Source organism: Rosa rugosa, chromosome 4 (assembly GCF_958449725.1).
Source record: "Rosa rugosa chromosome 4, drRosRugo1.1, whole genome shotgun sequence".
Taxonomy (NCBI): domain Eukaryota; kingdom Viridiplantae; phylum Streptophyta; class Magnoliopsida; order Rosales; family Rosaceae; genus Rosa; species Rosa rugosa.
Window position 1 is genome coordinate 51,519,062 of NC_084823.1, and position 113,940 is coordinate 51,633,001.

The window sequence follows — 113,940 nt, forward strand, 5'->3', positions numbered from 1 at the left end:
GGGAGGTAGCACATTCACATTCCCCTTGAAAAAATCAAGGTCAAGAAATGGTTTACTATTGTGATATGCCCCCTCAAATAAAGGCACTTGTGGAGTCTCAAGTGGAGAAGCACTTGGGGGTTGGTCAAAGTCTCCAGTAAGAAACCATAGAAGAAAAATAGGAAGAGCTGTAAATGGTCTAAATCTGGAGAATAAAAAACAAGGAAGGGCAGATGGCGACCTACCTCTACGTAGAAGTCAGAAACATGATGAGGAGCACAAAAAGTGAGATAGAGGCCCCCATGTATTGTTCATTCATTTGCTTTGGTCAAAAGAGGTGTTTGTCTTCCTGGCTGTTTCCTCATTATTTATCCTTTTTTGCCCAAGTAACAAATTGCTATAGGCTAGTGTAAAGGATTTGGTTATCTTCATGTACCAAAAAAAAAACACAATCTCTTTTTTTTTTCTAGCCGAAGTGACAGTTTCATATTCACAAGTAGAAATACTAGAAATGAGAATTGAACACGTAAAGTACTTATCCTATCATCCACAATGACTGCCAGTTTGATTACTCTTGATTGATATAGACCCGTTAAATCAGCATTGATGTGAGGTATAGTGCTATGAGTATAACCATTGTGTCTAATGACGCATGTTTCTTTGTTGTAAGTGAGAGGTGTTGAACTAGTGTCAAGAAGGACAACTTCTTAATGTTGACATTCGGATTAATTGTAGTAAAAATTCAAGAAATAAAAAACACGACTTGGAATATAGTTCTTATGTGATAATATAATTTGATGTTTGTAACCCCAACACTGTAGTAACTTTTATTAGATATCATAAAGTGGAATCCCAAATGGTGAACAAGGTCAAAGAAAGCTTGGGCGAGTAATAGGCGACCATAATCCAAAGGTGACCAACACTGCAGATTTGTTGAAAGAAAACGGCCGACTTCTATACTTTAATAATTTATAGCCGAAAGAAGAAAACCTCTTGTAATTAGGTAATCCATACACATCCTACAATAACGTTATAAATCAAATAAAGGTCCCTATAATCTAATATAATACATCCACAGTAATACAACAACATCGACCCACTTAGGATCCTAATTTCTAACCAACCCCCTCCAGAGCTCTGTATGCCGTTGTAATTGAAAAAGAGAGCCCAGTATGTCGAAAATCTTTGGCTTCAGAAAAGCAGTATTTTTTGTGTATTAGGTGACTATGCAAGGGACTTGGTCATGGGGTTGGTGTCCACACATGTAGTGTTCAAGTTCATCGAGAAAGATCAAGAGAACTCACTGTATGCTTTTCTCTAACTTCTCAAATTTCTCGGCAATTGCATGATGCTTCCTGTCATTGTACAGCTGAATTAGTGACCGAATTGCATTGCATATCATCTCTTTCTTTGGGTTCTCAAGGGACTTCTTATTTTCAAGTTCCGGTTGACTACTCGACTCTCCTAGTGATGAGCACAGTGCCTTGAACCAGTCTTCAAAGAATGAGGCTTTCTGTATGCAGCAAATGGAAAAATGAGCCAGAATGACAAACATTTCAGCAAAATATTGACTCATTCCTCAATATGGATCAAAATTAATCAGCTGTCAAATTTCATACAGAAAGCAGTGCTATCAGTATGTATGCACAACTTACTTTTACAAGAAAAACTTTCACTGGTTCATGATCAGAGCTTGAAGCGAGGATGAGAACATGCAACATGGTTGAGGTTAACTGAATCAAGCAGAAGATACAATGATTAAACACACCATATACCACACATGCCCAACCAAAATGCATAGTTTCAATCAATATTAGCCCACACAACTACTCAGGTGCAAGTGATTTGGATTATTGACCTGCTTTTCAAGGGCAACCCTATATTTGAAATTTGATGGTGATGCAATCTGGTCTGAACCTTGATTCTCTAATATATGCTCCAGACCCTGGATGACGTCTGAGAAAGATTCCCCATAATCTGCAACAAACAAATGGGCATCTGTTTCAATTTCCAGATTTTAGGAAGGAATGACTTACAGTACCTCAGACAAAACCAAAAGAAAATAAATAGAAAAATTCTTGGCAAGAATGCATCCAGAAGATGACAGTCAACCCATGCAGCAGATAATAGACAAAATTTATACTTCGGTTGAGACTGGTAAAGTGGTAATTGATAAGGCATTTGACTAGTTACAAGGGCAACCATACATAGAAACAAGAGTAAATGCTTTCACTCACCATGCACCGATGCTGGAACAGCCAGAGCAGCAGCTGCTTGGATTCTGATCTTAAAGTTGGAAGAATCACGTAACAGTAGTAGAAGAATACTAAACACAGATGGAGCCCTGTCAGACAAACATGCATCAGTTATTATTTTTAGTTGCAAGCTTACTGTCGAACATACAGAGATTATATACTCTTTGGGATTTCACTACTATCAAATAGCTATTCCACTATTACAAAAGCACCCACTCTTCTTCCTCTTTCTTTTGCGTGTGTGTGGGGGGGGGGGGGGGGGGGGGGGGGGGGGGGTGTGTGTCTTCCAGAGATTATTTTCACCCAAACACATCCCTAAACAGAACTAAATCAGCAACAAATGCATTACAACCATGCCAGAAACAAGATTCGAATCGCTTTACCAATCCATGTCTTGCAGTCTTAATGTCTCGTTCAGAAATAGGTTGCTCAAAGCATGACAAACATTCCATTGGACCTGTTAAATACACTTTGAATTTTCAGTAGAAAACACAATATATTAACAATCACGATACACATTCTTGTCCATTCCCCATCTAATTATAATTTCTTTACAATCAAACATCGAATTCTGATTATCGATACCTTGACATTACCAGTCGTAACACAAGAAATAAATGCCTGAACAACCCTATCAAGCCAACGCGAATCTCTCAAAGAAGCTGGATAGTATGATATTGATACATCTCTTTGACAACCTTTCCCATAATCCCCTGGCGCCTCAAATTCAATTGTACATTTGATAGATCTTGAAAGATTCCCTAGAGCTCTTACAGCATTTGATTTAATCTGATGGTAGGGGAAAAAAAAAAAAAGAGCCTCAGAGCTGTGAGAAATACATATGATTGTCGATCACCATAAATTTGCAGGCAGTCAACGGAATCAAGCACAAGAATTGTGTGTGTGCAGTATCAAGACAAGTATATCAAGACATTCTTATAATTTAGTGAGAGGTGGTCCTCCCAGTTAACAATATTCATTTTTATCTTTGTTGAATTCCTTTTTCTAGCTTCTCATCTAGGAAGGAGGGAGGGAGGGAGGAGGGAGCGAGAGATAATAAATTACTTGCCCAAGCAATTATAAAAGAATTTAAATAGCTTTGCTAATTAATATATTTACCTTGTCTCCATACTTAGTCAGACGCAAAGCGCACTCGGTTAATAAGGTAAATAATTGAGAAATTTTAAGAGAGCCTATTTAAAAAGAACACAAAAAAAAAGTATTAGTTTAAAATACTGATGCAGAGATATTAGAAAAATAGATCTAACTACATCACTCCTATAAATCTAAGCTGACCTTCAGTCTTTTCCAAGCTAAAATCATCAATACAATGATGGATAGAATCGCATATGTTTGCCAAAGCCCAAGAAGCAGTTATTCGGACCTGAAGAATGGCAAGAAAGATTTCAGCTGCTTTAAGAAATAAAATGGAGAGTATGCTTTATTGAAAGAAAAAAATAGAGAAATAAGAAAAGTACCGAGACCAAAGGATCACGAGTGTTACTCTCCACAGCATGAACAAACTTATCAAGGATCTCTGCACTATAATTTGAGTTCTTAGTAAAGTTTTGTCCTAACTTGCACATTAAAGGTGATAACATATAATACAAATTTGAGAGATCATTCAAAGCCGTTCAAAAACATAACAAAATCACCTTTGAGAAACTTGAGGAAAACATGAAATGACACCAATGGCCCGACAAGCAGCTGCCCTAACTGAAGGTACATCACCGTGTACGGCAGCACGAACCTATGAAGATTTTGTAGTTATAATTCATAAGCTGACAAGAAAACTCTGTTCCATTCACCAGAATACAGCAGTTGAAGTGCAGCTGCTCAACAATAAGTAACGAAAACTTACTAAAGATGAAAGAATGAAGTCCCGTTTTTCCTTCGAGAGTGTGCAGAACACAGAAGAAGTTATACCCGCAAAACAGGTAACTGAGGCAGCTCTCACCTTCCAAGATAGAAGGGAAAAAAAAAAAGGATCAAGAGGTGCAGATTAAAACACAAAACATATCTTCTACATATTTACCCAACTTGAGCAAGATTTGGGATAGTCTTGATCCTGCTCAAAATGGATAATTCTATTTGGAAGCTTCAACTATTGATACATTGAGAGTCTCCCAATAAAGACAGTCCAATGATACTCTTTTTACCATTGTAGCAATTGATAGATATCTTTTTACCATCTCAGATTAGAGTTCCGTATAAAAAGGTTTTTTTTATCCTTTCAAATAACTTCAAATCTATCGGCATGTTCTGACAACCGTTTGACAAGATTTTATAATCTGCTGGAACACCAGGTGTGTTTCTTATACCCGTAAGCACCAAAAGGACTGTCAGAATAAATGCAAATCTAAAATTGTTCGCTATTGAAAGTCAGTTTTTATATCAACTAACCATTGCAGAAGTATGTTGTAGAATTAAAGGCATATGCTTCTCAATTGCCTCACACCACTGCTCAATTCCAGACTGACATGATGTGGGTTCATCTCTAGTATTTTCCAAGCTCTCTAGTTCATATGAAGGAGCTGATGAAACTTTCTTCATCCTTATGCAGTCAGAAGTAAATGGGGCATCAAGTAGTTTATCGTCTAAAGGGTCTTCCGTTCCTTTAAATCCAGATATTGCACGAAGAGATTCATCCAAAACCTGATATAATTGGCATCAAGAATCATTATATCTGTGTGTGTGAAAATAGGAAAAAGAATCATCATGTTTATATAAAAAAGGTGCCACTTTGTAAGATTTTACTTCACTTTCTAATGTAAATGAACAGATTCACCAAAAGTATACATTTAATAAATGAGGGAAGCAAAAAAACTAAGTAACGGAAAAGGGCTCTTACTCTAATAGCAGCTGTAATGAGTTTTTCCCCAATGAATCCAACAGAATTTCCAGTATGCCCTTTCCATTGTCCTGCAGGAACTTCAGGAGTAGCTGCCCTCAAAAGGTGATAAACAATGGTGGAAATTTGTTCCCAACAGGAAAGCATTATACTGGGGTAATTGTGTGACACAGCCCTAAGCGCCTGTAAGTGACAACATAAGTAATGTAATGCGACATCTTTCTTAGTTATAACCATGACATGCATCGACAATGCCTCATGCCTTTCTACAAAATAATCAGACTTCTAGTACATAGAAGAGATGACACTATCGGGGAAAGCATAAGCATTTCTTGATGATGGCACGCTGACGCCAAAATGCTTGCCCAGAAGAGAATCAGATCTTCCAATCAGAAACCAAGAGACAAATTTTAGATTTTCAAGCTGTCTTACACTAGTTACAGTATTACCTGAAGAGCCTCGAAGCATATTGGCGGGTTGCTAACTTGTTCTGAAAATTGAAACAACGTAAAAAGAACACCCGACTTCTTTTTGGCCTCGACAAAACCTGGAGAAAAGGCACAGGACACATTTAAGGGGAAAATTGATGAATTTTCCTAAATCCAGATCCGTTAACCATATGGGAGAAAAGAGGCTCAATGAATTATCATATGTTACATGCTGACCAGCAGGATCTTTTTTTTTTTTTTTTGGTTTTTAAGAACTAGCAAACATGAGTACAAGTAGAGTTATCTGTTCATGCTGCAAATCTTTTGCTCACCATTAAATATCTCTCTCTGAAGCATTTCTTTGATTTGCGGTGAGGATGGTGAGGTATTCAGAGCTGTAGTCAAGCAACTAAAAGAAGAAACCTGTTGAATGAGGTAAAAAAATAATATAAGATATCACAGTGAGGAAGGGCACACATCACAGATATGGTTTACATGTGAAAAAAAAAAAAAAATATATATATATATATATATATATTAAGCAAAAGGAATACTAACCAGCAGGCCAGTCTGATCACTTTTAAACTGAAACCCATTTTGTATCCTCTCTTGTAGAGATGTGAAAACTGTTGGCAACAATTCTCCGGGCATTCTTGAATATCTGTAGAATGATGATTGACAGGAACAATAAGTGCACATAACACTATCCTTACAGAAGATAACAATAATTAAATAAAAAGATCAGCAATGCAGCATCACGCATTTATTGACTGTCTACAAGTATCTAATAAAATGAATGACATTATTGAGAGGAAGCTTCCATCCTCGTCATAATGTCGAAAAGTGTCAATTGATAGAGGAAGGGAAATGCCATCATGGCTTCCACATAGGATCCTAATGCAGAGGACAAACTGTGTCACCAAAAGCCAAAAGGGGTGGGCAAGGGGAAGATCACACCCAAAAGGTAATATCAATGCACTTAAAAGCTGTAATTCATATCATTTCTGCCAACTTCTTTTTTGAACAATAAAAGTAATATTAAATTGAATTATGACAAGATCACACTGAATTTATTTCAACAAAAAATTTGGGAATCAGAATACAGCTTAAGAGCAGCATGAGAAGATTAAACAAACAAACATGTGACATTGAAAAAAGAAAGAAAAAACATTGACAATGAAAATGCTTTGGTTGGAGAATACATACGGTGTAGATGATATCAAAAGCATGAGAATCTTGAACAAGGATGCCAGCAATCTACTATGAGTTTCTCGTTGAATTAAGTATAAAATACCTACATCAGATACATCAGTGTTATAATATCAAGACAAAACAGAAGATATACTGAAGCATGTACATGCAGTATAACTACACCGAAAATGAAATGTTGCATTATAGTGCCTTTTACATACCTGTATGAAGCTGCATTAGTATATGTCCAAGGGAACTTGAAAGTGCTGTAAAAGATCCCCTTTTAGAAGACTCTTTAAACTCTGCTACCTGCAGAAAAACAGAAGAAGGCCCATCCAACATTGCTTCCAGAGTTGAGGCAGATGCAACCCGTGCCTAGGCACCATAAGAAGCATGTGTCAGCTAGAAGCACCACTGAAGAAAAATCATTATATGACAATCAGAAGATGTTCGAAAATTGTGAAAATGATAAAAACATTTTCTATGCACTGTAACAAGTGAAAAGATATTATTCTTTTTTTATGTAAATCAAGGGTATAGCTGTCAAATAATTCACCAAAGGGTAGTGAGGTAAGTAAGAGATAATATGAAAGGAAGAGTTAACAATACCTTCAAATAGGGATCAAACAGCAAACAAGTCATTAGTGTTGCTTCAAACTTCCTGTATATCAGAAGGTAACATGAAACAAGTGAGAATGAAAGAGAAATAAATAAATGAAACTAATCAACAATGGATTGGAGGACGTAGGATGCTTCACCTAGGTTGTAGTACATCACTGGTTGGCAAAAGCAGTGTCCATTGGCTACTAAATGATTTCGAATCAGCTTGACAGAGATCCTTCCAAAAAGTAAAAATAATAATAAATGTCAATCACGCTAACATTAAAAGTGTGCATTATCAAAGTCAAGCATACCATCTTATCCACATATTGCAGAATAACTCTTGTCATTGTTTAAATGTGTCCCCATGTTTTCAAATTTCACAAAAGCATTAGATAATCCAGCTAACAAAATCAACTCAAAGAGAAGGTACTTCTTAAGGAAGATCAAATAACATCTCCCTTTCATCTCTCTGTATTTTAAGTTTTAAAATCTTTCTTTGCTTTCAAATTATGGTAGATGTAAAGAATAGGCACCAAAAAGGATACTTAACATCTACCCTACTATGTGGCCGACTGTTGATGATGAGAAGAAAAAACGGGTAAGAACCAAAATGCCATCCAAAACTTACCTGTATACAAACAATGGCAGCTACTCTGACCTTCGACTTCTGAATGCTTTCAGTGTCTTTAAGTGATCCATCACTGTCACTATAATCTGAATCTGATGAGGCAAAGTCAAGTGTGGAAGATTCCTGATCTGATAAACCTTGAGAACCTTGAGCTCCAATCTGCTTTGAACTGCCCCTTTTGCGTAGGTGTGGAGGTCTATATGGACTACGATCTGTCTTTTTAGGATCTTCCGAACCAGACTTAAGGCTGGCTACACTAAGTTCACTCTCCTTTTGACCAGTTGCCGGCCTGGTAAGCTGGCTTCTACTACTAATACCATAGGACAAGAACATTCGCAAAGCAGCTACAAAACCTGACACCTGAAAATCAAATCCATAAAGTATGAAGGATAATAATTGCATATCCAAATCCAATCTTAAATCTGATACACAAGACATTAGTAACTTACATGGTCAGAGAGGGAACACTTACGATCTGAGAGAGTCAAGTGCAGACAATGCAGGAGAGATAAATAAAACCTGCAGAGCACAAGCGTCATGGCAACAATATGTACGGATGAAAAGTTATGTACAACAAGTTGAAACAAGCCGTACTCTAAATTCATGCTTTCATATGTATCTTTGTTTACGTGTTTGTTTAGAGAGAGCCAACAGAAAGGTCAAAGGTAAGTCACCTCGACATTACAGCGTCTTCTACAAGCAGGCTTTTAGCTGCCAATACATCCATTACTTTCCTAAAAACCTGGTTCAGATAAAAACAGCCTCAGAATGAAATGTACATTCATATGCTTGTAACCACGAGCCTATAAAAGGATTGCTACCTCAATAGATGATTTCCAGATATCCACGGGAAACAACGAGCCGGCCCTAGAGATTGTTTCTCCAAGCATATTGAATGCAAGGGTCTGAGCTTCCCATAAGCTGCAATGTTGCGGCGATGGCTTTCTCTTTCCAACTTCAGAAGCAGAGCTCTGGTTGCGAATTGAATGCAATGAGCTACTTAACTCTGAATGACAGCTCTCAATTACGCGCAGAAGGAACTTAACCAGCTGAATCTCATCCGCCGGAGAACACTTCCTCTGGTAGGTGCTCATAACACGCCTAAAACAGGAAGAAATTCATATACAATTTGCAACAACAATACACATTTGCTCGAAATTGAATCGAAAACCAGAGGAACTGACCTCAGAGTCTGTAAGCATTCCATGCTGGGCGTAAATGACGAAGAGGCAATGAAGAATTGAAGCATGTTGCCGAAACCGTCAAGCATGAGAGTCCACGAAGCTGAATTGACTTCCAGAGGAAGACGATGGCTGACGTCATGGATCTGGAATCGAAATTTACTGAGGTTAATATGAACAAGCAAAGCATAGGTGAAGATGAAGAAGAAGGTCTCAGTCATAGTCGATATACCAGGTGAATTGTGTGAGCGAAGGTAGGGGTCAAATCGCCGGCGCCGTGAGACTTGGTGGTGATCAATTCCGTTAGGAACAACAAATCTGACGTCACCTCCTGCGGAGGGAGGTCGGGGGCGGCGGAGAGGAGAGTGTGGGAGTGGGAGAAGATGAAATTGTGGAGGAGTTCCGGGATTGGAGTGCGAGGAGGAGTCGTGAGGGTTTCGTCTCTGACGGTCAGAAACGCCGTCCGCCACCACCTGACCGGCGATTGTGATACAGACGCCGTCATAACGACCTTGCTCGTCTTCTCAGTCCCTCCCATTCAATTCAGTTCTTAAAATCGGAGACTGTCCAAACTGTTTCCGTTTCCAACCCGAAAAGGAAAGAGAAATAAATTTCATCGTATAGGCCGGGTCAATTGGATTATGGGCCCAAATTGCAGTCCTATTTGCCTATGGTATATACTGCACAAACCTGGACACATTAGGATTAGACACGGCAAAAACGAAACAGATAAATGTGTTAATGTTGATTTCCCCGGTTGTGATTAGGATTAGGATGATCTTCTAGGGAACGCAACTTATCATGACCCCATTGTGCTGGCTAACGAAGTCTTTTTTCATCCAAGAAGGGTGTATATTGACTCTTTTTCTAGCATCATGCTTAAGTAACTCTAACCGTTTCTTTTATGTATTAATTTATGTATTATAGGGAAGTAAAAGTCAAAATTTTAGCTTTTTTTTTTTCTCCAACTCCAACAAATTCTCTATTTTACAACAATCTCTAAAATCTCAATATTCTTTCTTAAAATTTTATAGTTTGCTGTAAATATAAGGAATTTGGTTTTCTCTTTCGTCACTTTCCCTAAAATAGGGATAGTTATAGAAAATCTGTTGGAGCAAAAGAGGTTTATTTTTCCCTAAAGTATAGAAAAATCAAAATATAGGGAATCTGTTGGAGTTGCTAACATCCCAGAAGATGAACACCTCGATAGTTAAGGCGATTTAAGTGGTTTCCTCAGGTTGCCAATTGTTGGAGATCCTATTCAGAGAATTGATTTTCATATGTTTCTATAGATGGAGGGCAGTTTTGCTGATGAGCTATACTCTGAAACTCAATGTCATATGTGTGCCATATCATGATAATTAACTAGTTCTAGATGTTATAGTCATTGATGATTTAACATTATACAATGATGGTCATCGATCAATGTGGTTTCCCCGGAACCTATTCACCACATCGTCTACCAACCCTTCCCTTTTTATATATCCAACCCCGCCGTTACTCGGTTTGCTCTCTTTTTTTCTTTCTTTCTTCTTCTGGTATATAGTTTTTCGAATTCTTGACCAGTGAGAGTCTGAATAAAGAAATGAAGATTAAACTAGGGTAATTTATTTGGTTGCTGGAAATTAATACTTGTTGTGATCTAACGAGCATGTGATTGTTTTCCTTATAACGTATATTCTAACGACCGTCCAAGAGTTTCGGAAAATTTTTGGCGTGTCATTTTCTTAAAGAAAAATGTGAGTTATAAAAAACAAGTTAGAAACTGCTTTTGACAAGACACTGAACATGGTTCTAAAAGCTCATTTGAGATTATTTGCATGATAAGCAAAGAGTCAAAATATATAATCACATTATTTTTTTTTTTTTTTTAAATTTCCTTAAACTAAAATAAAATAAAATTATATAGTGGACTTCTCCCAACGTTGTTTGTACTTTGTAGCTCTTCTTGGCTCTTCTATCAGACCTTTTTCTGGGGAGATATGATCGTTACATAGAAGGGAAACTTTGGTTCCCTCTATGCTTTTTGGTTGGATTTTTCATTTTTAACCTTATTATATGTGTGTGCGTCCATTGTTTGTGTGCTCCTGTAGTGAATGGATGTAAGAAACTAAGTAACTAATGTGCTTCTTACTGATTAAGATGTAAAACATGTAAATGTATATGTCCCAGTTGCTTTTTGACATATAAATAGTATTCTGTGTTGCAAGAACTTTTTATCTTCTTTGCCATGAGGTTGGCAGATTAGCAGAAAGGGACGAACACTTAGGGAATCAGAATAAAGATTAAGGGCAGCATGAGAAGATTAAACAAACAAACAAACAAACATGTGACATTGAAAAAAGAAAGAAAAAAACATTGACAATAAAAATACTTCGGTTGGAGAATAAATTTGGTGTAGATGATATCAAAAGCATGAGAATCTTGAACAAGGATGCCAGCAATCTACTATGAGTTTGTCGTTGAACCAAGTATAAAATACCTACATCAGATACATCAGTGTTATAATATCAAGAGAAAACAGAAGATATACTAAAGCATGTACATGTGGTATAACTACACCGAAAATGACATTTTACATTATAGTGCCTTTTACATACCTGTATGAAGCTGCATTAGTATCTGTCCAAGGGAACTTGAAAGTGCTGTAAAAGATCCCCTTTTAGAAGACTCTTTGAACTCTGCTACCAGCAGAAAAACAGAAGAAGGCCCATCCAACATTGCTTCCAGAGTTGAGGCAGATGCAACCCGTGCTTAGGCACCATAAGAAGCATGTGTCAGCTAGAAGCACCACTGAAGAAAAATCATTAGATGACAATCAGAAGATGTTTGAAAGTTGTGAAAACGATAAAAACATTTTCCATGCAGTGTAACAAGCGAAAATATATTATTCTTTTTTTATGTAAATCCAGGGTATAGCTGTCAAATAATTCACCAAAGCGTAGTGAGGTAACTAAAAGATAATATGAAAAGAAGAGTAAACAATACCTTCAAATAGGGATCAAACAGCAAACAAGTCATTAGTGTTGCTTCAAACTTCCTGTATATCAGAAGGTAACATGAAACAAAATGAGAATGAAACAGAGAGAAATAAATGAAATTAATCAACAATGGATTGGAGGACGTAGGATGCTTTACCTAGGTTGTAATACATCATTGGTTGGCAAAAGCAGTGTCCATTGGCTACTAAATGATTTCGAATCAGCTTGACAGATATCCTTCCAAAAAGTTATTTTTGTCAATCCGCAAGCGTGCATTATCAAAGTCAAGCATACCATCTTATCCACATATATTGCAGAATAAATCATGTCATTGTTTAAATGTGTCCCCATGTTATTAAAATTTCACAAAAGCATTAGGTATTCCAGCTAACAAAATCAACAGAAAGAGAAGGTACTTCTCAAGGAAGATCAAATAACATCTTCCTTTCATCTCTCTGTATTTTAAGTTTCAAAATATTTCTTTGCATTCAAATTATGGTAGATGTAAAGAACAGGCACCAAAAAGGATACCTAACATCTACCCTATTTTGTTGCCGACTATTGATGATGAGAAGAAAAAACCGGGAAGAACCGAAACGCCATGCCAAACTTACCTGTATACAAACAGTGGTAGCTACTCTGACCTTCGATTTCTGAATGCTCTCAGTGTCTTTAAGTGATCCATCACTGTCACTATAAATCAGAGAGGCGAGGTCAAGTGTGGAAGTTTCCTCATCTGATAAACCTTGAGAACCTCAAGCTCCAATCTGCTTTGAACCGTCCCTTTAGCGTAGGTGTGGAGGTTTATATGGACTACGATCTGTCTTTTTAGGATCTTCCAAACCAGACTTAAGGCTTGCTACACTCAGTTCACTCTCCTTTTGACCAGTTACCGGCCTGGTAAGCTGGCTTCTACTACTAACAAGAACATTTGCAAAGCAGCTACAAAACCTGACACCCGAAAATCAAATCCAGAAAGTATGAAGGATAATAATTGCATATATATCCAAATCCAATCTCAAATCTGATACACAAGACAATAATATCTTACATGGTCAGGGAGGGAACACTTAAGATCTGAGAGAGTCAAGTGCAGACTATGCAGGAGAGATAAATAAAACCTGTAAAGCACAAGCGTCATGGTAATAATATGTAAGGATGAAAAGTTATGGAAAACGAGTTGAAACAAGCAGTACTCCAGATTCATGCTTTCATTTGTATCTTTGTTTACATGTTTGTTTAGAGAGAGCCAACAGCAAGGCCAAAGATAAGTTAGCTCGATATTACAATGTCTTCTACAAGCAGGCTTTTAGCTGCCAATACATCCATCACTTTCCTAAAAACCTGGTTCAAATAAAAACAGCCTCAGAATGAAATGTACGTTCGTATGCTTATAAACACGAGCCTAGAATAGGATTGCTACATCAATAGATGATTTCCAGATATCAACAGGAAACGACGAGCTGGCCCTAGAGATTGTTTCTCCAAGCATATTGAATGCAAGGGTCTGAACTTCCCATACTCTGCCATATCACGGCATTGGCTTTCTCTTTCCCACTTCAGAAGCAGAGCTCTGGTTGCGAATCGAATGCAATGAGCTACTTAACTCCGAATGACAGCTCTCAATTACACACAGAAGGAACCTCACCAGCTGAATCTCATCGGCCAGAGAACACTTCCTCTGGTAGGTGCTCATAGCACGCCTGAAACAGAACAAATTCATCTACAATTTGCAACAAACAATGCACATTTGCTCGAAATCGAATCAAAAACCAGAGGAGCTGACCTCAGAGTCTGTAAGCATTCCATGCTGGGCGTAAATGATGAAGAGGCAATGAAAAATTGAAGCATGTTGCCGAAACCATCAAGCATCATTTTTAACCTTACTATTAGATCTTCAATGCCTAATCATTCTTTAATGTGTGCGCGTCCAATTTCTGTGTGCTCTTGTAGTGAATGGATATCAGAAGCGAAGTCACTAATGTACTTCTTACTGATCAAGATGTAAAACATGTACATGTATATGTACTAGTTGCTTTTTAACATATATATAGTATTCTGGGTTGCAAGGACTTTTTATCTTCTTTGCCATGAGCTTAGCAGATTAGAAGAAAGGGACGAATACTTACTAGAGATAGGAAAAAAAGAAAGAGAAAGAACCCCTCAATAGATTAGCAAAGGAAGAACAGTGATTAGAAATATTTCTCAAAAGCATCTCAAGTTAAGAGCAGATATGCAATGCAAACTTGTAACCAGAACAGAAAAATTACTGTTTGACATATAGATTCATGAACAAGTAGCCGAAAAGCTAGCTTAGAGTCACCATGATTCAGTATGTAAGGCTGAAGCACATCCACTATTCATTCACAGTTATAGGCATGAAGTCCTACTGTCATCTATTCATAAGACAGCTCATATCTCCTACCTAGTTGACAATCTGAACAAAAACTACTAGAGCTAGAACCTAAAAGCCGAACATGATTTTGTGAGGTGAGTTGATGAAGCATCTTTGCAGAAGGGTGACCGAGACGCTAATGCCACAAAAATTGGGAAGCAGAAGCAACAAAAGCAGTTGGTAAGTGGATGAAGAGTTGAAGACGGTGTAGAGACCAGCATCAGAGAGGCCTTGATACACTAGCTTCCCCGATCAAAGATCCTGAACAAAACAAGCATAAGGAGTGAAAATGATTAAACAATGGTTATCAGTAACGTTTTGATAAACAGGAAAGAAGATTATGCGAAGCCAATAAAAGGCAAAGAATGAGGTACATGGGAACAGCACCTCTGAATGTCTAGATTAAATGACTAGGCCAACAAAAAAACAAACACGACCCAAGCAGAACAACATGTCTGAATTTCTCAATTGAGTGAAGGGCAACAAAAAGGCACAGACGATACATGTCAAATCCAAGCATCTCAAATATACGATTACATAGAGATTGTGTCAAACTGTGAGACTCGAAGAAAACAAAAACATGATGAGAACAAAACTGAAGAAACAAAAAGAATATGGAAACCATACCTGGTATTTAGTGCTGGCACCTATCCATGAGTAAGTCATGGATGGCAGCAAACTCATGGATGGCAGCAAACTCTGCGTTGGTAAGAAAATCTCGGCAGCTGGCATGTGGAGTGCAGAAGCCACCGTCACTCAGCCTCTTCAGCAACTGGACATCTTCGATATTTCCAACAGTCTGGTAAACCACTGGAGTCCCGTCCTCCGCAACGAAAACAGTCCCAGCGTTGAGACGGCTTAGCAGCTCGCCCAGCAAATTCATGTCGCACTGAACAGCGAAGAAACTGGTCCACAGCCTCACCGCAGGAAGGGGGGCAAGTGTGAGTGGTGTCACGCCTCCTTGGAGAATGCCGATGTCCAGCGAAGCCTTCAGGTGAAGGATATGCTTGTCCAGATCCGTCGCTTGCTGTGCAATTAGCTCAAGAACCAAGGGAGATCTATTCAGAACCAAGGGAGACAGTGAGCTCACTCTATGATCAAATAGACTCTACGAGGACTCAAATAGACTCTCCGAGGACTCAAATACACGGATTCGATACTTACGCGAGTGGTGGTGGCGCAGTTGGAGAGACCGAGAGGCGACGGCGGCGAGCTTCAGTGCTCCGACGGAGATGCTCAACGGTTTGGACGATGTGGCCCAAGCCCTGGCTCAGACATAAAATCTGAGCGTCCACCTCAGCATCATCCTCCATCAGGGACGAGCGTGAGCGTGGGGGAGTGCGGGGGGAATCGAGAGACATGGAGGCGGCGTCCATAGGTTGAGAGAGAGAGAGAGGACTCGGTGAGGTAGAGGGGAAGAAGAACAGAGAAAATTTGCTTTTGAATTGTGAGACGGTGAGAGACAAATTGTGGGTTTATATATATAGGGAGGGAGAGAGAGAGACAGGGAGAGGTAGTGGTTGTCGGGCGACACGCCTTTGCAACGCGTGAGGGCCCCACATCTCCCATCCGTACTCTCATCTCCGAAAACCACACTGCAAACTTGTTTGCGGTGGTTATGGAGGACTACGGCCTCTTTAAGAAGAATTTCAGTTGTTTTTGAACATACTTAACTTTTAAAAAAAAAAAGAAAAAAAAGAAGTCCCATATGTTAAAGTCAGAATCGGTTTTGGGCTGCTTACCATTGCAACTTTTCATCTGGGTTTTGAGGCCCACTTTTCTTTGACAAACCAAAATAAGCAAGTGCTATGTTAAAATTTATTTGAGTAATTTCAGGTTATTTTTACAAATTAGACATTTAGATGATTTTTCGTATTCTTTTTAATAAGGAAAGATTTTATATTAAAAAAAAAAAAACTGAAAATATGCAGTCATTACTCATTACCAGAAAAAAACTGCTTTTGTTGATTTGCTATTATCTCCTTTTTATATATATGGGTCATGAGTATTTTTATTTTCTTTTTTTGTCCTCAAAATGTTAATTTTTTTCCTTTTTCTTTTCATAATTTTCATTTTAGTTATATCAAATGATTGTCATTTTGATGAAAATAATTCTAAAAAAAAAAAAGATTGTCATTTTGGTATCTTGGTATATCACGTTTGTATCCTAAATGAGGTATACGAACTGATCAAATTAGACATAGAAAATTAAATTAAAGAAGGCCGGACGGTTAGGACATAATTTTTGCAATCCATCCATCAACTTCTTTCCTTTTTAATCTTCTTTTTTGTTTATTATTTTTTTATATAATGGAGGCAAAATCCCAAAAAACAACATAAACAAAACTAAAAAGCCAACATGCCTTTTACAAAATTTAGGATGCCTAACAATCTCAAAATAATTTCCCTAGCAATAAACTTCTTCATTATAACATATGGTTCATTACTTTTCAAAAAAAGAAGAAGATATTGTTCATTAATAATTGAACCTCGAAATTTATCGAGACTTCAAACATCGAGCAAATCAATCACCTCTACCATTCTTTTACTTCTAAATGGGGTGTTGGAATTAAATTGGACGTCCAAAGTTCAATGGAATCCGTTTTAGGCATAATTTGTCATGACACACATTATTTGTTGAAATTGGAAGCTTAAAATTTATAAAGACTCGAAAGTGAGCCACGGAAACCACATTTATACATGACCGATTCTAACAAATAACTAAAAAGGAAATAGTTGATGCAAAAGGGCGACCAAACCTTTCGGAGGAGAATCAGAAAATGAAAAGCGCCATTAGAACTCAGAGAGAGAGAGAGAGAGAGAGAGAGAGTGTGTGTGTGTGTCTAGTGGCAAGAGTGAACTGGAAAAAAGATGGCTATTGAAGAATGAGAGGCAGAAAATGATAATTCAGTAGGAAAAGATGCAAAACTAAAGAATTTTCCTACACCTATCAGATTAAAGGAGTTAAAGATAAAAGGAATATAATACCTATTCCTAATAGATTAAGGAGTCGTCACATTTACCTATTCCTAATAGATTAAGGGGCAATGCTCTATAAAAGGCAAGCCACTAGCTCTATCGGTTAATATCCAACTAACCAAAGTTTCTCTCCTCTCTCGACCACTTTAGATCTCGAAACCCTATTCCCTCTTAGGTGTCAGCCGTTCTCAAACAGTAGTCAATGGAGTACCTCCCGCAAGACCTAATATATGAAATTGTGTTACGACTCCCTGTGAAGGGTCTGATCCGATTTTCTTTTGTTTCGAAGCTATGGAAGGCTGTGATCTACAGCAAAGACTTCATTAAAGAGCATCAGCAACGCCGCTCTATCAACAACTCCAAGAAAGATTTCACCCTCATACGCCATGGTGTTCAGTCCGGAGATTTTCATCACTTCTATGCAGCCTCCTTTTCTGCTGATACATTAGAGGAAGAACAACAAATCGAGCATCCAATATATTCCCTTGAAGAAGAGTATGGACTTGGGCTTCATACTCGTATCATTACTGTCTGCCATGGATTGGTTTTACTAGGTGTTCTGTGTAGGAAGGCTACTAGTAATTATGTGCACCTCTATGTATGGAACCCGGTGATCGCAAAGCACAGACACATATCCCAGCCCATATGGCCAGAAGGAGAAGACCCGCATTTTACGTATGGAATAGGTTATCATTGTGACGAAGATGACTTAAAGGTGTTAGTTTTGAGGCAAACTGGTAGACGGCCGATTTGGAAAATCCAGTTTATAGTTTGCAGCGTAGCAACAGGCCAATGGAAAAGGATAACAAAACTTCCACCTAGTAATCTTCAAGTTAATATATTTTGTTATTATAATATGGTGTCGTTGAGCGATTCTCGTGTGGCTTGGCTGATGGCAGATGTTGATTATATGGATCTGTACCATGTTGTGACTTTTGACCTTGTGAAGGAGGAGTATAATACTTATCGGGTTCCGATTTCTATTCGTGGTCCAGGGGCTATAACGCTGATGGAACTGGGAGGCTTCCTGTGCTTTAGGCATCGTCAAAATATTTGGTTCATGAAGGATTCTTCTTGGTCGACCGAGCCTATTCCTCTGAATAATTCCAGGCCTCTATTCTTTGATGGTGAGAGGTTTCTGTTGAGCAGGTTTTCTGGTGATCATAAGGAGCTCTTTTGGTACAACATAAAGACACAAGATCATCAACATGTGACGCGAACTGGTGACTATGCTGGAAGCTTTGATGGGGCTACTACTCAGACAGCTTTCATTTGTGGAGGAAACCTCCGTTTTCTCCTCGATGGTCAACCTGATCTGTATGCCTATTTCTGTCGTCCCTAAACCCTAGCTAGTTTCAACTTTCAAGTCTCCATCGATCTCTTTGAATTATTGGGCAAAGCCCTAGCTAACTAAGGGCTTATGTTTTATGCGAATTGTATTTTATCACAAAAATCGGACACGAACTATGACCAAATGCAAATTTGAAAACCAAGTCCAAAAAATAGACTTGATACTTTCAATACAAAGGTGTGGGTTTGTTTAATTACATATATGGTACGTATTTTTGCAAATGTTCTGTACGTTTAGTGGTACAATGCGTTTATATATATCATTGTCTCCTACATCCTAAATACAGGTCATGAAAATTAGGAATCAATTATTTACATTCTTGTTGTACGTTGTAGTACTATTCTACATATTTTGTGCCCATCTTTTGTTTTGGTTGATCTTTTGCAGGTTGATAGAGGCACCGTGTTGATAAAGGCACTGGCAAGTACTTGGGTTTGTTAGTTCAAATGAGAAAGGATTTAAGGGTTTAACATAATCATTTTGAGGGTTTTGTAGCTAATATCTGGGATTCTGGATCTATCAAGAATTGTATTTGCTATTAAACATTATATCAACAATTAGGAGACGTCTAAACAAGTAATTCAGAGCTTCACTTGCTATATATTTGCTAGTATTGGCATCAAAATGAGTCAATGACCTACTCGCCCGAATGAATCGTTTGAACAAAACTTACCTCTTCACTTTCTAAAATCCCAATATGTCATTATCCTATTTAATTGGCTATGATTTATAGTGCACAAACCTAGATATCTCCCCACTACATTAGGATTCAAGGTGCATATCAAACTAAAATTAAAACCTCCTCGAATATTTAGGTCTAGCTAGCTACATATACACAAAATCTATGGATTATAGCACACAATTTTTTACCTTTATTTTTAAAAAAAAATTTTGACCAAATTTTCATGTTATTGTTTTTTTTTTTTCACCAAAATTTCCACCATCACATAATGATTTTTATACACTGCTCGAATTGATGGAACTCAAAAATCACGACCCGGTTTTTTACTAAATTTTTCAAAATAAAAAAAAAATGTTCTTAAAAAAGTCATTAGATTATGAAAATCGTGCTCTATAAACAGTGAGCTAATGGTGGCCGGTACATGAGAATTTCAAGACTCTGATAATTAGAACAAATACAACAATTAATTTTGGCATATTTTGAGATACCATTACGTTCCACAAGTATTCCCATAAGTCCATAACATCTCTTCTGTCATGTTTCTTAATCTTACCATTAATAAAGCATGATCTTTATAACACAGTTCAATTAACATAATACCAAAATCTTTAATGGTACGAACAAGAGGGTTGAAGGGGTCCAACTAAGACCTTCTTATTAAAAGAAATTAAAAATCATCCGTCTAAGCCCCAAAGACAAGCCAAATTCAAAGGGTAGCAACAACCAAAGTCAATTTATTCTCAAGGGAGGAAAACGATCTTGATTGACGAATCACAAAATTAATAACTCATCTACTCATACAACGGGGTATCAAGACCCTGATAATTATAACGTTCAAATACAACATCCTTTCATATATTTTCCATTAGTCAAGTAGGCCACTCCTCAAACCACATATAAATAATTTTATTTAACATGCTGTAAAATAAACCAAATTATTATCTGTATAAAAGACGTATTTCCTCAGTAACAACATCTACGTAAAAGATGCAAATATCATCAACCGCTTCCCAAAAAATTCAATTCAACAACCAACGAGAATAAAAATAGCTATCAATAGCTTGTCAAATCTCTTACTATTGGGTTTTCATCAGCTCTCCATACTTAAAAAAAACACTTGAAAATTTGTAGCACAACGTTACAACGGAAAATGAGATGCTTATTGTAAGCTATTATCGACCAAAAAAAAAAATTTGTAAGCTAATAAGCTATTGACTATTTTTTGGTCAGAGCTATTGACTTATTTTGCACGCCAACATTTTTGACATATTGTGGATTAAAAAAAAAAAAATTTGTGGACCAACTCCCGCCCTCACAACCCTCATTTTCAATTTTCATTTCTTTATTATTTAAATCTCGCGCTCTTAGGCTCTTACAGCTTACCATTAAAGCTAATTAATCTTTGGTCGTAATTTGAACGCTAACCTCAACACACATATATAACCCTCTCCCTTCCAGAGTTTCACTCACTCACATTTCCCTTTCTCTCTCTCTATTTCTCAGCGCTCTTCGATTTCAAAACCCTCCGGAGTCTCACATCGACGGCCGTACCGTCTCCGATCTCTCAGGTACTTCATAAACTCTAATCTTCGGTTATGTTTCGTTATATCTCAGATTAGGCTAATACGGTACGACTTATTAGGTTTTATCTTGTTTTATCTTCTATTTTCGCTGCGTCATTAGCCTATTGATCTCCTAGGTTTAGCTTCATTTATTCACCTGCAATTTGATTTTACGTGTGTGATGAATGAGCTTTGTTTTCTGTAAATTTTATACAGAGTTGAGGATTTTCAATGTCGGCTTTTATGAATCACAATCCGAACAATTCCTTTGAGGTAAAATTCGATTTCAGTTATTGCGTTTTGCTTTTGCTTCCGTTTCTATTGTTTTATTTTGTGTTATTTTAGTGAGATTATTGTGAAATTTTACAGGTCGCTCAGCCTCCAAGCGATTCTGTTTCAAGCCTCAGTTTCAGTCCCAAATCGAACTTTCTGGTCTCTACCTCCTGGGACAATCAGGTTTCGATTCGTTTTCTTCTTCTTTTTTGTAATTCTTTGGTATAAAGTGCTTAAATTCTGTTTAATTAGTTGCTAGGAAAGTTATTTGTAAATAATTACAGAGAAAATCGAATATGTAGCAGTATGATGTATGAAGTTAAAATTTTATGCAAATCACAGTAACTGAAGTAAGATTTACATACAACATTATTAGGATTTAGCAACCACTTATTAGAATTTAGGAATGATCAGGTGAGTGACTGATGATATGCTTGTGTTTAGGTGCGATGCTGGGATATTCAAAGAATTGGAACAAATATTGCTGCTGCGCCGAAGAGCTCCTTTTCGCATGACCATCCGGTAGTTTACTACTCTATTTTAGCTTTTTGTATTGTATTTTTTACTCTGGCTTTTATCTAAACTGTTCTCTTTGATGTCAATAAAAGAAGTAAGCAACTATGCTAAGAGTCTAAGACTGTTCTCTTTAGTCCTCATCAAGCCGACCCCATCGGTTTGTTTGCTAAATACTAGGCCTAGCTAGTGCAGCGAATGACATTAACTGTAGACTGTAAATTTGCCTTCTGGTGCTAGAACCCTGCTCTTTCTTGTGATGAGAAGTCCAAACTAGTAGAATTTTGTGTAACTGACCTGCCGTATAACCCATATTTATTACAATCTTCCTAACCCGGTGGCCAAGGCGTTTATGATTGATACATGTACTATTGTACAGAATTTTGTTGAAGGCTGCCCTAACCAAAATCATTGATTCTAGGAGCATGGGCTTTGTCCCATGCAAGTCCCCACTCCTAGCCTTCTATGCATCTTTGAACTTTAATTCTGATTGTGAAGTTGCCTCTGACGCTGGCAACTTCGGTTTGAATAGTTGGTTTCGCGGGTTGTGAGCTACTTGTTATTGTTAACCATGAAAGTTCTAGAATTATGTGGTTGACTGGTACGCCTGGCTGCGAAGCCTGCAGCCACATATGCGACTTGTAAGGTAAATAATCGAGAAATTTTAATAAGGTAAATAATTGAGAAATTTTAAGAGACCCTATTTAAAAAGAACACAAAAAAAAAAGTATTAGTTTAAAATACTGATGCAGAGATATTAGAGAAATAGATCTAACTACATCACTCCTATAAATCTAAGCTGACCTTCAGTCTTTTCCAAGCTAAAATCATCAATACAATGATGGATAGAATCACATATGTTTGCCAAAGCCCAAGAAGCAGTTATTCGGACCTGAAGAATGGCAAGAAAGATTTCAGCTGCTTAAGAAATAAAATGGAGAGTATGCTTTATTGAAAAAAAAAAATAGAGAAATAAGAAAAGTACCGAGACCAAAGGATCACGAGTGTTACTCTCCACAGCATGAACAAACTTATCAAGGATCTCTGCACTATAATTTGAGTTCTTAGTAAACTTTTGTCCTAACTTGCACATTAAAGTTGATAACATATAATACAAATTTGAGAGATCATTCAAAGCCGTTCAAAAACATAACAAAATCACCTTTGAGAAACTTGAGGAAAACATGAAATGAAACCAATGGCCCGACAAGCAGCTGCCCTAACTGAAGGTACATCACCGTGTACAGCAGCACGAACCTATGAAGATTTTGTAGTTATAATTCATAAGCTAACAAGAAAACTCTGTTCCATTCACCAGAATACAGCAGTTAAAGTGCAGCTGCTCAACAATAAGTAACGAAAACTTACTAAAGATGAAAGAATGAAGTCCCGTTTTTCCTTCGAGAGTGTGCAGAACACAGAAGAAGTTATACCCGCAAAACAGGTAACTGAGGCAGCTCTCACCTTCCAAGATAAAACGAAAAAAAAAGGATCAAGAGGTGCAGATTAAAACACAAAACATATCTTCTACATATTTACCCAACTTGAGCAAGATTTGGGATAGTCTTGATCCTGCTCAAAATGGATAATTCTATTTGGAAGCTTCAACTATTGATACATTGAGAGTCTCCGAATAAAGACAGTCCAATGATACTCTTTTTACCATTGTAGCAATTGATAGATATCTTTTTACCATCTCAAATTAGAGTTCCGTATAAAAAGGTTTTTTGTATCTTTTCAAATAACTTCAAATCTATCTGCATGTTCTGACAACTGTTTGACAAGATTTTATAATCTGCTGGAACACCAGGTGTGTTTCTTATACCCGTAAGCACCAAAAGGACTGTCAGAATAAATGCAAATCTAAAATTGTTCAAACAAGCAATGCTATTGAAAGTCAGTTTTTATATCAACTAACCATTGCAGAAGTATGTTGTAGAATTAAAGGCATATGCTTCTCAATTGCCTCACACCACTGCTCAATTCCAGACTGACATGATGTGGGTTCATCTCTAGTATTTTCCAAGCTCTCTAGTTCATATGAAGGAGCTGATGAAACTTTCTTCATCCTTATGCAGTCAGAAGTAAATGGGGCATCAAGTAGTTTATCGTCTAAAGGGTCTTCCGTTCCTTTAAATCCAGATATTGCACGAAGAGATTCATCCAAAACCTGATATAATTGGCATCAAGAATCATTATATCTGTGTGTGTGAAAATAGGAAAAAGAATCATCATGTTTATATAAAAAAGGTGCCACTTTGTAAGATTTTACTTCACTTTCTAATGTAAATGAACAGATTCACCAAAAGTATACATTTAATAAATTAGGGAAGCAAAAAAACTAAGAAAAGGAAAAGGGCTCTTACTCTAATAGCAGCTGTAATGAGTTTTTCCCCAATTAATCCAACAGAATTTCCAGAATGCCCTTTCCATTGTCCTGCAGGAACTTCAGGAGTAGCTGCCCTCAAAAGGTGATAAACAATGGTGGAAATTTGTTCCCAACAGGAAAACATTATACTGGGGTAATTGTGCGACACAGCCCTAAGCGCCTGTAAGTGACAACATAAGTAATGTAATGCGACATCTTTCTTAGTTATAACCATGACATGCATCGACAATGCCTCATGCCTTTCTACAAAATAATCAGACTTCTAGTACATAGAAGAGATGACACTATCAGGAAAAGCATAAGCATTTCTTGATGATGGCACGCTGATGCCAAAATGCTTGCCCGGAAGAGAATCAGATCGTCCAATCAGAAATAGATTTTCAAGTTGTCTTACACTAGTTACAGTATTACCGGAAGAGCCTCAAAGGATATTGGCGGGTTGCTAACTTGTTCTGAAAATTGAAACAACGTAAAAAGAACACCTGACTTCTTTTTGGCCTCAGCAAAACCTGGAGAAAAGGCACAGGACACATTTAAGGGGAAAATTGATGAATTTTCCTAAATCCAGATCCGTTAACCATATGGGAGAAAAGAGGCTCAATGAATTATCATATGTTACATGCTGACCAGCAGGATCTTTTTTTTTTTTTTGTTTTTTTTGGTTTTTAAGAACTAGCAAACATGAGTACAAGTAGAGTTATCTGTTTATGCTGCAAATCTTTTGCTCACCATTAAATATCTCTCTCTGAAGCATTTCTTTGATTTGCGGTGAAGATGGTGAGGTATTCAGAGCTGTAGTCAAGCAACTAAAAGAAGAAACCTGTTGAATGAGGTAAAAAAATAATATAAGATATCACAGTGAGGAGGGGCACACATCACAGATATCGTTTACATGTGAAAAAAAAAAAAAAATATATATATATATATATATATATATATATATATATATTAAGCAAAAGGAATACTAACCAGCAGGCCAGTCTGATCAGTTTTAAACTGAAACCCATTTTGTATCCTTTCTTGCAGAGATGTAAAAACTGTTGGCAACAATTCTCCGGGCATTCTTGAATATCTGTAGAATGATGATTGACAGGAACAATAAGTGCACATAACACTATCCTTACAGAAGATAACAATAATTAAATAAAAAGATCAGCAATGCAGCATCACGCATTTATTGACTGTCTACAAGTATCTAATAAAATGAATGACATTATTGAGAGGAAGCTTCCATCCTCGTCATAATGTCGAAAAGTGTCAATTGATAGAGGAAGGGAAATGCCATCATGGCTTCCACATAGGATCCTAATGCAGAGGACAACTGTGTCACTAAAAGCCAAAAGGGGTGGGCAAGGGGAAGATCACACCCAAAAGGTAATATCAATGCACTTAAAAGCTGTAATTCATATCATTTCTGCCAACTTCTTTTTTGCACAATAAAAGTAATATTAAATTGAATTATGACAAGATCACACTGAATTTATTTCAACAAAAATCTGGGAATCAGAATACAGATTAAGGGCAGCATGAGAAGATTAACCAAACAAACAAATATGTGACATTGAAAAAAGAAAGAAAAAACATTGACAATGAAAATGCTTTGGTTGGAGAATACATACGGTGTAGTTGATATCAAAAGCACGAGAATCTTGAACAAGGATGCCAGCAATCTACTATGAGTTTCTCGTTGAATTAAGTATAAAATACCTACATCAGATACATCAGTGTTATAATATCAAGACAAAACATAAGATATACTGAAGCATGTACATGTAGTATAACTACACCGAAAATGAAATGTTGCATTATAGTGCCTTTTACATACCTGTATGAAGCTGCATTAGTATATGTCCAAGGGAACTTGAAAGTGCTGTAAAAGATCCCCTTTTAGAAGACTCTTTGAACTCTGCTACCTGCAGAAAAACAGAAGAAGGCCCATCCAACATTGCTTCCAGAGTTGAGGCAGATGCAACCCGTGCCTAGGCACCATAAGAAGCATGTGTCAGCTAGAAGCACCACTGAAGAAAAATCATTATATGACAATCAGAAGATGTTCGAAAATTGTGAAAATGATAAAAACATTTTCTATGCACTGTAACAAGTGAAAAGATATTATTCTTTTTTTATGTAAATCAAGGGTATAACTGTCAAATAATTCACCAAAGGGTAGTGAGGTAAGTAAAAGATAATATGAAAGGAAGAGTTAACAATACCTTCAAATAGGGATCAAACAGCAAACAAGTCATTAGTGTTGCTTCAAACTTCCTGTATCTCAGAAGGTAACATGAAACAAGTGAGAATGAAAGAGAAATAAATAAATGAAACTAATCAACAATGGATTGGAGGACGTAGGATGCTTCACCTAGGTTGTAGTACATCACTGGTTGGCAAAAGCAGTGTCCATTGGCTACTAAATGATTTCGAATCAGCTTGACAGAGATCCTTCCAAAAAGTAAAAATAATAATAAATGTCAATCACGCTAACATTAAAAGTGTGCATTATCAAAGTCAAGCATACCATCTTATCCACATATTGCAGAATAAATCATGTCATTGTTTAAATGTGTCCCCATGTTTTCAAATTTCACAAAAGCATTAGGTAATTCAGCTAACAAAATTAACTCAAAGAGAAGGTACTTCTTAAGGATGATCAAATAACATCTCCCTTTCATCTCTCTGCATTTAAGTTTTAAAATCTTTCTTTGCTTTCAAATTATGGTAGATGTAAAGAATAGGCACCAAAAAGGATACCTAACATCTACCCTATTATGTGGCCGACTGTTGATGATGAGAAGAAAAAACGGGCGAGAACCAAAATGCCATCCAAAACTTACCTGTCTACAAACAATGGCAGCTACTCTGACCTTCGACTTCTGAATGCTTTCAGTGTCTTTAAGTGATCCATCACTGTCACTATAATCTGAATCTGATGAGGCAAAGTCAAGTGTGGAAGATTCCTGATCTGATAAACCTTGAGAACCTCGAGCTCCAATCTGCTTTGAACTGTCCCTTTTGCGTAGGTGTGGAGGTCTATATGGACTACGATCTGTCTTTTTAGGATCTTCCAAACCAGACTTAAGGCTGGCTACACTAAGTTCACTCTCCTTTTGACCAGTTGCCGGCCTGGTAAGCTGGCTTCTACTACTAATACCATAGGACAAGAACATTCGCAAAGCAGCTACAAAACCTGACACCTGAAAATCAAATCCATAAAGTATGAAGGATAATAATTGCATATCCAAATCCAATCTTAAATCAGATACACAAGACATTAGTAACTTACATGGTCAGAGAGGGAACACTTACGATCTGAGAGAGTCAAGTGCAGACAATGCAGGAGAGATAAATAAAACCTGCAGAGCACAAGCGTCATGGCAACAATATGTAAGGATGAAAAGTTATGTACAACAAGTTGAAACAAGCAGTACTCTAAATTCATGCTTTCATTTGTATCTTTGTTTACATGTTTGTTTAGAGAGAGCCAACAGAAAGGTCAAAGGTAAGTCACCTCGACATTACAGTGTCTTCTACAAGCAGACTTTTAGCTGCCAATACATCCATCACTTTCCTAAAAACCTGGTTCAGATAAAAACAGCCTCAGAATGAAATGTACATTCATATGCTTATAACCACGAGCCTATAAAAGGATTGCCACCTCAATAGATGAAATGTACATTCATATGTTTCTCCAAGCATATTGAATGCAAGGGTCTGAGCTTCCCAGAAGCTGCCATGTCGCGGCAATGGCTTTCTCTTTCCAACTTCAGAAGCAGAGCTCTGGTTGCGAATAGAATGCGATGAGCTACTTAACTCTGAATGACAGCTCTCAATTACGCGCAGAAGGAACTTAACCAGCTGAATCTCATCGGCCGGAGAACACTTCCTCTGGTAGGTGCTCATAACACGCCTAAAACAGGAAGAAATTCATATACAATTTGCAACAACAATACACATTTACTCGAAATTGAATCGAAAACCAGAGGAACTGACCTCAGAGTCTGTAAGCATTCCATGCTGGGCGTAAATGACGAAGAGGCAATGAAGAATTGAAGCATGTTGCCGAAACCGTCAAGCATGAGAGTCCACGAAGCTGAATTGACTTCCAGAGGAAGACGATGGCTGACGTCATGGATCTGGAATCGAAATTTACTGAGGTTAATATGAACAAGCAAAGCATAGGTGAAGATGAAGAAGAAGGTCTCAGTCATAGTCGATATACCAGGTGAATTGTGTGAGCGAAGGTAGGGGTCAAATCGCCGGCGCCGTGAGACTTGGTGGTGATCAATTCCGTTAGGAACAACAAATCTGACGTCACCTCCTGCGGAGGGAGGTCGGGGGCGGCGGAGAGGAGAGTGTGGGAGTGGGAGAAGATGAAATTGTGGAGGAGTTCCGGGATTGGAGTGCGAGGAGGAGTCGTGAGGGTTTCGTCTCTGACGGTCAGAAACGCCGTCCGCCACCACCTGACCGGCGATTGTGATACAGACGCCGTCATAACGACCTTGCTCGTCTTCTCAGTCCCTCCCATTCAATTCAGTTCTTAAAATCGGAGACTGTCCAAACTGTTTCCGTTTCCAACCCGAAAAGGAAAGAGAAATAAATTTCATCGTATAGGCCGGGTCAATTGGATTATGGGCCCAAATTGCAGTCCTATTTGCCTATGGTATATACTGCACAAACCTGGACACATTAGGATTAGACACGGCAAAAACGAAACAGATAAATGTGTTAATGTTGATTTCCCCGGTTGTGATTAGGATTAGGATGATCTTCTAGGGAACGCAACTTATCATGACCCCATTGTGCTGGCTAACGAAGTCTTTTTTCATCCAAGAAGGGTGTATATTGACTCTTTTTCTAGCATCATGCTTAAGTAACTCTAACCGTTTCTTTTATGTATTAATTTATGTATTATAGGGAAGTAAAAGTCAAAATTTTAGCTTTTTTTTTTTCTCCAACTCCAACAAATTCTCTATTTTACAACAATCTCTAAAATCTCAATATTCTTTCTTAAAATTTTATAGTTTGCTGTAAATATAAGGAATTTGGTTTTCTCTTTCGTCACTTTCCCTAAAATAGGGATAGTTATAGAAAATCTGTTGGAGCAAAAGAGGTTTATTTTTCCCTAAAGTATAGAAAAATCAAAATATAGGGAATCTGTTGGAGTTGCTAACATCCCAGAAGATGAACACCTCGATAGTTAAGGCGATTTAAGTGGTTTCCTCAGGTTGCCAATTGTTGGAGATCCTATTCAGAGAATTGATTTTCATATGTTTCTATAGATGGAGGGCAGTTTTGCTGATGAGCTATACTCTGAAACTCAATGTCATATGTGTGCCATATCATGATAATTAACTAGTTCTAGATGTTATAGTCATTGATGATTTAACATTATACAATGATGGTCATCGATCAATGTGGTTTCCCCGGAACCTATTCACCACATCGTCTACCAACCCTTCCCTTTTTATATATCCAACCCCGCCGTTACTCGGTTTGCTCTCTTTTTTTCTTTCTTTCTTCTTCTGGTATATAGTTTTTCGAATTCTTGACCAGTGAGAGTCTGAATAAAGAAATGAAGATTAAACTAGGGTAATTTATTTGGTTGCTGGAAATTAATACTTGTTGTGATCTAACGAGCATGTGATTGTTTTCCTTATAACGTATATTCTAACGACCGTCCAAGAGTTTCGGAAAATTTTTGGCGTGTCATTTTCTTAAAGAAAAATGTGAGTTATAAAAAACAAGTTAGAAACTGCTTTTGACAAGACACTGAACATGGTTCTAAAAGCTCATTTGAGATTATTTGCATGATAAGCAAAGAGTCAAAATATATAATCACATTATTTTTTTTTTTTTTTTAAATTTCCTTAAACTAAAATAAAATAAAATTATATAGTGGACTTCTCCCAACGTTGTTTGTACTTTGTAGCTCTTCTTGGCTCTTCTATCAGACCTTTTTCTGGGGAGATATGATCGTTACATAGAAGGGAAACTTTGGTTCCCTCTATGCTTTTTGGTTGGATTTTTCATTTTTAACCTTATTATATGTGTGTGCGTCCATTGTTTGTGTGCTCCTGTAGTGAATGGATGTAAGAAACTAAGTAACTAATGTGCTTCTTACTGATTAAGATGTAAAACATGTAAATGTATATGTCCCAGTTGCTTTTTGACATATAAATAGTATTCTGTGTTGCAAGAACTTTTTATCTTCTTTGCCATGAGGTTGGCAGATTAGCAGAAAGGGACGAACACTTAGGGAATCAGAATAAAGATTAAGGGCAGCATGAGAAGATTAAACAAACAAACAAACAAACATGTGACATTGAAAAAAGAAAGAAAAAAACATTGACAATAAAAATACTTCGGTTGGAGAATAAATTTGGTGTAGATGATATCAAAAGCATGAGAATCTTGAACAAGGATGCCAGCAATCTACTATGAGTTTGTCGTTGAACCAAGTATAAAATACCTACATCAGATACATCAGTGTTATAATATCAAGAGAAAACAGAAGATATACTAAAGCATGTACATGTGGTATAACTACACCGAAAATGACATTTTACATTATAGTGCCTTTTACATACCTGTATGAAGCTGCATTAGTATCTGTCCAAGGGAACTTGAAAGTGCTGTAAAAGATCCCCTTTTAGAAGACTCTTTGAACTCTGCTACCAGCAGAAAAACAGAAGAAGGCCCATCCAACATTGCTTCCAGAGTTGAGGCAGATGCAACCCGTGCCTAGGCACCATAAGAAGCATGTGTCAGCTAGAAGCACCACTGAAGAAAAATCATTAGATGACAATCAGAAGATGTTTGAAAGTTGTGAAAACGATAAAAACATTTTCCATGCAGTGTAACAAGCGAAAATATATTATTCTTTTTTTATGTAAATCCAGGGTATAGCTGTCAAATAATTCACCAAAGCGTAGTGAGGTAACTAAAAGATAATATGAAAAGAAGAGTAAACAATACCTTCAAATAGGGATCAAACAGCAAACAAGTCATTAGTGTTGCTTCAAACTTCCTGTATATCAGAAGGTAACATGAAACAAAATGAGAATGAAACAGAGAGAAATAAATGAAATTAATCAACAATGGATTGGAGGACGTAGGATGCTTTACCTAGGTTGTAATACATCATTGGTTGGCAAAAGCAGTGTCCATTGGCTACTAAATGATTTCGAATCAGCTTGACAGATATCCTTCCAAAAAGTTATTTTTGTCAATCCGCAAGCGTGCATTATCAAAGTCAAGCATACCATCTTATCCACATATATTGCAGAATAAATCATGTCATTGTTTAAATGTGTCCCCATGTTATTAAAATTTCACAAAAGCATTAGGTATTCCAGCTAACAAAATCAACAGAAAGAGAAGGTACTTCTCAAGGAAGATCAAATAACATCTTCCTTTCATCTCTCTGTATTTTAAGTTTCAAAATATTTCTTTGCATTCAAATTATGGTAGATGTAAAGAACAGGCACCAAAAAGGATACCTAACATCTACCCTATTTTGTTGCCGACTATTGATGATGAGAAGAAAAAACCGGGAAGAACCGAAACGCCATGCCAAACTTACCTGTATACAAACAGTGGTAGCTACTCTGACCTTCGATTTCTGAATGCTCTCAGTGTCTTTAAGTGATCCATCACTGTCACTATAAATCAGAGAGGCGAGGTCAAGTGTGGAAGTTTCCTCATCTGATAAACCTTGAGAACCTCAAGCTCCAATCTGCTTTGAACCGTCCCTTTAGCGTAGGTGTGGAGGTTTATATGGACTACGATCTGTCTTTTTAGGATCTTCCAAACCAGACTTAAGGCTTGCTACACTCAGTTCACTCTCCTTTTGACCAGTTACCGGCCTGGTAAGCTGGCTTCTACTACTAACAAGAACATTTGCAAAGCAGCTACAAAACCTGACACCCGAAAATCAAATCCAGAAAGTATGAAGGATAATAATTGCATATATATCCAAATCCAATCTCAAATCTGATACACAAGACAATAATATCTTACATGGTCAGGGAGGGAACACTTAAGATCTGAGAGAGTCAAGTGCAGACTATGCAGGAGAGATAAATAAAACCTGTAAAGCACAAGCGTCATGGTAATAATATGTAAGGATGAAAAGTTATGGAAAACGAGTTGAAACAAGCAGTACTCCAGATTCATGCTTTCATTTGTATCTTTGTTTACATGTTTGTTTAGAGAGAGCCAACAGCAAGGCCAAAGATAAGTTAGCTCGATATTACAATGTCTTCTACAAGCAGGCTTTTAGCTGCCAATACATCCATCACTTTCCTAAAAACCTGGTTCAAATAAAAACAGCCTCAGAATGAAATGTACGTTCGTATGCTTATAAACACGAGCCTAGAATAGGATTGCTACATCAATAGATGATTTCCAGATATCAACAGGAAACGACGAGCTGGCCCTAGAGATTGTTTCTCCAAGCATATTGAATGCAAGGGTCTGAACTTCCCATACTCTGCCATATCACGGCATTGGCTTTCTCTTTCCCACTTCAGAAGCAGAGCTCTGGTTGCGAATCGAATGCAATGAGCTACTTAACTCCGAATGACAGCTCTCAATTACACACAGAAGGAACCTCACCAGCTGAATCTCATCGGCCAGAGAACACTTCCTCTGGTAGGTGCTCATAGCACGCCTGAAACAGAACAAATTCATCTACAATTTGCAACAAACAATGCACATTTGCTCGAAATCGAATCAAAAACCAGAGGAGCTGACCTCAGAGTCTGTAAGCATTCCATGCTGGGCGTAAATGATGAAGAGGCAATGAAAAATTGAAGCATGTTGCCGAAACCATCAAGCATCATTTTTAACCTTACTATTAGATCTTCAATGCCTAATCATTCTTTAATGTGTGCGCGTCCAATTTCTGTGTGCTCTTGTAGTGAATGGATATCAGAAGCGAAGTCACTAATGTACTTCTTACTGATCAAGATGTAAAACATGTACATGTATATGTACTAGTTGCTTTTTAACATATATATAGTATTCTGGGTTGCAAGGACTTTTTATCTTCTTTGCCATGAGCTTAGCAGATTAGAAGAAAGGGACGAATACTTACTAGAGATAGGAAAAAAAGAAAGAGAAAGAACCCCTCAATAGATTAGCAAAGGAAGAACAGTGATTAGAAATATTTCTCAAAAGCATCTCAAGTTAAGAGCAGATATGCAATGCAAACTTGTAACCAGAACAGAAAAATTACTGTTTGACATATAGATTCATGAACAAGTAGCCGAAAAGCTAGCTTAGAGTCACCATGATTCAGTATGTAAGGCTGAAGCACATCCACTATTCATTCACAGTTATAGGCATGAAGTCCTACTGTCATCTATTCACAAGACAGCTCATATCTCCTACCTAGTTGACAATCTGAACAAAAACTACTAGAGCTAGAACCTAAAAGCCGAACATGATTTTGTGAGGTGAGTTGATGAAGCATCTTTGCAGAAGGGTGACCGAGACGCTAATGCCACAAAAATTGGGAAGCAGAAGCAACAAAAGCAGTTGGTAAGTGGATGAAGAGTTGAAGACGGTGTAGAGACCAGCATCAGAGAGGCCTTGATACACTAGCTTCCCCGATCAAAGATCCTGAACAAAACAAGCATAAGGAGTGAAAATGATTAAACAATGGTTATCAGTAACGTTTTGATAAACAGGAAAGAAGATTATGCGAAGCCAATAAAAGGCAAAGAATGAGGTACATGGGAACAGCACCTCTGAATGTCTAGATTAAATGACTAGGCCAACAAAAAAACAAACACGACCCAAGCAGAACAACATGTCTGAATTTCTCAATTGAGTGAAGGGCAACAAAAAGGCACAGACGATACATGTCAAATCCAAGCATCTCAAATATACGATTACATAGAGATTGTGTCAAACTGTGAGACTCGAAGAAAACAAAAACATGATGAGAACAAAACTGAAGAAACAAAAAGAATATGGAAACCATACCTGGTATTTAGTGCTGGCACCTATCCATGAGTAAGTCATGGATGGCAGCAAACTCATGGATGGCAGCAAACTCTGCGTTGGTAAGAAAATCTCGGCAGCTGGCATGTGGAGTGCAGAAGCCACCGTCACTCAGCCTCTTCAGCAACTGGACATCTTCGATATTTCCAACAGTCTGGTAAACCACTGGAGTCCCGTCCTCCGCAACGAAAACAGTCCCAGCGTTGAGACGGCTTAGCAGCTCGCCCAGCAAATTCATGTCGCACTGAACAGCGAAGAAACTGGTCCACAGCCTCACCGCAGGAAGGGGGGCAAGTGTGAGTGGTGTCACGCCTCCTTGGAGAATGCCGATGTCCAGCGAAGCCTTCAGGTGAAGGATATGCTTGTCCAGATCCGTCGCTTGCTGTGCAATTAGCTCAAGAACCAAGGGAGATCTATTCAGAACCAAGGGAGACAGTGAGCTCACTCTATGATCAAATAGACTCTACGAGGACTCAAATAGACTCTCCGAGGACTCAAATACACGGATTCGATACTTACGCGAGTGGTGGTGGCGCAGTTGGAGAGACCGAGAGGCGACGGCGGCGAGCTTCAGTGCTCCGACGGAGATGCTCAACGGTTTGGACGATGTGGCCCAAGCCCTGGCTCAGACATAAAATCTGAGCGTCCACCTCAGCATCATCCTCCATCAGGGACGAGCGTGAGCGTGGGGGAGTGCGGGGGGAATCGAGAGACATGGAGGCGGCGTCCATAGGTTGAGAGAGAGAGAGAGGACTCGGTGAGGTAGAGGGGAAGAAGAACAGAGAAAATTTGCTTTTGAATTGTGAGACGGTGAGAGACAAATTGTGGGTTTATATATATAGGGAGGGAGAGAGAGAGACAGGGAGAGGTAGTGGTTGTCGGGCGACACGCCTTTGCAACGCGTGAGGGCCCCACATCTCCCATCCGTACTCTCATCTCCGAAAACCACACTGCAAACTTGTTTGCGGTGGTTATGGAGGACTACGGCCTCTTTAAGAAGAATTTCAGTTGTTTTTGAACATACTTAACTTTTAAAAAAGAAAAAGAAAAAAAAGAAGTCCCATATGTTAAAGTCAGAATCGGTTTTGGGCTGCTTACCATTGCAACTTTTCATCTGGGTTTTGAGGCCCACTTTTCTTTGACAAACCAAAATAAGCAAGTGCTATGTTAAAATTTATTTGAGTAATTTCAGGTTATTTTTACAAATTAGACATTTAGATGATTTTTCGTATTCTTTTTAATAAGGAAAGATTTTATATTAAAAAAAAAAAAACTGAAAATATGCAGTCATTACTCATTACCAGAAAAAAACTGCTTTTGTTGATTTGCTATTATCTCCTTTTTATATATATGGGTCATGAGTATTTTTATTTTCTTTTTTTGTCCTCAAAATGTTAATTTTTTTCCTTTTTCTTTTCATAATTTTCATTTTAGTTATATCAAATGATTGTCATTTTGATGAAAATAATTCTAAAAAAAAAAAAGATTGTCATTTTGGTATCTTGGTATATCACGTTTGTATCCTAAATGAGGTATACGAACTGATCAAATTAGACATAGAAAATTAAATTAAAGAAGGCCGGACGGTTAGGACATAATTTTTGCAATCCATCCATCAACTTCTTTCCTTTTTAATCTTCTTTTTTGTTTATTATTTTTTTATATAATGGAGGCAAAATCCCAAAAAACAACATAAACAAAACTAAAAAGCCAACATGCCTTTTACAAAATTTAGGATGCCTAACAATCTCAAAATAATTTCCCTAGCAATAAACTTCTTCATTATAACATATGGTTCATTACTTTTCAAAAAAAGAAGAAGATATTGTTCATTAATAATTGAACCTCGAAATTTATCGAGACTTCAAACATCGAGCAAATCAATCACCTCTACCATTCTTTTACTTCTAAATGGGGTGTTGGAATTAAATTGGACGTCCAAAGTTCAATGGAATCCGTTTTAGGCATAATTTGTCATGACACACATTATTTGTTGAAATTGGAAGCTTAAAATTTATAAAGACTCGAAAGTGAGCCACGGAAACCACATTTATACATGACCGATTCTAACAAATAACTAAAAAGGAAATAGTTGATGCAAAAGGGCGACCAAACCTTTCGGAGGAGAATCAGAAAATGAAAAGCGCCATTAGAACTCAGAGAGAGAGAGAGAGAGAGAGAGAGAGAGAGAGAGAGAGAGAGAGAGAGAGAGAGAGAGAGAGAGAGAGTGTGTGTGTGTGTCTAGTGGCAAGAGTGAACTGGAAAAAAGATGGCTATTGAAGAATGAGAGGCAGAAAATGATAATTCAGTAGGAAAAGATGCAAAACTAAAGAATTTTCCTACACCTATCAGATTAAAGGAGTTAAAGATAAAAGGAATATAATACCTATTCCTAATAGATTAAGGAGTCGTCACATTTACCTATTCCTAATAGATTAAGGGGCAATGCTCTATAAAAGGCAAGCCACTAGCTCTATCGGTTAATATCCAACTAACCAAAGTTTCTCTCCTCTCTCGACCACTTTAGATCTCGAAACCCTATTCCCTCTTAGGTGTCAGCCGTTCTCAAACAGTAGTCAATGGAGTACCTCCCGCAAGACCTAATATATGAAATTGTGTTACGACTCCCTGTGAAGGGTCTGATCCGATTTTCTTTTGTTTCGAAGCTATGGAAGGCTGTGATCTACAGCAAAGACTTCATTAAAGAGCATCAGCAACGCCGCTCTATCAACAACTCCAAGAAAGATTTCACCCTCATACGCCATGGTGTTCAGTCCGGAGATTTTCATCACTTCTATGCAGCCTCCTTTTCTGCTGATACATTAGAGGAAGAACAACAAATCGAGCATCCAATATATTCCCTTGAAGAAGAGTATGGACTTGGGCTTCATACTCGTATCATTACTGTCTGCCATGGATTGGTTTTACTAGGTGTTCTGTGTAGGAAGGCTACTAGTAATTATGTGCACCTCTATGTATGGAACCCGGTGATCGCAAAGCACAGACACATATCCCAGCCCATATGGCCAGAAGGAGAAGACCCGCATTTTACGTATGGAATAGGTTATCATTGTGACGAAGATGACTTAAAGGTGTTAGTTTTGAGGCAAACTGGTAGACGGCCGATTTGGAAAATCCAGTTTATAGTTTGCAGCGTAGCAACAGGCCAATGGAAAAGGATAACAAAACTTCCACCTAGTAATCTTCAAGTTAATATATTTTGTTATTATAATATGGTGTCGTTGAGCGATTCTCGTGTGGCTTGGCTGATGGCAGATGTTGATTATATGGATCTGTACCATGTTGTGACTTTTGACCTTGTGAAGGAGGAGTATAATACTTATCGGGTTCCGATTTCTATTCGTGGTCCAGGGGCTATAACGCTGATGGAACTGGGAGGCTTCCTGTGCTTTAGGCATCGTCAAAATATTTGGTTCATGAAGGATTCTTCTTGGTCGACCGAGCCTATTCCTCTGAATAATTCCAGGCCTCTATTCTTTGATGGTGAGAGGTTTCTGTTGAGCAGGTTTTCTGGTGATCATAAGGAGCTCTTTTGGTACAACATAAAGACACAAGATCATCAACATGTGACGCGAACTGGTGACTATGCTGGAAGCTTTGATGGGGCTACTACTCAGACAGCTTTCATTTGTGGAGGAAACCTCCGTTTTCTCCTCGATGGTCAACCTGATCTGTATGCCTATTTCTGTCGTCCCTAAACCCTAGCTAGTTTCAACTTTCAAGTCTCCATCGATCTCTTTGAATTATTGGGCAAAGCCCTAGCTAACTAAGGGCTTATGTTTTATGCGAATTGTATTTTATCACAAAAATCGGACACGAACTATGACCAAATGCAAATTTGAAAACCAAGTCCAAAAAATAGACTTGATACTTTCAATACAAAGGTGTGGGTTTGTTTAATTACATATATGGTACGTATTTTTGCAAATGTTCTGTACGTTTAGTGGTACAATGCGTTTATATATATCATTGTCTCCTACATCCTAAATACAGGTCATGAAAATTAGGAATCAATTATTTACATTCTTGTTGTACGTTGTAGTACTATTCTACATATTTTGTGCCCATCTTTTGTTTTGGTTGATCTTTTGCAGGTTGATAGAGGCACCGTGTTGATAAAGGCACTGGCAAGTACTTGGGTTTGTTAGTTCAAATGAGAAAGGATTTAAGGGTTTAACATAATCATTTTGAGGGTTTTGTAGCTAATATCTGGGATTCTGGATCTATCAAGAATTGTATTTGCTATTAAACATTATATCAACAATTAGGAGACGTCTAAACAAGTAATTCAGAGCTTCACTTGCTATATATTTGCTAGTATTGGCATCAAAATGAGTCAATGACCTACTCGCCCGAATGAATCGTTTGAACAAAACTTACCTCTTCACTTTCTAAAATCCCAATATGTCATTATCCTATTTAATTGGCTATGATTTATAGTGCACAAACCTAGATATCTCCCCACTACATTAGGATTCAAGGTGCATATCAAACTAAAATTAAAACCTCCTCGAATATTTAGGTCTAGCTAGCTACATATACACAAAATCTATGGATTATAGCACACAATTTTTTACCTTTATTTTTAAAAAAAAATTTTGACCAAATTTTCATGTTATTGTTTTTTTTTTTTCACCAAAATTTCCACCATCACATAATGATTTTTATACACTGCTCGAATTGATGGAACTCAAAAATCACGACCCGGTTTTTTACTAAATTTTTCAAAATAAAAAAAAAATGTTCTTAAAAAAGTCATTAGATTATGAAAATCGTGCTCTATAAACAGTGAGCTAATGGTGGCCGGTACATGAGAATTTCAAGACTCTGATAATTAGAACAAATACAACAATTAATTTTGGCATATTTTGAGATACCATTACGTTCCACAAGTATTCCCATAAGTCCATAACATCTCTTCTGTCATGTTTCTTAATCTTACCATTAATAAAGCATGATCTTTATAACACAGTTCAATTAACATAATACCAAAATCTTTAATGGTACGAACAAGAGGGTTGAAGGGGTCCAACTAAGACCTTCTTATTAAAAGAAATTAAAAATCATCCGTCTAAGCCCCAAAGACAAGCCAAATTCAAAGGGTAGCAACAACCAAAGTCAATTTATTCTCAAGGGAGGAAAACGATCTTGATTGACGAATCACAAAATTAATAACTCATCTACTCATACAACGGGGTATCAAGACCCTGATAATTATAACGTTCAAATACAACATCCTTTCATATATTTTCCATTAGTCAAGTAGGCCACTCCTCAAACCACATATAAATAATTTTATTTAACATGCTGTAAAATAAACCAAATTATTATCTGTATAAAAGACGTATTTCCTCAGTAACAACATCTACGTAAAAGATGCAAATATCATCAACCGCTTCCCAAAAAATTCAATTCAACAACCAACGAGAATAAAAATAGCTATCAATAGCTTGTCAAATCTCTTACTATTGGGTTTTCATCAGCTCTCCATACTTAAAAAAAACACTTGAAAATTTGTAGCACAACGTTACAACGGAAAATGAGATGCTTATTGTAAGCTATTATCGACCAAAAAAAAAAATTTGTAAGCTAATAAGCTATTGACTATTTTTTGGTCAGAGCTATTGACTTATTTTGCACGCCAACATTTTTGACATATTGTGGATTAAAAAAAAAAAAATTTGTGGACCAACTCCCGCCCTCACAACCCTCATTTTCAATTTTCATTTCTTTATTATTTAAATCTCGCGCTCTTAGGCTCTTACAGCTTACCATTAAAGCTAATTAATCTTTGGTCGTAATTTGAACGCTAACCTCAACACACATATATAACCCTCTCCCTTCCAGAGTTTCACTCACTCACATTTCCCTTTCTCTCTCTCTATTTCTCAGCGCTCTTCGATTTCAAAACCCTCCGGAGTCTCACATCGACGGCCGTACCGTCTCCGATCTCTCAGGTACTTCATAAACTCTAATCTTCGGTTATGTTTCGTTATATCTCAGATTAGGCTAATACGGTACGACTTATTAGGTTTTATCTTGTTTTATCTTCTATTTTCGCTGCGTCATTAGCCTATTGATCTCCTAGGTTTAGCTTCATTTATTCACCTGCAATTTGATTTTACGTGTGTGATGAATGAGCTTTGTTTTCTGTAAATTTTATACAGAGTTGAGGATTTTCAATGTCGGCTTTTATGAATCACAATCCGAACAATTCCTTTGAGGTAAAATTCGATTTCAGTTATTGCGTTTTGCTTTTGCTTCCGTTTCTATTGTTTTATTTTGTGTTATTTTAGTGAGATTATTGTGAAATTTTACAGGTCGCTCAGCCTCCAAGCGATTCTGTTTCAAGCCTCAGTTTCAGTCCCAAATCGAACTTTCTGGTCTCTACCTCCTGGGACAATCAGGTTTCGATTCGTTTTCTTCTTCTTTTTTGTAATTCTTTGGTATAAAGTGCTTAAATTCTGTTTAATTAGTTGCTAGGAAAGTTATTTGTAAAGAATTACAGACATGAGACATTTCTGTGAGTATGCCATCGAATATGTAGCAGTATGATGAATGAGGTTAAAATTGTATGCAAATCACAGTAACTGAAGTAAGATTTACACACAACATTATTAGGATTTAGCAACCACTTATTAGAATTTAGGAATGATCAGGTGAGTGACTGATGATATGCTTGTGTTTAGGTGCGATGCTGGGATATTCAAAGAATTGGAACAAATATTGCTGCTGCGCCGAAGAGCTCCTTTTCGCATGACTATCCGGTAGTTTACTACTCTATTTTAGCTTGTTGTATTTTTTACTCTGGCTTTTATCTAAACTGTTGTCTTTGATGTCAATAAAAGAAGTAAGCAACTATGCTAAGACTGTCCTGCATTAATTCTCTGTTGTTGACCTATTCAAGAAAGAACTTTTACATTCCATAGTGAATTCTTTCTTCAAGCATGAATTCCAAAGTCTATATTTTTCTTACTGAACTTCATTGTGTAATGGAATTATAGACATGCACAATGAAATACAATGAGATAGTCAGTTATGATTTTCAGATGCAACTATTTTACGATTCCTGTTCACTTTAGATTTAACAGGTGTATGCCTATGGTCTGCCTTTACCTGTAGAATTTGCACTTGGAACTTTTGACCCCCTTGCCTGCTCCATTGTTCAGATGAGACTATGGTCCACTGATATGATTCTTGGCTTTCACAGCTATTGTTACAGTCATATTGTACCAGTACAACCTATAATTGTTTCATGGCTTCACCAAGCTCAAGAGAACCTTGTCATATTAGATAATCTTCACTTTTTCCTTCAAGTCATAGTGTCTTAATTAACTACTAGTATGGCTCACAACATATTAGGTTGTGCTGTTTGCTTTGAGACATTATTACTCATGCATCAAGACCAGACATACAAAAAGAAAAGGGAAACATAATAGGATGTGTGAGACATGTTTGCAAGATCGTAGTATAGAATATAGACATGAAGGACAATTGCATGTACAATTTTTATATGGTGTTGATTTTAAACATGTATGTTTGTGCTGTCATTATGTGATATATAAGAGAGTCTTCATGATCGAGTAAGGATCAGTATTTCCCAGCGATTTGTACATGTATGTGCATTTGCATGTATGTACTTGTGACCTACCGACTTCTCTGTCATATGTTTAATAGTCTGCAGTTTATATTTCGTACACAAATGCTAATATATGACAACCTATGTAGGTTTTGTGCTCAACATGGAAGGATGATGGGATGGCTGTATTCTCTGGAGGTTGTGACAGGCAAGTTAAGATGTGGTCTCTAATGTCTGGTGGCCAAACGAGTACTGTTGCCATGCATGATGCACCCATAAAAGAGATTGCTTGGATTCCCGAGATGGCGCTCTTAGTCACAGGAAGCTGGGACAAGACTATGAAGTAATTTAACACAGCGTTCAGTCTTAAATATTTGAGTTATCTAAATAATTATACACCATAGGTTTATTTGTCTTTGTTAGTTGAAGGTAATAGGCAGTAATTCAGTTGAGAATGTTTTTCTCCTTTGCTCCTAATCCTAAGTTTTGTTCTGTGCCACCTGACGTTCTCATACATCTGAGAACTAGGTTTCTTCTAACTGTTCATGTCCTTTACTGTTTTTCCACCTTAAATTTATTCATAAATAAAGATCTATATTTTGCCTTAATCTCAAGTTATCTGTTTATGAACATATGATCTTGGCCTATATTCAGGTACTGGGATTTGAGGCAGCCAAATCCAGTGCATACCCAACAACTACCCGAACGCTGTTATGCACTAACAGTGAAACACCCTCTAATGGTTGTTGGAACAGCAGATAGAAATCTGATCATATTTAACTTGCAGAGTCCACAGGTAAGATTTTATTTTCAGAAGGTGTGAACAAGAATCAATTAAAAAATCAAAGGAGGCCTCTTTTTTTTTTTTTTTTTTTCAGCAAATTCATATACTCCCACGTTTCCAAAAATAACATAACTTTTGTGGGACTTTGAGGATAATCTTCTAGCTTTAGAATTGTTCAACATGAAACTGCATTTGGTATTCAAGAGATTATCATATTTCTGACAGACTGAGTTCAAGAGAATCATTTCACCCCTGAAGTATCAGACAAGGTGTGTTGCTGCATTTCCTGATAAGCAAGGTTTCTTGGTAAGTATTAACACTTACTTTAAATCCTTTTTGCTGCCTGAATGAATAGTTCTCTTTTCAACGTTTTGCATGAATTTACCTGCGTACTTAAGGAAGATAAATAAACGTTCCTTATATGCAGATGTTTTATTCAAGACAGATGATATACCTCTTCATGACAATCTGTGCTTCATTACTTCTTTCTTTTTTCTTTTTTTTTGAAGGTCTATTATGAGACTGATATATAAGATCATACATACTATTTTTCTCTCTTTGCTTGAGGACTAGTCTATTCTGTAAATAATTAATCATTCTTCTGATGTTATGCTCTGCCAGGTTGGTTCAATTGAAGGGAGGGTTGGAGTGCAGCATCTGGATGAAGGACAAGATAGTAAAAACTTTACCTTCAAATGCCACAGAGAAAACAATGCTCTTTACTCAGTCAACTCTATAAACTTCCATCCTGTAAGATTTCTATTTCCATTCTTTTTTTTTCCCTTTGCCATAATTTTCTGGCACTGCTTACATTTTGTTCTTCTTTTCTTTTATAACTAAAGAGAGAGAAGGGCAAGGGAAAAAGGTTAGGGATGATAAGTGGAGAAAGGAGTGGTTTATACAATGAGAACCAGACATATTTTTTTGACTTTCTAGTTTTCCTTTGTCCTATTTATTTCCCTCTCTTTTTGATGTAGAGAACAAGAACACATAGTGATACCAAACAGGCCTTGTATTTTCATTTTTAGAAAGATTAATAATCAATAATTACTGGATTGTTTTGCTTGTTGTCTTGTCATAGTTTGCAAGAGTTAGAGAAGTTCTATATTTCTTTACCTAGATCTCATGTTGTCTTCTGTTGGGATCATGACCAAGAAAATGCAAACTACTACCTGTTTCTTTCATGGACTTGTGCCATTTTCAATGTTACTAGTTTCCCCTGACACATTGGCTGTGGGAAAAACTCTTGACAATCATCATTTGCGTTTCTGATAAGACTTGTATGTCTGGTGGATAAGCTATATATGACACAACCTCTTGGTTGATTTCGTGTGAAGTGTGGACATTCTATTATAGTATCCTCCACAACAAAAAACAGAAATTTTGTTACTAGTTAGTCTTTTTTGCTGTCTTTTTGAGAATCCAGTTCGTAGGTTTGAGTTTCATGAATCCAGTTCTTTAAGGAATCCTTTATTTACTCTTCCAAATACTGGATGTGTTACTAGATATGGCATAATAGGAACAGATTCTGATGGACAACAATTTTGGAAATTCGATAGTAATGTCTGGTTACAGGTTCTTTCTATATATATCATTTATGTTATGTAGTGTTCTTTGCTTATGGCTACATCGAGACATTAAAGAATTTTTCAATATCCTATCATATCTTCCTTTTGATATTATATCTTCTATTACATGAAGTCTACTGGAAATTTGAAGTACATTTGATTCGTTTTACTTCATTCTTGTCATTGTTTTGCTCAGTTATTTGATATTATCTCATTATTGCCAACTTATAAGTCATTGTTCATTCTGATTCTGATAGGTTACACTATATATAGTTTCTTTTCTGCGCATTCTTATTATTTGGCCTTTAGGATCTTATTGTGTCGCTTGTTTCAGGTGCATCACACATTTTCTACAGCTGGTTCTGATGGTTCTATCAGTTTTTGGGATAAGGACAGCAAACAGAGACTCAAGGTTTTTCTCTCATCTATTTATAAATTGTTTTGCTTGTCTTTTTCTAATAGCCAAGACTTAAATATTCCTACCTCTCTCTGTTTCCTTAATTTTGTACAACAAATCATCATTTTATCACTTGGCATCATCGTTTGATCTTCTGTGGTTATATGCATATAGTTGTCTAATACAAGTTTCCTGCTTTTAGGCCATGCAAAGGTGCAATCAACCCATTCCTTGCAGTACTTTCAACAATGATGGTTCCATATATGCATACTCGGTGATCTCTCTCTCTCTCTGCGCGCGTGTGTGCTTATATAGCAAGGCGGAGTGATAAACTATAAATATACAACTGATATGGACATGATTAATTGGAATTTGAAATTTGTTTTCGAAATTTGTGTTGTAGGTTTGCTATGACTGGCATAAGGGAGCAGAAAATCATAATCCTTCTACTGCAAAGACCTCCATTTTCCTCCACTTGCCACAGGTATATCCAACGATACTTCAACAGTTTTATTCATTAATGCCTGAAAATTTTCAGACTTTCAAACTATCTGTCTTTTTGTGCTGCAGGACGCTGATGTTAAAAGCAAGCCAAGACCTGGTGGAAGAAGGTGAAGCTGGTTTTGAACAACTTGGTAGTGGATGCAATCCTATGACCTCTTTGTATAAGCATGACATCTTACTAGTTGCTAATACAGTAATACGTGATCAAGGCTGATCAAGACTAGACTACCCCCTCCCTCCTTTGGGTGTAGTCATTTTTGTACGAGGGTCCCTCTTGTCCTGTTTCGATCTCCTTTAGTCCTCATCAAGCCGACCCCCATCGGTTTGTTTGCTAAATACTAGGCCTAGCTAGTGCAGCGAATGACATTAACTGTAGACTGTACATTTGCCTTCTGGTGCTAGAACCATTGATCTTGTCCCTGCTCTTTCTTGTGATGAGAAGTCCAAACTAATAGAATTTTGTGTAACTGACCTGCCGTATAACCCATATTTATTACAGTCTTCCTAACCCGGTGGCCAAGGCCGGATTAGGAAGACTATTGTACAGAATTTTGTTGAAAGCTGCCCTAACCAAAATAATTGATTATAGGAGCATGGGCTTTGTCCCAAGTCCCCACTCCTAGCCTTCTATGCATCTTTGAACTTTAATTCTGATTGTGAAGTTGCCTCTGACGCAGGCAACTTCGGTTTGAATAGTTGGTTTCGCGGGTTGTGAGCTACTTGTTATTGTTAACCATGAAAGTTCTAGTATTATGTGGTTGACTGGTACGCCTGGTTGCGAAGCCTGCAGCCACATATGCGACTTGTAATAACTGATTTGTACAAGACTACAAGCCGACTTGGTGAGTGACAAATCAATTCCCAAGTTCACTTACTCTTGTGGGCCTAACTTTTCTTTGTTGGGGTTCCCATTCTTAATTAACGAGGCTTACGAGATTAACAGTTATAAACAAATTTAATAAGTGTTTTCGGACAAACTCAATTACGTTATGACAGATGTCACTCTTAACAACTCTGTTATGCCTAAAGTCAGGTTTTATTATGATAGTATGTCACTCTTAACAACTGTGTTGTACCTAAAGTTAGAATTTGTATGGCATTTAAAAAATGATGCGGAGCCTTAATGACCTCCATTAGTGATATAAGAAAATGTTGATATAAGGGAATGTTAGCGACTTTTTTCTAACAACCTCCTCCTCTTCCATTTTAACCTTTTGATTTAACATATTCGTGAGGTCGAACCAGAACGATTGCCAGCATTCTGGAATGATATGGAAATAAATATACAAGTCTTTTCATTACGGATACTTGGCAAACCAAGTCATCAAGGATGGAGATGAAGATGGGACTTTAGAAGTGTCTGCGTCTCTATTTAAATCATTGAGAACCATCTCACTCTTTCCTCCAATAGTTCCAAAATATCGTATAACAGTGGTTGTTGTTTCTGTTCTTGACAAGCTGCGATGTCTCCAAAATAGCGTTGTGATCAGCTTATCCACTCTTTTTACTTTTCAATATCTCCAGACAACTGAGACAAGAAGGTAAAAAAGCACACCGTTCTTCGTAGGCAATCAGCCAATTACAAAGCACAAAAGACCTTTTGTTTGCGTAATTATCTACTCCACCCACCTCTCCACCTTATCATTATGATTATTATTGCTTTTTTAATCCCCTCAATCTTTTTCTTTACAACTTGTTACATCATTACATCAAGGCTTCATTGAGAAACTTCACAGAGAGAGAGAGAGAGAGAGCTTCCATCATCGTCATCTTCATCATCATATCCAGAAGAGCCATTCAATCTTTAGTGTGTTTTAAATGCAAGGAAAAGGAGTTCAGATATACATGAAGCTCAATGGGACCAATTATATCCTGTATTCCGGTTAATTTGATTAATATACAAATGAATCAAATATTTCTTTTTGTTTAAATTTAGCTTTTGTTTTAGAAAAATAAGATAAAAGTAAATATTTGGCACGTTAATTATGAATTTTAGAATCATAAGGGACAATTCAAATTTTTTTTTTATCATATTAACGACTGGTCTTTTGTGAGTCAAACTTACGACCTCTCATTTACAAAAAAGAAACTTAAGTTACTAAATCAAATAGTACTTGGCGGAAAAATTGAATTTGATTATAAGAAAATGATAAAAGATATATGTAAATGAAATTTTCTTACGGATCATTGTATGTTTGGAACTTTGGATATATATCAATATATGGATCCCGTCACTACGAAGGGATTGTATGATTATGACTTCTTATTATATTGTGTTTCACTCTACAGTTAGAAATCAGATCCTAAAACACTCAATCTCTTAACTCCACTCACATACACCCACTCCCAACCCTCTTGCCCTTACCCAGTTACCCCCAAAATACATCCACTTTGAAATTTCTGTGAGCTTCACAAAATGAAATACTAAGAATATGTTCATGAAAGCGACAATCTAGTTATAAGTTTCTCTCTTTTTTTTTTTTTTTTTTTTTTTTTTTTTTGGAGAATGCTAGTTATAAGTCTTTAAAGTTCAATGGATCAAAGAAACATCTTGAAATTGTATTTTTTTTTAAATGTATCGATCATAAAATATCATTTAATGAGATCTAACTACGATTCACATTATTCTAAAAATTATTCAATTTGTGAAATATTTTAAATAAATTTTGAGTTTTCATAAAATGATGGATACCAAATCACATGCAAGAAAGCGAATGTGAAAACTGAAAATTACAAACCCATTCACCATAACCAACTATAGTGAATCGCTAAAATTACATTTCCATGCTTTTCCTTGTTTTTTTTTCTCTTTCTTATTTGGTTTTACTTCCTCTACCAAAACAAGACATGGGTTGCAATCAACCGAGTCACTCTTGGTTTCGTACTTTCCTTCACCACTTTTACTTATTTGTTTCCTTCCTTTACCAAAAGTTCAACTCTACCACTTTTGTTGTCTGAAATATCCGATACTAAAACACTCAAGAACTCTCGAACTCCACTCATATACGTCCACTCCCAACTCTCTTTCCCTCAACCCTCATTTCCATAACTTCGAAATCACTGTGTGCTTCACCAGATCAAATATTAAGAACTTTAGCGATAATGATACCCTAATTGTAACCCTTAATGCCTAGAAAGTAAAAGACAACCTTGAATTTGTCTTTTTCTTAAAAAATTATCGGTCATTAATATTATGTAATGAGATCTAACGGCAACTTGTATGATTCAAAAAATTCATTAATTTCTGGAAAAAAAAATGTAATAAATCCTAACTTTTCATGAAAAACGTCCACAATGAATGTCAAACCATGTGCAAGAAAGCGAGCAAAACATGGAAACCGAAAATTATAACCCTACTTGCTACCAAGTACGACTATGTTTTCATCAAAATACATTTCCCAAGCTTTTCCCTGTTCTTTCCTCTTTGTTGCTTGGTTTTCCTTTCTCTAGCAAAACAAGACATAGTTTGCAACAGAGTCGCTCTTTCTTTCAGTCTCTTTCAGATAGGAAAAGAAGAAAAACTATTGCTTATTGCTTGATTGCTTCTCGTCTTGAATTAGAATACCTTAATGAGAAACCAAGAATCAACTTCAACAAACACTCTCCTTTTTCCTTCAACAAAACTACGCTAGTGTGAAGTCAAAGGTCGAATTCCAAACGGACCAAACCCCATTCCTTCTTTCAGGAATACATTATTTTCCTTTTAAGAACAAGTATTTTTCTTTAAGAGTGCTTCGATTCCAAAGGAAAATGACTTTCTATGTTGTAGGGTTCGTTGTCTTGATCTTAATCCTTTTGTTTTAGTTTCTTATTAAATAGAACTTATTTTTCGATCGCTAAGACTTTTAGGTGAAATATCTGATGTTCTATACCAAAATTAGGTTCTATGCTCAACTCTTTGTATTTAGTGTAAGAATCATTCCTTTCTTTCTTTCTAAACCCTATAATTAGTCGTAAATTATAACTTGAGCAGAGACTTGTAGCTCAGCTATATTGTTCATTTTTCATAAGTAGTTAGTGTAATATTCCCCAAGTAAATGTCAAATGTCGAGATCAAACAACCAATCAAAGATTAGACCACCAAGTACTCATAGAACAGTAAGACTAATAATCTGGACTTATAGTAACTCTCAAATACACGCAATTACTATAGTCGTGGACAGTATTAATAGATATGATAGATTTGTGCCGAGTCTCGAATTATATAATCCGGGTGTTAAATTTCAATTTAAGATAAACCTCAAATACATGCAATCATTTATAAAATACGTGATAATTTAGACTTACGGTAAATTTTCAATACGCGTAATTAGTAATTAACTGACATGCATGGTAAATTCAAACATTATACCTACCTAGAATATGGGCACATCATCACTGGTTACATGCATGAAAAATTGGCGGGTATTTTTACATCTGGACTTCGAACCCTGCTAGAACAGATGGATGAGGGTATCTTTTCCTGAATGGCATGACCCACACATGTGAAAATCCATGAATGAATATAAGAACATGACAAATTTGTTGCAGAAGGCAAAATTATGTAGAACCTCAAGTGCACGTATGCATTTCTTGCTTCACCCTCCTCACTCTCTCTCTCTCTCTCTCTCTCTCTCTCTACCCTTATAAATTACCACCCTCTCCTCTCTTCTCACGCAACCTCTCTCTCTCTCTCTCTCTCTCTCCTCTCCTTCTACACTTTCTCTCTCACATCAAAAAAATAAAAAGAACATTTCCCTTTCTGCAAAACTCGGGGTTAATTAATTATCAAGAGCAGAGGAGCAGATAGAGATCAGTTAATTATTTGATTAGGTGACACAGAAAAATGAGACCACCACCGAGAATACTACTAGAGGCGGCAGTAGCAGCAGTAGCCGAGTTCGGCGGCACAGTCCACTTCTCTCCACCACCACTCTCCACCTCGCCACCTCCGACGCCACCGCCATGCGTGGCTCACGCCTGCCGCTGGTGGCCCTACTCCGGCTCTAAAGAGTTCGAGGCCAACGCAGCCATGGTCCTCATCATCCTCCTCTCGGCTCTCATCTGCGCCCTCGGCCTCAACGCCGCCATCCGCTGCTTCCTCCGCGGCACTCACCTAGTGGAGGGGCAGCTCGACCGCCGCAGCAGCAACCCTACCCAGACGCATCACGAGTTGGCTCGCGTGCAGCTCAAGACCAATGCGGCCGCTGCTCCCTGCTTTGATGGGGGACCCACGCTGGTGTACTCGCCGGAGATGAAGGCGGAGCTGGCGGGGGCAGCGGCGGAGTGCGCCATTTGCTTGTCGGAGTTCGTGGATGGGGAGGGGATAAGGGTGTTGGAGAGGTGTAAGCATGGGTTCCACGCCCACTGTATACAAGCCTGGCTGTCTTCTCACTCTTCTTGTCCAACGTGCCGTCGCACGTGCCTCCCTCCCTCCTCCCCTCCTCCGCCTCCTCCTCCGCCGCCGCCGCCGCAGCAATCCACCGAGGTGGAGGACCAACCGCCCTTGCCGGAAAGTATTGCTCCGTGAACGGCTCTATTGTAGACTAAATGCATGTATGTAAACTGGCTTGAGTTGAAGCTTTTTAAATTCATTAATGGTACAATAGCTTCTCTATCACCTAATTAATTTGCTCATCAAATAATGCAAGCCGGACATGAATGAAATTCCGGTCAAGCTCAGATCAGATCAAGTAACGCACAGACACATCATTTGATAAACAATTTTGATAAATTATTAGCGTAAATTTAACGGTAATTAATCTTTAAGTTCAGCGGCTCCACCAGATCGAATACATAGTTCCCCAGGTCAAATGTGATAAATTAGCGTAAATTTAGCGGTAATCAACCTTTTAGTTCTTCAGCGGAATACATGATTCCCGGTCCTGTTTCTAGTTAAAGGGTTGTCTCACTTTTGTGATATCTAGTATCTTTCCTGATCAGATTTCCACATGGGCCTTGCAGTTCTCTGATAACCGTCCATTATTTTTCGGCTTTACGACAAATGCCTTCGGTCTTTATTGATGAGTGAAAAACCAGAACTGAAGTCATGCGGGTCTATCCGTCTATGTGTGTTTATAGGGAGAGTCTTCGGTACACGATGCACGCACCGCAGAGATTGAACGGTTTTGAGTGATAAATAACGGACTCCACATATAGACAGCTGAGATTACACAGTTGGTGTATGTGAACTTGCACTGCCGTGTATAAAAGAATTTTCGGTGTTTATAGGGGTTGATTGATTGCTAATTTTCCAGTAGTTTCCATTTTCCCGAATAAAGTGTCGGAAATGAACAACCTGATCAATGACACTATCATATTATTGTATTTCAGGAACCGAGAAAAGCAGTAAAGCACATACAACAGAAGCAATGTGTACAAATTAAACAACTGCATAGACTACTGATCTGATATAAGAACTAGTGCAGTATGAGAGTGAATGTAGCAACAAGAAAGAAAACAAGGTTACAAAAAGGAGACCAGGAAGCACACCATAATCTGACAATGCCAATTGAACCACACAATCCAAGGGAGAAACGACAATATGATCACATGTCTAGAAGCATTTTCTGTGGACGATGGATGGGCCGGATTCATCGTACTCTGCCTTAGATATCCACATCTGCATTCGAGCAAAACAACAGTGAAAATTGATACTAGAATCATACTACATAAACAAAATACTGCAAGAATTCATGAAAATAGAAGAGTCGGGTCATCTTAACATGCAATTTATGTCATAATTTGTCACACTTGAACCTGATCTTAAACGATAAGTAGTTAAGAACAAGAGCAACTTATATAGACTATCTTATTCCGCGGGAATATCAGGAGGGGATTCCACTGGTTTTCCGATTATAAAACCTTAAAAGTCTTGTTAGTAAACTCACAGTTAACATCCTAGATTTTATCTGATCAATAGGAATACTATCACAGTTCAAATTAATAGAAATCAGATATAGCAGATATCGTCATCTGAGGAGCAGTATAAGCAGTACCTGCTGGAATGTACTTAGTGAAGCCAATATGGATCCTCCGATCCAAACACTGTACTTTCTCTCAGGAGGTGCCACCACCTTGATCTTCATACTGCTTGGTGCAAGGGCTGTTATCTCCTTGCTCATCCTATCAGCGATTCCTGGGAACATAGTAGACCCACCACTGAGCACAATATTACCATACAAGTCTTTCCTGATGTCAACATCACACTTCATAATCGAGTTATAGGTGGTCTCGTGAATTCCAGCTGCCTCCATTCCAACTAGTGATGGTTGAAATAGGACTTCAGGGCAACGGAAACGCTCTGCTCCAATGGTAATTACCTGACCATCAGGTAGTTCATAGTTCTTCTCAATTGTGGAGCTGCTTGCAGCAGTCTCAAGTTCTTGTTCATAATCAAGTGCCACATATGCAAGCTTCTCTTTAATGTCACGTACAATTTCCCGTTCAGCAGTTGTAGTAAAAGAATACCCTCTCTCAGTCAGGATCTTCATTAAGGAGTCTGTTAAATCTCGTCCAGCAAGGTCAAGCCGCAGAATGGCATGTGGAAGTGCATAACCTTCGTAGATGGGAACTGTGTGACTGACTCCATCACCAGAGTCGAGCACAATACCTGGGAAATGTGTTGTAGTAAGAAAAAAAAGGTTATCAAAGTTGCTGTCTGAAGTTACTGTGGTCTATGTTCTCTTAGTGGTAAAGAATTCTAATAGAACAAATACTTAAATAGAGATCAGTCTCAATTTTTCAAACTGGTACAGCAAATTACGTGCCTGTTGTACGCCCACTGGCATAGAGGGAGAGAACTGCTTGAATGGCAACATACATAGCAGGGGAATTGAAGGTCTCAAACATGATCTGTGTCATCTTCTCTCTGTTGGCTTTAGGATTGAGGGGTGCCTCAGTAAGGAGCACAGGATGTTCTTCAGGAGCCACACGAAGCTCATTGTAGAAAGTATGATGCCAGATCTTTTCCATGTCGTCCCAATTGCTAACAATCCCATGTTCAATAGGGTATTTTAAAGTGAGAATACCTCTTTTGGACTGAGCCTCATCCCCAACATATGCGTCTTTCTGTCCCATCCCCACCATAACACCTGTGTGCCTAGGTCGACCAACAATACTGGGGAAGACAGCCCTTGGGGCATCATCTCCAGCAAATCCAGCCTGTTGAAGAGATAATAATCAAGTATATACTGAGGGAATCTGAATGCTTGCCAGCTTTTCATACATTCCTACATGAAAGAGAAGTAAGCCCTTACCTTAACCATTCCAGTACCATTATCACAGACAAGAGGCTGAATGTCCTCGGAATCTGCCATTCTTTAAAGTAGCCCTGCTTAGGAATAAGGATCATATGTTAGGAAACTAATAGGCATACTACAGCTCATCAGCCACAGATCACCTCTATCAGCTACATTAAGCACGCCCACAATGAATATGGTTAGATAGTATAATAGTTAAAGACTTAATAGTGTTGGTATACAGTTGGGAATTGGTAAGTTAATTGTATGCGTAAATGTGTAACAACTAACAACAGCTCTTCATTGAACTAATGAGATAACCACTTGTAAGTTTTTACACAAGATAACTCTCAGGACTGCCGTGACATCAAGTTATTTCGAGACAGCAATAGCAACAAATTTTGTGCTCATATCATTAAGAAATGTCCAGATCATTAAGTAACTACAAGCTTGAAGTAAGTGCTCAGGATATCGGGTAACCAGGCACAACTGACATCCTACTGCAAAACAACAGAATGCTGCCCTATTCCACAGTATAACCAACAGAAAAGGGCACAAAATTTGAGCATAATTTCTAAATTCTTTCCAGAATTTGTATTTAACACCCAAAAATAGCCCCAAGCCGAAAACCAATAACATGTACAAATAACATGGTGAATCTTAGAAATTTCCATTTTGTCTTGAGATACATGCAACCAACAATCAGCAACTTGATAAGCTAAGCAAGCTAAAGGAACTGGTTTCCTGAATTTCCTATTGTCCCATTAAATTAAAAGCTATGCAGAATCAAAATTCAATCTTTCACATGATCAAAACTGTGACACCTGATATCAACCAAACTAAGATCCCATCAGATCAAACCACTCTGAAACTCAAATCCCAAGCAAACTAATGAAACCCCACAACTTCAAATCCAAATGGGTACACAACCCGCAAAAATCAGAAGCCTTTACAGAAATCAAAGAGAAAGAAGCAGTCTTTAGCAAGAAGAAGCATATACCTTGGGAGAGTTGGACCCGATGAGAATCTGAGAAGTCACACAAGGCAGAAACGTGCAGAGAAAACCAAAGAGGCAAACAGTGAGTGAGAATAATGAGGAAGGAAAGTTGGGTAGATTCTGCTTTAAGATTAGACAAAGCTGATGGGGAAAGAAAATAATAAACAAAAAAAACAGAGAGTAAATAAATGGGAAAAAAGGAGAGAGCTTTACCAAAAAGGGTGGAACTGTGGAGCCCCAAATGAACTTTCCAGAATGTAATTTACAGAGAAAAAGAGAAAGAAGGCATCTGGGATAGGAGGACTGAGAATTTTTCAATTTCTCTCAGCTTATGGCAGAGCGGTGGACTAGTTTGAATATGCGGTTTATTACAATAAGCACAATTTTGAATCCCGAAATGTTTTGAAACTACATTTTTAATGTTAATCATGGTTTAATTTTTGGTTAAGTGGGTTTAATTATGATTAACTTTTTAAAGTTAGTTTTAAAATATTGCATCAAATGGTCAAATGCATGCCAAAAATAACTTGGACACCTATTTATGCATTTTTTCATAGTAATAGGAAGTTTTATAATGTAAAGTGTGTTGTAGATTTGAATATCCTCCGTATGTTTGTTATCTTTTTGAAGACTTTTCAAAATGAATGATATTCATGTATAAGTGTTCTTTTCTTTTCTTTTTCTTTTTCTGTTGTATATAGTATTGTTTGGTATCTCAAAACTATAAAAAGCTTTTAAGAAGAATATTTTTTACTATAACGAGAATGTTTTCGCCTAAAATTTTAGCTAAAGCATAAATGAGTACAGTATTCCTGGACTATCTTCAGAAGTCTTCGGTTGATGTAATTAGCGATGGCGATGCTCAATGGTCTGATCTAGACAACTACTTACAAACAAAATCACGAGTTACATAAAAGTGAAAGTGTGTTAAATCAGTTAAACCTTAGCACAGACTTATTTTGTTATGAAAATTTCATCGTAGCTAGCAAGCAACACATTTTGTGGCTAATAGCATACTCATTGTAGAAATAAACAAAATTACAGGTGAAATACAAATTACAATACTTTTGATATAACTTCCTCTACGTTTAATAATACTAGCAAATTGTAATACTACTGAGGACCTTTACAACCAATATGGGAAGCCCCCAAGCGTGAACACACAAGTTATACAAAAAACACCAGTTGCTAACTAGTGATCGACCATATTAGTACACCAAGGCAGATTTCATCCATCAAGTAAGCATCATAAGAATTTCCAAGAGTTGAGATTAAATTAATGTATTATAAGTCTTTTAATCTCAACTCTTAAAAAATTAGTATAGTTACCACAAATTTCTTAGTCACCCGGTGACAAGATAGACGCTATTGTTAATTTGAAGAAGGGGGAGGATTCTTGATAGTTGATCCACACAAGGGGCATTGAAGTTTAGAGCTCATCTCGAACCACTTAGAAATGCACATTGTATGAAAAAAGTGTGCGCAAGGCAAGGGAACAACTCGATGATCGTTACTCGTCTCAAAATCCTCCAAGCATATAGAACAGTCTTCGCCTTTCAAACAAGTACTTCTCATTTTCTGAACATGATTAGAGCTTATAGCAACGGCGGGGAAGGGAATTGGACCATCATCTATTTCCATGTTAAAGGAATTCACGGTAATGAAATTCCTTACATTTGTAACCCCATCATCAATCGGATGAAGCCTACTTGATCTCCGAGTCGGCCACAAGGCCTTAAGCCATCTAAAACCCTTAAACGTCATGACCTCTTCAATAACAGTAACTATGGCAAACAGGGATGCCAGAAACCCTATTTATACACATCCTCCTCTGTTTCTCCTTCTCCTTCTAGGCAAACCCACCACAAGTAGGAAACAGACCCAAATTAGGAAAAGGGTCCCTCTCTCCAGTTGCATAAAGAACACGACGTAAAAATCAAAGTCGTATTGTTCTGCACGTGAGAGGCACGTGACCGAGGGGTTTTGTAGCGCTCTCTCTCTCTCTCTCTCTCTCTCTCTAAAGTCTCAGACTTTAAACCCCTGACTGAATCTGATCCGACTCCATTTTCAGTGAGGACCCAAAAAGGAGCGATGTGGTTTGCTGGTCGTGCGATTAGGGCTTCTTGCAGTACTAATTGTACTGGGAGTGGTTTGATTAGAGCTGCAACGGCGTCGTTTGCGAGGTACTTCTCTCGGGAACGCGCAGAGAATTTGAGGAAAATCAACCCTAAGGTCAGCTTTCCGGAGGCGAATTCAATTGCTCGGGATCTATACGACGTCGTCAAGCAACATGGACCTATCACCATCCCCAATACTTGGGCTCAAGCCAAGGTTCTGCCTTTTTCTCCCCTTAAAGGATCCCCATTTTCAGCTTTGTGATACAAAATGTGAACTGTGAAGTGGGTTTTTTTTTGGTTTTTTATATATACGATTCTAGTAAAGCTTGCACATTTTTGCCTGAACCCATTTGCCCATTTTTCATTTTCAGTCACTTTGCCTATTGGAGTGTGAGATTTTATCAATTGGGTGTGGGGTTTATATGCCCAAGATTACACAACTATAAGGATGATATAATGGTGTTGTCATTGACTAGAGTAATATGGTTTGAATTGTAAATATAGGAGATTAGTTGATCATACTTTCCTGATGATGGAAGAGGTGGTGTTAGCTCTAGATTAGATAGAGAGTGGTTACCTGGTTAAGTGGAATTGCTGGATTGTTTAGATATCTCGGTTTGTTTCCAGCCTGATACCTTGTGTGAGATTGTGATGATGAAAATGAAAGTAAGAGCTTTATTTTCTCAATATATTTTGTTGTCTTTTAGTTCTCGAGCTTATAGTAAAAGCTTTTCAGGATGACCATACTTTCTTGTTGTTGTGGACTCTGAAGTCTAGACATTGTTACTCCCTAGTTGTTATATGAGATTATGAGGCTAGGGTGCTTAACCTGTTTATTACTGCATTTGCAATGCTCAAACAGATATATTTATGTCTACTTTCTCGTTCTCTTTCTGCTCCTAAACTTGTTTTCATTTTATTTTCAAACATCATTGACTTAATGATTATTGAAACTCTTCTATTTTGAAAGAAATATGGAGTACAAGGCTAGAATTGTGATTTTCTATAGGTTCATGTTTCTGATTAGGTCTTTTTGAATTTGAAATCATCAGGAGTCTGGTGTTAGTGGATTGAATAGCAAAACACACATGAAGATAATGCTCAAATGGATGAGAGGAAGGAAGATGCTGAAGCTGTTTCCCAACCAAGTTGGCTCAAACAAAAAATTCTTGTTATGTACACTGCCTGAAGACCCTCATGTTACTGAGTTTAGAACTTCCACCGCAGTAAAAGTGTTATCTAAGAAGCCTTCCTCCAAGAGGAAAAAGCAAAAGCAAAAAAGGTAGGTTTGTGTCTTGGCCTTTGCTTCAGGCTTGGGACCTGTCTGCATGCTTCGTATGATCCATTGCGATTTCAGTGCTCCTTTTGGTTGGACGCGAGACTGATCACTTAGTTTCGCGGTTTCGCCCCCTTTCCCAATGCATTTTTGATTGTAGTTTGCTTGTATTTAGGATGACAAGTTGGAATATTTGGAATAATGTTGGTGGCAGATGTTATTTTGAATTTTAGCACGACTGAATTCAATGTTTGTCTTACCATCACTCTTAATAGGCTGCAGGATGGATTGCACAATCTATGCTTTATTGGTTCGAAGAACAGTGAATGTTTAGAATTATTCTTTGAACTACCCAGGGCTGAAGGATGCTCTATATTTTTGTGGGAGCAAGGCAGGCTAAAAGTGGTTGTTAGTGAAGATGAACAGCTTTATCATGTGATTGATCATAGCTACTAGACATGCTCATGTAAATTTATATCCAACGCCCAATATTTATTGTAGAACATGGATTCTAAATATATTTTCTATTAAAAAAAGGGTGGTGCTATTCACACACCATTTTTTTCTATTCACACACCCCCTCTATTTTTCTATTACTTTAATTCAATTTTCTTTTAAAAATTACCCTAACTACCCTTCCTTATAATTATGTTTCTTTTTTCTTTTTTCTATTTGGCAAGTCAATCATCCTCAAATTCTAAATCTTTATTTTCCCGCAGACACATAAGACTTCAAAACTCTTTTTGATTCCCTATTTTCTTTTTCATCAAAAACTTCTCTAGCATAGTCATTCTATCTCTCTAATATGATGTTTTGAAGTTTAATCATGGTAGAACAAGAAACTTTAGACCCATCTTTTGAGAAAATTTTACATTTGATTTGCAATGGAGACATGGAAAAAAAATGAGTTTAGTGATCATTCGAGCTCCTTTGAATCCATTATTCCTAGTAAGATTCTAACTGAAATTATTTGGTTTATTTGAATCTATTGAGCAACTATAGAACTTTACAACAGCCTAATAATGATGGCCTTAAGATTATAAACATGATTTATTCTACTATATTATGCTAGTAGAACATAATTTTGTCTCCACACGAAGATTGTAACTAATTGCATTCAATATTATGTAGAGCATCTCCAAATTTTGTGTACATCATCAACTGCAGTGTGGAAGCTTGTGGCTGAACCGCTGAAGTGGATAAAACGCTGATTCCATTTTTTTAAAATTTTATTTGAGGATGATGCACCTGGATTAAGAGTCAAAAACAAACAAGCATTGGGTTTCGTACTTTGCAAAGTATAAGGACAAACTTTACAATTTGGATTCAGTCGGGTGAAGACCTGGGAAATATATTCTTTGTCTAATAATACAGGTCATTCCACTTAATAAATGTATTATTTTTCCTTCATTTATAGGTAAAAAAAATTGATTTATTTTATAATGATGGTTGATTCATGATTGAATTGCCAAATAGAAAAAAGAAAAAGAAACATATTTATAGGGGAGGGTAGTTAGGGTAATTTATAAAAAATTTTGAATTAAAGTAATAGAAGATTAGAAGAGGTGTGTGAATAGAAAAAAATGGTGTGTGAATAGCACCACCCTAAAAAAAGGTACTAATTTTATTGAAAACATTTTTATTGGCGAAGGTCTCTTTCAAAAATTCACAATTAAGTATGAGTTTCTCTCTATTTCTAGTTTTTACCACGCGATTTATTTATTTATTTTTTTAAAATTGAGTACCGCTTTTGCCGACGAATATTTGGTCACCCCTATATTTCCATGATTGAGTATCACTTCTGCCTATAAAATGTGGGCGGCAAAAGGGTTCTCTATATTTTGAAGAGGTTGAAGATGTGATGTTGTGGTTGAATTGCATCCAACAACACTCTTCGAACCCCCAAGTCATCAGCCAGCAAATCAAAGATTCATCCGGTGTATTTTTTTATTGTATAGAATAAAGACTTCAACGCGGCCATTGATCATATATATATATATATATTAGTTTTATGAATTGATCTTAAATATTCATGTAATTGTGACACGGTACGTCTTGTTCAAAAAAACCTAGGTTTTGAGAATTTGCTCGTCCGGCGGCGCTCGGAATCGGTGAGGGTTTGCCTTGCCGCTAATGGGCCTCTGCCGGATGGGACTTGCTATTTGCCCGGGGAGGTCTTGGGAGAGGCATTGAAACTCAAGGATCTAGATGGGTGGCGGTGGTGAGGTCCAGACGAGATCTCTGGGTGTGGTTGTGTTGTGCAAGGTTGGCGGGCTTCGGACTGAGCTCTGCAGATCCATGGCGACGGGGTTTCTAATGGGGAGCGGCGGCGTAGCTCTGAGGAGCTGTGCAGCAGTGAAGATCTGGAGGATCCGGGCGGCATCTTCTGACTCTGGAGTGGTGCGTCGTTTTGCTGGTTTGTGTCGGTGAGGCTGGTTGGGGCGTGGTCGACGCGGTGCGGATATGGCAGATTGGTGGTGGCACGGGGTTGTACGGGCAAACGCATGCGGCTGATAACCTTTGGGCCTTGCTCCAAATCCTACTGGGCCTTGGGGTTGGGCTTTCTCCTTTTGAGCCTCCCAGTGGGCCTCTAATTTGGACTAGGGCTTTGCCTTTGGCCCAATTCTATGTTAGATAGATTTTTCTTTCTAAGTTATACCCTATTTTTTTAGGGACCTATGCACTTTTGTTTTGTTTTTGTGCCTATTTACTATGTATGTTCATAGTTCATAGGCTCGCTGAATATGTGAGCACTGGTTGTCTAATGGGTGATGCTAGCATACCACGTCCTAGACTTGCCCTAGAGTTGACAAGGGAAGGTATGTATCCGTACCATTCTGGCTTGAGATGAATAAATGATTTGGTTAAAAAAAATAATAATAATAAATAAACCCGATCCCATACGTAATTTTTTTTTTTTTTTTTTAAAAACCCTTAATGTCACGCCCCGAATTTTGAATAATAAATTCAAATCCGAAACATGAATAATTACAATTACAAAATCCAAATCTCGAAACTTCGAGTTCATTATTACAATTCACTCTCACAAGCAATATTGTAAAGCTCAAATGAGCATAACACACCTCACAACGTACAATTGCTGTAAAACTCTAACAATTGCTCTAACCGCACGATCACCGTCCTGGTTCTCCTGTCCTGTAGGATTACCCGCTACACAATTTGAATAGTGTACCGGGAGTTGCAACAACACAAAACCCGGTAAGCTTTTGACAGCTAGTATGAGTAAACAAGAAAGAACTGTTGATTTATTAAATTACAAGACCACCACAAACCCACGTTACTTTCTCACTCTTATATATATATATATATAGACACTTATGAGTTACTCTCAATTTCCCCCATAAGGTCACTCAATATTTGGCAGACAGACTAGAGCTCTAACTGATCGTTTCCACCTACCCGGCGCGAGAGCGTGGTTCACGATTTAATACTATTCAGTTCCACCTACCCGGCGCGAGAGCGTGGTTCGCTGATAGTATGCCATGGTCACCCCGTGACCTATTGATCTTCCACAGATCACAACAATTTATTGTTCCTCAACAATAAAACTCAACATCTCTCTCAATATATTGTTTCACAACAATAAACTCAATACCCCTCACAATATATTGTTTCTCAACAATAAACTCAATACCCCTCACAATATATTGTTTCTCAACAATAAACTCAACACAACTCCAACAATACATATTATTTCACGTAATAATATATATACAGACATTCACACAGGAATGTCTAATACACCAACAATAGTTCATATGATTGCAAAATAAAGCAATTAAATATATTGGGTTCGTAATATGAACCACGTGAGGTTTACTCACCTCCAATTCCAGCTGCGTCTTCTAAAAGCCACATATCCATCTGAATCGTCCACCAACTCGATTCGTCAATCACCTAATCAGATACTATCTTGACTTAGTAAATTACTCATAAACCACACATATACTGAAATCCAACGGTCGGATTCTAATTATATGATGATCCGACGGTCGAATCTTAATTTAATGATGATCCAACGGTCAGATCCTCACGGATCGCCCTTAGGATCATCCTCCAAAATTATAATGAAGATCCAACGGTCAGATCTTCTCGAATCATCCTTACAAACATCTCCACAAAATTATATGAAAATCTGACGGTCGGATTCTCACGAATCGCCTTCCGAATCACCATTTCTCAATTATACGAAGATCCAACGGTCGGATCTTCGCCCATGACCACACAAAGCCACTGGGACAGTCATAAGATCATCATATCAAAACTACAAGTCCATCTGACGGTCCTAACTTCACATATCACAAATCTAACGATCGAAATCGATCGAAACTTAAAAATTCATAACTTCATCATACGATATCCAAAAATTGCGCATAATATATCAAAATGATCGTATTGAAATATAGAATCTGAAAATGTACAGAAACCATATTTTTGATCCCCGGAGGTGGCCGGAAAGGGCCGCCGGAGTTAGTGGCAGAGCCGCCGCCGACCACCACCAATGGTGTCGGGGCCGGGCTGCTCTTCTTCCTCTCATCATGCTTAACAACTTTCATAACTAGCACGAAGTCTGAAAATGACCGGAAGGGGTCGAAAATTACCTTGAACAGTATGAAGGTGGCCGGAATTTTCCAGAAACCGGCGAGAAACTGCAGAAAACGGCGAGCTCCAATTCGACGTAAAAACGTCAATTTAAGGCTTCGATTCCTTCTGAAGAGTTGTTAAGAAACTCAAGAAGAACTCACTGGTTCAAGAATCACAGAAAAATATGGTCTGTAGCTCGAGATATACCGATCGAAAGCTTCGGTGGTCGGAAAAATTCCAGAATTTTGCAGAATCCGGCAAGGCTCGATTTCGACGTCAAAGCTTCAATTTCAGGCCTCGATGCCTTCTAGAGAGTTGTTAATAACATCAAGGGGAACCCACTGGAAAAAGAATCAATCAAAACGATGCACTACAGCTCGAGATATACCGATCGAAAGATTTTCGTTTCGGATTGAAAACTTACCGAGCTCCGACGAACGTGAAACCGGTCACTCTAGGTGCAATCCTCCTAGTATGATGATCAGCAGGTTGAGGGGAGTTCATGGAGCCAAGGATCGGAAGTTTTGGTGGCCGGAGCTAGGAGAAAACCGGCGTTGACCAAAATCGAGCTTAAATCGGACCGGGCTTGCCGCCGCCGCTACAGGCCGCGCCGCCGTGAAAGGCTGCCACAGACAGGTGCGCAAGGACCATACGAAGCCAATGGAAGAAGTTTGGTGAGGATCGGTGGCCGGAGGAGGAAGAAATCGTCGATCGAAGTTTTGGAGGCGATTTCCGGCGGGGAACTAAAATCGCAGCAGATTTTCCAATTTTGGAAAAATCTGTTTTTATTTTTGGAAATTTCCAAAAATGGAAGCTTTATACTAAATTGGAAACTTTTTCAAAAAATCATAACTAATTCATACGAACTCCGATTTTTGCGTTCCGCATATGCACGCGATCGTATCGACGAGCTCTACAACTTTCATGAAGAAAGTTTTCCCAAATTTTGAACGTATAAAAAGTCAACTTTCGCGAGCCCCTAAATAACGTTCGTTTTTTCGAAAATTAATCGTTCGAACTAATTCCACAACTTCTCCGAGCCTCGTACTCGCTCCCACTATCGTGAAATCATTTCTAAAAATCCACGGAATTTAATTTGGATTTTTCGGGGTATTACAATCTACCCTCCTTAAAGAAATTTCGTCCCGAAATTTAAGCGTAAGTCAATTCCTCTCAATTAAGGTTGACCTAATCATCGAATCTCTATCATTCCCAAAGTTGTAGTAATCTTCAAAGCCACAGCCCTTTGTATAAAAATACATTCCTATGGCCACTAAATCCTTTCGTCACGATGTAAATTCACAAAACAACTGCTCAACATCACTCCACATCAATTACACTAAATCATCACGTGGATCATCACAGAGATCATCACTTAGATCTTCACAGAGATTATCTCATAGATCCTCACATAGATCATCACCCTGTACTGGCATACAAGCACAATAAAGACTCCCACAAAGCGTTTCGCTACTCCATTAGCATCACGGTAAATCTCTATAGTAAAACTTAAGCATGCACTATTCTACACAACAATAGAGATGCATCACTCAAAACAAATCATCCCCAAAAGTACACCAATAAAATATGTCACCCAGTGATGATGACGTGGGCTTGCTCAATCCTTGGGCTAAGCATTAGGGCTGGCCAATTGGGCCGAAGAAACCGAACCATCCACATTTCGAACCGGCCCGAACCAATTTGGGTTTAACATTTGGGCCTACCAATCGGGCCGAACAGAATGCATTTTGAATAGGCCCAACCAATTTGGGCTTACTATTTGGGCCTACCAATCGGCCGAACAATTGGGCTTACTATTTGGGCCTACCAATCGGCCCACCGACTTCCAGCTCGGCTACGGTATGAAATTGTACATACCGTAGGTATACCGTATATATGTATGCATACCGTACAGACCGTATATACGTATGCATATCGTACAACTGTATATACGTATGCATACCGTACAGACCATATATACGTATGCATACCGTACATACCGTATATACGTCCGTATATCAAGCATATACGAGATCCAAAAATATTTGTAAGAGGTAAGGTTCGAACTCCCGACCTCGAACACAAAGGTTTTGCTCCCAACCACTGAAGCAAGAGCTGCCTTCATTAATATATGCTCACGTGTTATATTTATTATGTCATAAGCGACATAAATAAAATAACGGGGGAGGCAAGGTTCGAAACCTCAACCTGCTGCACGAAACCTTTGTCCCCAGCCACTGGAGCACAAGCTGTGCTTAATATAATGTGTACAAATTTTATACTTATTATGTCATAAACGAACATAATAAAAATAAACGAGAGGCGAGATTCGAACCTCAGACCTCTTGTACACGAACTTTACACTCAACCACTCGAGCACGGCTGCTCACGTTATTATCCATACCAATCCTTTTATTTAACCAACTGTTTCAACTGTTTCAACAATTCGGCCCAAAACATCCAAGACTGTTTCAGAAACTCGGCCCATCATGTCCAAAACTGTTTCTGAAACTCGGCCCATCAGGCCTCCTCCCACAGCTACAGTGATGCCTTGATCCGAGACAGGCCCAAGTACGGCCCACTTGTGTCACGGCTTATCCCTTCCGTGATTTACGGCAGTCAAATCTGCTTTCGGCTACAGCTGTCTGCCACAGCGCCTCGAGATTCCCTCGGTCCCCTTACACGCTCAACACGCGCCAACAGCTTTTCCGGGTTTCGGGGCGACTTTAATCCAACGCGTGGATTCAAATTCTGTGATCGTTCATCCAACGGTGGAGATCTGCTCACCTTGTTCTATAAATAGGTGCATTCTGGAGACGCGACTGTTCACTCCAAAGGAAAAGAAATTTTCTTCCGAGCTCAAGCCTTGCTCTCTCAACTCTTCAGCCTTTCTCTTCTCAAATCCCCAGTTTTTCACTCTCAAATCTTCAATCCTTCTCTCTCAGATCTTTTCTTCCATTTGAATATTCGATCTCTTCTTTCCTCTGAACTTTCAGATCTCCAATACCCCTTCATCGACCTTAATCCTTCTAAGGTCAATCTCCCACAAACACTCAACAACTTCGTTCTTCAATTTACACTTCCTCTCAACTCATCACCATGGAACCACGAACTCTGCAACTAATGGAGCTACAAACCCAGCAACAAATCGAGGATGGAGGAAACAACCAAGCAGCCGGGAGTAGTGCCAACACAGATTTCTGGCGAAGCCGTGCCAGGTGGGTTCCTACTCCAGATCAAATAAGGATCCTCAGGGATCTTTACTACGACAAGGGAGTTAAGACCCCAACTACAGAGCAGATTCACGAGATCTGTCTCCAGCTGCAACAGTATGGACAGGTTGAGGGCAAGAACATTTATTTTTGGTTCCAGAATGTCAGGGCTCGAGAGAAGCAGATGAAGAGGTGCAATCAGGCTGCTCAAGTGCCCATGGGAACTAGTTCTCCTGGTACTGGTGGATCCATTGATCTCAATTTTGGGTCCACTGGTTCTACTGGTGCTGGTGGATCCATCGACATCAATTTTGGGCCAGCTGGTGGATCCATTGACATCAATTTTGGGTCCACTAGTTCTACTGATGATGGTAGATCCATTAATCTCAACTTTGGTTCCACCGATTCTACTGGTAATGAAGGATTTCTTGATTTAAATTTTGTTTCATATTCTTCCTCACACTTCAACACTAATACCAGTACAACTCTTTTGGCACAACAGGAGGACAAACATCCCTGCAACAACGAGGAGGAGATCACCAGGAGGTTGAAACTCTTCCTCTGTTCCCCGTGCACGGCGAGGACGTCTTTGGTAACCCGAAGACTACTTCCGAGGAAGGTAGCGCATTTGGTTACTATTCTGGTGGCTCAGGCGGTTACAACCGTGGATCTCCAGTTTCTCTTGAGCTCAGCCTCAACCCATCCGGAGCTACTAATTAGGCTTAGTATAGCGTAGTTCCAATTTCCTTTTTGTAATATTAAATCAATAAGATGGTGTGCATGTTTTCTTTTCTTTTTGTTTAACCAACAACAACACCAAGGATCGAACCTTGGTCACCCAATACTATTTTCAAAACCATAAACAACTCTACTGCACACATCAATCATAATGATTTATCACAAACAATCAATTAAGTTGCACAGGGGTCTAGCTAGCATCCTTAGAGTCAAACCAAACACAAACAATTTTGTCGTTAGAATTAGGGTTTAATAAAGCTAAACACATCCTGAGATGGCTAGGAAAAACCCACATCCTTAGAGTTACTCATACAAATCTTATAAAATCTCAACCATTTCCTCTATTAATTTCTCCATTAAACTTACAACAATTCATACCCTATGAATTTACGATTTAGAAACCGAATCAAACTCCATATCGCATAGTAATTCACTTGAACCACTATGGATACCCAACAATGTCACTACAATCAATACCCAAAATTGCACTTAACCATTTCTCCTAAAATCCATCACCACAGAAACACACCCTCATCTAATAACATTTACAGAGAGTTGACTCTAAATCTCCCCATTAATTACCGACCAAGATCAAATTCCATTTCAAAACTTTAAGTGTCCCGCCTACTTAAACTTAAAACACAACAACCTCAAATTCACTTCAGTCCAACTCCATACTACGATCCAAAACTTAAGAAAACTAGTTCACAAAATCAATTTCCTTCACTTAAATAAAACTATGTCCACAAGTCATAGTCAGGTCAACAGACCAAGGTGTCCAAACGGAGAATTTCCAATCCCTGTTTACAGGTGTCCTACCACTTAGAATACAATCAAGATAAAGCCTAGCTTTATCTAGCCCCCATAAAATTCCTTGTCACACAAACTACCACTAAAGCACTACCAGCACTGCCACACAAGCACTACTACACAAGCTGCCTATCACATAAGCATTGCTACGAAAGCTGCTACAAAATCATTACTGGCACTGCCACAAACGCTGCCATATGCACAAGTCTACTATAGACATCAGGGAAAAACCCATACCTTTACTCATAACTTTTCCTTCTAAAAGTTCATCACGTTGTGTATATAGCGTCACTACAAAACCTTCTCAATCTATACTAATAACTCAATCTCACACAAGATTAGCATAGTTATCTCAAAGCCACTTTAAACACATCACCCATGCCAATTACCAAAACCCCACTAAGACATCTCGTTACAAAACAAGATATCTATTATTTGACATGTATATCTCATCCAAAAACATATGTACGTCCAACTTAAGAAGGCAAACTTTCTATCCATTAATACTCGTATCCACACTAGGTATGTGCATAGGTCCACATCATGCCTTCAACCAAACACTTCAACATCCAAAAGAACCTCACTTCCATAAAACAATCCTCGTTGACTTAACAGAGTTGAATCAAGAGGTTCCTATTCCTCAAGGATTGTAACTCGCGGCCACTGAACTTATTCCCATACGAACCTACAAGACAACTGTAAGGTTCTAAGTACAACCCCTTCGAATATCCATCACCTAAGGAGTATAGTATGCTTGGCTAATACATGTATAACACTTAAAACACAGTATAAGTCAAATACAAATTCATATTAACCAAGTCAATACTATAGGGAAGGTATTCACGTTCCTAAAACGACCTAGCGGTCTAAACAACTCCCAACACTCACGCATACCCAATGACTTAGCCAATACCGAAGAGCACACGATGGGGATCCGCTGCAGACGGGCCATCACTCGGAAGGTATTGACACATCACCAAATATGCACCTTACGCTCTGATACCAAACTGTCACGCCCCGAATTTTGAATAATAAATTCAAATCCGAAACATGAATAATTACAATTACAAAATCCAAATCTCGAAACTTCGAGTTCATTATTACAATTCACTCTCACAAGCAATATTGTAAAGCTCAAATGAGCATAACACACCTCACAACGTACAATTGCTGTAAAACTCTAACAATTGCTCTAACCGCACGATCACCGTCCTGGTTCTCCTGTCCTGTAGGATTACCCGCTACACAATTTGAATAGTGTACCGGGAGTTGCAACAACACAAAACCCGGTAAGCTTTTGACAGCTAGTATGAGTAAACAAGAAAGAACTGTTGATTTATTAAATTACAAGACCACCACAAACCCACGTTACTTTCTCACTCTCATATATATATATATAGACACTTATGAGTTACTCTCAATTTCCCCCATAAGGTCACTCAATATTTGGCAGACAGACTAGAGCTCTAACTGATCGTTTCCACCTACCCGGCGCGAGAGCGTGGTTCACGATTTAATACTATTCAGTTCCACCTACCCGGCGCGAGAGCGTGGTTCGCTGATAGTATGCCATGGTCACCCCGTGACCTATTGATCTTCCACAGATCACAACAATTTATTGTTCCTCAACAATAAAACTCAACATCTCTCTCAATATATTGTTTCACAACAATAAACTCAATACCCCTCACAATATATTGTTTCTCAACAATAAACTCAATACCCCTCACAATATATTGTTTCTCAACAATAAACTCAACACAACTCCAACAATACATATTATTTCACGTAATAATATATATACAGACATTCACACAGGAATGTCTAATACACCAACAATAGTTCATATGATTGCAAAATAAAGCAATTAAATATATTGGGTTCGTAATATGAACCACGTGAGGTTTACTCACCTCCAATTCCAGCTGCGTCTTCTAAAAGCCACATATCCATCTGAATCGTCCACCAACTCGATTCGTCAATCACCTAATCAGATACTATCTTGACTTAGTAAATTACTCATAAACCACACATATACTGAAATCCAACGGTCGGATTCTAATTATATGATGATCCGACGGTCGAATCTTAATTTAATGATGATCCAACGGTCAGATCCTCACGGATCGCCCTTAGGATCATCCTCCAAAATTATAATGAAGATCCAACGGTCAGATCTTCTCGAATCATCCTTACAAACATCTCCACAAAATTATATGAAAATCTGACGGTCGGATTCTCACGAATCGCCTTCCGAATCACCATTTCTCAATTATACGAAGATCCAACGGTCGGATCTTCGCCCATGACCACACAAAGCCACTGGGACAGTCATAAGATCATCATATCAAAACTACAAGTCCATCTGACGGTCCTAACTTCACATATCACAAATCTAACGATCGAAATCGATCGAAACTTAAAAATTCATAACTTCATCATACGATATCCAAAAATTGCGCATAATATATCAAAATGATCGTATTGAAATATAGAATCTGAAAATGTACAGAAACCATATTTTTGATCCCCGGAGGTGGCCGGAAAGGGCCGCCGGAGTTAGTGGCAGAGCCGCCGCCGACCACCACCAATGGTGTCGGGGCCGGGCTGCTCTTCTTCCTCTCATCATGCTTAACAACTTTCATAACTAGCACGAAGTCTGAAAATGACCGGAAGGGGTCGAAAATTACCTTGAACAGTATGAAGGTGGCCGGAATTTTCCAGAAACCGGCGAGAAACTGCAGAAAACGGCGAGCTCCAATTCGACGTAAAAACGTCAATTTAAGGCTTCGATTCCTTCTGAAGAGTTGTTAAGAAACTCAAGAAGAACTCACTGGTTCAAGAATCACAGAAAAATATGGTCTGTAGCTCGAGATATACCGATCGAAAGCTTCGGTGGTCGGAAAAATTCCAGAATTTTGCAGAATCCGGCAAGGCTCGATTTCGACGTCAAAGCTTCAATTTCAGGCCTCGATGCCTTCTAGAGAGTTGTTAATAACATCAAGGGGAACCCACTGGAAAAAGAATCAATCAAAACGATGCACTACAGCTCGAGATATACCGATCGAAAGATTTTCGTTTCGGATTGAAAACTTACCGAGCTCCGACGAACGTGAAACCGGTCACTCTAGGTGCAATCCTCCTAGTATGATGATCAGCAGGTTGAGGGGAGTTCATGGAGCCAAGGATCGGAAGTTTTGGTGGCCGGAGCTAGGAGAAAACCGGCGTTGACCAAAATCGAGCTTAAATCGGACCGGGCTTGCCGCCGCCGCTACAGGCCGCGCCGCCGTGAAAGGCTGCCACAGACAGGTGCGCAAGGACCATACGAAGCCAATGGAAGAAGTTTGGTGAGGATCGGTGGCCGGAGGAGGAAGAAATCGTCGATCGAAGTTTTGGAGGCGATTTCCGGCGGGGAACTAAAATCGCAGCAGATTTTCCAATTTTGGAAAAATCTGTTTTTATTTTTGGAAATTTCCAAAAATGGAAGCTTTATACTAAATTGGAAACTTTTTCAAAAAATCATAACTAATTCATACGAACTCCGATTTTTGCGTTCCGCATATGCACGCGATCGTATCGACGAGCTCTACAACTTTCATGAAGAAAGTTTTCCCAAATTTTGAACGTATAAAAAGTCAACTTTCGCGAGCCCCTAAATAACGTTCGTTTTTTCGAAAATTAATCGTTCGAACTAATTCCACAACTTCTCCGAGCCTCGTACTCGCTCCCACTATCGTGAAATCATTTCTAAAAATCCACGGAATTTAATTTGGATTTTTCGGGGTATTACACTTAACCCACCCCATCCTTACATATGTCAGTGAGAATCGAACCCATGACCTATATAATGTTAGAATTATAAATAAACCCGATCCCATACGTAGTTATTTATTATTACGTACATACTGATTCTCCATTCAACGGCAACGGCACGGGGTTTGACAAACTGGAACTTTGGATTACCACTGCTTATATTAATCAAAGGCCCATCTCTTCGGATGAATCCAGAGACTGAAAACTGTGCCAAGTAACGCCTGAGTGAGAACTCTCATTATAAATGCTACATGTTTGGTTCTTGAGTTTGCGTACTCATACTACTAGGACAATCGACGACCCACAAACAAAGCCGAGCTCTCTCTCCCCATATCTTTGGGTAAGTGAACGCATGCTCTTTCTGTATTCTTAATAGTCAAGACTCAAGAGTTTATTTGTATCTGAAAGACTGAAACGGTCGATGAAGATTCGACTGTCTGATCGTATATCACACTGGTAAAACATGAAGCCTTGTTTTTGTGAGGTTTAGACAGTTTTTCACTATTTGGGTATCAGTGGAACTACAAAAAGATCAAAACTTTCCCCAAATTTAAGACACCCAATTGGTGTAAGTCACACATAACAGTCACTTTAGTTGTTATTCAGGATTTTGAGATTGATTTGGTAGCTTTAGTCAGTTAGTCTGAGATGGAATGCCTAATCATGCATAGCTTTATCTTAATGGAAGCTGTTTTTGCTTGCTATGTGTTTATAGGGATAAGTCAACAATGAGTGAAAAAGGGAATTGCATTGGATATGCTGCAAGGGATCCATCTGGAGTTCTATCCCATTATGAATTTAGCCGCAGGTGTGTTTTCGAATCATTCTTACTCTATAAAAGTTGCACAAATTTTCATCAAGGAAAGATGAAAAGAGAAAGGCTCTTTCTTGTTGCATCACTTTAGATTTAAAGATCACTTTGTGATTGAAAGTAGTGCAGTTAAGCTGTGATGACAAAAGACTTCTAGTTAGAATTGGGGAATATCAGTTATCACTGAATTCTCATTGTTAGGCCTTAGCATCAAGATTTCAGAATGTTGATCTTCTAGAGTTTAGTTGCATCTATAATCAAGTTTGTGATCATCTTCAGGGATCTTGGAACCGATGATGTTTCCATAAGAATTACTCATTGCGGAGTTTGTTATGCTGATGTGATTTGGACCAGAAATAAGCATGGAGACTCCAAGTACCCTCTAGTGCCTGGGTATGTAGACTGACCGTATTATAGATAAATAAGTAGCTGCTGTATTTCTCACAGCTCTAAAACTATTTGTTTTTGATTTATTATACAGACATGAGATTGCGGGTATTGTAAAAGAGGTAGGTTCAAATGTCAAGCGGTTCAAAGTCGGTGACCATGTTGGAGTGGGAACCTATGTCAACTCATGCAGAGATTGTGAGTATTGCAATGATGGACTTGAAGTTCAGTGTGTAAAGGGATCGGTTTTCACTTTTAATGGTGTTGATGCTGATGGTACAATTACGAAAGGGGGATACTCCAGTCACATAGTTGTTCACGATAGGTATGAAGTTTATTGCTATAGAATGTTGCCATCCTTTGGTATAGTTGTACTATTACATAATTCAGATCTAAATGGTATATGCATTTGAAGTTCTACTTCTTTTAACCTAATGCCAATTCATATTACAGGTACTGCTACAAGATACCTGATAACTATCCATTGGCTTCCGCAGCACCTTTGCTTTGTGCTGGAATTACTGTTTATGCTCCTATGATGCGCCATAAGATGAACCAACCCGGTAAATCTCTAGGCGTGATCGGGCTTGGTGGTCTTGGTCACATGGCAGTGAAGTTTGGAAAGGCATTTGGTTTGAATGTAACAGTTTTCAGCACAAGCATAACCAAGAAAGAGGAAGCCTTAAGTCTGCTTGGTGCAGATAAATTTGTGGTCTCATCTGACCAAGAGCAGATGAAGGTAAGCAACATAATAGTGAAATTGGTGATCTATAGTAGTCTATGGTATATTGGTATTCATTAATCCTCTTTCGTCATAAAGCAACTTTTTTTGGTTTTACCTGACCAGAAAGAAATAGTGAAATTGGTGATCCATACTTGCTATGGTATTTCTTTATCATTTTTCGGCTTTTTGCTATGCAGGCTTTGGTGAAGTCACTTGACTTTATAGTTGACACAGCGTCTGGTGATCACCCATTTGATCCATACATGGCATTGTTGAAGACTGGTGGAATTTTCGTCTTGGTGGGATTCCCCAGTGAAGTCAAATTCAGTCCTGCAAACCTTAATCGAGGTACTTTGGCATTTTTCAAATGATTGAAATTATAGTTTTCATGTGTCCAACTCTTTTGGGTGTGGGTATAGTCGCAAGTATAATGATTTTAATTCGTTGACCTTTTGGCAGGTATGAAAACCATTTCTGGTAGTATAACGGGTGGAACAAAGGATACACAAGAAATGATAGATTTCTGTGCTGCTCATGGAATCCACCCAATGATTGAAGTAATTCCAATTCAATATGCAAATGAAGCTATTGACAGGCTTACAAAAAGAGATGTGAAATACCGGTTTGTGATTGACATTGAAAACTCCCTGAAATGATACCCTGGAAGAGAAGCAGAGTTTCTCTTCTTGATGTGTTATTACTTATTAGATGTACATGGTGTGTTTCGGGTGAGAGAATACCTTTCTGGAACTTTTTTTATTGGAATTGATCTTATGCATAATTTGTAAAGGGATTAGAGATTTTGTGAATAAACATCAATTTCATATGGGATTGATTTTCTGAATCATGCTAAAACAAACTTTCATTTTCAGCAACTGTTCTTAGGTCAGGACTACGCTCTTTCTGTTGTTACAGGATTCGTCACTTTAATACCTTTCAGGGAAATGGCGAGCACCTTATCATCATTAAGTACTCCTTTTTCATTTTCTGTGAGTTCAGCAACAAGACCATCTTTCCTCTTTACTTACAGAAAACAGTAAGGGCCAACGATAATGAGAAATGCTCCGATCAAGCAGCAAATACTCAACTTTAGATTGCTCATGACATATTATTAAAAACTGTGAAAAAGCAGGATAGACGACAGATTGGTTTACCTGCCGACGTGAAGTCGCTCTGCAAAAGCGAATGCCGGGAACAGTGCAACTATAATGACTTGTAGGTGGCTAAACATAGCTGTAAAAACTGGTCCCCTGTAACTGATGGCACCATGTCGTGAGCTCAGCATTATCCCCTAATGCTGAGCTTACAACTCCCAATTACTAACTAAGAAGCGTATTAAAACAAATGAATGAAATGGACGGTTCTGGCCAAATGTGATGACTAGGGTAAGAGATGCATGTAATTTTAACTTAAGTCTAACTTTTTTAACTTTAAGTCTAACTTGTTATGTTGTTAGATTGACAATTCGATTCTCACAGTACGTCAAACAATAATCTAAGTACTCAGCGATTCAGATAACAAATGTGAACATAATTCATAAGATAAACAGATACAAAAGAAAACACTCAACACTGTATACGATGGTTAAAAGTTGCACATTCGAATCAAGTCTCCATGAAGCTTGATCTCTTGCAAAAAACAAAGCAACAATGGAAGATTGCAATGATGCGAAAAAGCATATCAGGGTGGTCAGTGACAATGGAGCAGGGTAGACTTTGGAGACCATAGCTTGCGAGCCAAATAAACCATAAGGTCATGTTGAACAAATGGTTTCATTTTATATAGAGAGGTCATTTGAAATCAAGGATTTAACCACCTGGAGAATCAGCCATGAACACCATACTATGTGACTAGTCTGAATCAAACCCTTGATCCAGTTTTCGTTACCATGCTTCAACTCAGTGCTATATATACTGATCCTCTCAACAGAGTTTACTTTAGCATGACTGAATTCAATGTTTGTCTTACCATCACTCTTAATAGACTATAGAATAGATTGCAAATCTATGCTCTGTTGGTTCAATGAATAGTGAATGTTTAGAATTATTCCTTGAACTATCCAGAGATGAAGGATGCTCTATATTTTTGTGGGAGCAAGGCAGGCAAAAACTGGTTCAAATTATACATGCTTTTTGTTCATTCATGCAAGATAGTTGTAATTCAATATATAGTACTGGATATGATTTAAGCTGACATTACTGAACCATGGCACCACTAGAATATCTTTTCGACTGCTGATTCATGAATCTTGATGTCGTTATTTCCTTTTCTGGTTACAAGTTTGCAATGCATATTTACCCTTTAGTTGAGGTTCTGGACAAATATTTACTCTTCCTTTGCTACCCTATGGAGGGCCTCTTTGTTCTCATTTTCTTTTTTTTCTCTGATTCTGTTTCTCCCTTTCTTAAGCAGATCCGGGAGAAAGTAAGTTATAGCTAAGCTCATGGCAAAGAAAAAGTAAGTTATGGCTAAGCTTAAGGCAAAGAAAATAAAAAAAAATACTATATTGGTGTAAAAATTTGACTAGAATATAGAAAAGATATACATGTCATGTATTACATCTTAATCATAAGTAGCGAATGAATTTTGTACATACATTTTCAGTATCTGTAATCATCATTGCATCACATGTATGACAACATCTAGGTTCTCTTATGCCTGAGGGCTTTAGGTTCTCTTACGCTACCAAGGCTGCAGCCCAATCAAATCAGCGAGATTGGAGTCTCAGATTCCAAACCAACATATCAGTTGAAGCACTGGCCATACTATTGGCTACAATACGAAGCTGATGATGAAAGCATGGATGAAGATATCCAATTGCAGGTTGTGTTTTAAGGCGGTACTTATCCTCGAGCAAAACAGACACCATCGGGCATTTGAGGTAGACTTAGGAGGTGACAAGCTGTGGCTTAACACCTAGGACAAAAACGATGTATTCCTCAACATCCCTTTCAACTTTTGAACTATCTCCGGCTGCGTTAATTTCCACAACTTTTTCAAGCATGACTTCAAGCATATGCCCAACGATGACCCAGATTCTTCCATCTCAATGTGCTTAATGTGTGGATCCTCAATACTTTCCACACATGAAAAGGTCCAGCATGACTACTACGAGAACAGAGAATGCTTCCAACAAAACAATTTCAGAAAAGTGAGAAACGAAAAGAAACTAGATAAAAAAAAAAAAATATGCAAAACAGAAATTTTAACCAAACAAATGAATTTGTACATTAATGTATGTAATTATCAACATATCCATGTATGTGTATTACATCTTGATCAGCGAATGAATTTTGTACAATTTCACTGTAATTAACATCACACTACCAAGGTGCAGCCCCCTCAAAAGCGCTATGAATCTTAGCGAGATCGGAATCCCAAATTCCAACCCAACCAAATAATTGGAGTAGAGCCATATAATTCGCAGCAATACAAAGCCCATAGTAAACACATGGATAAAATATGATATTCAATTTCAAGCTATGTCTAAATTCCTTTATTCCTCTTCTCCGTGACACTAACATTTTAATTTCTTCTAATATCTCAAAATGTGAAATTGAATTAGAACAAAAATATTGAAATTCTACGAAACACACTACTAAATTTTTTTTATTATTTAGTCGTCATTGTTGTACATACCTCTCTTTTTTTTCTTTTTTTTTGGATTAAGAGCTGTACATACCTCTCTTTAAATATAGCATAAGTCATAAATTTCGCATTGTTATTCACATTCATGAGTGTCAAGTGACTGCATCAATGATATGTGTGCACTTAATTAAAACAAAATTTCTTATTGTCATACATTGTTATGTTACTATATCAGTCATATATATATATATCTTATTGTCATACATTGTTATGTTACTATATCAGTCATATATATATATATATATATATATATATATATATATATATATATATATATTATGATTTTTCAGTATTTCATGATATAATGAAGCACAAGTAGGGCTGTCAATGGGTCGTGTCGGGTTGGGTTCGTGTCGGGTCAAGGTATTTGTCGTGTCGCAAGATACAAACCCAAAGCCAACCCATTTAATAATCGTGTCAAAAATTTAAACCCAAACCCAACCTATTTATTAAACAGGTTACCCGTTTCCAACCCGCTTAACCCATTTAATAAATAGGTTGTGTCGTGTTTGACAAAATGACTCATTTAAGGGTTAACAATGTGACCCACTTAACTAAAAAAATGCATAAATTGATTAAATTCACTAAAAACTCCACAAGACGAATAATATAAATAATTATATATAATTCATAAATAATTAAATCCAATAATTACAAAGCAAAACATTTCAAATTGTCTAATCCTATGATCAAATACTCTCAACGTCTAAAATTTCAGGATGAAGTATAGCATAATCGGGTTATACGGGTTCACTTCGTGTTGGCGGGTTGACCCGTGGCCGACCCATTTATTAAATGGGTCATGGCGGGTTGACCCATGACTGACCCGTTTTTTAATCGTGCGGGTTCAACCCGCTTTATTTCGTTCGGGTTTCGAGTCGTGTCGGAATTGACAGCCCTAAGCACAAGCAGTGGCAATTACAATAATTTTATGTAAAACAAAAAACAAAAAACATCAAACTTATCCTCATAATTCTTTAAAAACTGTCCCGTAATAAACAAAAAAAGGCCCACCTCTTGTGAGGAGTCCAGTGACACTGTGCCAAGTAACGGTGAGACCTGAGTTGGTTCATTCACTATAAGAATTAAGAATTAAGAATTAAGAAGCTTGAAGCTTCAATTTGAGTGGTCTCTCAAACAAAGTCGAGCTCTTTCTCTTCGTATGTTTGGGTAAGTACACGCATGCTCTTTCTGTATTCTGTCAAAGTTATTTGTATCTGAAAGACTGAAACGATCAATGGAGATATGACTGTCTGATCCTTATATCATACTGGTAAAACATGAAGCCTTGTCTTTGTGAGGTTTACACACTCTTTTACTATTTGGGTATCACTGGAACTACACAAAGATCAAAACTTTTCCCAAATTTTAGACACCCAATTGGTATAGTAGATCGTTAATAAGTCACACATGACGATCACTTTAGTTGTTATTCAGAATTTGAGATTGATTTGGTAGCTTTAGTGTTGTATTGCAAGCTCTTCTGTGATTAAGCTCAGTCAGTTTGAGATGGAATGCCTAATCATTCATAGCTTTATCTTAATGAATCCATGTTTGATTGCTATGTGTTTATAGGGATAAGTCAATAATGAGTGAAAAAGGGAATTGCATTGGATATGCTGCAAGGGATCCATCTGGAGTTCTATCTCATTATGAATTTAGCCGCAGGTGTGCTTTCGAATAATTCTTACTCTAAAGTTTCACAATGTTTCATTAATTTTCATCTAGGAAAGATAAAAAGAGAAGGGCTTTTCTTGTTGCATCACTCTTTAAATTTCAAGTTGACTTTGTGACAGTTGAGCTGTGATGACAAAAAGACTTGTAGAAAGAATTGGGAATATGTTTATCACGGAATTCTCATTGTTAGGCCTTAGAATCAAGCTTTCAGAATGTTGATTTTCTAGAGTTTAGTTGCATCTAGTTGGTGAGCATGATAACATTGTTTACTCATTTTCTATTTGATTGGGATTCTATCTTCAGGGATCTTGGAACCGACGATGTTTCGGTAAGAATTACTCATTGCGGAGTTTGTTATGCTGATGTGATTTGGACCAGAAATAAGCATGGAGACTCCAAGTACCCTCTAGTGCCTGGGTATGTAGACTGACCGTATTATAGATAAATAAGTAGCTGCTGTATTTCTCACTCTAAAACTATTTGTTTTTGGTTTATTATACAGACACGAGATTGCGGGTATTGTAAAAGAGGTAGGTTCAAATGTCAAGCGATTCAAAGTCGGTGACCATGTTGGAGTGGGAACCTATGTCAACTCATGCAGAGATTGTGAGTATTGCAATGATGGACTTGAAGTTCAGTGCGTAAAGGGATCAGTTTTCACTTTTAATGGTGTTGATGCTGATGGTACAATTACGAAAGGGGGATACTCCAGTCATATAGTTGTTCACGATAGGTATGAAGTTTATTGCTATAGAATGTTGCCATCCTTTGGTATAGTTGTACTATTACATAATTCAGATCTAAATGGTATATGCATTTGAAGTTCTACTGCTGTTAACCTAATGCCAATTCATATTACAGGTACTGCTACAAGATACCTGATAACTATCCATTGGCTTCCGCAGCACCTTTGCTTTGTGCTGGAATTACTGTTTATGCTCCTATGATGCGCCATAAGATGAACCAACCCGGTAAATCTCTAGGCGTGATTGGGCTTGGTGGTCTTGGTCACATGGCAGTGAAGTTTGGAAAGGCATTTGGTTTGAATGTAACAGTTTTCAGCACAAGCATATCCAAGAAAGAGGAAGCCTTAAGTCTGCTTGGTGCAGATAAATTTGTGGTCTCATCTGACCAAGAGCAGATGAAGGTAAGCAACATAATAGTGAAATTGGTGATCTATAGTTTGCTATGGTATATTGGTATTTATTAATCCTCTTTCGTCACAAAGCAACTTTTTTTGGTTTTACCCGACCAGAAAGAAATAGTGAAATTGGTGATCCATACTTGCTATGGTATTTCTTTATCATTTTTTGGCTTTTTGCTATGCAGGCTTTGGTGAAGTCACTTGACTTTATAGTTGACACAGCGTCTGGTGATCACCCATTTGATCCATACATGGCATTGTTAAAGACTGGTGGAATTTTTGTCTTGGTGGGATTCCCCAGTGAAGTCAAATTCAGTCCTGCAAGCCTTAATCTTGGTACTTTGGCATTTTTCAAATGATCAAAATTATAGTTTTCATATATTCTTTTGGGTGTGGGTGTGGGTGTGGTTGTAAGTTTAATGATTTTAATTCATTGACCTTTTGGCAGGTATGAAAACCATTTCTGGTAGTATAACAGGTGGAACAAAGGATACACAAGAAATGATAGATTTCTGTGCTGCTCATGGAATCCACCCAATGATTGAAGTAATTCCAATTCAATATGCAAATGAAGCTATTGACAGGCTTACAAAAAGAGATGTGAAATACCGGTTTGTGATTGACATTGAAAACTCCCTGAAATGATACCATGGAAGAGAAGCAGAATTTCTCTTCTTGATATGTTATCAAGTTAAAACTTTACATGGTGTGCTTTAGGGTGAGAACCCTTGTGGAACTTTTTAGTTTTTATTGGAATTAATCTTCTGCATAATGGGTAAGGAGATTAGAGATTATGTGAATAAATAGAGATTATGTGAATAAACATCAGTTCCATTTGGGATTGATTTTCTGAATCATGATGAAACAAACTTTTCATTTTCATGAACTGTTCTAAGGTTACGACTACGCCCTTTCTGTAGTTACAGGATCTATAGGCACAGGATTCGTCACTTTGATATCGTTCAGGGAAATGGCGAGCACCTTATCATCATTAAGTACTCCTTTTTCATTCTCTGTGAGTTCAGCAACAAGGCCATCTTTCTTCCTTCCCCATAGAAAACAGTAAAGGCCAACTATAATGAGAAATGCTCCTATCAAGCTGCAAATAACTCAACTTTAGATTGTTCATGACATTTTATTAAAAATTGTGAAGAAGCAGGATAGAAGAACAGATTAGTTTACCTGCCGACGTGAAGTCGCTCTGCAAAAGCAAATGCCGAGAACAGTGCAACTATAATGACTTGTAGGGGGCTAAACATAGCTGTAAAAACTGGTCCCTTGTAACTGATGCACCATGTTTGCAGGTAATAGACTAATGCTGAGCTCACAAATCCCTATTACAAAAGTAAGGAGCGTTTAATACAAATTAACGAAATGTACGGTACTGGCAAATGTGATGACTTATCATGTTGGTAGATTGACAACACCGTTCTCACATCAAAATGTGAACTTCATAAGGTAAACAGATACAAAAGAAAACACTCACACTGTAGGCGATGGTTAAAAGTTGCACATTCGAATCAAGTCTCCATGAAGCTTGATCTCTTGCAAAAAACAAAGCAACAATGGAAGATTGCAGCGATGCGAAGAAGCATATGAGGGTGGTCAGTGACAATGGAGCAGGGTAGACTTTGCAGACCACAGCCTGTGAGCCAAATAACGATGAGGCCATGTTAAACAGACCACTTAAATTTGATGTGTTTCTTATTATATAGAGATGTCATTGAAATCCAATAATTTAATCACCTGGAGAATCAGCCACGAACACCATACTATGTGACTAGTCAGAATAAGACCAGAACCCTTAATCCAGTTTTCGTTACCGTGCTTCAACTCAGTGCTATATACACTGATCAGTGGCTTCTCAACAAAACCCTGGAATAGGTATCCTTTCCAGAAAGTGAACATTAGAGAACCACCGATGCAAAGAAGTGTACCAACTACCTTTGCTTGACCTCTGGCACTTTTAATATTCAAATTCTCCATCCTGCATAAGAGCAAGTAGTTGATCACCCGCTTAGGCCTAAAATGTATTTATATTATACTTTTAGGGTTATTTGTCTATGGTACATCAATGTACCGGCATCAAGTAGACCAGCTTCATACTGTAGTAGACTAACTTCATGTAGTGGTAGACTAGCTCTGCTTGGTCTTGAGCTAGTCTACAAGTACATGGAGCTGGTCTACCATTGATGTACCAATACTGTAATGCACCGTAGATTCTCCCATACTTTATGTTTCCAATACACTGTAAACCCTACATGGTTGACCCTTTATGTACACAAACAATGTTCTTTTGAACATACATAAGCACAAGGTTAACACCGAAAAAAGCTGCAAAAAATTATTTCATATAGATTAGAATAATAAAGGAAAGGTGGATTTACACGATGTGTGTAGAGAATATACCGAAGCAGAACCGCCATTGCAAACGTCAAACTTGGGACTACATTACTCAAGGCGCAAGCAACTGTGGGGGAGGTGTATGCTAAACCAGTATAGTACACATTGAGATGGATGGTAGTCCCAAATAATGTCAGCACAAAAACTTTTGCAGCTATTGAAAATGAGAGTGAAGGTCTCTGCTTCCTGGTTTGCAAAATCCATTCTAGTATTAATTTTCTCTGTTACTTAATACCACAAAACAAGAATATGAGTCTGAAAAGATGCAAGAATATATAGCTTACTTTTCAAGGAAATAAGCAAATGGTGCTAGCAAAAACATGGCCATAACATGCCTATAAACCACAAAGACAACTGGCTTGAGACCTTCCTCGAGAGAAAGTTTTACGAGGACGCTTGATCCACCATAGGCCAGCTGAACCAGTATCATTACCACGTAGTACCTGCATCCCTCCATTTTTATATGAACTGCTCTAATTCAAAATATTGAACTTTACTAACAAGTTTCAATTAATCAGTTTTTATAGTAGTGAAGGATCAACCAGAACCACACCTTCTAAGTACCACTCTTTTTAGTTAGAAATAAATGTGAAAAACAAAAGTAATAAACTAATTAGCTAGTGGAATTCACATTCACCAATTATGCTTACGAAGGATGGCAACTCACCTTAAATCAAAAAGGGTTCATAAACGAAACAGAAAGAAAAATACTTGGATTGTACAACTCTTTTAGATTAACTTCTGGGGAATGTCTCATTTAGTGCACAATGAGGTGTCCAGATTTTGGTACAGATGCACTTGAAAATTACGTCATCATTTCCATCCACAATGGAGGACATGCACAGATTAGGATGTGATTCGTGTCGGACTTCCTACAAGCTTGTTGTTTAGTTAGGTTTAGGAATTGGTATGCGATATCTGCACTACTACAGCAGGTGCATTTCATTTTGGGAAGTTGCTGATTAATATATAGGTTCTGGTTAGCAAGTTCAGTTCGGTATGAATTGAAATTTCTTTTTCTATATGAAGCATACACATATATCAGTTAGTTCAATTCTGTGAACAATGTTTTCCCTTAATCATGTTGTTTAATAGCAGTAGCTTAAGCATTTTAGAGCTGCAAGTGATGATGTAATTTTTTATTTATTTATTTATTTATTTTTTTTTTTTTTGAGAAAATTAGATATAAACCCAATTTTCTAAAGAGGTATAGGGAAAAATCCATGCATATTTTTCTATCAATTTACACCCAATCTACGTAGGTAACCTTCCTTGTAGAGTATTGATGTATAATTAATATTTTTTCTTGTTTTTCTATATGCCTGATTTACCCTTAGGCAACCTTCCTTACAAAGTGTTGATGTATAATTATAATATTTTGAAAAGTATGTGATTTTATGGCTTAATTCATGCATGCTTTGATTTCAAAATTTCATTGAGGAAAACTTTTATATATAGCACCATGATTTCAAACTATACAAATACTAGTTCATTTCATGTAGACCATAAGAAAGAAGTTCAAATTTGTTGCTGTGAACTTGTGTATCATCTATGCATTCGTGACCATGTTCTCTTTCGAAAGTATGGTAATAAGGTATGTTATTCATGAGATTTAGTTTTTCAAATCTCTTCTTTTCTCATCATTGTACCTTGAATTTTCTTATGGTAACTTTTCCTTTTGTATATTGTCATATTAATTTGATCATTGTTCATTCTCAATTGTTACCTAATCGATAGATATATGCATATAGGGATAAGTTAGAGATTTTGAACATAAGAAATATGGTTAACTCGCATGATAGAATACCCAAGAAAGAGGTTGAAATGAAAATTTCTAGAAGTGAGGTTAGCTAAACATACGCGTCTAATCTTTAGGTTGTAATTAAAATAAAAACTTATTAGATAGGTTAAAAACTTAAACCTCTACCTTTAAGTCAGGTTGCAAGTAAATTGATGAAAAACACAAAATCTACCTTTAAAATAGAAAATTTCAATTACCAAAAAGTAAATTTCTAGCAATAATGATGAGTAGAAGGAAAACTGCTATAATAATGGGACTAATAAAAAATCTACGATTAAGGTATTTAAAAAGATTTGCGAGTTGACTAATGTTTATCAGCTTTAAATAGTGGCAATATGTGTAATTTAGAATAAAGAAAGGTAATATTTTATCCTAGTTAGCAATAATTGGTTGTAGATTGAAAAAAAATAGTAAGGTGGGTTTCTTCTATTAGATTTTATAAGAATTGGCAAATAAAGCTAATTATAAGATTTAAAAAAAAAATAGTAGGTAGCAATAATGAATTTCCCTCATTTTTTTTTTTTTTTGCTGTGCATGCAAATGGAATCAGATGTATGGATGCCACTGTTATATAAAGCTAATTATTGCTCAGGATTATATTGTTTTCTTTAGACTTTAGACACTCACTATTTAAGCCATGATAAACAAAGTAGTGGATATGTTAATCACCATATGAAAAATATGTGACGTCCACTCTATTCCACTACCACAAAAGAAGGTTGCTTGTATCATTTTGCCACCTGAAGCTGGACATGTACCAGCTTAATCGTTAGTGAGACGTGACTAACGTTTTAATAACTCTAATTGGATAAAAACTATTGTAGTTGCTTATGGATAATGAGTAATGCCCACTTTTCTTGTAGTGAAAGAAAAAGATTGAAGAAAAATTAGCATATTCAAGATGGATACCAATTTCATGTGATTTTGAAATCTGGAATTCGAGAGAATCAGCATATTCAAGATGGAACCAATTTCACAGTCAAAAACCATTTGCTATAGAACCAATTTCACAGTCAAAAACCATTTGCTATAGAACCACATCGGTTCGTCGTATAATTAAAACATCTAAACCATAACAAACAGAGATTTCTCATCAAAATCTCCTACTAAAACAAAACCGAAAGATGGCCAAATCAAGAAACTATGAATCAGTCCTCTCCAGCTATGATTGAAGTGATTCCAATTCAATAGGAAAATGAAGCAATTATAAGGCTTATGACAAGCTATGTGATATACCGGTGTTTGATTAACATTGAAGCTTTCTGAAATAATTCCTAGCTTAAAAGAGAAGCAGAATTTATGTTCTTGACATGTGTCATTCAGCTTATAAGTTCATATGGAGTGTTTACTGTGATCGACAGCATAATGTGTATGAGATTATGTGAATAAACACGAATTTCATAAAGGATTTTGTGAATCATGCTAAAACAAAATTTTCTTTTACATCAACTGTTCTTATGAGTTATGACTGTGTCCTTTCTCTAGTTTCAGGCTTCATCACTGTATCGATCATTCATGGAATTACCACCATTAAGTACTCCTTTTCCATTCTGTGGGAGTTCAGCAATAACACCATCTTTCTTCTTTCCCCATAGCACGCAGTAAAGGCCAACGATGATGAGAAATGCTCCGATCAAGCTGAAAATAATTCTAGCTTAGATTATTTATGACAAGCAGAAAGTAAGTAGTATCAAGATTACAAACAACTGTGAAGTAGTATCAAGATGGAACAAGAAGAAAGTATTTTTACCTGCCTAAGTGGAGTCGCTCTGCGAAAGCAGTTGCTGAGAAGATTGCGACTATAATAACTTGTAGGGGACTAAACATAGCTGCAAAAACTGGTCCCTTATGTCTGATGCACCATGTTTGCAGGTAATAGACTAGTGATGAGATCAAAACTCCCTAATACAAAAGGATCAGATGAATACAAATTAAGGAAATGTACAGTAGTGACAAATATATTAAGCCTGACTGGTCATATTATTTAATTGGAAACTAGAATCCCACATTTAAACAATAATAAATCCAACTACTGAATGGTTCAGATTGACATTTGAGCGAATTTCATGCATAAGATAAACATATACAAAAGAAAACACTCACACTGTAGACGATGGTAAAAAGCTTCAGATCCCACTCAAGTCTCCATGAAGCTTTATTTTTTGCAAAAAACAGGGCAACAATGGAAGATTGCAATGATGCAAAAAAGCACATTAGTGCGGTTAGTGACAATGGAGCAGGGTAGACTTTGGAGACCATAGCCTGCAGTGAGCAAGATAACCATTTGGTCAAGTTGATCTATCATCTATCCACTAGATTTTGATGTAAATAGAGATGTCATTTGAAATCGAAGATTTAATCACCTGGAGAATAAGCCATGAACTCCATGCTATGTGACTAGTGAGAATAAGAGCCGAACCCTTGATCCAATTTTCCTTACCATGCCTCAACTCAGTGTTATATCCCTTGATAAGTGGCTTCTCAACAAAACCCTTGAATAGGTACCCTCCTTTCCAGAATGTGAAAATAAGAGAACCACCAATGCAGAGGAGTGTACCAACCACCTTTGCTTGACCTCGCCGATTTTTAATCTTCAACTTCTCCATCCTGTATAAGCGCAAGTAAAACTTAGAATAGAGTAAGTAACTTGTTCTCCTAAATAGTTGATCATCTACTTATGTCTACAGCTATATTGGATTATACTTCGATTTTATTACATTTCTGATAGAGTGTAAACCCTACATGTGCATGGTTAAGGTCAACACCAAAAATATGTGCAAAGGATTATTTCATAGATAAGCACCTAGAAAAGGTGGTTTTACTCAATGTGAGTAGAGAATATACCGAAGCAGAACCGCCATTACAAACGTCAAACTTGGGACTACATTACCCAAGGCGCAAGCAACTGTGGGGGAGATGTATGCTAAACCGGCATAGTACACATTGAGATGGATGGTAGTGCCAAATAATGCAAGCAAAAATACTTTTGCAGCTATTGAAATTGACAGTGCAGGTCTCTGCTTCCTGCTTTGCAAATCCATTCAGTATAAATTTTCTCTGTTCCTTAATACCACAAAACCACAACATTCTGAAAAGTGCAAGAACATGTAGCTTACCTCTCAATAACATAAGCAAATGGTGCTAACAAAAGCATGGCTATAACATGCCTATAAACCACAAAGACAATTGGATCGAGGCCTTCCGATAGAGAAATTTTTGTGAGGATGCTTGATACACCATAGGATAGCTGAGAAAGTACCATTGCCAAGTAGTAACTGCAGCCCTCCATGGATGGATGATCTACTTCCTTGCTATAGTTCAAAATGGTGATCACATTGCTTCAAGTTTATAGTACTGAAGGATCAACCCAAACCATTCCCTTCAAGTAATCCTCTTTATAGTTAAAACTAAAGTGGGAAAGAAAAAAGAATTTGAGTACTTAGCTACCGATATTCAAAATCAGTTTACCAATTACGCATTTATGCTCAATGTTCTTGAATGAAACAGAAATGAACTCATCTTAACTCGAATAGGTTCTGACTGAAACAGAATTTAACTTGCATGGATGGTGCAACTCTTTTAGAACAAATGCTGGGGCATTTTCATGTGCACATTGCTTTCAGCATGTGGTGTTGTCTAGATTTTGGTACAAAGAAAAAGAATGCAGAGAAAAAATAAATAACTAAAAAGCTCATGTCATTTTGAATCCTGCAGATCAATGTAACTGCAGAAATTTATTAAACTCAAGCTGGATTCCACAATTTCAAAATTGACACGTTTTGCAAGTGGAACCATATCAATTTATAATTAGAACATATTACAACCATAAAAAACCTAAGTCCAGAATTTGTCATCAAAATTCCATGGTGTAGCAATTTTCTTTACATATTAACTGTTCTTATGAACATGTACTTTCTCTAGTTACAGGATGTATCACTTGAATATCAATCTTGGAAATTGCGAGCACTTTATCATTGTTAAGAACTCCTTTTCCACTCTGTGGGGGTTCAGCAGCAAGACCATCTTGCCTCTTTCCCCATAGCACACAGTAAAGGCCAACGATAATGAGAAATGCTCCGATCAAGCTGCACAGAGTTTAATCAATTTGTGACATCTAATTAATAAAAACTGTGAAATAAAAGCAACATGGACAAAAAGAAAGTGTTTATGTTCTTCAGTTTACCTGCCAAAGTGAAGTCGCTCTGCAAAAGCAACTGCTGAGAACATTGCCACTATAATGACTTGTAGGGGGCTAAACATAGCCGCAAAAACTGGTCCCTTGTAACTGATGCACCACGCTTGCAGGTAATAGACTAATGCTGACAACACAACTCCCTATTACAAAGGTAAGGACCCAATGAATATCGATATGGAGTAAGAAATAAGATAACTATGGTGATGATTGGGATCTGCTACTAATTTGAGCTCTCTTATATGCTTGGCATGTTTGTTAGATAGAGAGCTTGAATCCACATTCAAACAACAACCCAATAATTGGTTTTCAGATCGACGTTTGGATGGACATACAAGATAAACATGTATGTATGAGAGTAACACTCACAGAGTAGATGATGGTTAAAAGTTGTAGGTTCCACTCAAGTCTCCACGAAGCTGGATTTCTTGCAAAGAACAAGGCAAGAAAGGAAGATTGCAATGATGCGAAAAAGCATATGATGGTGGTTAGTGACAATGGAGCAGGGTAGACTTTGGAGATCACAGCCTGTGAGCCAGATAACCATAAGAGCATGTTCAATAAAACACTTTATTTAGATTCATTTCATGTTATATGAATCTGTAATCAAGGATTCAGTCACCTGGAGAATTAGCCATGAACACCATGCTATATGACTAGTCAGAATTAGAGCAGAACCCTTGATCCGGTTTTGCTTACCATTCCGTAACTCAGTGTTAAATGCAGTTATCAGGGGCCTCTCAACAAAACCCTTGAATAGGTGTCCTCCTTTCCAGAAGGTGAAAATAAGAGAACCACCAATGCAGAGAAGTGTACCAACAACCTTTGCTTGACTTCTGGTACTTCTAATGTGCAATTTCTCCATCCTGAATAAGAGCAAGTTAGTCTCTAAACAGGAAATAGAACTTCTGCTCGTAAATATAGTCTTCACTGCTTATGTATAAAACTGTGTTTTGTGATCACTTATGGCTTGTATTTCCATTTTTCGACATAGATCCTTCTTAATTACAGAACTACAAACCCAAAACGCCTAAAGGAAGTGGTTCTAAAAATAAGCACAAGTTGGAGCACCAAAAAGATTTGCTATAGATTATTTTGTAGATAAGAACCTAGAAATTGAAGGAAAAGTGGCTATATAATGATGTGAGTAGAGGATATACCGTAGCAGAACGGCCAATAAAAACGTCAAACTTGGGATTACATTACTCAGGGCGCAAGCAGATGTTGGGGAAATGTATGCTAAACCAGCATAGTACACATTGAGATGGATAGTAGTCCCAAATAATGCAAGCACAAAAACTTTTGCAGCTATTGAAATTGAGAGCGAAGGTCTCTGCTTCCTGCTTTGCAAATCCATTCCTAGTATTAAGTTTCTCTGATCTTTAATACCAGAAACAGAGTCTGGAATAACACAGAGAATATATAGCTTACCTCTCAAGAACATAAGCAAATGGTCCTAGCAAGAGCATGGCGATAACATGCCTATAAACCACAAACACGACTGGATTGAGTCCTTCGGCAAGAGAAAGTTTTATGAGGACATTTGATCCACCATATGCTAGCTGTACCAGTACCATTGCCAAGTAGTAACTGCATCCCTCCATGGATGTATGAGGGTAGTCCATGTCCCAAGTCCTAATTCAAATGTTTATATAACATTGCTTCCAAGTTTTAATGGGTTTTTGCAGCAGTGAAGAATCAACCACAAGTACATTAAAGCTGGGAAAGAAAGAAGTAAACTAATTGCCTAGTGGAATTCTAAATCAGTTCACTCAAAAAGCTAAAAAGCAGTATGGTGCAGCTCTTTTTAAACTAAATTTTTGGGGGATTTTCATTAGTGGACATGAGGTGCTCTCCATATTTGATAGTTGATACAAACAAAAAAAGATGTCAGAAAAGAACTGAGAAATAATAATTCCATTACCAACTCAATAAGCTCTAATTTAACAAAACCAAGCTGCAGTCTCACGAAATGTTTGGTAACACAAACTCATATCACAAGCGAAACCTTTGCTAACACAAACCCATATCAGTACACACTATAATATTACTAGTAATCCATAAACAAAGCCCAAAACACTTCAGATCAAAATTCCCATACTCCCATATAATATAGAAACATGCCAAAATTAAAGAAAATAGTACTACTGACTGGACTAATGGATCGATTCATTCGTCTCCGGTGGTAATGGTGCTCCTCTCGCTGACGTAGATCCCATCCAGAAACTTCCTGATGTCCTTGTTCTTCACATGACACTTCTGGTTGATCAGCGCCGCCGACCTCGAAACCAACTCGATGTCGTTCCCGTCCAAAACCAGCTCATCCTTCACCTTCTCCGATCGCGAGATCGTCACGCCTTCGAGCATCTGGACCTTCCTGACTTTCTTCTCTCCCAGAAAGTTGCGGATCTCGATGGCGTTGCTGGAGCTGGGGATGGAGGCGTTGATCGGAAAGTGAGCGTAGACGAACCTCATCTTGTAGCGGTAGCCCTTGGTGACGCCGATGATGAGGTTGCTGACGTGGCTGAGGGCGGTGCGGATGGCGGCGCTGGTCTTGCGGGTGCCGAACCAGGCCTCGATCTTCAGCTTCTTTTTCCCGGTGGACTCGTCGTCGGTGACGAGCTCGAAGTCGAGGTTGAGGTGCTTGAAGTTTCGGATGAGCTTCCCGCGGGGACCTTCGACCTCGATGACCTTGGCCTTCACCTTGATGGTGACGCCGTCCGGGATGTCCATGCTCTCCGAGGCCAGAATCGTCTTCATTTTCGGCGTCTCACACTCGAAATCTGCAGGCCTTTTCCACGAAACCCTAACCCTAAGAGTGGCTGCACTCTATATAAGGGACGAGCCTGGCGGGTTCTGTTCTCTATATGGGCCGGGTCCAATTTTACTCCCCCAATATAAAATGACAGATGATTTTATTTTAGAATAAATCGAGATTTTTTGGTTATGTCAGCTACAGAATTGCTTATAAATCATGGTTTATAGGTGAGAATATTTTGATCAGAAAATAAATTCTCAAAAAAAAAAAAAAAAAAAAAACGTGTGATTTTATTTGAGAGTGAAGAACCATGATTTCGTACAGACTTTTTATTTGAGAGATTATTCTGGGGGTTTGATTCTCACGGAATTAGAGTAAAATCAATGTTTGCATAATCTTCTTCTTTCCCAAGTCTCAGTATGATCTAGTTTGATGGTGGCTTTACTTGGTTTGAATAATTTACTGTCTGCTCTAAGAAGAAGTAAAGTTTAGAACTAACCCATCAATAAATAATTAAACTATCTCTGGGAAGGCATTTATTTCCGTCGTTAAGATAAGAGGGCAGCAAATACAGAAATGTGAATGCAGGCTGAAACAAAGTCGATGGATTCAAAGCATTGAAAATTCACAATCAAACAAACATTAAAAAAACTCTTGAATTTACTTTTCACATGAACAAGTAATTTGAGACTGACCCTAAAACATACCTAGTCACCGAGTATTGCCCACTCCAGACCAGTAGAGGGTGAAAAAATGAAAATACTAAACCACACACAAGTAACAGTGCTTGCCAAGGCTTGGACAGCTACATCACAAGCCTAAATTCTATACAATACCAAAATCAATCGCCATCAACCCTTGGCAAAAAACAAACGACATTTCCTCAACCCGACTCAACATCTGTCAGCAATCTTGGGCAGCATCCACATCCCAGTCGTCTTCATCTCTCAACTTGTACTCACTGAAGTGGTCGACCATGAACGTCCACTCTTCCTTCTTAGGGTCAAAGGAGACAAACTTGGCACCTTGTTCCTCGGCCTTCCTCTTCAGCATCTCCTTGTATTTCTCAACTTTTGGTCCTTCTGTATACTGAAGCCCAGTCTTCTTCTCGATGCATTTAATGTTGAGAAGTGTAACCTCAGCAGGTTTATTAAGCCCTTGCCCGACAGGAGGCTTCTTGTTCTCATCACGGTACACGATTACCTCCTTATTATTGAACTGCACCAGAGCCTCAAGATCAAGGCGCCTTACATCTGTCTCACCCAAGAACTTAATGCTACCATAACCATGTCGCCCAACCACAAAGTCCTTCACACGACAGCAGAACCCTGGCTCTGCCCTTTCCTTTGCTGCCAGTTCTTGGATTCGGGGCTCTGTGTAGTAATCAGAGCGTCGGAGCTTCGGCATTTGTGCCTCAATGTCAGCACCATGCTCATACACAATTGCAGCCTCACCAGCTCTGTGCCCACTTAGTGTTGTATACGAGTCCCCTTTCTGAACAGCGTGATCATCATGTACTCCATTAGGTTTCTGATTAGCTTTGACATGATTTAAATGCTCCTTAACAGCACCATTTTCTTGCAGAGTTTCTGGTTCTGAAACAACACATGTTAGAACAGGTTTGTCAACCACAAAGAGCACTCAACCAAAAACATATATATTTTTTTCCAATTTACAGAAAATACACAACGAAATACTACTAGCTATGGAAAACATTTGCTCACCGTCTTTATCCTCAGAGTTGGATCCCCCAAAGAGTGCTGCTCCCGAAATTTTTCCTGAATCACATTTGTGTCAGAAGAGTCGGCAATGACCAAAAAGTCAGAAAGTCAATTGGCAACTAATGGCATTACATACTGACGTGCCCAATACAAAACCAAACCTGAGATACGTGAGTTTAAGAGGGAAAAGAAATACAAGCAAATCTAAAATTCAAGTGCACCCATAAATATGGACAAAGCATACAAGAAAATATAAGTTGGTACCAAGACATTCCCCATAATTAACTTCTGATACTACCCATAAGGACAATGGAACAAGAAGTAGCAAAATTTACCATTCTCATGGACTGGAGTAGTTGTATTCTTCAGTGCTGTTGCTTTCTCAGCACTCGCTCTAAGAGGCCACTGTTCTCGGGGACGAATGACGAGTGCTCTTGGGTTTTCCCTGGGATGGAAAACAACATCCCCCTTGGGTGTAGAGGGTGTTTCTTCATCATCACTGAAAAAAGCCTGCAAGACATAGAAGCATACCGGTGTAAGCCGAGATAGGAAACATACATATTATAGTTTCACTGAAGCATCATCCTAACCTTTGGGTTATCACTCTTAGGATTATATTTTCTTGCAGGTAATCTGATCCGGCGTTGTGACAGGTGTCGAGGAGTCAGGATGGATGTTACCCTAACGGGCGCAGGTTTATCCGCAACCTGTCAGAAAAACGAAGAGAGTCACATTCATGATTGTTAGTTCCCATTGAAAATAACAGCTTATTAAAATAAAAACAGCTTAATAAACATTTCATCTTACAGGCATGCTTGAAATTCCATATTGAATTGATGGTGCAGTTCCCCCTCGACCAATTGACATCTGAGGCATCGCGGGGAGCGTTCCAAATGGATTTGTAGCAGGTACTGGTTGTTGTACAGCTGCAGAGCCTTGAGCCACAGACCTGTAAAAGACAACATAACTAATTTAATGTCCATTCAAAAAGAAGGTACCAACTTTAAAATTATTAACAATGTAGTAAACCAAAACCGATCAAATTAGGAAGACACTAGAATCAGAAAATGTTGTCTGAGAAAACATGTGAATATTTGGAATTAAACTCAACTAGAGAATTGATTCATCCTAAAACTTATGGAACTTAATCTATGTGAAAGCAAAACAGTGGATACACCAAGAACCAAATAAACAATAGTAACTACAAAAGATACGAGTCATGACATACGATTGTCCAAAGTTGTTCTGACCAGAAATGCCTGCTAAACCACCAAAAGCACCTGTGTTGCCTACAAAGCCAAAAGCACCAATTGATAAGGTTAGGCAATCAACTAAATAAAATAAAAAAGGCTCGAAATTAATAAACACAATCCTACCAAAAGTGCATGTTACCTGGCTGGGGTTGATTAAAGGTATTGGTGTTGCTGAAGGCATTGGTGTTGCTGAAGGCAAAAGGACTAGACTGAAGAGGCTGAGATGTCTGGAAAGTAGGAAAAGCAGGCTGTAAAAAAAATAAGAGAAACAGAGTTAACCAATAGCATCGCATACAACTAAATACACAAGATTATGACCAAGTATTAATATCATAATGAAAGATAGAAAATGCAAAGACACATTGCTCAAAATATAGGAGATATCTTATTTAAAAAACAGAAGGTATACAACCAGTCAGATTCCTTGGTCATGAAGTGTCTGAAATAAAACTTAATATAGCTTTCACTACGAATTTCAAAGACACATTAGTAAACTTTTTTTTTTTTTTTCTCTCTCAAAATCGACTTCTTCAGGTAGCAAGTGGCTTGGCAGGTTGACCCCCCATAACACAACAAGGATATATATGAACCCTGGCAACCCTATCAATCCGAGCTTAGGGGAAAAAAAATTTAGCATCTCATGTAAGCACTATTAACACAAAATCTCTGACACAACCTTATATTTTACTCTGGTAACAAACAAAAGGTTGAGAGAGAGAGAGAGAGACTTACAGCTGGTTGAGTAAGACCCAGTTGGTTGCTTGTAGTACCCAATGAACTGCTCTGCAAACTGGAAGTACTATTGAACAAGTTTGAACCAAAGGTAGATGGATTCAGCCCAAAGGAGGTAGTGCCTGTTTGACCAAACTGTGTCTGTGGGTTTGATGGAGTGGGAAAATTAAATGAGGGAGTGGATGATGTAGCCGGGGTAGAGAATGAAAAGGAAGACGGTGAACTAAAAATAGCTGGAGACGACGTTTGGCCAAATGGTGAGGCAGATGATGCAGGTGTAAAAAAATTGGTTTGAGTTGATGAAGAACTAAACGGTGAAGTTGAACTAAATGGTGAAGATGAAGTAACACCAAAACCAGTAGAAGGAAAGGATGAGGGTTTTTGGGCAAATAAACCAGATGAGGTTGAGGTATTAAAAGGACTTGAAGATGTTTGAGAAAACGATGGTGCAGGATTAGGATTCAAAGTATTTGTCTGTACAGTTGATATGCCAAAGCTACCCGCACCAGCAGGAGACGGTCCACCTGAAAGTTCAATTTTAAGTTAAATTATAATCTACACAACCGTAAAAGCGGTCAATGATGACAAATTCTATAATAATAAAAATAATAATCTTAAAAAAAATACCCTTATCCCCTAATTGGTAATCCTCCCATCTCAATTCCTCGTGACTTTTTTCTTTATAGGCTGGCATTGCTGATATTGACTCCAATTTCCCCATTCCATTACTATCTGGTTCAGATGTGCCTGTGTAAGCAGTCACTCTACTTCCACCCCGTTGGCCCCCAAAAGCTGGCTGTCCAAAGGCAGTGTTTCCAAGTGTTGGTGTTGTTGACTGAGCCCCTGCATCACCATTATAAGAATATAATATTGCTACAACAAACCGTGAAATAGTGATTTATTCCATGACTTCTAAAACACAATTTCTTTTTCAAAATGTCCAATGACTCATTAACATCTTAGATACTCACCAAATGGCGAACTCTGCGCTCCGAAAGGAGACGGCGAACTCTGCGCTCCGAAAGGAGATGAAGCCGCAAATTGGGTGCTACCAAAGGTTGAACTTGATTGGCCAAATGCAGGAGCACTTGTTGAAAAGCCAAAACCTGAACTTGATTGACCAAAAGCAGGAGCACTTGTTGTGGTACCAAAAGCTGAGCTAGATTGACCAAAAGCTGGGGTGGTTGAAGCCCCAAATGCTCCCCCTGATCCAAACAAGTTGGAACTTGTTGTCCCAAATGCAGATCCTGTGCTTCCAAATGTAGGACTTGGTGTTGAGCCAAAGGTAGGAGTACTTGGAGCACCAAACGCCGGAGTAGTTGTACTACCAAAAGGTGAAGCGCTTGTGGCCCCAAAGGCTGGAGTGCCTTGGCCACCAAAACCAGGGGTGCTCTGGCCACCAAAGCCTGTGGTATTCGTTGAACCAAAGGCTGGGGCAGTATTAGTGCCAAATGCAGGCTGACTTGCACCAAATGGTGTAGAGGTGGTACCAAACATATTGCTTCCAAATGCTGGTTGTGATGGTTGAGCTGTGCTTCCAAATGGACTTGTTTGAGCAGGACTCGACCCAAATGCTCCAAAAGCGGGCTTCTGACCAAAAGAAGACGTACCGGATGCTCCACCAAACGGACTTGTTTGAGTAGACGATGGTGCACCAAATGCTGGAGTAGAAGATGCTCCAAATGGAGAACTCTGCTGTCCGAAAGCTGGCGAGGATGAAGCACCAAAAGGCGAGGATTGGGTTTGACCAAATACGCCAGTTGAAGTTCCCCCAAATAGGGAACTCCCTGTCTGGGCACCAAATGGAGTGGTGCTACCAAAGGGCTGGGGAGCAAAAGGATTGTTACTTGTGTTGCTGCTTTGCCCAAACACCGACTGGGACCCAAATGGGCTGTTAGATGACTGCCCAAAAGCTGTTGCACAAAACTCCATCAATTAACTTATCTTTACGTACAAAAATAAAGCCATAACCAAGCATACATACTCACAAGGAAATAAAAGCAGTATAAACAGTACACGAGACTGAAAAAGCCTGAAACAATCATAACCCACAAAAAACTTCTACTTAATGGCATGACATGTTTGTTTTACAGGCCCTATCCATACTTGCCATTGTCGAAACCATCCCAGCACGAAAACTTATTTACGATCAATACAACAACAGCAGAAACAACTTTCCATATACAGAACGAATTAAAATTTACAGAATGCAGTTACAATAAGGCAACAAAAATGTAAAAGATAAAGAGAAGAAAACTTACGGCTCGTAGAACCAAACATGATTCTGTATCTCAGATATCAGCTATAACTCGACGATCTCAATCTGAAAACACGAACACACCACGGATTTAACACAAACTGCAACAGCCACTGAAATTTAACCAAAACGCTCTTAACAATTTCACACACACACAATAACAATAAACAGGTAACAACAACAGGTTCAAAAACACTTTGCAATCCGATCAAATACGAATTCGATCCTCGGCGAGCGATAGTAGCAATCCATTAGATCAGATAAATAGGCGAAGAACGAAGAAGCTAGGGTTTTCGAATACCTGAAAGCGGAGACGGAGCGGCGAAGTACGGGAGCGGCCGGCGGCGTGCGATCTGAGCTTATCGGAGGGTGTGAGATCGAAGAAGGGGGAAGGAATCTGAGAGAGAGAAACAACCTCCCAAGAGTTGCGAATGTCAGAAATTGGAGATTTGCCCAAAAGCTTTAATACTATAAAGTCTGAAGATGAGTGACGGCCTCGTTGCGTAAAAACTAAGCACCCGGAGGGCGTAATTACTACGTCGGTAAATTTGATATTTCGGACAAAGTGAAAAACGAAAATGACCGAGTCGGTTGGCTTTCTCTTTTTCTCCTTTTTTTTTTTTTTTTCTTTCTTTTCTCTGTTACAAGCTTTTTTTGAATTCTCGGCCAATGGGAGACGGGATAAAGAAATGAAAATTTAACTAAGGTAATTTATTTGGTCGTTTGGAAATTAATGCTTGTTGTGATATAACCAACATGTAATCGCTTTCCTTGTAGCGTATCTAACGGTTGTCCAAGAGTTTCGGAAAATTTTGAGGCATGTTATTTTCTTTTAGGAAAACTGTGCATTATAAGCCTGTAAGTTCTGTAACAAACAAATTAGGAGCTATCAAAGTAAGACACTGAACATGGTTCTAAAAGCTCATTTAAGATTGTAATCAATTTTTTTTTTAATTTCTTTAAATTCAAAAAATTAATTAAGTAGAGGACTTCTCCCACCATTGCTTGAGAGAAGTCGGCAATTACTATATATATTGAAGTAAATACTTCTGGTGATCCAATGAATCTGCTGCTTGCGATTAGTTTTTTTTTTTTTTTTTCCCCCTGGCTATAACGTTTCTCTCATTACTCATATAAGATGTCAAAAGTTTCAAGTTAAAATAAAAACAGACTCCCAATACGGTTTCTAGAATTTATTTAAGTTTTACTTGGATGACATCCCCAAGAGTCAGCATCAATATAGCATTTTTTTTTTCTGATAAAAAATATATATATAGCATTTTTTTGTTAATTTTAATAATTAAATTAAATTAACCTCCCAGGATCAATATAGCATATTCATAGATTCATGGTCCATGGATGTATCAATTTGGGCCAAACATGCTGTATCCATCCCAACTTTTTATTTTCTTTGCCATATAGCAGAATATCGGAGAAGAAAAAAGAAAGACAGGAGAGAGAACCCCGGCCCTCAATTGCTAAGGAAGAACAGCGAATATCTATTTCCCAAAGCATTTCGAGTAAAGAGTAGATATGCAATGAAAACTTGTAGCCAGAAAAGGGAAATTACCAACTATTTGACATTTAGATTCATGAATAAGTAACCGAAAAGCTAGCTTAGAGTTTACCATGATTCAGTAATGTAAGCCTAAAGCACATCCACTATTCATTTTCATTCACAGTTATAGGCATGAATTCCTACTGTCATTTTTTCATAAGAATATTGTACCATACTACCATGCTCTGTTAGTCTCTTGTCTTGTAGATAGGACATCGATAACGCAATACTTCTTACTTCTATACGCGAATGCTACTTTTGCCAGCTCCTTTACAAACAGGATTCCTATGACACATCTCTAACTAAATGGAAATTGACCTGCAAAGGACAATAGGGTGTCATCACAAAATTGACATTACCTCGTAAAGGAAACACAAGAGATCAGCAGCATCGTCCTCACCATTGACCATCATTCTTGCAACCCAAGGATCAGCAGAAAACCCAATCATCCATATCTGTGTCTTTGTCCAAGTCCTTGTCTACAAACTAGCAGAAAAACAAAGTGAATACCACTTTTACAATCATTTCATTTTTGTCAGTGAGAAACATCAACCCTTACTGCAAGCCTCGGCATAAGAGTGCATGTTTAACACATAGTTTAAGGCATCATTGACATATTGCTGATGTTTTATTATAGTAACAAAAAGATGAAAGATCTTATATAGGCTTGCTGGAAAGAGACAAATACTTACAGCTGGTTGACTAAAGCATATTGGGTTGCTTATAGGAATAGCTGCCGAAGAGCTCCCTGAACCAATACTAGTGAAAGGAATATTGAATATGTTTTGACCAAAGAGAGTGGATGTCTGCCCAAAAGTACCACCTGTCTGTGGTATTGAAGGTGTGAAACTATGTGAGCCAGAATTATATGTTGAAGGTGGAGCTGAAAATGGAATCGCAGATGTGGCCTGTGAGCTAGGAGAGGGCGTGGGTGTTTGTCCAAAGACTGATGGAGATGAAGATGACGGTGCAAAATAATTGGTTACACTAGAAAGCCCAGTGGAAGGGGTATTGAACATATTTGTTTAACCAAAGGGAGTTTGAGTTGGCCAAAAGGAAGTAGATGTTTGTCCAAAAGCACCATTTGCCTGAGCAATTGAAGATGTGGGACTGAAATTAAATGATGGAGTAGGAAATGTGAATGAAGATGTTGTCGGTGTACTTATAAGAGATGGAGGGGACGTTTGGCCAAAAACTGAAGGAGATCGATGATGATGGAGGTGTAAAATGATTAGCTGTAGAAAAAGGCCAAAAAGGTGGAGATGATGAACTGAATGGTGAAGATGAAATTCCGAAACCAGTAGAAGTAAATGGGGTCTATGGAGAAAATATACTAGATGAAGTTGAGGCATTAATATGACTTGAAGATGTTTGAGAAATTACTGATGCAGGATTCAGAGGGCCTGAATGTGTGGTAGAGGTGCCAAACCCACTCCCACCAGCAGGAGTCAGTCCACCTAAACGTTATAATATGACACATCAAGCTTCGTAAATTCATTGACAGGTGCGGAGATTTTTTAACTCAACATTACCTTTATCCCCCAAGTGATAATCCTCACGGCGCAATTCTTCATGACTTTTATTTATATAAACTGGCATAGCTGATATTGACATCAATTTCACCACTGTTGCAGTATTCCTATTAACGAAAGAATCTGGTGCCAGTGTGCCTGTGTATGTAGCCACTCTACTACCCCCACGCTGGCCCCCAAAAGCTGAATTCCAAAAGCTAGTGTTCTCGGATGTTGGTGTTGTTGCTTGAGCTCCTGCATCACAACTTAAAAGGATATATATAGTACAACGACAACAAAACAAAAGGCAACAAAGTAATCCTTGACTACCAAAAACTGTGGTCCAATTTTCTATTTTCACAATGTGCAATCACTTATGTACAATTAGAAAACTCACCAAATGGAAAACTTTGCAATGGAGGAGATGAAGTACCAAATGGAATGGTACCAAATGTAGAATTTGATTGGTCAAAAGCAGGAGGGGAAGGGAATCTGAAAGATGGAGTACTTGAAGCACTAAAACCAGGTGCACTTGATGTAGGAGTAGCAAAAGGGAAACTAGATGAACCAAACGCTTGGTTTCTTGAATCCGCAAATGCAGCCTCTGTGCTTCCAAATGCAGGACTCCTTGTTGAGCCAAACACCGGAATACTTTTACTACCAAAGGCCTGAGAGACTATATCACCAAATGGTGGGGTGCCAATGGCCCCGAAAGGCAGAGTTGTGGCACCAAAAGCTGGGTTGCTAGTAGTACCAAATGCAGACTGACTTCCACCAAATGGCGTGGAGCTACCAAACATATTGCTCCCAAATGCTGGCTGTGATGGTTGAGTCATGCTTCCAAAAGGACTTGCCTGAGCAGGACTAGACCAAAATGCTCCCAAATTAGGCTTCTGATCAAAAGTGGTACCTGGTGGGTGAGGTCCTCCGAAAGCAAGAGCAGAAGATGCTCCAAAAGCAGACATTGTAGTTCCAAAAGCCGGTGAGGATTGATGAAGCACCGAAAGACCCAAACGGGCCCCTAGATGACTGCCCAAAAGCTGAACAAATTCCACAAAATTACATCATATTTCACAGAGAACAAAGCCAACAAAAGCTGTATATGCAAATGATTCGATCAAAAGAAATCATAATCCACAAACAAACTGCCAGCTCCATCCTCATCTTACAACAAAACAAACAAATTGTATAATACCAGTCACATTCCTACATGCATCTTCAAAATAAAATAATCACTAAAATCTTAAAGTCACCGCCAATAGTTTTCCATATATAATCAATTTACCAAAAAAAAAAAAAAAGCATTCATATATGGAAATGAATTGAAAATCACTTAATGCAGCTAAGTTGAGGCAACCACGGATTAGGGTTTTGAAGTACCTGATTAAAGCAACTGAGAGAGAGAGAGAGAGAGTTGGCTTACAAAGTAAGCACGGAGCGCGGGAAGCTTTTTCTTGGATTAATGTATGAAGTCAAAGCCCAACTGTGCCTTGACTAGGCCCAAGGTTTAACATGTTTTGAACTTTTGGCAATGGGATGTTGAATTATGTTAAATCTTGTTAAATTTTTTTTTTTTTTTTAATTCTCCTGTACTATAGGATCAGTATTCGTAGAGTTTCAATTTATTTTTTATAAATTTTATTGTATTATGAGTTTTTGACTTAAAAGAATCATAGAAAAAAATTGCAGTCATGATTTTTTAGTTTTGTCAGTTCAAGAAGTCTTTCAAAATCATTGTTTGATAGTGAAATAATTTTGGCGAAAAATAAAAATATGTAATTTTTGACAAAAGTCATGTGCTATAATCCTCAATTTCAGCTTAGTATCATTTGTCTAGTGGCATAAGTCTCATTTTTACAAGTAGGAGGTCATGAGTTCGACTCACAATAAACTAGTTGTTGTATTGTTTTTGATAAAAAAAAAACTATAATCCTCAATTTCAGCTTAGTATCATTTGTCTAGTGGCATAAGTCTCTCTTTTACAAGTGGGAGGTCATGAGTTCGACTCACAATAAACTAGTTGTTGTATTTGATAAAAAAAAAAAATCCTCAATTTTAGGTAGAAATCATGGTCATGGAGAAGACTTTTTTTTTTTTTTGAAAATTTTCCTTTTCACCTTAAATTTTCTCTTAAACAAGTTATTTAAGAGGCTTTGGTGTTCTAATTCTAACTAAAAAAAAAAAGGAAGAATACAAAGAATAAGGTTAAGGAAAAGCAATGCCATCGATTACGAATTTGTTTCAGAGAACAAGAATAATCCTTCATATGCTCAAACTATTATGTTGCAAATAAAACAAAACATATCCATTTATATATCTAGTACCGGTCACTAGACTAAAATTGGTCTTTTACGGCCCACCATGTATTTACGGCGCACAAAAACAGGGTGTAAAAACTCGTGCTGGTCTTTTACAGCGTGCAAAAATGCGTCATTAAAGAGCAAGTAACACGCCATAAAAGTGGTTCCACAAATGTCATTTAAGTCATTTACTACCCACATTGCATGCCGTAAAAGACCTCCTATTAAAGGCGTACACAACACGCCGTGAAAGAGTGGCTAAACTTTTAGTTGAGGCGCACACTGCGCGCCATAGATAAGGTATGTTCAAACAAAAAAAAAAGGGTCCTTGACCAAAAGCACCAAAATTGACAAAAATTATCCTACTTACCCCAACAACAGATTTTTATTCCCACTAACACAATTTAAAGTGAAATAACAATTTTGACCTCAGCCTAATCAAAAAACTACATCAATGCCATCGATCTCTCTCCGCTCTCTCATTGCTCTCAGATCTCTCTCTCTGTCTCTCCTCTCTCTCTCTCTCTCGAAGGCTCAGCCACCGTGTTCTTCCTCTTCCCCTCTGACCCGGCCGGATCCAACTCAACCACATCGGAGTCCAACTCGTCGGAGAAGCTCACCCTTGACATCTCGTTCTCGCTGACGATCAAGGTCGATCTGGAACCGCGACTTCTTCAGCTTTCTGCCGCCGTCGAACTCACTCCTCCGCCACCTTCTCCACACCTCGAAAAACATTGTCTCCGCCGGAGATCACGACGCCGGGGACGAGCCTCTTTCACCTCGATTCCACTGCAGCCCGCCGGAGAACAGTCATCTCCGGCAAGATTCGGGTCCAATTTCAGGGTATTTCGAAGCGGGGAGAGAGGGTTCTTGTTCGGCCCAGTCTCTCCATGTCCGGCCAGCTCGACCGTGGGCTAGTGGCTTGGCTCAGCTCCGAGAATCTGTTCACAGTCGACTCGTCGTGATTGTGCCGGTGATGGCTTCTTCTGCACACAAGTCAAACTGTACAAATAGCCTCGGTGTCTCACCTTCCAACTCGTTTTGTTCAATACTCTGCTCTGAATCTCTCTTCTGATCTCCCTTCTCCAAAATTGGGAGTGAGTTAAAATTTGATACCTTGAAACATGTTAGGAGTTGTCATTGGGTGGATTTTCAATAGTAGCTCAGAGTTTGCATTGTAATGTCTGTTTGGGTATGATTTGTTTCGCTATTTTTTATTTATTTATTTTTTTTCAAAATTTGGATGGTGGTTGCAAGACAGAAGGCCCAACAGAAAGAAAAGAAAAAATTTATTGGAGGGCAATACGGGTCTATTGGGGGGGGCAATAGACGTCTATTGGAGGGCAATATACGTTTTGAATTAGATGTAATCTCCTTATTTTTTTCTTTAATCAAAATTTCATTTGTCTAATTTTAGAAAGATTAGTTCCTATTTCGGCAATTGAAAGTTCTATTAGGGGACAATATACGTCTATTGGGGGGCAATAAAGGTTTATTGTCCTCTATTGAGGGGTAATAGTCGTCTATTAGGGGGCAAAAGACGTCTATTGGGGAGCAATAAACCTCTATTACCCCTCTATTGGGGGGCCAATAGACGTCTATTGGGGACATTCTTTGGGCGGCGGTAGGTGACCGGATTCCAGCAAAAGTTGGTCGGAATCCGGCGATCGGTGACCGGTGGCCGGAATCCGACGATCAGTGACCGGCTCCGGCGAAGTCTCCTATGGTTTCTCTCTCTTCTATTTTCTCTCTCTCTCTCTAAGTAGCAAATGGGTGAGGGTAAAATGGTATTAAAAAAAATAAAAAACAAAAAAAAAATCTTAATGGAGTATTAGGGAAGACCTCCTTCAGAGGGAATTAAAAAAACTTAATGGGGTAAGTGAGAAAAAAATCCCTAGAAATGGGGTAAATGGTCAAAAACCCAAAAAAAAATTCTTTTTGCTCGAATGTCATACTCATATGAATTTTTATCACCACTAGGATCAAAACCTTCTTGCACCGGATAAAAAGAAACCAAACTTTCAAAAGTGATCAAAATGATACCTAAATTTTTAAAAACAAATCAACTTGATAGGAAACATATGTGGTGCGGTGTTTTGTGGGGTTATAATAATATTGTACGCAAAAACTGTTTTTCAATTAGTTTTTATTTTACTTTGTTGATTCTCTTCTTCTTCTATCTCTTCCTCTCTCTCTCCCTCCCCATTTTTCGTTGTTTCTTTAGAAGATGGGAAACATCCCAACTTTATTTGTTTCTAAGAACGATGGTGGAATTGAAATTGAATGGAAGATTTTAATTCTATAGAAGAAGAAGATTGGGTTATATAGATGGTTGATGGCCCTTTGACCACAAATCACTTACAATTTCTGGGCTTGATTTTGCATATGTGATATCTATATTCAGTTTCGGATTCTAATCCTGCAAAATTTTTTGAATTCCAATTACAAAAAGCTCACAGATTGCAGAAGAACGAGGAACGAGGAGAACAGGAAAAAAAGAAAGAGACATAATTAGAGCATCTCCAACAAATTGGTCAAAATGCAAATGTCAAATTCAAATTTGAAAGATGAGGTGGCAATTGTTATTTTTGACAAACTGCCCCTCCAATAGAGCTGTCAAATTTAAACATTATTTTATTATTTTTCTTTTTCAGATATTATATATATAAAAAAAAACTCTCTCTTTCATCTCTCTCTTTTCTTCGGTATCTCCTCTTCAAGGAGCCATGGAATGATTATCTCAGCAACAAGGAGGAAGAGGCAGAAGGGCACCACCGAGAGGAACGGCTTGAGGAGATTGCGCGTGACGGCCACGAGGCCCTTGTAGAGGCCGTCGAGCATGAAGAGGAGGACCATCACGGCCTCTGCGCCGGCGGCGTAGCCTAGCACCACCCACTCTAGAGCCATCGGTATCTGAGATTCCGGCGAGGATTTGAAATGGTTCGCTTGCTTCGTGAAGAAGGAGATTTCGATTCTCTCTGAGACTGGTAAGTGTGAAAATTTCGTTGCTCAATCCAAAATTGTTGTTGTAAAATCATTCATCCGATTGGTAAATTAAACATGTGATGATGGAGATGCCGAGGACCCAGATGTGGAGAATAAGGTCGACGAAAGAAGATAGCAGAAACATCAGATGCCCAGAAAGATTAGTGCTTCTGGGGGTTGAATTGATGGGCGGTGATCGGTGGGTCTTGGCCGGCGATGAAACATGCCCATTGGACGGTGGTGAGGGCTGGAGTCGATGGGTTGATGACGGTAGAGAAGAGGTGCAGCAGTGAGGTCATAGATGAAGAAGAAGGAGCTGTGAGAGAGAGATGGGAAAGCCAATCTCTAGAGAGAAGAGATCTGGGGATGAATCTGAAAGTTTCAGTGTGGGCAGGAAGAACGAGAGAGAGAGAGAGAGAGAGGAGAGAAGGAGAAAGAAATAATAAAATAATAAAAGACAAATGAGTTTGGGTTTGACAGACCAAGTGAATGGGTCATTTCCACATCAGATTTGGCATATGGGATGGAGTGATGTCATATGTCTCTTATTACCGTTTAAAGGCTCCACGTGGATTTGACTAATCCATTGGAGATGGTCTTAGAGGATAAAATTGTCATTTCAAACTGAAATGTTGTATATACTCTTAGCTTTAACGGAGATGTGACGGAAAATGGACAGATGTAAGAAGTTTTTAGGTATCTCTTTGATCACTTTTGAAAGTTAGGTATCATTCTGTCCGGTGCAAGAAAGTTTTGACTCTAGTAGTGATAAAAGACCTACTCATATTACCCTCATTATGATTAATTTCATTTACAAAGTAACAACTGGAAATGTATTAATAAAACTCATTACATCAATCAATTAAACTCATATCCCTAAACCCTATACATATTTGAAGTTACCTAACTACAACAGAGGAATTTAAGCGATTTTATACGTACTATAACAGTATAACTGCCTTTGGTTTCCTCTCAATATGCTTCTGTTTCAATTACCATGCCATTCCCTTCTCTGCTGAGCTTTTATTCTCGTCACTCAACTGATAGCTAGAATTGAGCTTTAGAACTAGGAAATATAATAAATCATTGATCTGCAGAGGGATTGAGGACATGACCAATGAACAGCACTGCTCCAGATGTTTCTTCCCTGATCAGGAAAAGGAATGGGTGATCTGCCACAAAGTCTATCGGAGGATCTCGGATTGAGATACAGTCAGATAAACCAAAAGCAAAAGTAACAGCCGCAGCTTCTGTGCCTTCTTCATTAACTTCAATGAAGGATTTATGGAGTATGCAAGAAATACCTAGCCCCAAAGATGAGTCCACCATCTGTGACAAACTTCCAGGACGAAATGGCAAGTCCAGTCCTAAAGTTTGCAGAACTTCTTTAACCTCAAAGCCAGCAGAGACCTTAAACTTCGGGATTAAAAATCTACCAACTTTAACTGCAAAGCAGGGAAGATAGCGATCCACAAATCCAGACTCTGAACAAACTCTCTCAACTAAAGCTGGCAGGCCATCTATTGCATTTGGAAGATACACATACATGGAGAAACGCCGAATGTGATCTCCACCTTGTTCGTAAGGAAGCTTTAAGACTTTGAAACCGTCAAAGGCACTTATGAATTGTTTATTCCTGCTGGTCATGAAGGGTGCCTTTACTGACCTCCTCCCATCGATAAGGTGGAAATCATCTGTTTTTGTTAGTGATGTGTGGAACTTCTCAGTCCAATCTCCTTTAAAGTATAATGCATTAGCAAGGATGAGCCTTGTTGTGCCGTCAACTGACATAGGGGGAAGAACCTCTATGATAAGGCCTTTAGTCTCCTCCTTGGCCCATGAATTCACTTCACATCGGATATCCTCAGCCTTGGTCTTAAAGTCAACTTGACCCAAAGCCGCCTTGTATGCAGTGTCCACTACCTGTTTGAAAGAAGCCTTGAAACTGAGAGACTTGTCGAGCCAAACGCTATTTGTGAATGATAAGCAAGGCCCTCCCTTTGGGGATCCGTCAGCAAAGACCAGAGGGACAAGCTTGGAAGCAAAGTCATTGAGTTCCTCGGTGGACTTTGCCTTCAGGAAATTGAGAATCTGGTCCCTGTTGGTTCCTCTTGTTGACCCAGCTGCTATCAGGCCAAGAACCACATGGACGGACAGCGGCGAGTACACCATGTTGTTGTCCCTGCCTACATCCAGAAGCAATTGCTTTGTGATTCCCAGTGTGACATCGTTCTGGTTTTTAATGGATTCTCTGACACCATCTTCAATTGGCTGTGCAGGAACTGGAGTTGGAAGCAGAGACGAGCTTGTAGAATGTATTGGTTGTACAGCTGTAGCCAATATACAAAGTCAGCACCATCATCTGAGAAACAGTTCAAGGACTATATATGTCAATTGAAGAAACATAAACATACTAAAACAGAAGTTACCTGGCGGTTTTTTATCCAAACTGTTGAAGGGTTGAAATAAACTCGGAGACTCTGGGGCAGGATGGGGAAGCCTAAAGCTCTACACATGCACGGAGAAAAAATAGAGAGAAAAGTTAACATAAATCATCAATATATAGATAAAGTATCGAATTTATAGTTAAAGATCACCAGGTTGCCACAAAGCCAGCAGAGGAGATAGCATACTACAATCCACCAGAAGATTAAGTTCTCGATACTTACAAATGGAGATGAAGTTTCTCCAGTTGGCGAAGGTGTATTACTTGAGGTAGTTTCAGAAGTGGGGGATATATTGATAGTAGTACTACCAGAAGTTGAGATGGTTATGGTGACAGTACTGCCAGGACTGGGGGTTATAGTGACAGCAGTACCAGAAGTTGGGTTTACGGTGATACTAGTGACGGAAGTAGTAGTTCCAGAATCAGGCTTCTGATAAGGAGCTGTTGCAGAAAAGAGAGAACAATCAAGTTAGCATTCAATAAAGTCATGTTCATCTTGCAACATGAACAAATATAAGCATGTGACCAACTAGCTTAATTAAACATCCTATATATTATATATATGCATCTTCAAAATTGATTACTACTTGTAATCATAAGTTCTTAACAACAAAATCACTACCGTGCCAAGTTCATAAAGCCGAAGAAAGCAAATAGAAAAATAGATTTGTACACAAAACAGTTGAACAATATGTTGTATGACTAAATTTTCATATCTAGATCACTAGATGTCAATGAATTTCGAATTATTCAATGCATGCAGTTAAGATACAAGTGAATTGATCGTGCAGTTCCCCCACAACCAATTGACATCTGAGGCATCGCGGGGAGCGTTCCAACTGGATTTGTAGCAGGTACTGGTTGTTGTACAGCTGCAGAGCCTTGAGCCACAGACCTGTAAAAGACAACATAACTAATTTAATGTCCATTCAAAAAGAAGGTACCAACTTTGAAATTATGAACAATGTAGTAAACCAAAACCGATCAAACTGGGAAGACACTAGAATCAGAAAATTTTGTCAGAGAAAACATGTGAATATTTGGAATTATACTCAACTAGAGAATTGATTCATCCTAAAACTTATGGAACTTAATCTATGTGAAAGAAAAACAGTGGATACACCAAGAACCAAATAACACAATAGTAACTACAAAAGATTCGAGTCATGACATACGATTGTCCAAAGTTGCTCTGACCAGAAATGCCTGCTAAACCACCAAAGGCACTTGTGTTGCCTACAAAGCCAAAAGCACCAATTGATAAGGTCAGGCAATCAACTAAATAAAATAAAAAAGGCTCAAGAAATTAAATAAACACAATCCTACCAAAAGTGCGTGTTACCTGGCTGTGGTTGATTAAAGGTGTTGGTGTTGCTGAAGCCAAAAGGACTAGTCTGAAGAGGCTGAGATGTCTGAAAAGTAGGAAAATCAGGCTGTAAAAAAATAAGAGAAACAGAGTTAATCCAATAGCATCGCATACAACTAAATACACAAGATTATGACCAAGCATTAATATCATCTAAATGAAAGATAGTAATTGCAAAGACACATTGCTCAAAATATAGAAGATATCTTGTTTAAAAAACAGAAGGGTATGCAACCAGTCAGATCCCTTGGTCATGAAGTGTCTTAAATAAAACTTAATATTGCTTTCACTAGGAATTTCAAAAACACATAAATAAACCTTTTTTTTTTTTTTTTTCAAAATCGACTTCTTCAGGTAGCAAATGGCTCGGAAGGTTGACCCCGCATAACACAACAAGGATATATATGAACCCTGGCAATCCTATCAATCCGAGCTTAGGGAAATACAATCGAGCATCTCATGTAAGCACTATTAACACAATATAAGCATCTTTGACACAACCTTATATTTTACTCTGGTAACAAACAAAGAGAGACTTACAGCTGGTTGAGTAATACCCAGTTGGTTGCTTGTAGTACCCAATGAACTGCTGTGCAAACTGGAAGTATTATTGAACAAGTTTGAACCAAAGGTAGATGGATCCAGCCAGAAGGAGGTAGCGCCTGTTTGACCAAACTGTGTCTGTGGGTTTGATGGAGTGGGAAAATTAAATGAGGGAGTGGATGATGTAGCCGGGATAGAGAATGAAAAGGAAGACGGTAAACTAAAAATAGCTGGAGAAGACGTTTGGCCAAATGGTGAGGCAGATGATGCAGGTGTAAAAAAATTGGTTTGAGTTGATGAAGAACTAAACGGTGAAGTCAAACTAAATGGTGAAGATGAAGTGACAACAAAACCAGTAGCAGGAGACGGTCCACCTGAAAGTTCAAATTTAAGTTAAAATATAATCTACACAACCGTTAAAGCGGTCAATGCTGGCAATTTCTATGATAATAAAAATAATAATCTTAAAAAAATACCTTTATCCCCTAATTGGTAATCCTCCCATCTCAATTCCTCGTGACTTTTTTCTTTATAGGCTGGCATTGCTGATATTGACTCCAATTTCCCCATTCCATAACTATCTGGTTCAGATGTGCCTGTGTAAGCAGTCACTCTACTTCCACCCCGTTGGCCCCCAAAAGCCGACTGTCCAAAGGCAGTGTTTCCAAGTGTTGGTGTTGTTGACTGAGCCCCTGCATCACCATTATAAGAATATAATATTGCTACAACAAACCGTGATATAGTGATTTATTCCATGACTTCTAAAACACAATTTCTTTTTCAAAATGTCCAATGACTCATTAACATCTTAGATACTCACCAAATGGCGAACTCTGCGCTCCGAAAGGAGACGGCGAACTCTGCGCTCCGAAAGGAGATGAAGCCGCAAATTGGGTGCTACCAAAGGTTGAACTTGATTGGCCAAATGCAGGAGCACTTGTTGAAAAGCCAAAACCTGAACTTGATTGACCAAAAGCAGGAGCACTTGTTGTGGTACCAAAAACTGAGCTAGATTGACCAAGAGCTGGGGCACTTGTTGTAGTACCAAAAGCTGAGCTAGATTGACCAAAAGCTGGGGTGGTTGAAGCCCCAAATGCTCCCCCTGATCCAAACAAGTTGGAACTTGTTGTCCCAAATGCAGATCCTGTGCTTCCAAATGTAGGACTTGGTGTTGAGACAAAGGTAGGAGTACTTGGAGCACCAAACGCCGGAGTAGTTGTACTACCAAAAGGTGAAGCGCTTGTGGTCCCAAAGGCTGGAGTGCCTTGGCCACCAAAGGCTGTGGTATTCGTTGAACCAAAGGCTGTAGTGTTCGTTGAACCAAAGGCTGGGGCAGCATTAGTGCCAAATGCAGGCTGACTTGCACCAAATGGTGTAGAGGTGGTGCCAAACATATTGCTTCCAAATGCTGGTTGTGATGGTTGAGCTGTGCTTCCAAATGGACTTGTTTGAGCAGGACTCGACCCAAATGCTCCAAAAGCCGACGTACCGGATGCTCCACCAAATGGACTTGTTTGAGTAGACGATGGTGCACCAAATGCTGCTCCGAAAGCTGGCGAGGATGAAGCACCAAAAGGTGAGGATTGGGTTTGACCAAATACGCCAGTTGAAGTTCCCCCAAATAGGGAACTCCCTGTCTGGGCACCAAATGGAGTGGTGCTATCTATACTTGCCATTGTGGAAACCACCTCAGCACGAACACTTATTTACGATCAATACAACAACTATCCATATACAGAACGAATTAAAATTTAGAGAATGCAGTTACAATAAGGCAACAAAATCCGACACAATGAAGCAAAAATGTAAAAAGATAAAGAGAACAAGTAAACTTACGGCTCGTAGAACCAAACAGGATTCTATATCTCAGAAATCAGCTATAACTCGTCGATCTCAATCTGAAAACACAAACACACCACAGATTCAACACAAACTGCAACAGCCATTGAAATTTAACCAAAACGCTCTTAACAATTTCACACACACACACAATAACAATGCACAGGTAATAACAGCAGGTTCAAATTTGGGAGTCTGAGAGAGAAAGAACCTTCCAAGAGTTGCGAATGTCAGAAATTGGAGATTTAATACTATTAAGAGGATGAAGACAAGAACAAGTGGAAGCGGAGTTGATGCGTTGCTTTGCTGAGAGAGTTTCTGGAAAGAGTCTCTTCCAGAGTGCCGGGAATCAAGCTCTTCCAGAGAGTTTCTGAAATTCCAGTCGTCGTCGTCGTCCCCAAAATCCACTCTTGAGTGATCAGCGTGCCGGAGAGAGAGTTTTTTTTTTTTGATGACAGAGAGATAGAGTTTTGGGTCTTTAAGAGTCAAGAGCGCCAACATGAACCATCCAGGCCTACCACCATTAAATGTGCGCTTTTTTGCTTTTTTAAAGTTAAAGTTAAAATAAAATTAAAAATTTCTGCTAAACTTCTCCACGAAGGAAACAAAAAGTTTATAGCATTAACGTCTTTCGCGAAAAACCTGAAAAAAAAAACAAACAAACAAAATAAAAATAGGATTTTTTTCGCCAATAGTATTTGAAGACTTAGGATCTCTGTATTGAACTATCGAAAACTTATGATTCAAATTTCAACATAGAAATATAAAAATTTACAGAGATAATAAATTATCTTAAGTAATTCAGCATTTTCTAGCTATAGCATTTCTCTCATTACTCATCTAAAATGTCAAATGTTTCAAGTTAAACCAAAAATAGACTCACCTAACCACCACAGGTGGTCGAGTACTCGGGTTCGAATCCCGCCGACGCTTATTGGAGTTAAATCCTAATATATTCTTGGTGGCCAGGGGAGGAAGTGTTCTGACAAGATCCTCCGAGCACGGATTAGTCTCTGGGCCTAGGAAGCCTTTGAGGATACCGTGTGATTGACAAATAAAAAAAAAAACAGACTCACCTACTTCCAACACACCGTATTGGTTTTAGAATTTATTTTACTTGGATGATATCCCCCAAGAATCAGGATCAATATAGCATTTCTTTTCGTTAATTTTAATAATTAAATAAAATTAACCAAACCTCCGAGCCCTGGGCCTCATCTTTAATATGTCAGCTAATTCATAGATTCATGGATGTATCAATTTGGGCCAAACTTGCTGTATCCATTCCCAACTTTTTAGAAACGAAGGGAGAAAGAACCCGTCAATAGATTAGCAAAGGAAGAACAACAATTAGAAATGTTTCTCCAAAGCATCTCAAGTAAAGAGTAGATATGCATTGCAGACTTGTAATCAGAAAAGGGAAATCACCATTTGACATATAGATTCATGAATAAGAAACCGAAAAGCTGGCTTAGAGTTACCATGATTCAGTAATGTAAGCCTAAAGCAAATCCACAATTCATTCACAGTTATAGGATAGGATAGAATTCCTACTGTCATTTAGTCATAAAAATGCACCATACTACCATGCTCTGTTAGTCACTTGTCATGTGGGACATCGATAATGCCATACTTCTTCCTTCTATAGGCGTATGCTACTTTAGCCAGATCCTTTACAAACAGGATTCCTATGTCACATCTCTAATCAAATGGAAATTGACCTGTAAATGACAGTAGGGTGTCAGCACAAAATTGACACCACCTCATAAAGGAAAGACAAGAGATCAGCAGCATCGTCCTCACCATTGACCATCATTCTTGCAGCCCAAGGATCAGCAGAAGACCCAATCATCCATATCTGTGTCTTTGTCCAAGTCCTTGTCTACAAACTAGCAGAAAAAGAAAATGAATACCACTGTTACAATCATTTCATTTTCGTTAGTGCAAAACATCAATCCTTACTGCAAGCCTCAGCATAAGAGTGCATGCAAGTTTAACACATAGTTTAAGGCATCATTGACATAGTGTTGATTTATTATTATAGTAACAAAAAGATGAAAGCTCTTATATATGTATGCTGGAAAGAGACAGATACTTGCAGCTGGTTGACTGAAGCAAATTGGGTTGCTTGTAGGAATAGCTGCCGAAGAGCTCCCTGAACCAATACCAGTGAAAGAAGTATTGGATATGTTTTGACCAAAGAGAGTGGATGTCTGCCCAAAAGTACCACCTGTCTGTGGTGTTGAAGGTGTGAAACTATGTAGGCCAGAATTATATGTTGAAGGAGAAGCTGAAAATGGAATCACAGATGTGGCCTGTGAGCTAGAAGGAGAGGGTGTGGGCATTTGTCCAAAGACTGATGGAGATGAAGATGAGGGTGCAAAAAAATTGGTTGTAGTAGAAAGCCCAGTGGAAGGGGTATTGAACATATTTGTTTGACCAAAGGGAGTTTGAGTTGGCCAAAAGGAAGTGGATGTTTGTCCAAAAGCACCACTTGTCTGAGCAATTGAATGTGGGAGTGAAATTAAGTGTGGAGTTAGATGATGGAGCTGGAAATGTGAATGAAGATGTTGTCGGTGTACTTATAAGAGATGGAGAGGATGTTTGGCCAAAAACTGAATGTGTAAAAAGATTCGTTGTAGAAGAAGGCCAAAAAGGTGGAGATGATTAACTGAATGGTGAAGATGAAATTCCGAAATCAGTAAAAGTCAATGGGATCTGTGGAGAAAATATACTAAATGAAGTTGAGGAATTAAAATGTTGAGCAAATACTGATGCAGGATTCAACGGGCCTGACTCTGTGGTAGAGGTGCCAAACCCACTGCCACCAGCAGGAGTCAGTCCACCTGAAAGTTATAATATGACACATCAAGTTAATATGAAAGTGCGGAGATTTTTTAACTCAACATTACCTTTATCCCCCAAGTGATAATCCTCATGGTGCAATTCTTCATGACTTTTATTTATATAAACTGGCATAGCTGATATTGACATC

The 113,940-nt window shown here is 38.2% G+C and overlaps 19 protein-coding genes and 2 long non-coding RNA genes across 34 annotated transcripts; 6 read left to right on the forward strand and 15 right to left on the reverse strand.

Moving 5' to 3' along the window:
* Positions 1-779: 779 nt before the first annotated feature.
* Positions 780-9,810, reverse strand: LOC133743837 (uncharacterized). Of its 2 annotated transcripts, XM_062171885.1 has the most exons (26): positions 9,349-9,810; positions 9,120-9,262; positions 8,757-9,036; positions 8,610-8,677; positions 8,385-8,454; positions 7,936-8,295; positions 7,463-7,542; positions 7,314-7,365; positions 6,926-7,079; positions 6,720-6,807; positions 6,072-6,174; positions 5,846-5,936; positions 5,535-5,632; positions 5,086-5,268; positions 4,638-4,889; positions 4,096-4,191; positions 3,890-3,984; positions 3,713-3,776; positions 3,531-3,618; positions 3,354-3,427; positions 2,820-3,023; positions 2,618-2,691; positions 2,217-2,323; positions 1,838-1,956; positions 1,635-1,712; positions 780-1,492 (listed from the first exon to the last, which is right to left on the reverse strand). In XM_062171885.1, exons 1-26 carry the CDS (start codon positions 9,652-9,654, stop codon positions 1,280-1,282), a joined length of 3,540 nt encoding a protein of 1,179 aa, XP_062027869.1. In that variant the 5' UTR covers positions 9,655-9,810; the 3' UTR covers positions 780-1,279. The 2 variants fall into 2 exon arrangements, with proteins under 2 accessions (XP_062027869.1, XP_062027870.1); XM_062171886.1 differs by lacking the exons at positions 8,757-9,036; positions 9,120-9,262; positions 9,349-9,810 and having other exon boundaries at positions 8,408-8,454.
* Positions 9,811-11,395: 1,585 nt separating this feature from the next.
* Positions 11,396-13,972, reverse strand: LOC133744994 (uncharacterized). Its single transcript, XM_062173003.1, has 8 exons — positions 13,884-13,972; positions 13,633-13,800; positions 12,942-13,048; positions 12,712-12,842; positions 12,255-12,334; positions 12,105-12,156; positions 11,717-11,909; positions 11,396-11,598 (listed from the first exon to the last, which is right to left on the reverse strand). Exons 1-7 carry the CDS (start codon positions 13,970-13,972, stop codon positions 11,898-11,900), a joined length of 639 nt encoding a protein of 212 aa, XP_062028987.1. The 3' UTR covers positions 11,396-11,598; positions 11,717-11,897.
* Positions 13,973-14,276: 304 nt separating this feature from the next.
* Positions 14,277-16,119, reverse strand: LOC133742010 (uncharacterized). The gene is made up of 3 exons (XM_062169708.1): positions 15,657-16,119; positions 15,120-15,550; positions 14,277-14,753 (listed from the first exon to the last, which is right to left on the reverse strand). The coding sequence occupies exons 1-2, from the start codon at positions 15,866-15,868 to the stop codon at positions 15,127-15,129; spliced, it is 636 nt and encodes a 211-aa protein (XP_062025692.1). The 5' UTR covers positions 15,869-16,119; the 3' UTR covers positions 14,277-14,753; positions 15,120-15,126.
* Positions 16,120-17,673: 1,554 nt separating this feature from the next.
* LOC133744995 (F-box/kelch-repeat protein At3g23880-like) lies at positions 17,674-18,813 on the forward strand. Its single transcript, XM_062173005.1, has one exon. It carries the CDS (start codon positions 17,674-17,676, stop codon positions 18,811-18,813), a length of 1,140 nt encoding a protein of 379 aa, XP_062028989.1.
* Positions 18,814-20,945: 2,132 nt separating this feature from the next.
* Positions 20,946-45,736, forward strand: LOC133743839 (protein RAE1-like). Of its 2 annotated transcripts, none has more exons than XM_062171892.1 (12): positions 20,946-21,072; positions 21,283-21,339; positions 21,436-21,522; positions 21,784-21,861; positions 41,999-42,192; positions 42,504-42,645; positions 42,859-42,939; positions 43,255-43,383; positions 44,536-44,613; positions 44,801-44,872; positions 45,002-45,082; positions 45,169-45,736. In XM_062171892.1, exons 2-12 carry the CDS (start codon positions 21,298-21,300, stop codon positions 45,211-45,213), a joined length of 1,029 nt encoding a protein of 342 aa, XP_062027876.1. In that variant the 5' UTR covers positions 20,946-21,072; positions 21,283-21,297; the 3' UTR covers positions 45,214-45,736. The 2 variants fall into 2 exon arrangements, with proteins under 2 accessions (XP_062027876.1, XP_062027875.1); XM_062171891.1 differs by lacking the exons at positions 20,946-21,072; positions 21,283-21,339; positions 21,436-21,522; positions 21,784-21,861 and adding exons at positions 40,101-40,227; positions 40,438-40,494; positions 40,591-40,677; positions 40,960-41,037.
* LOC133743838 (uncharacterized) lies at positions 22,075-28,937 on the reverse strand. Of its 3 annotated transcripts, none has more exons than XM_062171887.1 (20): positions 28,461-28,937; positions 28,232-28,374; positions 27,916-28,148; positions 27,750-27,817; positions 27,525-27,594; positions 27,076-27,435; positions 26,604-26,683; positions 26,455-26,506; positions 26,067-26,220; positions 25,861-25,948; positions 25,211-25,313; positions 24,971-25,061; positions 24,653-24,750; positions 24,219-24,401; positions 23,771-24,022; positions 23,221-23,316; positions 23,015-23,109; positions 22,838-22,901; positions 22,657-22,744; positions 22,075-22,552 (listed from the first exon to the last, which is right to left on the reverse strand). In XM_062171887.1, exons 3-20 carry the CDS (start codon positions 27,973-27,975, stop codon positions 22,308-22,310), a joined length of 2,247 nt encoding a protein of 748 aa, XP_062027871.1. In that variant the 5' UTR covers positions 27,976-28,148; positions 28,232-28,374; positions 28,461-28,937; the 3' UTR covers positions 22,075-22,307. The 3 variants fall into 3 exon arrangements, with proteins under 3 accessions (XP_062027871.1, XP_062027873.1, XP_062027874.1); XM_062171889.1 differs by having other exon boundaries at positions 22,075-22,472; positions 28,461-28,934; XM_062171890.1 differs by lacking the exon at positions 22,075-22,552 and having other exon boundaries at positions 22,656-22,744; positions 22,838-22,896; positions 28,461-28,933.
* On the reverse strand, positions 30,508-35,257 carry LOC133741867 (uncharacterized). 5 transcript variants are annotated; one of them, XR_009862195.1, is made up of 8 exons: positions 34,769-35,256; positions 34,232-34,662; positions 32,996-33,865; positions 32,261-32,912; positions 31,367-32,160; positions 31,217-31,268; positions 30,829-30,982; positions 30,542-30,710 (listed from the first exon to the last, which is right to left on the reverse strand). XR_009862195.1 is itself a non-coding variant. In XM_062169580.1 (7 exons), the coding sequence occupies exons 4-7, from the start codon at positions 31,558-31,560 to the stop codon at positions 30,514-30,516; spliced, it is 597 nt and encodes a 198-aa protein (XP_062025564.1). In that variant the 5' UTR covers positions 31,561-32,160; positions 32,261-33,865; positions 34,232-34,662; positions 34,769-35,257; the 3' UTR covers positions 30,508-30,513. The 5 variants fall into 5 exon arrangements, 1 of the variants encoding a protein (XP_062025564.1); XR_009862197.1 differs by having other exon boundaries at positions 32,261-32,553; positions 32,633-33,865; XR_009862196.1 differs by having other exon boundaries at positions 30,545-30,710; positions 31,367-31,446; positions 31,824-32,160; positions 32,261-33,865; positions 34,769-35,254.
* A 3,908-nt stretch (positions 45,737-49,644) lies between the features above and the next one.
* Positions 49,645-50,706, forward strand: LOC133742599 (RING-H2 finger protein ATL79-like). The gene has a single exon (XM_062170286.1). The coding sequence runs from the start codon at positions 49,928-49,930 to the stop codon at positions 50,609-50,611; it is 684 nt and encodes a 227-aa protein (XP_062026270.1). The 5' UTR covers positions 49,645-49,927; the 3' UTR covers positions 50,612-50,706.
* Positions 50,707-51,380: 674 nt separating this feature from the next.
* Positions 51,381-54,644, reverse strand: LOC133742598 (actin-7-like). Its single transcript, XM_062170285.1, has 6 exons — positions 54,532-54,644; positions 54,322-54,348; positions 53,340-53,413; positions 52,851-53,244; positions 52,080-52,693; positions 51,381-51,703 (listed from the first exon to the last, which is right to left on the reverse strand). The coding sequence occupies exons 3-6, from the start codon at positions 53,397-53,399 to the stop codon at positions 51,638-51,640; spliced, it is 1,134 nt and encodes a 377-aa protein (XP_062026269.1). The 5' UTR covers positions 53,400-53,413; positions 54,322-54,348; positions 54,532-54,644; the 3' UTR covers positions 51,381-51,637.
* Positions 54,645-56,326: 1,682 nt separating this feature from the next.
* On the forward strand, positions 56,327-57,970 carry LOC133745215 (uncharacterized). The gene is made up of 2 exons (XM_062173247.1): positions 56,327-56,649; positions 57,488-57,970. Exons 1-2 carry the CDS (start codon positions 56,410-56,412, stop codon positions 57,719-57,721), a joined length of 474 nt encoding a protein of 157 aa, XP_062029231.1. The 5' UTR covers positions 56,327-56,409; the 3' UTR covers positions 57,722-57,970.
* A 3,107-nt stretch (positions 57,971-61,077) lies between these two features.
* Positions 61,078-63,492, reverse strand: LOC133707013 (uncharacterized). Its single transcript, XR_009844865.1, has 3 exons — positions 62,741-63,492; positions 62,334-62,657; positions 61,078-61,965 (listed from the first exon to the last, which is right to left on the reverse strand). It is a non-coding gene; the product is annotated as an uncharacterized LOC133707013 (long non-coding RNA).
* Positions 63,493-66,839: 3,347 nt separating this feature from the next.
* Positions 66,840-70,852, reverse strand: LOC133706990 (uncharacterized). The gene is made up of 3 exons (XR_009844854.1): positions 70,174-70,852; positions 69,767-70,090; positions 66,840-69,398 (listed from the first exon to the last, which is right to left on the reverse strand). It is a non-coding gene; the product is annotated as an uncharacterized LOC133706990 (long non-coding RNA).
* Positions 70,853-71,005: 153 nt separating this feature from the next.
* Positions 71,006-73,655, forward strand: LOC133706989 (probable cinnamyl alcohol dehydrogenase 1). Of its 2 annotated transcripts, none has more exons than XM_062132532.1 (7): positions 71,006-71,229; positions 71,605-71,697; positions 71,980-72,093; positions 72,182-72,412; positions 72,541-72,826; positions 73,009-73,159; positions 73,271-73,655. In XM_062132532.1, exons 2-7 carry the CDS (start codon positions 71,618-71,620, stop codon positions 73,465-73,467), a joined length of 1,059 nt encoding a protein of 352 aa, XP_061988516.1. In that variant the 5' UTR covers positions 71,006-71,229; positions 71,605-71,617; the 3' UTR covers positions 73,468-73,655. The 2 variants fall into 2 exon arrangements, with proteins under 2 accessions (XP_061988516.1, XP_061988517.1); XM_062132533.1 differs by lacking the exon at positions 71,006-71,229 and adding an exon at positions 71,309-71,457.
* A 3,819-nt stretch (positions 73,656-77,474) lies between these two features.
* LOC133706727 (probable cinnamyl alcohol dehydrogenase 1) lies at positions 77,475-80,134 on the forward strand. Its single transcript, XM_062132272.1, has 7 exons — positions 77,475-77,629; positions 78,035-78,127; positions 78,440-78,553; positions 78,639-78,869; positions 78,998-79,283; positions 79,466-79,616; positions 79,729-80,134. The coding sequence occupies exons 1-7, from the start codon at positions 77,622-77,624 to the stop codon at positions 79,923-79,925; spliced, it is 1,080 nt and encodes a 359-aa protein (XP_061988256.1). The 5' UTR covers positions 77,475-77,621; the 3' UTR covers positions 79,926-80,134.
* Positions 80,061-82,172, reverse strand: LOC133706726 (WAT1-related protein At5g07050-like). Its single transcript, XM_062132271.1, has 6 exons — positions 81,968-82,172; positions 81,690-81,869; positions 81,027-81,267; positions 80,767-80,925; positions 80,463-80,614; positions 80,061-80,379 (listed from the first exon to the last, which is right to left on the reverse strand). The coding sequence occupies exons 1-6, from the start codon at positions 82,138-82,140 to the stop codon at positions 80,184-80,186; spliced, it is 1,101 nt and encodes a 366-aa protein (XP_061988255.1). The 5' UTR covers positions 82,141-82,172; the 3' UTR covers positions 80,061-80,183.
* Positions 82,173-84,775: 2,603 nt separating this feature from the next.
* LOC133707296 (WAT1-related protein At5g07050-like) lies at positions 84,776-86,862 on the reverse strand. Its single transcript, XM_062132854.1, has 6 exons — positions 86,601-86,862; positions 86,329-86,508; positions 85,848-86,091; positions 85,588-85,746; positions 85,235-85,386; positions 84,776-85,122 (listed from the first exon to the last, which is right to left on the reverse strand). The coding sequence occupies exons 1-6, from the start codon at positions 86,771-86,773 to the stop codon at positions 84,972-84,974; spliced, it is 1,059 nt and encodes a 352-aa protein (XP_061988838.1). The 5' UTR covers positions 86,774-86,862; the 3' UTR covers positions 84,776-84,971.
* Positions 86,863-87,180: 318 nt separating this feature from the next.
* On the reverse strand, positions 87,181-89,435 carry LOC133743943 (WAT1-related protein At5g07050-like). Its single transcript, XM_062172030.1, has 6 exons — positions 89,108-89,435; positions 88,837-89,016; positions 88,299-88,542; positions 88,046-88,204; positions 87,668-87,819; positions 87,181-87,569 (listed from the first exon to the last, which is right to left on the reverse strand). The coding sequence occupies exons 1-6, from the start codon at positions 89,299-89,301 to the stop codon at positions 87,383-87,385; spliced, it is 1,116 nt and encodes a 371-aa protein (XP_062028014.1). The 5' UTR covers positions 89,302-89,435; the 3' UTR covers positions 87,181-87,382.
* Positions 89,436-89,574: 139 nt separating this feature from the next.
* LOC133743944 (large ribosomal subunit protein uL6-like) lies at positions 89,575-90,503 on the reverse strand. Its single transcript, XM_062172031.1, has one exon. It carries the CDS (start codon positions 90,434-90,436, stop codon positions 89,846-89,848), a length of 591 nt encoding a protein of 196 aa, XP_062028015.1. The 5' UTR covers positions 90,437-90,503; the 3' UTR covers positions 89,575-89,845.
* A 510-nt stretch (positions 90,504-91,013) lies between these two features.
* Positions 91,014-96,858, reverse strand: LOC133742979 (nuclear pore complex protein NUP98A). Of its 2 annotated transcripts, none has more exons than XM_062170715.1 (12): positions 96,699-96,858; positions 96,402-96,463; positions 95,112-96,053; positions 94,768-94,983; positions 94,141-94,664; positions 93,548-93,656; positions 93,384-93,444; positions 92,963-93,104; positions 92,746-92,862; positions 92,491-92,665; positions 92,159-92,212; positions 91,014-92,029 (listed from the first exon to the last, which is right to left on the reverse strand). In XM_062170715.1, exons 2-12 carry the CDS (start codon positions 96,418-96,420, stop codon positions 91,338-91,340), a joined length of 3,051 nt encoding a protein of 1,016 aa, XP_062026699.1. In that variant the 5' UTR covers positions 96,421-96,463; positions 96,699-96,858; the 3' UTR covers positions 91,014-91,337. The 2 variants fall into 2 exon arrangements, with proteins under 2 accessions (XP_062026699.1, XP_062026700.1); XM_062170716.1 differs by having other exon boundaries at positions 96,402-96,510.
* Positions 96,859-98,130: 1,272 nt separating this feature from the next.
* LOC133744996 (nuclear pore complex protein NUP98A-like) lies at positions 98,131-102,395 on the reverse strand. Its single transcript, XM_062173006.1, has 7 exons — positions 102,309-102,395; positions 99,864-100,506; positions 99,488-99,721; positions 99,339-99,412; positions 98,648-98,782; positions 98,315-98,434; positions 98,131-98,223 (listed from the first exon to the last, which is right to left on the reverse strand). Exons 1-7 carry the CDS (start codon positions 102,393-102,395, stop codon positions 98,131-98,133), a joined length of 1,386 nt encoding a protein of 461 aa, XP_062028990.1.
* Positions 102,396-105,517: 3,122 nt separating this feature from the next.
* Positions 105,518-111,443, reverse strand: LOC133742978 (uncharacterized). 4 transcript variants are annotated; one of them, XM_062170713.1, is made up of 11 exons: positions 111,157-111,443; positions 110,943-111,004; positions 109,927-110,830; positions 109,583-109,798; positions 109,104-109,480; positions 108,540-108,609; positions 108,373-108,433; positions 107,998-108,092; positions 107,421-107,638; positions 107,181-107,259; positions 105,518-107,081 (listed from the first exon to the last, which is right to left on the reverse strand). In XM_062170713.1, exons 3-11 carry the CDS (start codon positions 110,780-110,782, stop codon positions 105,835-105,837), a joined length of 3,219 nt encoding a protein of 1,072 aa, XP_062026697.1. In that variant the 5' UTR covers positions 110,783-110,830; positions 110,943-111,004; positions 111,157-111,443; the 3' UTR covers positions 105,518-105,834. The 4 variants fall into 4 exon arrangements, with proteins under 4 accessions (XP_062026697.1, XP_062026698.1, XP_062026696.1 ...); XM_062170714.1 differs by having other exon boundaries at positions 108,540-108,630; positions 109,927-110,658; positions 111,157-111,442; XM_062170712.1 differs by having other exon boundaries at positions 108,001-108,092; positions 108,540-108,630; positions 111,157-111,442.
* Between the last annotated feature and the right edge of the window lie 2,497 nt (positions 111,444-113,940).

What these genes read in the sequence shown, in the direction of transcription:
- LOC133742599 (XM_062170286.1), top strand. Translation starts at nt 49,928, where the DNA reads ATGAGACCACCACCGAGAATACTACTAGAGGCGGCAGTAGCAGCAGTA.
- LOC133742010 (XM_062169708.1), bottom strand. Translation starts at nt 15,868, where the DNA reads ATGGACGCCGCCTCCATGTCTCTCGATTCCCCCCGCACTCCCCCACGC. An exon ending in ACTGCGCCACCACCACTCGC is followed by an intron (nt 15,551 to 15,656) that starts GTAAGTATCGAA and finishes GGTTCTGAATAG; the next exon opens with ATCTCCCTTGGTTCTTGAGC.
- LOC133742979 (XM_062170715.1), bottom strand. An exon ending in TTACCAATTAGGGGATAAGG is followed by an intron (nt 94,665 to 94,767) that starts GTATTTTTTTTA and finishes TTGAACTTTCAG; the next exon opens with GTGGACCGTCTCCTGCTGGT. An exon ending in TGGGTCTTACTCAACCAGCT is followed by an intron (nt 93,657 to 94,140) that starts GTAAGTCTCTCT and finishes TTTTTTTTACAG; the next exon opens with CCTGCTTTTCCTACTTTCCA.
- LOC133742598 (XM_062170285.1), bottom strand. Translation starts at nt 53,399, where the DNA reads ATGGCAGATTCCGAGGACATTCAGCCTCTTGTCTGTGATAATGGTACT. An exon ending in TGCCAGTGGGCGTACAACAG is followed by an intron (nt 52,694 to 52,850) that starts GCACGTAATTTG and finishes CACATTTCCCAG; the next exon opens with GTATTGTGCTCGACTCTGGT. An exon ending in CACTAAGTACATTCCAGCAG is followed by an intron (nt 51,704 to 52,079) that starts GTACTGCTTATA and finishes GCTCGAATGCAG; the next exon opens with ATGTGGATATCTAAGGCAGA.
- LOC133706726 (XM_062132271.1), bottom strand. Translation starts at nt 82,140, where the DNA reads ATGGAGGGATGCAGGTACTACGTGGTAATGATACTGGTTCAGCTGGCC. An exon ending in GTTCGTGGCTGATTCTCCAG is followed by an intron (nt 80,926 to 81,026) that starts GTGATTAAATTA and finishes TTTGGCTCACAG; the next exon opens with GCTGTGGTCTGCAAAGTCTA. An exon ending in GAGCGACTTCACGTCGGCAG is followed by an intron (nt 80,380 to 80,462) that starts GTAAACTAATCT and finishes AGTTATTTGCAG; the next exon opens with CTTGATAGGAGCATTTCTCA.
- LOC133744996 (XM_062173006.1), bottom strand. Translation starts at nt 102,395, where the DNA reads ATGTCAAGGGTGAGCTTCTCCGACGAGTTGGACTCCGATGTGGTTGAG. An exon ending in TTATCACTTGGGGGATAAAG is followed by an intron (nt 99,413 to 99,487) that starts GTAATGTTGAGT and finishes TATAACGTTTAG; the next exon opens with GTGGACTGACTCCTGCTGGT. An exon ending in TATGCTTTAGTCAACCAGCT is followed by an intron (nt 98,435 to 98,647) that starts GTAAGTATTTGT and finishes GCTAGTTTGTAG; the next exon opens with ACAAGGACTTGGACAAAGAC.
- LOC133743943 (XM_062172030.1), bottom strand. Translation starts at nt 89,301, where the DNA reads ATGGACTACCCTCATACATCCATGGAGGGATGCAGTTACTACTTGGCA. An exon ending in TTATTGGCCGTTCTGCTACG is followed by an intron (nt 88,543 to 88,836) that starts GTATATCCTCTA and finishes GCTCTTATTCAG; the next exon opens with GATGGAGAAATTGCACATTA. An exon ending in GTTCATGGCTAATTCTCCAG is followed by an intron (nt 88,205 to 88,298) that starts GTGACTGAATCC and finishes TCTGGCTCACAG; the next exon opens with GCTGTGATCTCCAAAGTCTA.
- LOC133707296 (XM_062132854.1), bottom strand. Translation starts at nt 86,773, where the DNA reads ATGGAGGGCTGCAGTTACTACTTGGCAATGGTACTTTCTCAGCTATCC. An exon ending in GTTCATGGCTTATTCTCCAG is followed by an intron (nt 85,747 to 85,847) that starts GTGATTAAATCT and finishes TGCTCACTGCAG; the next exon opens with GCTATGGTCTCCAAAGTCTA. An exon ending in TTTTTACCATCGTCTACAGT is followed by an intron (nt 85,387 to 85,587) that starts GTGAGTGTTTTC and finishes CTTTTGTATTAG; the next exon opens with GGAGTTTTGATCTCATCACT.
- LOC133743837 (XM_062171885.1), bottom strand. Translation starts at nt 9,654, where the DNA reads ATGGGAGGGACTGAGAAGACGAGCAAGGTCGTTATGACGGCGTCTGTA. An exon ending in TATGCTTCGAGGCTCTTCAG is followed by an intron (nt 5,269 to 5,534) that starts GTAATACTGTAA and finishes TGTCACTTACAG; the next exon opens with GCGCTTAGGGCTGTGTCACA. An exon ending in CTCGTGATCCTTTGGTCTCG is followed by an intron (nt 3,619 to 3,712) that starts GTACTTTTCTTA and finishes GCCATTCTTCAG; the next exon opens with GTCCGAATAACTGCTTCTTG.
- LOC133744995 (XM_062173005.1), top strand. Translation starts at nt 17,674, where the DNA reads ATGGAGTACCTCCCGCAAGACCTAATATATGAAATTGTGTTACGACTC.
- LOC133745215 (XM_062173247.1), top strand. Translation starts at nt 56,410, where the DNA reads ATGTGGTTTGCTGGTCGTGCGATTAGGGCTTCTTGCAGTACTAATTGT. An exon ending in ATACTTGGGCTCAAGCCAAG is followed by an intron (nt 56,650 to 57,487) that starts GTTCTGCCTTTT and finishes TGAAATCATCAG; the next exon opens with GAGTCTGGTGTTAGTGGATT.
- LOC133743944 (XM_062172031.1), bottom strand. Translation starts at nt 90,436, where the DNA reads ATGAAGACGATTCTGGCCTCGGAGAGCATGGACATCCCGGACGGCGTC.
- LOC133706989 (XM_062132532.1), top strand. Translation starts at nt 71,618, where the DNA reads ATGAGTGAAAAAGGGAATTGCATTGGATATGCTGCAAGGGATCCATCT. An exon ending in CATTATGAATTTAGCCGCAG is followed by an intron (nt 71,698 to 71,979) that starts GTGTGTTTTCGA and finishes GATCATCTTCAG; the next exon opens with GGATCTTGGAACCGATGATG. An exon ending in CACATAGTTGTTCACGATAG is followed by an intron (nt 72,413 to 72,540) that starts GTATGAAGTTTA and finishes TTCATATTACAG; the next exon opens with GTACTGCTACAAGATACCTG.
- LOC133743839 (XM_062171892.1), top strand. Translation starts at nt 21,298, where the DNA reads ATGTCGGCTTTTATGAATCACAATCCGAACAATTCCTTTGAG. An exon ending in CCTTTTCGCATGACCATCCG is followed by an intron (nt 21,862 to 41,998) that starts GTAGTTTACTAC and finishes CAACCTATGTAG; the next exon opens with GTTTTGTGCTCAACATGGAA. An exon ending in ACAGCAAACAGAGACTCAAG is followed by an intron (nt 44,614 to 44,800) that starts GTTTTTCTCTCA and finishes TCCTGCTTTTAG; the next exon opens with GCCATGCAAAGGTGCAATCA.
- LOC133742978 (XM_062170711.1), bottom strand. Translation starts at nt 110,782, where the DNA reads ATGGCAAGTATAGATAGCACCACTCCATTTGGTGCCCAGACAGGGAGT. An exon ending in TTACCAATTAGGGGATAAAG is followed by an intron (nt 109,481 to 109,582) that starts GTATTTTTTTAA and finishes TTGAACTTTCAG; the next exon opens with GTGGACCGTCTCCTGCTACT. An exon ending in CTTTAATCAACCACAGCCAG is followed by an intron (nt 108,434 to 108,539) that starts GTAACACGCACT and finishes TTGGCTTTGTAG; the next exon opens with GCAACACAAGTGCCTTTGGT.
- LOC133743838 (XM_062171887.1), bottom strand. Translation starts at nt 27,975, where the DNA reads ATGGCAGCTTCTGGGAAGCTCAGACCCTTGCATTCAATATGCTTGGAG. An exon ending in ACTAATGCAGCTTCATACAG is followed by an intron (nt 25,949 to 26,066) that starts GTATGTAAAAGG and finishes TATCTGATGTAG; the next exon opens with GTATTTTATACTTAATTCAA. An exon ending in TATCCTTTGAGGCTCTTCCG is followed by an intron (nt 24,402 to 24,652) that starts GTAATACTGTAA and finishes TGTCACTTACAG; the next exon opens with GCGCTTAGGGCTGTGTCGCA.
- LOC133706727 (XM_062132272.1), top strand. An exon ending in AAGTACCCTCTAGTGCCTGG is followed by an intron (nt 78,554 to 78,638) that starts GTATGTAGACTG and finishes TTTATTATACAG; the next exon opens with ACACGAGATTGCGGGTATTG. An exon ending in TCCTGCAAGCCTTAATCTTG is followed by an intron (nt 79,617 to 79,728) that starts GTACTTTGGCAT and finishes ACCTTTTGGCAG; the next exon opens with GTATGAAAACCATTTCTGGT.
- LOC133741867 (XM_062169580.1), bottom strand. Translation starts at nt 31,560, where the DNA reads ATGGGGACACATTTAAACAATGACATGATTTATTCTGCAATATATGTG. An exon ending in TGTTTGATCCCTATTTGAAG is followed by an intron (nt 30,983 to 31,216) that starts GTATTGTTTACT and finishes TATGGTGCCTAG; the next exon opens with GCACGGGTTGCATCTGCCTC. An exon ending in ACTAATGCAGCTTCATACAG is followed by an intron (nt 30,711 to 30,828) that starts GTATGTAAAAGG and finishes TATCTGATGTAG; the next exon opens with GTATTTTATACTTGGTTCAA.
- LOC133744994 (XM_062173003.1), bottom strand. Translation starts at nt 13,972, where the DNA reads ATGATGCTTGATGGTTTCGGCAACATGCTTCAATTTTTCATTGCCTCT. An exon ending in GAATGCTTACAGACTCTGAG is followed by an intron (nt 13,801 to 13,883) that starts GTCAGCTCCTCT and finishes GTTCTGTTTCAG; the next exon opens with GCGTGCTATGAGCACCTACC. An exon ending in GGAAAGAGAAAGCCAATGCC is followed by an intron (nt 13,049 to 13,632) that starts GTGATATGGCAG and finishes TTCGGGTGTCAG; the next exon opens with GTTTTGTAGCTGCTTTGCAA.